Source organism: Octopus sinensis, linkage group LG5, assembly GCF_006345805.1.
Source record: "Octopus sinensis linkage group LG5, ASM634580v1, whole genome shotgun sequence".
NCBI lineage: Eukaryota > Metazoa > Mollusca > Cephalopoda > Octopoda > Octopodidae > Octopus > Octopus sinensis.
Window position 1 is genome coordinate 18,352,783 of NC_043001.1, and position 142,939 is coordinate 18,495,721.

Sequence of the window (142,939 nt, forward strand, 5' to 3'; positions counted from 1 at the left end):
TCGCCCGGTCCAGGAATCGAAACCACAATCTTATGATCATGATGCTGACACCCTAACCACTAAGCCACGCGCCTCCACATGTGTAAAATATACTCAGTTTAATTAATCTTAGTCGTCACTTAGGTAAAAAAGAAGAAAAAGAAAAGCTATTTATCAGTTGGACGAATATAGCTTGTTGCTTCTGTTACTAAAGCCAAAATAATGCCGTTTCTTTGAGGTCCTTTCCGTTTTGTACGGGAGATCGTGGTTTACGTAACATATTCGACAGCTTGAATAATAAAATAATGTAAAATATAATTTGTTATAGATTCGACAGATTAAATGAATCAGTAAAAGTATATTAATTAAAAATTCATCTTTGAGGATGTACGACATAAACACGACTTCATTCGTTCCATGCTTTTTTTTGTTGCTCTTCTTTAAACATTTTCAATAGTGTATACTCTTTTACTTGTTTCAGTCATTTGACTGCGGCCATGCTGGAGCACCGCCTTTAGTCGAGCCGGGACTTATTCTTTGTAAGCCCAGTACTTATTCTATCGGTCTCTTTTGTCGAACCGCTAAGTGACGGCGACGTAAACACACCAGCATCGGTTGTTAAGCAATGCTAGGGGGACAAACACAGACATACACACACATATATATATACATATATACGACAGGCTTCTTTCAGTTTCCGTCTACCAAATCCACTCATAAGGCATTGGTCGGCCCGGGGCTATAGCAGAAGACACTTGCCCAAGATGCCACGCAGTGGGACTGGAAGGTTGATGGCACTGGTCTGTCGGATGAATTTCAAAGGATCTCCCTTATCACACATAGGAATACCTGTGTCTGTGAAATGGTCATCTACCTCGTATGAAGAATAGGTAGTTCCGTCGATCGAACAAATGGTAGACTTAACGTCGAAATCTACACTAAATCACCACCACCACCACCACCACCATCATCATCGCCATCTAGTAGTCACTGAAATTCCAACATTAATAATAATCTTTTCTACTCTAGGCACAAGGCTCGAAATTTTCGTGGAAGGGACCAGTCGATTAGATCGACCCCAGTACGCAACTGCTACTTAATTTATCGACCACGAAAGGATGAAAGGCAAAGTCGACCTCGGTGGAATTTGAACTCAGAACGTAAAGACAGACGAAATATCTATTTCTTTACTACCCACAAGGGGCTAAACACAGAGTGGACAATCAAGGACAGACAAACGGATTAAGTCTTATATATCGACCCCAGTGCGTAACTGGTACTTATTTAATCGACCCCGAAAGGATGAAAGGCAAAGTCGACCTCGGTGGAATTTGAACTCAGAACATAAAGACAGACGAAATATCACTAAGCATTTCGCCTGGCGTGCTAACGTTTCTGCCAGCTCACTGCCCTCCAACATTAATAAAATTTAAAACAAACAAACAAAAAAAGCATTTCATAAAGTTCTCAGAATACGCTGTTGTTTAGTCCCAGCTTAGACCTGATCACGTATATCTTTGATCAAAGACGCTCTAGCCGTGACATTTCTGTCTCCACAGATGTCATTTTCCTCAAATTCTTTTATTCTGTTACCTAATTTTATTTTTATAGGGTTAGAATTAGAGTTTAGAGTTAGAATTAGGTTTTAGAATTAGAGTTGGGGCTTAAGGTCAGAATTAGGGTTTAGGGTTGGCGCTTTGTTGGGGGTCTAGGTTAGAATTACGGTTTAGGGCTAGAGTTAGAGTTAGGATTTAGGGTTAAACCAACCAGTGGATAACCTGGGGTTAATAAATTAGTGGCATAACTACAGATTTATGCCCCACCGTCTTTGGATGATCATAACTTTCAGAAAAATGGATATTTTTTATTGAAATTTTCTACGAATAAGTGTTATATCATGTAGATTCCGAATAAACAATTTTTTTGGGGGAAAGTGTTGGGTAGGGAATTTCGGAAAATTTACCGGAGTCCACTTCAATTCGTCTTTCAAGAAAATGGATATTTTTAAATGAAATTCTTTACAAATGTACCTCGGACTATGTATATTCCGAGGACATACGAATTTTGGGGAAAAATAATCGGGGATTGTTTTTGAGAATTGTTTCCCACCCGGGGGTGTTTCGGAACAAGTCGTCCATATTTGTTTAATTTTTTTTTGTACTTTTGTGCATCCGTACTGAAGCAACAAACAGGCAATGAAGGCAAATGAAGCCCTCACCAGAAAACTCGTTATGCTAAAAATAACAGCTAAAGGTTTGGTACACAGGAATATGTTATTAAGACGATTTATCTGTTGCATACGGTTTTTTTCCCACTTTAAGTAAAATCCCAGGTAAACGTTTCTAATAGAAAGGCAGAAGACACCCGAAGCAAAAATAAGGAATATACACGCACAGTTAAATATAAAAGTGTAAAGTATAATTTGTTACATAATCTGTGTGTGTGTGTGTGGTAGAAATCTACGGATGTACAAACGCACAAAACGGAGAAAATGAAACAAATATGGACTTGTTCAGAAACACCAGCGAGTGGGGAACAGTTCTCAAAAATAACCACCAATTAGTTTTTCCCCCCAAATTCCTTGGTCCTCGTAATCTATATAATCTGAGGTATATTTGTTGAGAATTTCATTTAAAAATATCCATTTTCTTGAAAGTTAAGACGAATTGAAGTGTACTCCGGTGAATTTTCAGAAATTCCGAACCCCACCCCACCCCCTCCTAAAATACTCCCCCACCCAATTTTGTATATTCGGAATCTACGTATATTCATAAAAAAATTCATTAAAAAAATCCATTTTTCTGAAAGTTATGATCATCCAAAGTCGTGGGGGTGGGAACACGTATCTGTATTATCCCGGTTAGCGATTAGGGTTAAACCAACCAGTGGATAATCTCTTTTACTCTTTTACTTGTTTCAGTCATTTGACTGCGGCCATGCTGGAGCACCGCATTTAGTCGAGCAAATCGACCCCAGGACTCATTCTTTCTAAGTCTAGTACTTATTCTATCGACCTCTTTTGCCGAACCGCTAAGTTATGGGGACGTAAACACACCAGCATCGGTTGACAAACACAGACACACAAACATATATACACACATACATACATACGACTGGCTTCTTTTAGTTTCCGTTTACTAGATCCACTCACAAGGCTTTGGTCGGCCCGAGGCTATAGTAGAAGACACTTGCCCAAGGTGCTACGCAGTGGGACTGAACCCGGAACCATGTGGTTGGTAAGCAAGCTACTAACTACACAGCCACTCCTACGCCAATATCAATTACGGCTTAATTAATTAGTAACATATTTTTAGTGAACATTTCTCTAAAAACATTTATTGAACAAGTGAATAACAAAATCAGATTCAGCGTGAAAATTAAATCAATATACTTAATTTGAAACTTTTCACTTAATTTTATAACTTCAAGACCCATAGGCGCAGAAGTGGCTGTGTGGTAAGTAGCTTGCTAACCAACCACATGGTTCCGGGTTCAGTCCCACTGCGTGGCATCTTGGGCAAGTGTCTTCTGCTATAGCCCCGGCCGACCAATGCCTTGTGAGTGGATTTGGTAGACGGAAACTGAAAGAAGCCTGTCGTATATATGTATATATATAAGTGTGTGTGTCTGTGTTTGTACCCCTAGCATTGCTTGACAACCGATGCTGGTGTGTTTACGTCCCCGTCACTTTGCGGTTCGACAAAAGAGGTCGATAGAATAAGTACTAGGCTTACAAAGAATAAGTCCTGGGGTCGATTTGCTCGACTAAAGGCGGTGCTCTAGCATGGTCGCAGTCAAATGACTGAAACAAGTAAAAGAGTAAAGAGTATACGTTTTTCTGTCTGATAAAATAATGCATAACAAACGTTCGAAAAGGAATGTAGACAATTTAAAAAGGAAAATACCCTTACTGAAATATTTTTGCGAAAAATTACAAAACAAACTGTGCGTTATATTGTAGTCGTAGTTCAGTTCAGGTAAACAATTAATACGTCTTTTGTAGCGAAGATTCAAAAACGAAAGTTCCGAATAGAGGTACTCGTCAACGAAAATCGGCGAAAGAAAAAATAGAGCAGTAGTTTTAAGCAGACAACGCCTTGGCTTGTTACTATAGTAACAGTCACTAATGCACTAACGTGTCTCGGGTTTTCGATTGGCTAAAATTAACCAAAATTTGCAAACTTCAAATGATATTATCCTTCTGTTTATTAATTTATGACAAGTTTCCTGAATTTCATTTCCATAATTAGCAAACATCAATACGCCAAATTTCAAAACAATTGGAACAAAATTAAAAGTATTGAAGAGTGTGACAGCACCCCCCCCCGTTTTCTGTCACTATTAAAACTGATAGCAGGTTTAACGATAAGAATGCTCTAAAAATATAATGCATATCTTTTGCATTTATAATTTCATATTTATAAGTAAAAGGTTTTATCAGCTGTCCTCGGTAGTATAGTGGTAAGTATCCCCGCCTGTCACGCGGGAGACCGGAGTTCGATTCCCCGCCGGGGAGGCATGTTACTTTTATTGCAAGCATTATAAACTAAACCTTTTAATATATTTATTTGATATTTATAAGTAAAATATTTCATCATCTGTCCTCGGAAGTATAGTGGTAAGTATCCCCGCCTGTCACGCGGGAGACCGGGGTTCGATTCCCCGCCGGGGAGGCATGTTACTTTTATTGCAAGCATTTTAAACTAATTTTTTTTTACTATATTTACTTAGTACTAGCAGCATAGCCCGGCCTTGCTCGGGTTTGTTTCGAACCTTTAGAATTGGAATTTTTGAAAAGTAAAAATTTTGCATTATGTAGCGTGTTATTCTCTTTAAGTGAACATTTTTCTGGTTGAAATACACCGAAAAATGGCGACACAGCAATAATAAAATCGTAAAAAATAGGGATTTTCATAGGATAAAAGCACCTTTTTGATGTAAATAATTTTTGGTGTTAACATGGTCCGATTTGAATTTTGTCTCCTACGAAATGAAGAGCAAGCCTTCTTCCATCATACTCTCAATTTTTGTCAACTTTCGCCGCAGGGTCTCGGAGGAGATAGTGTTAGTTGAAGGCTACCAAACCTGCCACACACAGACAACTTCAGCTTTATGTATAGAAATTTATAAGTAAAGACTTTGATCAATTGTCCTCGGTAGTATAGTGGTAAGTCACGCGGGAGACCGGGGTTCGATTCCCCGCCGGGGAGGCATCTTAATTTTAATGCAAACATTTTAAACTAAAACTTTTTAATATATTTATTTGATATTTATAAGTAAAAGGTTTCATCAGTTGTCCTCGGTAGTATAGTGGTAAGTATCCCTGCCTGTCACGCGGGAGACCGGGGTTCGATTCCCCGCCGGGGAGGCATCTTAATTTTATTGCAAATATTTTAAGTTAAAACTTTTTAATATATTTATTTGATATTTATAAGTAAACGGTTTCATCAGTTGTCCTCGGTAGTATAGTGGTAAGTATCCCCGCCTGTCACGCGTGAGACCGGGGTTCGATTCCCCGCCGGGGAGGCATGTTAGTTTTATTGCAAATATTTTATACTAAAACTTTTTAGTATATATATTTGATATTTATAAGTAAAAGGTTTTGTCAGCTGTCCTCGGTATTATAGTGGTAAGTATCCCCGCCTGTCACGCGGGAGACGGGGGCTCGATTCCCCGCCGGGGTGGCATGTTAGTCTTATTGCAAATATTTTATACTAAGGGTTTTATACTCAGGGTTGAAGACACAAGGAAAACGGCCATCATTGACCGTGAACTAAAGAGGCTCAACATAGACATTGCTGGGCTACAGGAGACAAGACTTCCCTCTAACGGCAAACTCAAAGAGCAGGATTTCACCTTCTTTTGGCAGGGAAGAGATCCAGAAGAACCTCGTCAACATGGCGTTGGCTTTGCAGTGAGAAACTCACTACTCTCCTCAGTAGAACCACCATCAGGAGGCACTGAGCGTATCCTCTCACTGCGCCTCTCGACTTCTTCTGGCTCAGTACATCTACTCAGCATCTATGCTCCCACTCTCTACAGCTCAGAGGAGACCAAGGACCAGTTCTACAAAGATCTCAACTGTGTCATAGAAAATATACCAACGACTGAAAATATCTACCTTCTAGGGGATTTTAACGCTCGCGTGGGATCTGACCATGATTCGTGGCCCATTTGTGTTGGACACTTTGGTATTGGCAACATGAATGACAATGGTCAGAGACTACTCGAATTCTGCACATACCACAACCTGTGCATCACAAACACATTCTTTACCAACAAGCCATCCCACAAGGCATCTTGGAGACATCCAAGATCTCACCACTGGCATCAGCTGGATCTTATCATTACACGGAGATCCTTCCTGAATTCTACTCTATTGACCCGCAGTTACCACAGCGCGGATTGTGACACAGACCACTCACTAATTAGAAGAAGGGTGAGGATTCTACCTAAAAAAGTCCATCGCTCCAAGAAAGTGGGCCGACGACGCATTAACACTGCCAGAACCTCGGACCCTACACTGCGAAAATGTTTTGCTGCTTCTATCAAGGTTGCCCTCAGTGGCTGCCCAACCTCCTCTGCTGAAAGTAGGTGGAACTATATCAGGGAAGCTTTGTATACGACATCAATAGATACTTTCGGCATGAGAGAAAGGCAAAACCCAGATTGGTTCAATGCTGGGCTCTCAGAGCTGGAAACAGTTATCGAAGCAAAGCGTGCAGCTCTGATGCAATACAAGAGTGATTCTTCTACAAAGTCACTCGAAGAATTCAGAAAGGCAAGAAATAAAACCCAACTGACAGCCTGACGCTGTGCAAATAGGTACTGGCAGGAAATCTGTCAGAGTATCCAGTCAGCTGCTGACAGTGGCGACACCCGTGGGATGTATGCCGGTTTGAAGAAGGCCCTCGGTCTATCCGCAACCAAGTCAGCCCCTCTGAAATCAACTACTGGAGATCTCATCAGGGATCAAAGCAAGCAAATGGATAGATGGGTGGAGCACTACCAGGATCTCTACTTACGGGAGACTACAATGGCTGAGACTGCAGTCGAGAGTGTCAAGATCTTGCCAGTCATGTGCGAACTTGACAGTCCGCCATCTATAACAGAGCTCATCAAGGCTGTTGACTCCCTAGCAAGAAACAAGGCTCCGGGAAAAGACGGCACCCCTCAGAGATCATCAAAGCCGGCAAAAACACCATCCTGCTTCGGCACTTTCATGAGCTTCTGTGTCAGTGCTGGGAAGAGGGTACAGTCCCTCAGGATATGCGGGATGCTAACATAATTGCACTTTACAAAAACAAAGGTGACCGTGGTGATTGTAACAATTACCGTGGAATATCTCTTCTAAGCACTGTTGGAAAGACCTTTGCCCGCGTTATCCTGGCCAGGCTACAACTACTTGCTTCTCGAATCTATCCGGAATCGCAGTGTGGCTTTAGAAGAAGCAGATCAACTATTGATATGATATTCTCCATACGCCAACTTCAGGAGAAGTCCAGAGAGCAGAGAATGCCATTATATATGGCCTTCATTGATCAAACAAAGGCCTTTGACTCGGTAAGCAGAACAGGCCTCTTCACCCTGCTCCAAAAAATCGGATGTCCACCAAAGCTGCTGAGGATCCTCAAGTATTTCCATGATGACATGCAAGGCACCATACAGCACAACGGTTCAACATCAGCCGCCTTCTAAATAAAAAACGGGGTAAAGCAAGGTTGTGTCCTCGCTCCTACATTGTTTGGCATCTTCTTCTTGCTCTTACTCTCACATGCCTTTCAGACATCAGATGATGGAGAGTTTCTGCACAGTAGAAGTGACGGGAAATTGTTCAATCTCTCGCGCCTGCGTGCCAAAACCCAAATCAGAAACGCCCTGATCAAGGAGATGCTATTTGCTGATGATGCCGCTCTGGTATCACACACAGAAGAAGCCCTCCAAAGGCTCATTAACTGTTTTGAGCAAGCATGTAACGACTTTGGCTTAGCTATCAGCCTTAAGAAGACCAACATCATGGGTCAGGCTACATCGGACATCCCAAACATACATATTGGAGACCACAGATTACAAGAGGTGGAAAAGTTTGCCTATCTGGGCTCTACCGTCACCTACAACCTATCCCTCGACGTTGAGCTCAATATACGCATTGGCAAGGTAGCTGCTGCGATGGCCCAACTCTCCAAACGGGCTTGGGACAACAATAAGCTGACCAAGACCACGAAAATGAAGATCTACCAGGCATGTGTACTTAGCACTCTACTGTATGGAAGTGAGACTTGGACGCTATACACATGCCAAGGGCGTCGCCTAAACATCTTTCACCTGCGCTGCCTCCGGAAAATCCTCCGCATCAAATGGCAGAACCATATCCCCAACAAAGATGTCCTCAGGCAAGCAGGAATACCAAGCATGTTTGCACTCCTCACACAAAGACGTATGAGATGGCTTGGGCATGTTAGCCGTATGAAAGACGGCAGAATCCCCAAGGACATACTCTACGGAGAGCTTGCTAGGGGTACTAGGTCTGTGGGTAGACCGCTCTTACGTTACAAGGATGTTTGCAAAAGAGACATGAAGGCCTGCAACATCAATATCAGCGGTTGGGAGGCAGTTGCCGGCAACCGTGGAGACTGGCGACGTACCGTAAGAGAGGGAATACAAAGGAGTGACAGAGAGAGAGAGAGGAGAAATGGAAAGACAAGAAAAGACGTCAACAAGAAACTATGGTATTACAACCAGCCAGGAACAGTCTTCGCTACATTTGCGGTATCTGCAAGAAGGAGTGTTTGTCCAGGATAGGACTACACAGCCACTGCAGGAAATGTATCAGGACATGAAATGTAAAAGCCGGACTAGACTACTTTATGCGCAACTCCATTGTCTCCCGAGACAAAAAGGATGCCAACCAATTTTATACTAAAACTTTTTAGTATATTTATTTGATATTTATAAGTAAAAACTTTCATCAGGTGTCCTCGGTAGTATAGTGGTAAGTATCCCCCGCCTGTCACGCGGGAGACCGGGGTTCGATTCCCCGCCGGGGAGGCATGTTACTTTTATTGCAAACATTTTAAACGAAAACTTTTTAATATATTTAGTTAGTTAGTTAATTTTTTGGCTCAAAAAGCAAAAAGCAAGGCTATGTAGGGGGACATGGAGTTATGTACAGGGTGGTGTTCTTGCAAAGAGTTCAGGCCATTTGTGGCCAAGGGAGACTTTGAACCGACCGGTCGTTGGCATCTTCACTATCTCGTCCGGCAGCTTATTCCACGGATCCGCAACCCGGACGGAGAAAGCCCCTCTCCTTCGATTGAGATGAAATCGTCACAGATAGAGCTTTTCGGAGTGACCCCGCAGCCGACGCTCTAGAGCAGGAGTGAAGAACAGCTCTTTCGAGAGGTTACACTTTCCGCTTATGACGTTGTGAGCGAGAATGAGATCACCAAGGCGTCGTCGTTTTTCTAGAGAATAAAGGTCGAGCGTCTTCAGCCTTTCTTCATAAGACAAATGCTTGAGACCAAGAACCATGCGGGTAGCCAGCCTCTGGACTCTTTCGAGATGCTGTATGTCTTTGAGGAGATAAGGAGGAGAGGCTTGAATCCCGTACTCCAATATGGGTCTCACCAGCGTGACATAAATATGGCTGCTGTGAGCATTCCGAATGACCATCAAATCAAAAACAGAACTCCGCGTTTTTGTTGGCAGCATGGACACACTGGGCCGAAGGCGAAAAGGAAGAATCCACCAAGATACCCAGGTCCTTTACCTGATCGGTCCTCTCCAGCAGCAGACGACCCGGCTCGAAATCAAGTTGAGTTGCAGGAGAAGAGCCAACAGGCAGATGACAGCACTTTGACACGTTCAGACACAGGTCACATTCGTTAGACCATATCCAAACTTGGTGGAGGCATCGACGAAGATCGTCTATATCACCGCGAGGAGCGACCAGTTTGACATCATCGGAAAATAGAAGGGTGTGTTGCGTGAGGTAGTCGGGGAAGTCATTTATGAAGACTAAGAACAATAAAGGCCCAAGCACTGACCTTGAGGCACGCCACTACTCGCACAGGAGACGTCGGACTGCGAACTATTAACTTGGACTTGGAAGGAGCGATCTGGAAACTATCTGCTTGAAACTTGACAAGTAATAGGCGGTGGTTCACCGTGTCAAAAGCTTTGGCAAAGTCCAATAAAACGATGTCAACAGCATCACCATCATCGAGGATACGCGTCACCAATTCTTCCATTACCAGTAAGTTGGTCAAGCATGATCTCTTCGGCACGAAGCCGTGTCGGGAATCAGGGATAGAGGCTGTATTTTGGAGGTGGAGCAACATACTTTTCTTAAGGATGGTTTCGAACATCTTGCTAATTATTGAAAAAAGGGAAACCGGTCGGTAGTTAAGCGGGTTTCGCGGCTCCCTTTCTTGAAAATTGGGCAGATTATCGCTGTTCTCCAGTCCGCAGGTAAAACACCCGTCGCCAATGACATATTGAATAGATGGGGTAAAGGCTCGCAGATGACCGGAGCCAACACTTTGATAACCTGTGGAAGTATTCGTTTTCATCAGCTGTCCTCGGTAGTATAGTGGCAAGAATCCCCGCCTGTCACGCGGGAGGCATCTTAATTTTATTGCAAACATTTAAAACTAAAACTTTTTAATATATTTATTTGATATTTATAAGTAAAAGGTTTCATCAGCTGTCCTCGGTAGTATAGTGGTAAGTATCCCCGCCTGTCACGCGGGAGACGGGGTTCGATTCCCCGCCGGGGAGGCATGTTACTTTTATTGCAAACATTTTAAACGAAAACTTTTTAATATATTTAGTTAGTTAGTTAATTTTTTGGCTCAAAAAGCAAAAAGCAAGGCTATGTAGGGGGACATGGAGTTATGTACAGGGTGGTGTTCTTGCAAAGAGTTCAGGCCATTTGTGGCCAAGGGAGACTTTGAACCGACCGGTCGTTGGCATCTTCACTATCTCGTCCGGCAGCTTATTCCACGGATCCGCAACCCGGACGGAGAAAGCCCCTCTCCTTCGATTGAGATGAAATCGTCACAGATAGAGCTTTTCGGAGTGACCCCGCAGCCGACGCTCTAGAGCAGGAGTGAAGAACAGCTCTTTCGAGAGGTTACACTTTCCGCTTATGACGTTGTGAGCGAGAATGAGATCACCAAGGCGTCGTCGTTTTTCTAGAGAATAAAGGTCGAGCGTCTTCAGCCTTTCTTCATAAGACAAATGCTTGAGACCAAGAACCATGCGGGTAGCCAGCCTCTGGACTCTTTCGAGATGCTGTATGTCTTTGAGGAGATAAGGAGGAGAGGCTTGAATCCCGTACTCCAATATGGGTCTCACCAGCGTGACATAAATATGGCTGCTGTGAGCATTCCGAATGACCATCAAATCAAAAACAGAACTCCGCGTTTTTGTTGGCAGCATGGACACACTGGGCCGAAGGCGAAAAGGAAGAATCCACCAAGATACCCAGGTCCTTTACCTGATCGGTCCTCTCCAGCAGCAGACGACCCGGCTCGAAATCAAGTTGAGTTGCAGGAGAAGAGCCAACAGGCAGATGACAGCACTTTGACACGTTCAGACACAGGTCACATTCGTTAGACCATATCCAAACTTGGTGGAGGCATCGACGAAGATCGTCTATATCACCGCGAGGAGCGACCAGTTTGACATCATCGGAAAATAGAAGGGTGTGTTGCGTGAGGTAGTCGGGGAAGTCATTATGAAGACTAAGAACAATAAAGGCCCAAGCACTGACCTTGAGGCACGCCACTACTCGCACAGGAGACGTCGGACTGCGAACTATTAACTTGGACTTGGAAGGAGCGATCTGGAAACTATCTGCTTGAAACTTGACAAGTAATAGGCGGTGGTTCACCGTGTCAAAAGCTTTGGCAAAGTCCAATAAAACGATGTCAACAGCATCACCATCATCGAGGATACGCGTCACCAATTCTTCCATTACCAGTAAGTTGGTCAAGCATGATCTCTTCGGCACGAAGCCGTGTCGGGAATCAGGGATAGAGGCTGTATTTTGGAGGTGGAGCAACATACTTTTCTTAAGGATGGTTTCGAACATCTTGCTAATTATTGAAAAAAGGGAAACCGGTCGGTAGTTAAGCGGGTTTCGCGGCTCCCTTTCTTGAAAATTGGGCAGATTATCGCTGTTCTCCAGTCCGCAGGTAAAACACCCGTCGCCAATGACATATTGAATAGATGGGGTAAAGGCTCGCAGATGACCGGAGCCAACACTTTGATAACCTGTGGAAGTATTCGTTTTCATCAGCTGTCCTCGGTAGTATAGTGGCAAGAATCCCCGCCTGTCACGCGGGAGGCATCTTAATTTTATTGCAAATATTTAAAACTAAAACTTTTTAATATATTTATTTGATATTTATAAGTAAAAGGTTTCATCAGCTGTCCTCGGTAGTATAGTGGTAAGTATCCCCGCCTGTCACGCGGGAGACCGGGGTTCGATTCCCCGCCGGGGAGGCATCTTGATTTTATTGCAAACATTTTAAACTAAAACTTTTTAATATATTTATTTGATATTTATAAGTAAAAGGTTTCATCAGCTGTCCTCGGTAGTATAGTGGTAAGTATCCCCGCCTGTCACGCGGGAGACCGGGGTTCGATTCCCCGCCGGGGAGGCATCTTAATTTTATTGCAAATATTTTAAACTAAAACTTTTTAATATATTTATTTGATATTTATAAGTAAAAGGTTTCATCAGCTGTCCTCGGTAGTATAGTGGTAAGTATCCCCGCCTGTCACGCTTTTGATGTAAATAATTTTTGGTGTTAATATGGTCTGATTTGAATTTTATCTTCTACGGAATGAAGAACAAGCCTTCGTCTATCATACTCTCAAAGGAGATCAGGCTGGTGGCGGTGTACGCACCCCATTCACATCAGACTTATTACTTTCGAGACCTGGAGAAATTTCTTGGGACGTGAAAAGCCATAGTGATGCTAGGGGACTTTAACACTATTGTCAATACGCGTGTCGATAGTTTTGACTCCAAAAATGAAAGGAGACCTGACAGTGGCTTCCAAGATCTACTGAGTCGCTTTCAGCTAGTAGATCCTTACAGACTGGAATTCCCAGACGCTCCACTGTGGACGTGGTCAAGTAGCGACGGGTCTTCCAAATCTCACATAGACAGGATTTTTATTAGAGAACTAGATAAAGGTATAGTTAAGTGTCCACAGTTTCACTTGGTCAGTTACAGTGATCACCAGATGGTCACTGGTAAGCTGTACCAAGAGAAGTTATGTAGAAAAGGATCCGGTTACTGGAAATTCAATAAGTCCCTTTTGGCGATTGAAGAGTGGAGAAGCCGGATTAGGTTACTAATTTAGAGGGCGTTAACCTGTTCCATTCTTAACAATAAATGGTGGTTAGCGCTCAAGAGAGCCATAAAATACGAGTCCATTAGATATAGTATAGGACTAGCAAATAGAAGCCGTAAGAAAGAAGAGAGGCTAGTTAAGGCCTTAGAGGAAGCCATAAAATCTGGCGACGGGACCCAGGTGAGGGTGAAGAGACTGGAATTAAACCAGCAACTCGAAGCCAAGCACATGGGTTGTATCGTCAGAGCTAGAGTTCGTGCAATGGGGTGCTAGGGAATTAAGGCCGCCGGATGGGCACGAGTTGTGGAGGCTCAACGCGGAAACGATTCCACAATTAAGTCTGTGACGAACGAGAAGGGCGATGTGGTAAACGAACCCGAGGAGATGTGTCGGACCTTTCAGGAGCATTTCGCCAAGCTTTTCGGGGGTGAAGGTGGACCGGATGAGAGGGTGGACCTTACGGACTTCCTCGCCGGGCTGCCGCGCCTCTCGGGGCGGTAAGCGGAGAGCTGTGAAGGGCCAATCACGCCTGAGGAGGTGACTGAGGCCATAGCCGACTGTGGCAGAGGTAAGGCGCCGGGACTCGATGGTTTATCCTACGAACTATATAAAACTATGCCAGACTTGTTCGGGCCAATACTGGCCAGCGTTTTCGCGAACTGGAATCAGAATGGGAGGATTCCCAGATCTGTACGCCGGGGAGTGTTGACGCTCATCAGGAAGGGCCCGAACAAGGGGAATAGAATAGATAATTTTAGGCCCATCACCCTGCTGAACGCGGAGGTGAAGATTTTGGCCAAGGTGTTAACGAAAAGGTTGACGCGTGTCGCGGATGGTCTGATCGAGGAGGCACAAAGGTGTGCAGTCTCCGGAAGAACTATTCAGGATAATCTTCACCTTATACGTTACACCGTATAAGGGTTCGGGAATAACTCTGGCAAGGGTGGGGCACTAGTCCATTTAGACCAGTGTAAAGCTTTCGATAGGGTGAACCATCGTTACATGGTGTCTGTTTTCGCACAGTTCGGGCTGGGTACTGGTTTCCTCAGGTGGATTATACAGTTGTACGACAACCTCGACTCGATCGTTCGGGTGAACGGTCTACTTTCTAGGCCGTTCCGCATTAAACGGTCAGTTCATCAAGGGTGTCCGTCTCCCCGCTTTTATGCGTGATGGCTCTCGAGCCATTACTGCGAAAGCTGAGCGTCATCCCGACGAATCCAGGAGGAGGAGGATCTGTTACAGCGTATGCGGACGACATCACCATCATCGCGACCAAGGTGGAACTCCTACAGAATGTAGGAGACACCATCAAGGAGTACGAGACGGTGACAGGAGCAAAAATTAACCGGGAAAAGTCAGTCGGCTTGCAACTCGGCACCTGGGTTGGCAAGTCGATGCCTTCGAATAGAATTGTGGGATGCTGGACGGAGGGCCCGGTCAAATTGCTAGTGATCTGGTTCGGTCCAGGTCTCCAGATAGATAGATGCTTTCCTTTGGCCCGTACATGGTCAGCTCTACCATGTTGTGATCCGAGAGTAGTGTCGGTATCGCTTTCACATTATTTGATAGTTATAAGTAAAAGGTTCATCAGCTGTCCTCGGTAGTATAGTGGTAAGTATCCCCGCCTGTCACGCGGGAGACCGGGGTTCGATTCCGCACCGGGGAGTCATCTTAACTTTATTGCAAACATTTTAAGCTAAAGCGTTTTAATATATTTATTTGATACTAGCAGTATCGCCCGGCGTTGCTCAGGTTTGTAAGGGAAATAACTATATAATCATTTTTAGAGATGTAAAGTATAATAGCCATCTCAATATGGCTAACCACAAAGGGGGGATGGGGTGTTACTGTAGCTTTTTACGTTCCGAGATTTAATAATAAATTTTTAGAGAGTTACTTCCCTTATATAATAGCAAAAAATGCATTAAAAAAAGGGAAAAATGATGGTAAATTTTTAAAAAATCGTAGACTCATCGTAGACGCGCGCTAATACCCAGAAGGGCTCGATATGAATCACGACTATAACATACCCGCTTTTGGTTAAACTGCACCGCAAAATGTGGGAGTAGTTAGGAATCTAAATCGTAGGAGACAGACACACAACTTCACTTTTATAAATAACTAGCAGTATCGCCCGGCGTTGCTCGGGTTTGTAAGGGAAATAACTATATAAGCATTTTTAGAGAGTTATAGCAAAAAAATGCATTAAAAATGGAATAAAAAATGATGGTAATTTTTCTTTTAAATCGTTGACTCATCGTAGACATTTTTAGAGAGTTACTTCCCTTACATAATAGCGAAAAAATGTATTAAAATGGAAAAAATGATGCTAAATTTTTTTTCAATCGTAGACTCATCGTAGACGCTTTCTTAGCCATTTCTGTTTTGGTGTCTTCAAGCCATGAAGTCGTTGTTCTAAAAGAACGCCGGTCTCCTTGACAACGCTTTACGACGTTGATTTCCTTACACTCCCTTCCCCACAGCTTAACGAGGGAGGGAAGAAGGGGGAGAAGCAACACAGGTGCAGGTGTGAGCATGGACGCCAACTCCGCCGCCATCGACACACGAAAAAATATGCGTTAAAATTGAAAAAAATGATGTTAAATTATTTTTAAAATCGTAGACTCATCGTAGACGCGCGCTAATACCCAGACGGGCTCGATATGAATCACGACTATAAGATACCCGAATTTGGTTAAACCGCACCGCAAAATGTGGGAGTAGTTAGGAATGTAAATCGAAGGAGACAGACACTCACACAGCTACAGTTTTATATAAAGATTTGTAAGTAAAGGGCTTCATCAGCTGTCCTCGGTAGTATAGTGGTAAGTATCCCCGCCTGTCACGCGGGAGACCGGGGTTCGATTCCCCGCCGGGGAGGCATCTTAATTTTATTGCAAACATTTTAAACTTTTTAATATATTTATTTGATATTTATAAGTAAAATGTTTCATCAGCTGTCCTCGGTAGTATAGTGGTAAGTATCCCCGCCTGTCACGCGGGAGACCGGGGTTCGATTCCCCGCCGGGGAGGATCTCAATTTTATTGCAAACATTTTAAGCTAAAACGTTTTAATATATTTATTTGATACTAGCAGTATTTGATACTAGCAGTTGCTCGGGTTTGTAAGGGAAATAACTATATAAGCATTTTTAGAGATGTAAAGTATAATAGCCATCTCAATATTGCTAACCACAAAGGAGGGGGGTGTTACTGTAGCTTTTTACGTTCTGAGATTTAATAATAAATTTTTAGAGAGTTACTTCCCTTATATAATAGCAAAAAACGCATTAAAAAAAGGAAAAAAATGATGCTAATTTTTTTAAAAAATCGTAGACTCATCGTAGACGCGCGCTAATACCAAGAAGGGCTCGATATGAATCACGACTATAAGATACCTGCTTTTGGTTAAACTGCACCGCAAAATGTGGGAGTAGTTAGGAATCTAAATCGTAGGAGACAGACACACAACTTCACTTTTATATATAAAGACCTTTAAGAAAAAGATTTAATCAGCTGTCCTCGGTAGTATAGTGGTAAGTATCCCCGCCTGTCACGCGGGAGACCGGGGTTCGATTCCCCGCCGGGGAGGCAACTAAATTTCATTGCAAACATTTTAAACTTTTTAATATATTCATTTGATATTTATAAGTAAAAGGTTTCATTAGCTGTCCTCGGTAGTATAGTGGTAAGTATCCCCGCCTGTCACGCGTGGGGACCGGGGTTCGATTCCCCGCCGGGGAGGCATGTCCATGCTTTCCTTCGGCCCGTACATGGTCAGCTCTACCATGTTGTGATCCGAGAGTAGTGTCGGTGTCACCTTCACATTATTTGATATTTATAAGTAAATGGCTTCATCAGCTGTCCTCGGTAGTATAGTGGTAAGTATCCCCGCCTGTCACGCGGGAGACCGGGGTTCGATTCCCCGCCGGGGAGGCATCTTAATTTTATTGCAAATATTTAAAACTAAAACTTTTTAATATATTTATTTGATATTTATAAGTAAAAGGTTTCATCAGCTGTCCTCGGTAGTATAGTGGTAAGTATCCCCGCCTGTCACGCGGGAGACCGGGGATCGATTCCCCGCCGGGGAGGCATCGTAATTTTATTGCAAACATTTTAAACTAAAACTTTTTAATATATTTATTTGATATTTATAAGTAAAAGGTTTCATCAGCTGTCCTCGGTAGTATCCCCGCCTGTCACGCGGGAGACCGGGGTTCGATTCCCCGCTGGGGAGGCATCGTAATTTTATTGCAAATATTTAAAACTAAAACTTTTTAATATATTTATTTGATATTTATAAGTAAAAGATTTCGTCAGCTGTCCTCGGTAGTATAGTGGTAAGTATCCCCGCCTGTCACGCGGGAGACCGGGGTTCGATTCCCCGCCGGGGAGGCATCGTAATTTTATTGCAAACATTTTAAACTAAAACTTTTTAATATATTTATTTGATATTTATAAGTAAAAGGTTTCATCAGCTGTCCTCGGTAGTATAGTGGTAAGTATCCCCGCCTGTCACGCGGGAGACCGGGGTTTGCAAACATTTTAAACTTTTTAATATTTGATTTATTTATTTTATTTTATCTAGTTTCAGCTCACGAGCTGTGGCCATGCTGGAGTACCGCCATTTGGTGTTGCTACATGATTTTGCTTCACGAATGCTTTTTAGCAATTGCCATTGAGGAGGTTCACGGCACCTCCTGCCGTGAACCAATTTCACGGCAGGAGGTGCAGATGAAGGCAGCTGCTTCGAACTCTCTCATGCACCAAATGGCAACTCATCTTGATGGCAAACTTGGAGTCCTTGGCACTATGTAGAGGCGCCCAGTTCTAGTATTTGTGCAACTCTCGATGCCAAAGTTTGGGACAAGTCCTTCTAGGATCTTCCAGATGTATATTATGGCATATCTTTCTCGCCTACGCTCTAAGGAATAGTCTTAATGTCTTGAGTCTTTCCCAGTAGCTTATATGCTGCACAGAGTTTATCTTCTTCGTGTAGCTTCGTTGGATCGCCTCAAGTTCTGTGATTAACTTGACACTGGATGGTGACCATAGCTGAGAGCAATAGTCAAAGTGGCTTAGGACAAGTGTCATCCAGAGGACCATCATGGTTTCCTGATCTCTTGTTCTAAAGGTTCTAAGAATCCATCCTGTCAGTCGCCTCCATTTCATTGCCAATTTAGCAACATGCACATGAAAGGTTGCATCATTACTCATGTAAATACCCAGGTCTCGCACTGATTGTCCCTCTGGGATCGCAATCCCTCCAGGTCCAGTGTATTTATTGGGTATTACATTTAGTTTTGCATGCTGATAGCATAAAGCTTGAAACTTTTCTGCATTGAACTGCATGCTATTCTTTTCAGCCCACTTGTATATTTTGTCCAGCTCACATTGCAGGTGCATAGTGTCTTCAGGGTTGTGTATTACCTGTGAAACTTTTGTATCACCTGCATAACTTGTGATCGTGGCTCTCTGCGTGGCTGAGGGCATGTCTGAGAGGGCCATTATGAATAGTAGTGGTCCCAAAGCAGTGCCTTGCGGAACACCGCTCACTATTTGCGTGTTAATGGAAGTGGCTCCATTGGCTACTACCAGATGGCTTCTATACTTCAGAAAGTCATGAAGCCATTCGCCCAATTTTCCAACTATGCCAAGATCACGCAGTTTGTGACATATCATTCCATGATCTTGCTGATATGTGAGGTCAGAGAGATAGGTCTGTAGTTCTTGGCCTCCGCTCTGCTACCTCCTTTATGAATAGGGCATATTTTACCTTCCTTCAGTTTTCTTGGAAGTTTGCCAGTTGTAAGGAAGCTCTGAAAGAGGAAATGCAGTGGTCTTGCTAGGACTCTCTTACATACTTTTAGAAGGATTGCTGACTTGAAAATGCCCTAGGGGTGGAGTGAAAATACTCTTGAATTGCTCACTTAGTATTACACTTATCCTCATTAGATTTCCTGTGAGTGTGCCATCCTTTTCAAGGAGTGGCCCTATCCTACAGTGCACCGTAGCTGTTTCTTTGGCATACCTGTAGAAAGCTCTGGGGTTAGATTTTATGTTGTCTATAGCCCAGGCTTCTTTGTCTGCTCTTTCTTTTTCATGGGAGAATTGCAGACATTTTTCAATTTCCAACAGTTTTATTTTCAGGCGGGACTTTTCACTGCTTTCAATTTGTTTGTTTAGGCGATTTGAAACATTTGTACGCGGTCTCATTAGAATTTTCCTCTCTCTGGGGATTTTGTTCTTGTGTACAGTGGCCTTTCTCTCTGGGACACATTTGTAGCATATGGCTTGCATTACAGACATGAATTGTTGAAGTTTCATGTCGATGTCTGGCGAGGAGAGAAATTCAGGCAAGTTTTGTTTGAGGATCTCTTTCTCAATTTGTTTCCAGTTTGCCTTATGGAAGTTCAAGCTAGAAAGATTCTGAGAGTTTCTTGTAGACTGCATGTCCATGCTTTCCTTTCGTCCGTACATGGTCAGCTCTACCATGTTGTGATTCGAGAGTAGTGTCGGTGTCACTTTCACATTATTTGATATTTATAAGTAAAAGATTTCATCAGCTGTCCTCGGTAGTATAGTGGTAAGTATCCCCGCCTGTCACGCGGGAGACCGGGGTTCGATTCCCCGCCGGGGAGGCATGTTACTTTTATTGCAAACATTTTAAACTAAAACTTTTTAATATATTCATTTGATATTTATAAGTAAAAGGTTTCGTCAGCTGTCCTCGGTAGTATAGTGGTAAGTATCCCCGCCTGTCACGCGGGAGACCGGGGTTCGATTCCCCGCCGGGGAGGCATCGTAATTTTATTGCAAACATTTTAAACTAAAACTTTTAAATATATTCATTTGATATTTATAAGTAAAAGGTTTCGTCATCTGTCCTCGGTAGTATAGTGGTAAGTATCCCCGCCTGTCACGCGGAGACCGGGGTTCGATTCCCCGCCGGGGAGGCATCTTAATTTTATTGCAAACATTTTAAACTAAAACGTTTTAATATATTTATTTGATACTAGCAGTATCGCCCGGCGTTGCTCGGGTTTGTAAGGGAAATAACTATATAAGCATTTTTATAGATGTAAAGTATAATGGCCATCTCAATATGGCTAACCACAAAGGGAGGGGGTGTTACTGTAGCTTTTTACGTTCTGAGATTTAATAATAAATTTTTAGAGAGTTACTTCCCTGATATAATAGCAAAAAATGCATTAAAAAAATGGAAAAAATGATGGTAAATTTTTTTAAAAATCGTAGACTCATCGTAGACGCGCGCTAATACCCAGAAGGGCTCTATATGAATCACGACTATAAGATACCCGCTTTTGGTTAACTGCACCGCAAAATGTGGGAGTAGTTAGGAATCTAAATCGTAGGAGATAGACACACAACTTCACTTTTATATATAAAGATTTGTAAGTAAAATGCTTCATCAGCTGTCCTCAGTAGTATAGTGGTAAGTATCCCCGCCTGTCACGCGGGAGACCGGGGTTCGATTCCCCGCCGGGGAGGCATCTTAATTTTATTGCAAATATTTAAAACTAAAACTTTTTAATATATTTATTTGATATTTATAAGTAAAAGGTTTCATCAGCTGTCCTCGGTAGTATAGTGGTAAGTATCCCCGCCTGTCACGCGGGAGACCGGGGTTCGATTCCCCGCCTGTCACGCGGAGACCGGGGTTCGATTCCCCGCCGGGGAGGCATCGTATTTTATTGCAATATTTTAAACGAAAACTTTTTAATATATTTATTTGATATTTATAAGTAAAAGGTTTCATCAGCTGTCCTCGGTAGTATAGTGGTAAGTATCCCCGCCTGTCACGCGGGAGACCGGGGTTCGATTCCCCGCCGGGGAGGCATCGTAATTTTATTGCAATATGTAAAACTAGAACTTTTTAATATATTTATTTGATATTATAAGTAAAAGGTTTCATCAGCTGTCCTCGGTAGTATAGTGGTAAGTATCCCCGCCTGTCACGCGGGAGACCGGGGTTCGATTCCCCGCCGGGGAGGCATCGTAATTTTATTGCAAATATGTAAAACTAGAACTTTTTAATATATTTATTTGATATTTATAAGTAAAAGTTTTCATCAGCTGTCCTCGGTAGTATAGTGGTAAGTATCCCCGCCTGTCACGCGGGAGACCGGGGTTCGATTCCCCGCCGGGGAGGCATCGTAATTTTATTGCAAATATGTAAAACTAGAACTTTTTAATATATTTATTTGATATTTATAAGTAAAAGGTTTCATCAGCTGTCCTCGGTAGTATAGTGGTAAGTATCCCCGCCTGTCACGCGGGAGACCGGGGTTCGATTCCCCGCCGGGGAGGCATCGTAATTTTATTGCAAATATGTAAAACTAGAACTTTTTAATATATTTATTTGATATTTATAAGTAAAAGTTTTCATCAGCTGTCCTCGGTAGTATAGTGGTAAGTATCCCCGCCTGTCACGCGGGAGACCGGGGTTCGATTCCCCGCCGGGGAGGCATCGTAATTTTATTGCAAATATGTAAAACTAGAACTTTTTAATATATTTATTTGATATTTATAAGTAAAAGTTTTCATCAGCTGTCCTCGGTAGTAGTATAGTGGTAAGTATCCCCGCCTGTCACGCGGGAGACCGGGGTTGCAAACATTTTAAACTTTTTAATATTTGATTTATTTATTTTATTTTATCTAGTTTCAGCTCACGAGCTGTGGCCATGCTGGGGTACCGCCATTTGGTGTTGCTACATGATTTTGCTTCACGAATGCTTTTTAGCAATTGCCATTGAGGAGGTTCACGGCACCTCCTGCCGTGAACCAATTTCACGGCAGGAGGTGCAGATGAAGGCAGCTGCTTCGAACTCTCTCATGCACCAAATGGCAACTCATCTTGATGGCAAATTTGGAGTCCTTGGCACTATGTAGAGGCGCCCAGTTCTAGTATTTGTGCAACTCTCGATGCCAAAGTTTGGGACAAGTCCTTCTAGGATCTTCCAGATGTATATTATGGCATATCTTTCTCGCCTACGCTCTAAGGAATAGTCTTAATGTCTTGAGTCTTTCCCAGTAGCTTATATGCTGCACAGAGTTTATCTTCTTCGTGTAGCTTCGTTGGATCGCCTCAAGTTCTGTGATTAACTTGACACTGGATGGTGACCATAGCTGAGAGCAATAGTCAAAGTGGCTTAGGACAAGTGTCATCCAGAGGACCATCATGGTTTCCTGATCTCTTGTTCTAAAGGTTCTAAGAATCCATCCTGTCAGTCGCCTCCATTTCATTGCCAATTTAGCAACATGCACATGAAAGGTTGCATCATTACTCATGTAAATACCCAGGTCTCGCACTGATTGTCCCTCTGGGATCGCAATCCCTCCAGGTCCAGTGTATTTATTGGGTATTACATTTAGTTTTGCATGCTGATAGCATAAAGCTTGAAACTTTTCTGCATTGAACTGCATGCTATTCTTTTCAGCCCACTTGTATATTTTGTCCAGCTCACATTGCAGGTGCATAGTGTCTTCAGGGTTGTGTATTACCTGTGAAACTTTTGTATCACCTGCATAACTTGTGATCGTGGCTCTCTGCGTGGCTGAGGGCATGTCTGAGAGGGCCATTATGAATAGTAGTGGTCCCAAAGCAGTGCCTTGCGGAACACCGCTCACTATTTGCGTGTTAATGGAAGTGGCTCCATTGGCTACTACCAGATGGCTTCTATACTTCAGAAAGTCATGAAGCCATTCGCCCAATTTTCCAACTATGCCAAGATCACGCAGTTTGTGACATATCATTCCATGATCTTGCTGATATGTGAGGTCAGAGAGATAGGTCTGTAGTTCTTGGCCTCCGCTCTGCTACCTCCATTATGAATAGGGCATATTTTACCTTCCTTCAGTTTTCTTGGAAGTTTGCCAGTTGTAAGGAAGCTCTGAAAGAGGAAATGCAGTGGTCTTGCTAGGACTCTCTTACATACTTTTAGAAGGATTGCTGACTTGAAAATGCCCTAGGGGTGGAGTGAAAATACTCTTGAATTGCTCACTTAGTATTACACTTATCCTCATTAGATTTCCTGTGAGTGTGCCATCCTTTTCAAGGAGTGGCCCTATCCTACAGTGCACCGTAGCTGTTTCTTTGGCATACCTGTAGAAAGCTCTGGGGTTAGATTTTATGTTGTCTATAGCCCAGGCTTCTTTGTCTGCTCTTTCTTTTTCATGGGAGAATTGCAGACATTTTTCAATTTCCAACAGTTTTATTTTCAGGCGGGACTTTTCACTGCTTTCAATTTGTTTGTTTAGGCGATTTGAAACATTTGTACGCGGTCTCATTAGAATTTTCCTCTCTCTGGGGATTTTGTTCTTGTGTACAGTGGCCTTTCTCTCTGGGACACATTGTAGCATATGGCTTGCATTACAGACATGAATTGTTGAAGTTTCATGTCGATGTCTGGCGAGGAGAGAAATTCAGGCAAGTTTTGTTTGAGGATCTCTTTCTCAATTTGTTTCCAGTTTGCCTTATGGAAGTTCAAGCTAGAAAGATTCTGAGAGTTTCTTGTAGACTGCATGTCCATGCTTTCCTTTCGTCCGTACATGGTCAGCTCTACCATGTTGTGATTCGAGAGTAGTGTCGGTGTCACTTTCACATTATTTGATATTTATAAGTAAAAGATTTCATCAGCTGTCCTCGGTAGTATAGTGGTAAGTATCCCCGCCTGTCACGCGGGAGACCGGGGTTCGATTCCCCGCCGGGGAGGCATCGTAATTTTATTGCAAACATTTTAAACTAAAACTTTTTAATATATTCATTTGATATTTATAAGTAAAAGGTTTCGTCATCTGTCCTCGGTAGTATAGTGGTAAGTATCCCCGCCTGTCACGCGGGAGACCGGGGTTCGATTCCCCGCCGGGGAGGCATCGTAATTTTATTGCAAACATTTTAAACTAAAACGTTTTAATATATTTATTTGATATTTATAAGTAAAAGGTTTCATCAGCTGTCCTCGGTAGTATAGTGGTAAGTATCCCCGCCTGTCACGCGGGAGACCGGGGTTCGATTCCCCGCCGGGGAGACATCGTAATTTTATTGCAAATATGTAAAACTAGAACTTTTTAATATATTTATTTGATATTTATAAGTAAAAGGTTTCATCAGCTGTCCTCGGTAGTATAGTGGTAAGTATCCCCGCCTGTCACGCGGGAGCCGGGGTTCGATTCCCCGCCTGTCAGGCGGGAGACCGGGGTTCGATTCCCCGCCGGGGAGGCATCGTAATTTTATTGCAAACATTTTAAACTAAAACTTTTTAAGATATTTATTTGATATTTATAAGTAAACGGTTTCATCAGCTGTCCTCGGTAGTATAGTGGTAAGTATCCCCGCCTGTCACGCGGGAGACCGGGGTTCGATTCCCCGCCGGGGAGGCATCGTAATTTTATTGCAAATATGTAAAACTAGAACTTTTTAATATATTTATTTGATATTTATAAGTAAAAGGTTTCATCAGCTGTCCTCGGTAGTATAGTGGTAAGTATCCCCACCTGTCACGCGGGAGACCGGGGTTTGCAAACATTTTAAACTTTTTAATATTTGATTTATTTATTTTATTTTATCTAGTTTCAGGAACGAGCTGTGGCCATGCTGGGGTACCGCCATTTGGTGTTGCTACATGATTTTGCTTCACGAATGCTTTTTAGCAATTGCCATTGAGGAGGTTCACGGCACCTCCTGCCGTGAACCAATTTCACGGCAGGAGGTGCAGATGAAGGCAGCTGCTTCGAACTCTCTCATGCACCAAATGGCAACTCATCTTGATGGCAAATTTGGAGTCCTTGGCACTATGTAGAGGCGCCCAGTTCTAGTATTTGTGCAACTCTCGATGCCAAAGTTTGGGACAAGTCCTTCTAGGATCTTCCAGATGTATATTATGGCATATCTTTCTCGCCTACGCTCTAAGGAATAGTCTTAATGTCTTGAGTCTTTCCCAGTAGCTTATATGCTGCACAGAGTTTATCTTCTTCGTGTAGCTTCGTTGGATCGCCTCAAGTTCTGTGATTAACTTGACACTGGATGGTGACCATAGCTGAGAGCAATAGTCAAAGTGGCTTAGGACAAGTGTCATCCAGAGGACCATCATGGTTTCCTGATCTCTTGTTCTAAAGGTTCTAAGAATCCATCCTGTCAGTCGCCTCCATTTCATTGCCAATTTAGCAACATGCACATGAAAGGTTGCATCATTACTCATGTAAATACCCAGGTCTCGCACTGATTGTCCCTCTGGGATCGCAATCCCTCCAGGTCCAGTGTATTTATTGGGTATTACATTTAGTTTTGCATGCTGATAGCATAAAGCTTGAAACTTTTCTGCATTGAACTGCATGCTATTCTTTTCACAGCCCACTTGTATATTTTGTCCAGCTCACATTGCAGGTGCATAGTGTCTTCAGGGTTGTGTATTACCTGTGAAACTTTTGTATCACCTGCATAACTTGTGATCGTGGCTCTCTGCGTGGCTGAGGGCATGTCTGAGAGGGCCATTATGAATAGTAGTGGTCCCAAAGCAGTGCCTTGCGGAACACCGCTCACTATTTGCGTGTTAATGGAAGTGGCTCCATTGGCTACTACCAGATGGCTTCTATACTTCAGAAAGTCATGAAGCCATTCGCCCATTTTCCAACTATGCCAAGATCACGCAGTTTGTGACATATCATTCCATGATCTTGCTGATATGTGAGGTCAGAGAGATAGGTCTGTAGTTCTTGGCCTCCGCTCTGCTACCTCCATTATGAATAGGGCATATTTTACCTTCCTTCAGTTTTCTTGGAAGTTTGCCAGTTGTAAGGAAGCTCTGAAAGAGGAAATGCAGTGGTCTTGCTAGGACTCTCTTACATACTTTTAGAAGGATTGCTGACTTGAAAATGCCCTAGGGGTGGAGTGAAAATACTCTTGAATTGCTCACTTAGTATTACACTTATCCTCATTAGATTTCCTGTGAGTGTGCCATCCTTTTCAAGGAGTGGCCCTATCCTACAGTGCACCGTAGCTGTTTCTTTGGCATACCTGTAGAAAGCTCTGGGGTTAGATTTTATGTTGTCTATAGCCCAGGCTTCTTTGTCTGCTCTTTCTTTTCATGGGAGAATTGCAGACATTTTTCAATTTCCAACAGTTTTATTTTCAGGCGGGACTTTTCACTGCTTTCAATTTGTTTGTTTAGGCGATTTGAAACATTTGTACGCGGTCTCATTAGAATTTTCCTCTCTCTGGGGATTTTGTTCTTGTGTACAGTGGCCTTTCTCTCTGGGACACATTTGTAGCATATGGCTTGCATTACAGACATGAATTGTTGAAGTTTCATGTCGATGTCTGGCGAGGAGAGAAATTCAGGCAAGTTTTGTTGTGAGGATCTCTTTCTCAATTTGTTTCCAGTTTGCCTTATGGAAGTTCAAGCTAGAAAGATTCTGAGAGTTTCTTGTAGACTGCATGTCCATGCTTTCCTTTCGTCCGTACATGGTCAGCTCTACCATGTTGTGATTCGAGAGTAGTGTCGGTGTCACTTTCACATTATTTGATATTTATAAGTAAAAGATTTCATCAGCTGTCCTCGGTAGTATAGTGGTAAGTATCCCCGCCTGTCACGCGGGAGACCGGGGTTCGATTCCCCGCCGGGGAGGCATGTTACTTTTATTGCAAACATTTTAAACTAAAACTTTTTAATATATTCATTTGATATTTATAAGTAAAAGGTTTCGTCAGCTGTCCTCGGTAGTATAGTGGTAAGTATCCCCGCCTGTCACGCGGGAGACCGGGGTTCGATTCCCCGCCGGGGAGGCATCGTATTTTATTGCAAACATTTTAAACTAAAACTTTTTAATATATTCATTTGATATTTATAAGTAAAAGGTTTCGTCATCTGTCCTCGGTAGTATAGTGGTAAGTATCCCCGCCTGTCACGCGGGAGACCGGGGTTCGATTCCCCGCCGGGGAGGCATCTTAATTTTATTGCAAACATTTTAAACTAAAACGTTTAATATATTTATTTGATACTAGCAGTATCGCCAGGCGTTGCTCGGGTTTGTAAGGGAAAAACTATATAAGCATTTTTATAGATGTAAAGTATAATGGCCATCTCAATATGGCTAACCACAAAGGGAGGGGGTGTTACTGTAGCTTTTTGCGTTCTGAGATTTAATAATAAATTTTTAGAGAGTTACTTCCCTGATATAATAGCAAAAAATGCATTAAAAAAATGGAAAAAATGATGGTAAATTTTTTAAAAAATCGTAGACTCATCGTAGACGCGCGCTAATACCCAGAAGGGCTCTATATGAATCACGACTATAAGATACCCGCTTTTGGTTAAACTGCACCGCAAAATGTGGGAGTAGTTAGGAATCTAAATCGTAGGAGATAGACACACAACTTCACTTTTATATATAAAGATTTGTAAGTAAAATGCTTCATCAGCTGTCCTCGGTAGTATAGTGGTAAGTATCCCCGCCTGTCACGCGGGAGACCGGGGTTCGATTCCCCGCCGGGGACATCTTAATCTTAATTTTATTGCAAATATTTAAAACTAAAACTTTTTAATATATTTATTTGATATTTATAAGTAAAAGGTTTCATCAGCTGTCCTCGGTAGTATAGTGGTAAGTATCCCCGCCTGTCACGCGGGACCGGGGTTCGATTCCCCGCCTGTCAGGCGGGAGACCGGGGTTCGATTCCCCGCCGGGGAGGCATCGTAATTTTATTGCAAATATTTAAACTAAAACTTTTTAATATATTTATTTGATATTTATAAGTAAAAGGTTTCATCAGCTGTCCTCGGTAGTATAGTGGTAAGTATACCCGCCTGTCACGCGGGAGACCGGGGTTCGATTCCCCGCCGGGGAGGCATCGTAATTTTATTGCAAACATTTTAAACTAAAACTTTTTAATATATTTATTTGATATTTATAAGTAAAAGGTTTCATCAGCTGTCCTCGGTAGTATAGTGGTAAGTATCCCCGCCTGTCACGCGGGAGACCGGGGTTTGATTCCCCGCCGGGGAGGCATCGTAATTTTATTGCAAATATGTAAAACTAGAACTTTTTAATATATTTATTTGATATTTATAAGTAAAAGGTTTCATCAGCTGTCCTCGGTAGTATAGTGGTAAGTATCCCCGCCTGTCACGCGGGAGACCGGGGTTCGATTCCCCGCTGGGGAGGCAACGTAATTTCATTGCAAACATCTTAAACTAAAACTTTTTAATATATATAAGTAAAAGGTTTCATCAGCTGTCCTCGGTAGTATAGTGGTAAGTATCCCCGCCTGTCACGCGGGAGACCGGGGTTTGCAAACATTTTAAACTTTTTAATATTTGATTTATTTATTTATTTTATCTAGTTTCAGCTCACGAGCTGTGGCCATGCTGGGTACCGCCATTTGGTGTTGCTACATGATTTTGCTTCACGAATGCTTTTTAGCAATTGCCATTGAGGAGGTTCACGGCACCTCCTGCCGTGAACCAATTTCACGGCAGGAGGTGCAGATGAAGGCAGCTGCTTCGAACTCTCTCATGCACCAAATGGCAACTCATCTTGATGGCAAATTTGGAGTCCTTGGCACTATGTAGAGGCGCCCAGTTCTAGTATTTGTGCAACTCTCGATGCCAAAGTTTGGGACAAGTCCTTCTAGGATCTTCCAGATGTATATTATGGCATATCTTTCTCGCCTACGCTCTAAGGAATAGTCTTAATGTCTTGAGTCTTTCCCAGTAGCTTATATGCTGCACAGAGTTTATCTTCTTCGTGTAGCTTCGTTGGATCGCCTCAAGTTCTGTGATTAACTTGACACTGGATGGTGACCATAGCTGAGAGCAATAGTCAAAGTGGCTTAGGACAAGTGTCATCCAGAGGACCATCATGGTTTCCTGATCTCTTGTTCTAAAGGTTCTAAGAATCCATCCGGTCAGTCGCCTCCATTTCATTGCCAATTTAGCAACATGCACATGAAAGGTTGCATCATTACTCATGTAAATACCCAGGTCTCGCACTGATTGTCCCTCTGGGATCGCAATCCCTCCAGGTCCAGTGTATTTATTGGGTATTACATTTAGTTTTGCATGCTGATAGCATAAAGCTTGAAACTTTTCTGCATTGAACTGCATGCTATTCTTTTCAGCCCACTTGTATATTTTGTCCAGCTCACATTGCAGGTGCATAGTGTCTTCAGGGTTGTGTATTACCTGTGAAACTTTTGTATCACCTGCATAACTTGTGATCGTGGCTCTCTGCGTGGCTGAGGGCATGTCTGAGAGGGCCATTATGAATAGTAGTGGTCCCAAAGCAGTGCCTTGCGGAACACCGCTCACTATTTGCGTGTTAATGGAAGTGGCTCCATTGGCTACTACCAGATGGCTTCTATACTTCAGAAAGTCATGAAGCCATTCGCCCAATTTTCCAACTATGCCAAGATCACGCAGTTTGTGACATATCATTCCATGATCTTGCTGATATGTGAGGTCAGAGAGATAGGTCTGTAGTTCTTGGCCTCCGTTCTGCTACCTCCATTATGAATAGGGCATATTTTACCTTCCTTCAGTTTTCTTGGAAGTTTGCCAGTTGTAAGGAAGCTCTGAAAGAGGAAATGCAGTGGTCTTGCTAGGACTCTCTTACATACTTTTAGAAGGATTGCTGACTTGAAAATGCCCTAGGGGTGGAGTGAAAATACTCTTGAATTGCTCACTTAGTATTACACTTATCCTCATTAGATTTCCTGTGAGTGTGCCATCCTTTTCAAGGAGTGGCCCTATCCTACAGTGCACCGTAGCTGTTTCTTTGGCATACCTGTAGAAAGCTCTGGGGTTAGATTTTATGTTGTCTATAGCCCAGGCTTCTTTGTCTGCTCTTTCTTTTTCATGGGAGAATTGCAGACATTTTTCAATTTCCAACAGTTTTATTTTCAGGCGGGACTTTTCACTGCTTTCAATTTGTTTGTTTAGGCGATTTGAAACATTTGTACGCGGTCTCATTAGAATTTTCCTCTCTCTGGGGATTTTGTTCTTGTGTACAGTGGCCTTTCTCTCTGGGACACATTTGTAGCATATGGCTTGCATTACAGACATGAATTGTTGAAGTTTCATGTCGATGTCTGGCGAGGAGAGAAATTCAGGCAAGTTTTGTTTGAGGATCTCTTTCTCAATTTGTTTCCAGTTTGCCTTATGGAAGTTCAAGCTAGAAAGATTCTGAGAGTTTCTTGTAGACTGCATGTCCATGCTTTCCTTTCGTCCGTACATGGTCAGCTCTACCATGTTGTGATTCGAGAGTAGTGTCGGTGTAACTTTCACATTATTTGATATTTATAAGTAAAAGATTTCATCAGCTGTCCTCGGTAGTATAGTGGTAAGTATCCCCGCCTGTCACGCGGGAGACCGGGGTTCGATTCCCCGCCGGGGAGGCATGTTACTTTTATTGCAAACATTTTAAACTAAAACTTTTTAATATATTCATTTGATATTTATAAGTAAAAGGTTTCGTCAGCTGTCCTCGGTAGTATAGTGGTAAGTATCCCCGCCTGTCACGCGGGAGACCGGGGTTCGATTCCCCGCCGGGGAGGCATCGTAATTTTATTGCAAACATTTTAAACTAAAACTTTTTAATATATTCATTTGATATTTATAAGTAAAAGGTTTCGTCATCTGTCCTCGGTAGTATAGTGGTAAGTATCCCCGCCTGTCACGCGGGAGACCGGGGTTCGATTCCCCGCAGGGGAGGCATCTTAATTTTATTGCAAACATTTTAAACTAAAACGTTTTAATATATTTATTTGATACTAGCAGTATCGCCCGGCGTTGCTCGGGTTTGTAAGGGAAATAACTATATAAGCATTTTTATAGATGTAAAGTATAATGGCCATCTCAATATGGCTAACCACAAAGGGAGGGGGTGTTACTGTAGCTTTTTACGTCTGAGATTTAATAATAAATTTTTAGAGAGTTACTTCCCTGATATAATAGCAAAAAATGCATTAAAAAATGGAAAAAATGATGGTAAATTTTTTAAAAAATCGTAGACTCATCGTAGACGCGCGCTAATACCCAGAAGGGCTCTATATGAATCACGACTATAAGATACCCGCTTTTGGTTAAACTGCACCGCAAAATGTGGGAGTAGTTAGGAATCTAAATCGTAGGAGATAGACACACAACTTCACTTTTATATATAAAGATTTGTAAGTAAAATGCTTCATCAGCTGTCCTCGGTAGTATAGTGGTAAGTATCCCCGCCTGTCACGCGGGAGACCGGGGTTCGATTCCCCGCCGGGGAGGCATCTTAATTTTATTGCAAACATTTTAAACTAAAACTTTTTAATATATTTATTTGATATTTATAAGTAAAAGGTTTCATCAGCTGTCCTCGGTAGTATAGTGGTAAGTATCCCCGCCTGTCACGCGGGAGACCGGGGTTGGATTCCCCGCCGGGGAGGCTTCGTAATTTTATTGCAAATATGTAAAACTAGAACTTTTTAATATATTTATTTGATATTTATAAGTAAAAGGTTTCATCAGCTGTCCTCGGTAGTATAGTGGTAAGTATCCCCGCCTGTCACGCGGGAGACCGGGGTTTGCAAACATTTTAAACTTTTTAATATTTGATTTATTTATTTTATTTTATCTAGTTTCAGCTCACGAGCTGTGGCCATGCTGGAGTACCGCCATTTGGTGTTGCTACATGATTTTGCTTCACGAATGCTTTTTAGCAATTGCCATTGAGGAGGTTCACGGCACCTCCTGCCGTGAACAATTTCACGGCAGGAGGTGCAGATGAAGGCAGCTGCTTCGAACTCTCTCATGCACCAAATGGCAACTCATCTTGATGGCAAATTTGGAGTCCTTGGCACTATGTAGAGGCGCCCAGTTCTAGTATTTGTGCAACTCTCGATGCCAAGTTTGGGACAAGTCCTTCTAGGATCTTCCAGATGTATATTATGGCATATCTTTCTCGCCTACGCTCTAAGGAATAGTCTTAATGTCTTGAGTCTTTCCCAGTAGCTTATATGCTGCACAGAGTTTATCTTCTTCGTGTAGCTTCGTTGGATCGCCTCAAGTTCTGTGATTAACTTGACACTGGATGGTGACCATAGCTGAGAGCAATAGTCAAAGTGGCTTAGGACAAGTGTCATCCAGAGGACCATCATGGTTTCCTGATCTCTTGTTCTAAAGGTTCTAAGAATCCATCCGGTCAGTCGCCTCCATTTCATTGCCAATTTAGCAACATGCACATGAAAGGTTGCATCATTACTCATGTAAATACCCAGGTCTCGCACTGATTGTCCCTCTGGGATCGCAATCCCTCCAGGTCCAGTGTATTTATTGGGTATTACATTTAGTTTTGCATGCTGATAGCATAAAGCTTGAAACTTTTCTGCATTGAACTGCATGCTATTCTTTTCAGCCCACTTGTATATTTTGTCCAGCTCACATTGCAGGTGCATAGTGTCTTCAGGGTTGTGTATTACCTGTGAAACTTTTGTATCACCTGCATAACTTGTGATCGTGGCTCTCTGCGTGGCTGAGGGCATGTCTGAGAGGGCCATTATGAATAGTAGTGGTCCCAAAGCAGTGCCTTGCGGAACACCGCTCACTATTTGCGTGTTAATGGAAGTGGCTCCATTGGCTACTACCAGATGGCTTCTATACTTCAGAAAGTCATGAAGCCATTCGCCCAATTTTCCAACTATGCCAAGATCACGCAGTTTGTGACATATCATTCCATGATCTTGCTGATATGTGAGGTCAGAGAGATAGGTCTGTAGTTCTTGGCCTCCGCTCTGCTACCTCCATTATGAATAGGGCATATTTTACCTTCCTTCAGTTTTCTTGGAAGTTTGCCAGTTGTAAGGAAGCTCTGAAAGAGGAAATGCAGTGGTCTTGCTAGGACTCTCTTACATACTTTTAGAAGGATTGCTGACTTGAAAATGCCCTAGGGGTGGAGTGAAAATACTCTTGAATTGCTCACTTAGTATTACACTTATCCTCATTAGATTTCCTGTGAGTGTGCCATCCTTTTCAAGGAGTGGCCCTATCCTACAGTGCACCGTAGCTGTTTCTTTGGCATACCTGTAGAAAGCTCTGGGGTTAGATTTTATGTTGTCTATAGCCCAGGCTTCTTTGTCTGCTCTTTCTTTTTCATGGGAGAATTGCAGACATTTTTCAATTTCCAACAGTTTTATTTTCAGGCGGGACTTTTCACTGCTTTCAATTTGTTTGTTTAGGCGATTTGAAACATTTGTACGCGGTCTCATTAGAATTTTCCTCTCTCTGGGGATTTTGTTCTGTGTACAGTGGCCTTTCTCTCTGGGACACATTTGTAGCATATGGCTTGCATTACAGACATGAATTGTTGAAGTTTCATGTCGATGTCTGGCGAGGAGAGAAATTCAGGCAAGTTTTGTTTGAGGATCTCTTTCTCAATTTGTTTCCAGTTTGCCTTATGGAAGTTCAAGCTAGAAAGATTCTGAGAGTTTCTTGTAGACTGCATGTCCATGCTTTCCTTTCGTCCGTACATGGTCAGCTCTACCATGTTGTGATTCGAGAGTAGTGTCGGTGTCACTTTCACATTATTTGATATTTATAAGTAAAAGATTTCATCAGCTGTCCTCGGTAGTATAGTGGTAAGTATCCCCGCCTGTCACGCGGGAGACCGGGGTTCGATTCCCCGCCGGGGAGGCATGTTACTTTTATTGCAAACATTTTAAACTAAAACTTTTTAATATATTCATTTGATATTTATAAGTAAAAGGTTTCGTCAGCTGTCCTCGGTAGTATAGTGGTAAGTATCCCCGCCTGTCACGCGGGAGACCGGGGTTCGATTCCCCGCCGGGGAGGCATCGTAATTTTATTGCAAACATTTTAAACTAAAACTTTTTAATATATTCATTTGATATTTATAAGTAAAAGGTTTCGTCATCTGTCCTCGGTAGTATAGTGGTAAGTATCCCCGCCTGTCACGCGGGAGACCGGGGTTCGATTCCCCGCCGGGGAGGCATCTTAATTTTATTGCAAACATTTTAAACTAAAACGTTTTAATATATTTATTTGATACTAGCAGTATCGCCCGGCGTTGCTCGGGTTTGTAAGGGAAATAACTATATAAGCATTTTTATAGATGTAAAGTATAATGGCCATCTCAATATGGCTAACCACAAAGGGAGGGGGTGTTACTGTAGCTTTTTACGTTCTGAGATTTAATAATAAATTTTTAGAGAGTTACTTCCTTGATATAATAGCAAAAAATGCATTAAAAAAATGGAAAAAATGATGGTAAATTTTTAAAAAAATCGTAGACTCATCGTAGACGCGCGCTAATACCCAGAAGGGCTCTATATGAATCACGACTATAAGATACCCGCTTTTGGTTAAACTGCACCGCAAAATGTGGGAGTAGTTAGGAATCTAAATCGTAGGAGATAGACACACAACTTCACTTTTATATATAAAGATTTGTAAGTAAAATGCTTCATCAGCTGTCCTCGGTAGTATAGTGGTAAGTATCCCCGCCTGTCACGCGGGAGACCGGGGTTCGATTCCCCGCCGGGGAGGCATCTTAATTTTATTGCAAATATTTAAAACTAAAACTTTTTAATATATTTATTTGATATTTATAAGTAAAAGGTTTCATCAGCTGTCCTCGGTAGTATAGTGGTAAGTATCCCCGCCTGTCACGCGGGAGACCGGGGTTCGATTCCCCGCCTGTCAGGCGGGAGACCGGGGTTCGATTCCCCGCCGGGGAGGCATCGTAATTTTATTGCAAATATTTTAAACGAAAACTTTTTAATATATTTATTTGATATTTATAAGTAAAAGGTTTCATCAGCTGTCCTCGGTAGTATAGTGGTAAGTATCCCCGCCTGTCACGCGGGAGACCGGGGTTCGATTCCCCGCCGGGGAGGCATCGTAATTTTATTGCAAACATTTTAAACTAAAACTTTTTAATATATTTATTTGATATTTATAAGTAAAAGGTTTCATCAGCTGTCCTCGGTAGTATAGTGGTAAGTATCCCCGCCTGTCACGCGGGAGACCGGGGTTCGATTCCCCGCCGGGGAGGCATCGTAATTTTATTGCAAATATGTAAAACTAGAACTTTTTAATATATTTATTTGATATTTATCAGTAAAAGGTTTCATCAGCTGTCCTCGGTAGTATAGTGGTAAGTATCCCCGCCTGTCACGCGGGAGACCGGGGTTTGCAAACATTTTAAACTTTTTAATATTTGATTTATTTATTTTATTTTATCTAGTTTCAGCTCACGAGCTGTGGCCATGCTGGAGTACCGCCATTTGGTGTTGCTACATGATTTTGCTTCACGAATGCTTTTTAGCAATTGCCATTGAGGAGGTTCACGGCACCTCCTGCCGTGAACCAATTTCACGGCAGGAGGTGCAGATGAAGGCAGCTGCTTCGAACTCTCTCATGCACCAAATGGCAACTCATCTTGATGGCAAATTTGGAGTCCTTGGCACTATGTAGAGGCGCCCAGTTCTAGTATTTGTGCAACTCTCGATGCCAAAGTTTGGGACAAGTCCTTCTAGGATCTTCCAGATGTATATTATGGCATATCTTTCTCGCCTACGCTCTAAGGAATAGTCTTAATGTCTTGAGTCTTTCCCAGTAGCTTATATGCTGCACAGAGTTATCTTCTTCGTGTAGCTTCGTTGGATCGCCTCAAGTTCTGTGATTAACTTGACACTGGATGGTGACCATAGCTGAGAGCAATAGTCAAAGTGGCTTAGGACAAGTGTCATCCAGAGGACCATCATGGTTTCCTGATCTCTTGTTCTAAAGGTTCTAAGAATCCATCCTGTCAGTCGCCTCCATTTCATTGCCAATTTAGCAACATGCACATGAAAGGTTGCATCATTACTCATGTAAATACCCAGGTCTCGCACTGATTGTCCCTCTGGGATCGCAATCCCTCCAGGTCCAGTGTATTTATTGGGTATTACATTTAGTTTTGCATGCTGATAGCATAAAGCTTGAAACTTTTCTGCATTGAACTGCATGCTATTCTTTTCAGCCCACTTGTATATTTTGTCCAGCTCACATTGCAGGTGCATAGTGTCTTCAGGGTTGTGTATTACCTGTGAAACTTTTGTATCACCTGCATAACTTGTGATCGTGGCTCTCTGCGTGGCTGAGGGCATGTCTGAGAGGGCCATTATGAATAGTAGTGGTCCCAAAGCAGTGCCTTGCGGAACACCGCTCACTATTTGCGTGTTAATGGAAGTGGCTCCATTGGCTACTACCAGATGGCTTCTATACTTCAGAAAGTCATGAAGCCATTCGCCCATTTTCCAACTATGCCAAGATCACGCAGTTTGTGACATATCATTCCATGATCTTGCTGATATGTGAGGTCAGAGAGATAGGTCTGTAGTTCTTGGCCTCCGCTCTGCTACCTCCTTTATGAATAGGGCATATTTTACCTTCCTTCAGTTTTCTTGGAAGTTTGCCAGTTGTAAGGAAGCTCTGAAAGAGGAAATGCAGTCTTGCTAGGACTCTCTTACATACTTTTAGAAGGATTGCTGACTTGAAAATGCCCTAGGGGTGGAGTGAAAATACTCTTGAATTGCTCACTTAGTATTACACTTATCCTCATTAGATTTCCTGTGAGTGTGCCATCCTTTTCAAGGAGTGGCCCTATCCTACAGTGCACCGTAGCTGTTTCTTTGGCATACCTGTAGAAAGCTCTGGGGTTAGATTTTATGTTGTCTATAGCCCAGGCTTCTTTGTCTGCTCTTTCTTTTTCATGGGAGAATTGCAGACATTTTTCAATTTCCAACAGTTTTATTTTCAGGCGGGACTTTTCACTGCTTTCAATTTGTTTGTTTAGGCGATTTGAAACATTTGTACGCGGTCTCATTAGAATTTTCCTCTCTCTGGGGATTTTGTTCTTGTGTACAGTGGCCTTTCTCTCTGGGACACATTTGTAGCATATGGCTTGCATTACAGACATGAATTGTTGAAGTTTCATGTCGATGTCTGGCGAGGAGAGAAATTCAGGCAAGTTTTGTTTGAGGATCTCTTTCTCAATTTGTTTCCAGTTTGCCTTATGGAAGTTCAAGCTAGAAAGATTCTGAGAGTTTCTTGTAGACTGCATGTCATGCTTTCCTTTCGTCCGTACATGGTCAGCTCTACCATGTTGTGATTCGAGAGTAGTGTCGGTGTCACTTTCACATTATTTGATATTTATAAGTAAAAGATTTCATCAGCTGTCCTCGGTAGTATAGTGGTAAGTATCCCCGCCTGTCACGCGGGAGACCGGGGTTCGATTCCCCGCCGGGGAGGCATCGTAATTTTATTGCAAACATTTTAAACTAAAACTTTTTAATATATTCATTTGATATTTATAAGTAAAAGGTTTCGTCATCTGTCCTCGGTAGTATAGTGGTAAGTATCCCCGCCTGTCACGCGGGAGACCGGGGTTCGATTCCCCGCCGGGGAGGCATCTTATTTTATTGCAAACATTTTAAACTAAAACGTTTTAATATATTTATTTGATATAGCAGTATCGCCGGCGTTGCTCGGGTTTGTAAGGAAATAACTATATAAGCATTTTTATAGATGTAAAGTATAATGGCCATCTCAATATGGCTAACCACAAATGGAGGGGGTGTTACTGTAGCTTTTTACGTTCTGAGATTTAATAATAAATTTTTAGAGAGTTACTTCCCTGATATAATAGCAATAAATGCATTAAAAAAAGGGAAAAAATGATGGTAAATTTTTAAAAAATCGTAGACTCATCGTAGACGCGCGCTAATACCCAGAAGGGCTCTATATGAATCACGACTATAAGATACCCGCTTTTGGTTAAACTGCACCGCAAAATGTGGGAGTAGTTAGGAATCTAAATCGTAGGAGATAGACACACAACTTCACTTTTATATATAAAGATTTGTAAGTAAAATGCTTCATCAGCTGTCCTCGGTAGTATAGTGGTAAGTATCCCCGCCTGTCACGCGGGAGACCGGGGTTCGATTCCCCGCCGGGGAGGCATCTTAATTTTATTGCGAACATTTTAAGCTAAAACTTTTTTATATATTTATTTGATATTTATAAGTAAAATTTTTTTATCAGCTGTCCTCGGTAGTATAGTGGTAAGTATCCCCGCCTGTCACGCGGGAGACCGGGGCTCGATTCCCCGCCGGGGAGGCATCGTAATTTTATTGCAAACATTTTAAGTTAACACGTTTTAATATATTTATTTGATACTAGCAGCATCGCCCGGCCTTGCTCGGGTCTGTTTCGATTCTTTAGAATTGCATCTTTTGAAAAGTAAAAAATTTGCATTATGTAGCATTAAGTGAACATTTTTCTGGTTGAAATACACCGAAACATGGCGATACAGCAGTCAAAAAATCGTAAAAAAATAGAGATTTTCACAGAAAAAATGCACCTTGTTGATGTAAATAATTTTTGGTGTTAACATAATCCGATTTGAATTTTTTCTTCTCCGGAATGAAGAGCAAGCCTTCCTCTATCATAGTCTCAATTTTGGTCAACTTGACCGCAGGGTCTCGCAGGAGATAGTGTTAGTGGAAGGCTACCAAACCTGCCATACAGAGACAACTTCAGCTTTATATATAGAGAGATTTATAAGTAAAAGCATTCATTGGCTGTCGTCGGTAGTATAGTGGTAAGTATCCTCGACTGTTACGCTGGAGATTGGGGCTCGATTCTCCGCGGGGAGGCATGTTAATTTTATTGCAAACATTTTAAACTAAAACTTTTTAATATTTGATTTATTTATTTTATTTTATCTAGTTTCAGCTCACGAGCTGTGGCCATGCTGGGGTACCGCCATTTGGTGTTGCTACATGATTTTGCTTCACGAATGCTTTTTAGCAATTGCCATTTGGTGCATAAGAGAGTTCGATGCAGCTGCCTTCATCTGCACCTCCTGCTGTGAAATTGGTTCATCTGGGACACCTGACAGGAAGAGATCCAGTTTTATTTGAAAGACATCTGCATCCACCCCATGCAGGTCTCTCAGGTCCTTCAGGAGGATATTGAAGAGCTGTGGGCCTCTGAAGCCCAGGCTATCACAGTATCTTGTCCTACATCTTGATGGCAAATTTGGAGTCCTTGGCACTATGCAGTGGCACCCAGTTCTAGTATTTGTGTAACTCTCGATGCCAAAGTTTGGGACAAGTCCTTCCAGGATCTTCCAGATATATATTATGGCATATCTTTCTCGCCTACGCTCTAAGGAATAGAGTCTTAATCTCTTGAGTCTTTCCCATTAGCTTATATGCTGCACAGAGGCTATCTTCTTCGCGTAGCTTCGTTGAATCGCCTCAAGTTCTGTGATTAACTTGACACTTGATGGTGACCATAGCTGAGAGCAATAGTCAAAGTGGCTTAGGACAAGTGTCATCCAGAGGACCATCATGGTTTCCTGGTCTCTTGTTCTAAAGCTTCTAAGAATCCATCCGGTCAGTCGCCTACATTTCATTGCCAATTTAGCAACATGCACATGAAAGGTTGCATCATTACTCATGTAAATACCCAGGTCGCGCACTGATTGTGCCTCTGGGATCGCAATCCCTCCAGGTCCATGTATTTATTGGGTATTACATTTAGTTTTGCATGCTGATAGCATAAAGCTTGAAACTTTTCTGCATTGAACTTCATGCTATTCTTTTCAGCCCACTTGTATATTTTGTCCAGCTCACATTGCAGGTGCATAGTGTCTTCAGGGTTGTGTATTACCTGTGAAACTTTTGTATCACCTGCATAACTTGTGATCGTGGCTCTCTGCGTGGCTGAGGGCATGTCTGAGAGGGCCATTATGAATAGTAGTGGTCCCAAAGCAGTGCCTTGCGGAACACCGCTCACTATTTGCGTGTTAATGGAAGTGGCTCCATTGGCTACTACCAGATGGCTTCTATACTTCAGAAAGTCATGAAGCCATTCGCCCAATTTTCCAACTATGCCAAGATCACGCAGTTTGTGACATATCATTCCATGATCTTGCTGATATGTGAGGTCAGAGAGATAGGTCTGTAGTTCTTGGCCTCCGCTCTGCTACCTCCTTTATGAATAGGGCATATTTTACCTTCCTTCAGTTTTCTTGGAAGTTTGCCAGTTGTAAGGAAGCTCTGAAAGAGGAACTGCAGTGGTCTTGCTAGGACTCTCTTACATACTTTTAGAAGGATTGCTGACTTGAAAATGCCCTAGGGGTGGAGTGAAAATACTCTTGAATTGCTCACTTAGTATTTCACTTATCCTCATTAGATTTCCTGTGAGTGTGCCATCCTTTCAAGGAGTGGCCCTATCCTACAGTGCACCGTAGCTGTTTCTTTGGCATACCTGTAGAAAGCTCTGGGGTTAGATTTTATGTTGTCTATAGCCCAGGCTTCTTCGTCTGCTCTTTCTTTTTCATGGGAGAATTGCAGACATTTTTCAATTTCCAACAGTTTTATTTTCAGGCGGGACTTTTCACTGCTTTCAATTTGTTTGTTTAGGCGATTTGAAACATTTGTACGCCGTCTCATTAGAATTTTCCTCTCTCTGGGGATTTTGTTCTTGTGTACAGTGGCCTTTCTCTCTGGGACACATTTGTAGCATATGGCTTGCATTACAGACATGAATTGTTGAAGTTTCATGTCGATGTCTGGCGAGGAGAGACATTCAGGCAAGTTTTGTTTGAGGATCTCTTTCTCAATTTGTTTCCAGTTGCCTTATGGAAGTTCAAGCTAGAAAGATTCTGAGAGTTTCTTGTAGACTGCATGTCCATGCTTTCCTTTCGTCCGTACATGGTCAGCTCTACCATGTTGTGATTCGAGAGTAGTGTCGGTGTCACTTTCACATTATCTGATATTTATAAGTAAAAGGTTTCGTCAGCTGTCCTCGGTAGTATAGTGGTAAGTATCCCCGCCTGTCACGCGGGAGACCGGGGTTCGATTCCCCGCCGGGGAGGCATGTTACTTTTATTGCAAACATTTTAAACTAAAACTTTTTAATATATTCATTTGATATTTATAAGTAAAAGGTTTCGTCAGCTGTCCTCGGTAGTATAGTGGTAAGTATCCCCGCCTGTCACGCGGGAGACCGGGTTTCGATTCCCCGCCGGGGAGGCATCTTAATTTTATTGCAAACATTTTAAACTAAAACGTTTTAATATATTTATTTGATACTAGCAGTATCGCCCGGCGTTGCTCGGGTTTGTAAGGGAAATAACTATATAAGTATTTTTATAGATGTAAAGTATAATGGCCATCTCAATATGGCTAACCACAAAGGGGAGGGGGTGTTACTGTAGCTTTTTACGTTCTGAGATTTAATAATAAATTTTTAGAGAGTTACTTCCCTGATATAATAGCAAAAAATGCATTAAAAAAAGGGAAAAAATGATGGTAAATTTTTTAAAAAATCGTAGACTCATCGTAGACGCGCGCTAATACCCAGAAGGGCTCTATATGAATCACGACTATAAGATACCCGCTTTTGGTTAAACTGCACCGCAAAATGTGGGAGTAGTTAGGAATCTAAATCGTAGGAGATAGACACACAACTTCACTTTTATATATAAAGATTTGTAAGTAAAATGCTTCATCAGCTGTCCTCGGTAGTATAGTGGTAAGTATCCCCGCCTGTCACGCGGGAGACCGGGGTTCGATTCCCCGCCGGGGAGGCATCTTAATTTTATTGCGAACATTTTAAGCTAAAACTTTTTTATATATTTATTTGATATTTATAAGTAAAAGGTTTTATCAGCTGTCCTCGGTAGTATAGTGGTAAGTATCCCCGCCTGTCACGCGGGAGACCGGGGTTCGATTCCCCGCCGGGGAGGCATCGTAATTTTATTGCAAACATTTTAAGTTAACACGTTTTAATATATTTATTTGATACTAGCAGCATCGCCCGGCCTTGCTCGGGTCTGTTTCGATTCTTTAGAATTGCATCTTTTGAAAAGTAAAAAATTTGCATTATGTAGCATTAAGTGAACATTTTTCTGGTTGAAATACACCGAAACATGGCGATACAGCAGTCAAAAAATCGTAAAAAAATAGAGATTTTCACAGAAAAAATGCACCTTGTTGATGTAAATAAATTTTGGTGTTAACATGATCCGATTTGAATTTTTTCTTCTCCGGAATGAAGAGCAAGCCTTCCTCTATCATAGTCTCAATTTTGGTCAACTTGACCGCAGGGTCTCGCAGGAGATAGTGTTAGTGGAAGGCTACCAAACCTGCCATACAGAGACAACTTCAGCTTTATATATATAGAGATTTATAAGTAAAAGCATTCATTGGCTGTCGTCGGTAGTATAGTGGTAAGTATCCTCGACTGTTACGCTGGAGATTGGGGCTCGATTCTCCGCCGGGAAGGCATGTTAATTTTATTGCAACATTTTAAACTAAAACTTTTTAATATTTGATTTATTTATTTTATTTTATCTAGTTTCAGCTCACGAGCTGTGGCCATGCTGGGGTACCGCCATTTGGTGTTGCTACATGATTTTGCTTCACGAATGCTTTTTAGCAATTGCCATTTGGTGCATAAGAGAGTTCGATGCAGCTGCCTTCATCTGCACCTCCTGCTGTGAAATTGGTTCATCTGGGACACCTGACAGGAAGAGATCAGTTTTATTTGAAAGACATCTGCATCCACCCCATGCAGGTCTCTCAGGTCCTTCAGGAGGATATTGAAGAGCTGTGGGCCTCTGAAGCCCAGGCTATCACAGTATCTTGTCCTACATCTTGATGGCAAATTTGGAGTCCTTGGCACTATGCAGTGGCACCCAGTTCTAGTATTTGTGTAACTCTCGATGCCAAAGTTTGGGACAAGTCCTTCCAGGATCTTCCAGATATATATTATGGCATATCTTTCTCGCCTACGCTCTAAGGAATAGAGTCTTAATCTCTTGAGTCTTTCCCATTAGCTTATATGCTGCACAGAGGCTATCTTCTTCGTGTAGCTTCGTTGAATCGCCTCAAGTTCTGTGATTAACTTGACACTTGATGGTGACCATAGCTGAGAGCAATAGTCAAAGTGGCTTAGGACAAGTGTCATCCAGAGGACCATCATGGTTTCCTGGTCTCTTGTTCTAAAGCTTCTAAGAATCCATCCGGTCAGTCGCCTACATTTCATTGCCAATTTAGCAACATGCACATGAAAGGTTGCATCATTACTCATGTAAATACCAGGTCGCGCACTGATTGTGCCTCTGGGATCGCAATCCCTCCAGGTCCAGTGTATTTATTGGGTATTACATTTAGTTTTGCATGCTGATAGCATAAAGCTTGAAACTTTTCTGCATTGAACTTCATGCTATTCTTTTCAGCCCACTTGTATATTTTGTCCAGTTCACATTGCAGGTGCATAGTGTCTTCAGGGTTCTGTATTACCTGTGAAACTTTTGTATCATCTGCATAACTTGTGATCGTGGCTCTCTGCGTGGCTGAGGGCATGTCTGAGAGGGCCATTATGAACAGTAGTGGTCCCAAAGCAGTGCCTTGCGGAACACCGCTCACTATTTGCGTGTTAATGGAAGTGGCCCCATTGGCTACTACCACCTGGCTTCTATCCTTCAGAAAGTCATGAAGCCATTCTCCCAATTTTCCAACTATGCCAAGATCACGCATTTGTGACATATCATTCCATGATCGACTTTATCAAAGGCCTTTGCAAAGTCGAGATATATGACTTCCACATTTGAGTGGTTGAGCAGTTGTTTCAGCACATAGTCATAGTGTTGTAGGAGCTGAGTTAGGCAGCTTCTTCCTGGTCGGAAACCATGTTGGGTGTGAGGCAGCAAGTCATTTTCTTCAAGGAAGGTGATTAGTTTCCTTCTGACTATTCGTTCCATGACCTTGCTGATGTGTGAGGTCAGAGAGATAGGTCTGTAGTTCTTGGCCTCCGCTCTGCTACCTCCTTTATGAATAGGCCATATTTTACCTTCCTTCAGTTTTCTTGGAAGTTTGCCAGTTGCAAGGAAGCTCTGAAAGAGGAACTGCAGTGGTCTTGCTAGGACTCTCTTACATACTTTTAGAAGGATTGCTGACTTGAAAATGCCCTAGGGGTGGAGTGAAAATACTCTTGAATTGCTCACTTAGTATTTCACTTATCCTCATTAGATTTCCTGTGAGTGTGCCATCCTTTTCAAGGAGTGGCCCTATCCTACAATGCACCGTAGCTGTTTCTTTGGCATACCTGTAGAAAGCTCTGGGGTTAGATTTTATGTTGTCTATAGCCCAGGCTTCTTTGTCTGCTCTTTCTTTTTCATGGGAGAATTGCAGACATTTTTCAATTTCCAACAGTTTTATTTTCAGGCGGGACTTTTCACTGCTTTCAATTTGTTTGTTTAGGCGATTTGAAACATTTGTACGCCGTCTCATTAGAATTTTCCTCTCTCTGGGGATTTTGTTCTTGTGTACAGTGGCCTTTCTCTCTGGGACACATTTGTAGCATATGGCTTGCATTACAGACATGAATTGTTGAAGTTTCATGTCGATGTCTGGCGAGAGAGAGACATTCAGGCAAGTTTTGTTTGAGGATCTCTTTCTCAATTTGTTTCCAGTTTGCCTTATGGAAGTTCAAGCTAGAAAGATTCTGAGAGTTTCTTGTAGACTGCATGTCCATGCTTTCCTTTCGTCCGTACATGGTCAGCTCTACCATGTTGTGATTCGAGAGTAGTGTCGGTGTCACTTTCACATTATTTGATATTTATAAGTAAATGATTTCATCAGCTGTCCTCGGTAGTATAGTGGTAAGTATCCCCGCCTGTCACGCGGGAGACCGGGGTTCGATTCCCCGCCGGGGAGGCATGTTACTTTTATTGCAAACATTTTAAACTAAAACTTTTTAATATATTCATTTGATATTTATAAGTAAAAGGTTTCGTCAGCTGTCCTCGGTAGTATAGTGGTAAGTATCCCCGCCTGTCACGCGGGAAACCGGGATTCGATTCCCCGCCGGGGAGGCATCGTAATTTTATTGCAAACATTTTAAACTAAAACTTTTTAATATATTCATTTGATATTTATAAGTAAAAGTTTTCGTCATCTGTCCTCGGTAGTATAGTGGTAAGTATCCCCGCCTGTCACGCGGGAGACCGGGGTTCGATTCCCCGCCGGGGAGGCATCTTAATTTTATTGCAAACATTTTAAACTAAAACGTTTTAATAAATTTATTTGATACTAGCAGTATCGCCCGGCGTTGCTCGGGTTTGTAAGGGAAATAACTATATAAGCATTTTTATAGATGTAAAGTATAATGGCCATCTCAATATGGCTAACCACAAAGGGAGGGGGTGTTACTGTAGCTTTTTACGTTCTGAGATTTAATAATAAATTTTTAGAGAGTTACTTCCCTGATATAATAGCAAAAAATGCATTAAAAAAAGGGAAAAAATGATGGTAAATTTTTTAAAAAATCGTAGACTCATCGTAGACGCGCGCTAATATCCAGAAGGGCTCTATATGAATCACGACTATAAGATACCCGCTTTTGGTTAAACTGCACCGCAAAATGTGGGAGTAGTTAGGAATCTAAATCGTAGGAGATAGACACACAACTTCACTTTTATATATAAAGATTTGTAAGTAAAATGCTTCATCAGCTGTCCTCGGTAGTATAGTGGTAAGTATCCCCGCCTGTCACGCGGGAGACCGGGGTTCGATTCCCCGCCGGGGAGGCATCTTAATTTTATTGCGAACATTTTAAGCTAAAACTTTTTTTATATATTTATTTGATATTTTTAAGTAAAAGGTTTTATCAGCTGTCCTCGGTAGTATAGTGGTAAGTATCCCCGCCTGTCACGCGGGAGACCGGGGTTCGATTCCCCGCCGGGGAGGCATCGTAATTTTATTGCAAACATTTTAAGTTAACACGTTTTAATATATTTATTTGATACTAGCAGCATCGCCCGGCCTTGCTCGGGTCTGTTTCGATTCTTTAGAATTGCATCTTTTGAAAAGTAAAAAATTTGCATTATGTAGCATTAAGTGAACATTTTTCTGGTTGAAATACACCGAAACATGGCGATACAGCAGTCAAAAAATCGTAAAAAAATAGAGATTTTCACAGAAAAAATGCACCTTGTTGATGTAAATAATTTTTGGTGTTAACATAATCCGATTTGAATTTTTTCTTCTCCGGAATGAAGAGCAAGCTTTCCTCTATCATAGTCTCAATTTTGGTCAACTTGACCGCAGGGTCTCGCAGGAGATAGTGTTAGTGGAAGGCTACCAAACCTGCCATACAGAGACAACTTCAGCTTTATATATAGAGAGATTTATAAGTAAAAGCATTCATTGGCTGTCGTCGGTAGTATAGTGGTAAGTATCCTCGACTGTTACGCTGGAGATTGGGGCTCGATTCTCCGCCGGGGAGGCATGTTAATTTTATTGCAAACATTTTAAACTAAAACTTTTTAATATTTGATTTATTTATTTTATTTTATCTAGTTTCAGCTCACGAGCTGTGGCCATGCTGGGGTACCGCCATTTGGTGTTGCTACATGATTTTGCTTCACGAATGCTTTTTAGCAATTGCCATTTGGTGCATAAGAGAGTTCGATGCAGCTGCCTTCATCTGCACCTCCTGCTGTGAAATTGGTTCATCTGGGACACCTGACAGGAAGAGATCCAGTTTTATTTGAAAGACATCTGCATCCACCCCATGCAGGTCTCTCAGGTCCTTCAGGAGGATATTGAAGAGCTGTGGGCCTCTGAAGCCCAGGCTATCACAGTATCTTGTCCTACATCTTGATGGCAAATTTGGAGTCCTTGGCACTATGCAGTGGCACCCAGTTCTAGTATTTGTGTTACTCTCGATGCCAAAGTTTGGGACAAGTCCTTCCAGGATCTTCCAGATATATATTATGGCATATCTTTCTCGCCTACGCTCTAAGGAATAGAGTCTTAATCTCTTGAGTCTTTCCCATTAGCTTATATGCTGCACAGAGGCTATCTTCTTCGCGTAGCTTCGTTGAATCGCCTCAAGTTCTGTGATTAACTTGACACTTGATGGTGACCATAGCTGAGAGCAATAGTCAAAGTGGCTTAGGACAAGTGTCATCCAGAGGACCATCATGGTTTCCTGGTCTCTTGTTCTAAAGCTTCTAAGAATCCATCCGGTCAGTCGCCTACATTTCATTGCCAATTTAGCAACATGCACATGAAAGGTTGCATCATTACTCATGTAAATACCCAGGTCGCGCACTGATTGTGCCTCTGGGATCGCAATCCCTCCAGGTCCAGTGTATTTATTGGGTATTACATTTAGTTTTGCATGCTGATAGCATAAAGCTTGAAACTTTTCTGCATTGAACTTCATGCTATTCTTTTCAGCCCACTTGTATATTTTGTCCAGTTCACATTGCAGGTGCATAGTGTCTTCAGGGTTCTGTATTACCTGTGAAACTTTTGTATCATCTGCATAACTTGTGATCGTGGCTCTCTGCGTGGCTGAGGGCATGTCTGAGAGGGCCATTATGAACAGTAGTGGTCCCAAAGCAGTGCCTTGCGGAACACCGCTCACTATTTGCGTGTTAATGGAAGTGGCCCCATTGGCTACTACCACCTGGCTTCTATCCTTCAGAAAGTCATGAAGCCATTCTCCCAATTTTCCAACTATGCCAAGATCACGCAATTTGTGACATATCATTCCATGATCGACTTTATCAAAGGCCTTTGCAAAGTCGAGATATATGACTTCCACATTTGAGTGGTTGAGCAGTTGTTTCAGCACATAGTCATAGTGTTGTAGGAGCTGAGTTAGGCAGCTTCTTCCTGGTCGGAAACCATGTTGGGTGTGAGGCAGCAAGTCATTTTCTTCAAGGAAGGTGATTAGTTTCCTTCTGACTATTCGTTCCATGACCTTGCTGATGTGTGAGGTCAGAGAGATAGGTCTGTAGTTCTTGGCCTCCGCTCTGCTACCTCCTTTATGAATAGGCCATATTTTACCTTCCTTCAGTTTTCTTGGAAGTTTGCCAGTTGCAAGGAAGCTCTGAAAGAGGAACTGCAGTGGTCTTGCTAGGACTCTCTTACATACTTTTAGAAGGATTGCTGGGAATCTATCGGGGCCAGTAGCTGAGTTTGTTTTCATTTCGTCTATAGCCTTTATTACATCGTCTTCCTTTATATTGATGTAATCAATCATCGCTGCCTCTGATTTTATATCTGCAGTGGTAAAGAAGTCAGTTAGATTGCTGACTTGGAAATGCCCTAGGGGTGGAGTGAAATTACTCTTGAATTGCTCACTTAGTAATTCACTTATCCTCATTGGATTTCCTGTGAGTGTGCCATCCTTTTCAAGGAGTGGCCCTATCCCACAGTGCACCGTAGCTGTTTCTTTGGCATACCTGTAGAAAGCTCTGGGGTTAGATTTTATGTTGTCTATAGCCCAGGCTTCTTTGTCTGCTCTTTCTTTTTCATGGGAGAATTGCAGACATTTTTCAATTTCCAACAGTTTTATTTTCAGGCGGGACTTTTCACTGCTTTCAATTTGTTTGTTTAGGCGATTTGAAACATTTGTACGCGGTCCCATTAGAATTTTCCTCTGTCTGGGGATTTTGTTCTTGTGTACAGTGGCCTTTCTCTCTGGGACACATTTGTAGCATATGGCTTGCATTACAGGCATGAATTGTTGAAGTTTCATGTCGATGTCTGGCGAGGAGAGACATTCAGGCAAGTTTTGTTTGAGGATCTCTTTCTCAATTTGTTTCCAGTTTGCCTTATGGAAGTTCAAGCTAGAAAGATTCTGAGAGTTTCTTGTAGACTGCATGTCCATGCTTTCCTTTCGTCCGTACATGGTCAGCTCTACCATGTTGTGATTCGAGAGTAGTGTCGGTGTCACTTTCACACTATTTGATATTTATAAGTAAAAGATTTCTTCAGCTGTCCTCGGTAGTATAGTGGTAAGTATCCCCGCCTGTCACGCGGGAGACCGGGGTTCGATTCCCCGCCGGGGAGGCATCTTAATTTTATTGCAAACATTTTAAACTTTTTAATATATTTATTTGATATTTATAAGTAAAAGGTTTCATCAGCTGTCCTCGGTAGTATAGTGGTAAGTATCCCCGCCTGTCACGCGGGAGACCGGGTTTCGATTCCCCGCCGGGGAGGCATCGTAATTTTATTGCAAATATGTAAAACTAGAACTTTTTAATATATTTATTTGATATTTATAAGTAAAAGGTTTCATCAGCTGTCCTCGGTAGTATAGTGGTAAGTATCCCCGCCTGTCACGCGGGAGACCGGGATTGGATTCCCCGCCGGGGAGGCATCGTAATTTTATTGCAAATATTTAAAACTAAAACTTTTTAATATATTTATTTGATATTTATAAGTAAAATGTTTCATCAGCTGTCCTCGGTAGTATAGTGGTAAGTATCCCCGCCTGTCACGCGGGAGACCGTGGTTCGATTCCCCGCGGGGAGGCATCTTAACTTTATTGCTAACATTTTAAGCTAAAACTTTTTAATATAATTATTTGATATTTATAAAAGGTTTCTTCATCTGTCCTCGTGAATCGATTTAGCAAATGGAAACTGAAAGAAGCCCATTTTATATCTGTGTATGTGTGTGTGTGTGTGTGCTTGTCTGTGTTTGTCCCCAGCTGCTGCCTGACAACCAGTGTTGGTTTGTTTACATCCTCTTACCTTAAGGGTTCAGCAAAAGAGACCCACAGAATAAGTACTAGGCTTTAAAAATAAATAATAAATACTGGAGTTGATTTGCTGGATAAAATTCTTCAAGGTGATGCCCCAGTATGGCCATAGTTTAATGACTGAAAGAAGTAAGATGTCAAGGTGGCGAGCTGGCAGAAACGTTATCACGCTGGGCGAAATGCGTAGCCGTATTTCGGCTGCCGCTACGTCTGAGTTCAAATTCCGCCGAGGTCGACTTTGCCTTTCATCCTTTCGGGGTCGATTAAATAAGTACCAGTTACGCACTGGGATCAATGTAATCGACTTAATCCGTTTGTCTGTCCTTGTTTGTCCCGTCTGTGTTTTGCCCCTTGTGGGTAGTAAAGAAAATAGCTATTTCGTCTGCAGCTACGTTCTGAGTTCAAATTCCGCCGAGGTCGACTTTGTCTTTCATCGTTTCGGGGTCGATAAATTAAGTACCCGTTACGCACTGTGGTCGATGTAATCGACTTAATCCCTTTGTCTGTCCTTGTTTGTCCTCTCTGTGTTTAGCCCCTTGTGGGTAGTAAAGAAATAGGTTCGTCTGCCGTTACATTATGAGTTCAAATTCCGCCGAGGTCAACTTTGCCTTTCATCCTTTCGGGGTCGATAAATTAAGTACCAGTTACACACTGGTGTTGATATAATCGATTTAATCCTCTTGTCAGTCCTTGTTTGTCCTCTCTGTGTTTAACCCCTTGTGGGTAATAAAGAAATATGAAACAAGTAAAACAAATGAAATGATAAAAAATAAACCCATAAAATACGTTTGCTAAGAAGTAATGTAAGAGTTGTCTCCCTTACAATTATTTGCACTGAATACAAGATCTGGACGAATGCCCTCATATTCATTCTCATTATGTCTCAGCAGGTTTAAATGCAAAACAATGCAAGTCACTGTTGTATACATCACAGGAGAAATAGTCTTTTTTACAACAACACTGTGTTCAACAACTGGGCTCATTGGTGCTCAGGATTGTGTGACATCGACGCAGGAGCGGCTGTGTGTAAGTAGCTTGCTTACCAACCACATGGCTCCGGGTTCAGTCCCACTGCATGACACCTTCGGCAAGTGTTTTCTACTATATAACCTTAGGCCAACCAAAGACTTGTGAGTGAATATATATAAATATATATGTACATATTTGTGTGTGTGTGTCTGTGTTTGTCCCCACCACCGTCGCTTGTCAACCGATGTTGGTGTGTTTACGTCCCCGTAACTTAGCGGTTCGGCAAAAGAGACCGATAGAATAAGTACTAGGCTTACAAAAGAATAAGCCCTGGGGTCGATTTGTTTGACTAGGCGGTGCTCCAGCATGGCCACATAAAGCGGCGAGCTGGCAGAAACGTTAGCACGCCGGGTGAAATGCTTAGCGGTATTTCGTTTGCCGCTCCGTTCGGAGTACAAATTCTGCTGAGGTCGACTTTGCCTTTCATCCTTTCGGGGTCGATAAATTAAGTACCAGTTACGCACTGGGGTCGATGTAATCCACTTAATCCGCTTGTCTGTCCTTGTTTGTCCCCTCTGTGTTTAGCCCCTTGTGGGTAATAAAGAAATAGGTATTTCGTCTGCCTCTCCGTTCGCAGTTCAAATTCTGCAGAGGTCGACTTTGCCTTTCATCTTTTCGGGGTCGATAAATTAAGTACCAGTTACGCACTGGGGTCGATATAATCGACTTAATCCGTTTGTCTGTCCTTGTTTGTCTCCTCTGTGTTTAGCCCCTTGTGAGAAGTAAAGAAATAAATAAGTGCTCCAGCATGACCACAGTGAAATGACTGAAACAAAAACAAATAAAAAATCAGGTTTTCAACATGTGTCATAACATGTGTCTCAAAGGTCCAGGTACTTCTGACGATGAGACACAACATGTGGCAACGCCAGTGTTCCAGAATCCTGTGCACCAATGAGCCGGGTGTGTTGGACACACAGCTGTTGTAAAAGAGAGAAGTTATTCTCCTATGATGTACATTACAGTGGCCAGTATCTTTTGGGTTTGAACCAGTCTAGACAAACTAAGAAAAAATAGTGAAATGTAATAAATGGCAGGCTTGGGAAGTATGTAAAACGTTCAAAAAGTTCTTGGACTATTTCTGCAGCATGCCAACATAGGCGCAGGCATGGCTGTGTGGTAAGAAGCTTGCTTATCAACCACATGGTTCTGGGTTCAGTCCCACAGCGTGGCACCTTGGGGAAGTATCTTCTACTATAGCCTCGGGCTGGCCAGAGCCTTGTAAGTGGATTTGGTAGACTGAAACTGAAAGAAGCCCGGTGTATATATTTATATATATATGTGGAGGTGCAATGGCCCAGTGGTTAGCGCAGCAGACTCGCGGTTTCGATTCCCAGACCGGGTGTTGTGAGTGTTTATTGAGTGAAAACACCTAAAGGTCCACGAGGTTCCGGCAGAGGGTGGTGTTGATCCCTGCTGTACTCTTTCACCACTACTTTCTCTCACTCTTCCTTCTGTTGGCCTGCTCGCTTAGCCATCGGGGTGGCGTCATTTGAAGGCTAAAACAATGTGAAGCGCATTGTGACCAGCGATGTGTAGCAACATCTGATAGCCTGGTCGGTCACGGTGATATATATATATCAAAAGACGAAGACAGGTGGTGTAGAAAACAAACAGATGTATTAGTATAATGCTCAGGAATTGAAAAAGTCTTTAACGTTTCGATCCTACGCTCTTCCACAAAAAGGGACACAGAAAGAAATAAGGAGAGAAAAATGTGTGTAATGGCTAGCGATCTATCATGGTGTGTGTGTCTGTTTGTCCCTACCACCATTGCTTGTCAAGCGATGTTGGTGTGTTTACGTCCCCGTAACTTAGCATTTCGGCAAAAGATACTGATATATATATATATGTGTGTGTGTGTGTGTTTGTGTGCGTATATGTTTGTGTGTCTGTGTTTGTCCCTGACACCATCGCTTGACAACCGATGTTGGTATGTTTACATCCCTGTAACTTAGCGGTTTGGCAAAAGAAACTGATAGAATAAGTACTAGGCTTACAACGAATAAGTACTGGGGTTGATTTGTTTGTCTAAAGGCACTGCTCCAGCATGACCACAGTCAAATGACTGAAACTAGTAAATATAGTTATTTAAAGTTTTATATATAGCTAGAAGGATGAGAAGTTTGCTTTGCTATTGCATGGTTCCAAGTTCAATCCTGTCGTGCAGTTACTTTTTTCATCTGCTGACCAAGGCCTTGAAAATCTTATTTATTTGACAAAATCTGTGCAAAAGCTTGTTGCATGGTTCTTCATGACAACAAGCTCATCTCACTTGTAAGTTTCTCACCAACAATATCATGGTATTGCTTTCACACCTGCTCTATTCCCCAGATTTAGCACCTTGCAAACTTCCATCTCTTCCCCAAGATGAAAATTCAGCTCAAGGTCACCGTTTTAACACTGTTGTCAGTATCCGGAGTGAATCACAAAAGATCCTTTCTTGCTCACAGAAAACAACTTCTAGGCTGGATTCCAAAAGTGGTAGGAACACTGAGACCAGTGTATTGCTGTGCAAGGTGACTATTTCAAAGGAGATAATGCTAAAATTTAGGTAAATAAGTTAATTTTTATTAGTCCTGCAATTTTTTGATATCACCTCCATTTAATTGAACAATGCAATCATTTCATTACATCAGTTTAAAATGTAGAGAAATCTTCAGCTGCACAAAGACATAGAATTTGGCATTTATTGTAAATGTTTAACAGTTGTTCACAGAAGTGATCAGCAAGATGACAGCCAGCTTCAATAAATCTATGGCCAACATTGAAAAAAACACACAGAAATAATAAAAGAATAATACATTTATTTCACTTGTTTTATAAGATACTAGCACCATTCTTCGGCTTCTTTCCTCATGATTAAAATGTGTGGTTAGTTGATGTTCTCATCTTCACTGGCGTCATTGTGGAATTTTCTTTTCGAACATCTCATGTCGGTAAATGCGCTTTGGTAAATGTTGTTTTGGGTCAAAATTGGAAAGTTTTAGAACATTTTATTCTGAAAACAGTTGAGTTTTCCAATGAAGGATTTGTGACTGTGTACCAAACTGATCCACCAAAATTATGACAGGCTGCACCTGAAGGGAGAAACAAGAAAAGCAAACAATGTTTTGAGGACTTTCCTGGCAATGATTTAATACTTGTAAATGTTTGTTGCATAATAGGTTATTGGTTGGCATTCCCAGATTTCACACAGGTATCCCAAGTTTGTTTCCAAACAAAACAATGAATATTTAAGGGAACAGAGATTTTAAAAATTACTGGCTGAGTCTGGGGGAAGGAGCAAGTGCCAATGGCCTTTGCAGGTTCTCCTTGACCAGCGAGAGTGATGCCATTGAAGATTTGTAAATTAACACTTACAGGGAAATAAGTCCACAGAGAGCTGTTCCAAGAGAAAAGGACTGGACATGGCGTAGTGTTTAGAGTGAGACCTGGGGATAGGATACAGCAAGGGTGGGGGCAGGAAGAAAATTAATGGAGTGGGAGAGCTGCTGAGTTGGGGGAGGGCATGAGCCCAGCTAGACTGAGGGGCAGAGACCTTTTATAGTATCAGCAGAAAAAGTGATGTGTCTAAATACAAAATATATGTAAAACAAGCTTCTTTCAGTTTGTGTCAACCAAATTCACTCATAAGGCATTGGTCAGCCCAGGGCTGTTGTAGAAGACATTTGACCAAGGTACCATGCAGTGAGACTGAATACAAGATCACATGATTGGTAAGCAAGCTTCTTACCCACACAGTCGCACCTGTACATTGGACATAAAATGGCTGATACTGGCACTGTGCCAGGAGTTCGTTACAGATGGTTCTGGTAGTAGAGATAGGACAAAAAAAAAAGCAAACTAGGGATTAATTTTAGTTCAAAAATGTTCTGTGAATGCTGAGCCTTAAATGACTTGACTAAAAGACACAATAAATGTTGAACTGCACCTATATCAATCCCTTGTAACCATTAAAAAGAAAGATGATGATCCATGAAGAAATTATTATGCATAGGAAGGGCATCTAGCCATAGAAACCATACCAAAGTAGATAATGGAACATGATGCAATCCTTGGACCCATTAGATCCTGTCAAAGTATCCAACCCATGCCAGCATGGGACAAGGGACGTTAGATGATGATGATAATGATGATGATGATGAAATGTTATTTACCTCTAGGTCAGTCCTGGTCAAGATGACCTATGAGCATAGCATTTTTTCTAGTGGTAGAATGTGATTTGAGGGAGATCTGGTTTCTATTTCTAGCAGGTTGAGTGCTGACATAGAGATGGCTCTGCAGACTCATTTGTGAACGTTTGCATACAGCTATGTGTGTGTATGTGTATGTGTGATTATGCACATGTATACATCTGTGAGTGTGTGTGCATGCACGAATGTATGTGCATGTGTATCTTTTATCATATTCTGTTCAATTCTTTTACCAATACTCTTGTGTATGTGTGTGCATATGGATGTGTGCATGTGCATTCACATTTCTATGTATGTGTGTGTGCACAGGTGACTGTGTGTATATGCATATGTGTGTGTATTTGTATGTTTATATACATTTCTGCATACACAAATATGTATGTGTACGTGTGTGTGTGTGTGTGTGTGTGTGTGCATATGTCTGTGTGTTAGATTCCACCTAAAAAGACAAACAGAGCTAGAGAAGAGGTGCCTGAGTAAGAAAGTGTTTGATGAAAGATGGAAGAATGTCGTGAAAAAAAAGGACCCTCATGAATGTGAGATAAGCCTAAAAAAAAAGAGGAAAAAACCCAAAGTCAGTGTCGTGGTGGGGCTTGTGGGGTCCGTAATCCCGCCCCACTCCATCTGTGAAATTGTACTGTACAGTGTCTTATCATCCGTAAACTATAACCATGTATAAATTTTTAACAGACCCCATATGCATGTTTAATGTCAAATCATTGTGATGGTTCCGTTTTCTTTCTATGTATAACCTTTATGGTGAATAAAGAAAAATCTCTTCTAATCATACCTACCATATTCACCAGTGATGGTGGTAGCCACAAGTGCGCCGTTAAAATTTGGGTATTTCTTGATTATGGGAAGCAAAGCTTTTCTCGTTGCTTCTGTTGGACTTAAACCCTCTTGCATCAAGAGAACAGCATGGAAGCTGAAAGAACACAATGGAAAAAGGAACATTGGGTGCATTAAGAAAAAAATGGTTATGTTGAAATACATTGAGCTGTCAGATAAACTTGTTTCTTTTTTCCCCTATTAATTGGGCACAGGTAGTGGCTGTGTCGTAAGAGGCTTGCTTCCCAACCACATGGTTCTGAGTTCAGTACCACTGTGTGACACCTTGGGCAAGTGTATTTTATTTCAGCTTCAGACCAACCAAAGCCTTGTGAGTGGATTTGGTAGATGGAAGCTGAAAGAAGCCCCATTGTTTTGGGATCTCCACTACTTTATTATCTCCCCTTCTTCCTAGATCTCCTGTCTGACCACATCTGTCCAGCCATCACCATAATTGACCACTAGCTACTAAAACTTTCTTTTTTTATTCTCTCTTTCTGTTTATTTCTGTGTTCCTTTCTGTTGAAGAGCATAGGCTTGAAACATAAAAGACTTTCTTACCTTCCCGAGCGTTAAACTAATACACCTGTATGTGGTTACACACCTGTCTTCATCTTTTGTTTTTGTAAATTCTAACTATATATATATAGTAAAAAGCACCCACTACACTCACGGAGTGGTTGGCGTTAGGAAGGGCATCCAGCCGTAGAAACACTGCCAGATTTGACTGGGCCTGATGAAGCCTTCTGGCTTCACAGACCCCAGTAGAACCGTCCAACCCATGCTAGCATGGAAAACGGACGCTAAACGATGATGATGATGATGATGATATATATATATATATATATATATACATTATATCATTATATACATATGTGTATATATATATATATATATAATTTATATATATGTTTATATATACATATATATATATATATATATATATATGTTTATATATACATATATATATATATATATATATATATGTTTATATATACATATATATATATATATTGTTTATATATACATATATATATATATATATATATATATATGTATGTATGTATGTATGTATGTATGTATGTATATATATATATACATTATATCATTATATACATATGTGTATATATATATATATATATATATTATATATATATATATATAATATATATATATATATATATGTTATATATACATATATATATATATATATATATATGTTTATATATACATATATATATATATATATATGTTTATATACATATATATATATATATATATATATATGTATGTATGTATGTAGTATGATGTATGTATGTATATATATATATATATATATATATATATATATATATATGTGCCTGTGTGTCTCCCCTGCCTACCACACTGCTTGACAACAGGTGTTGGTTTGTTTATGTCCCCATAACTTAGCAATTCCATGAAATAAAGCAACATAATAAATATCAAGCTTAAGCCAAAAAAAAACCCAAAAAACACTGTGGTTGATTCATCCAACTTAAAATTCTTCAAGGTGTTGCCCTAGCATGGCCACAGTCTAACGACTGAAACAAGTCAAAAGATAAAAGATTTATTTTAATTCTTTCCACTGTTATTTGGATTAACATGAAAAATATTTTAATCCAAGTGTTTTATGGATTATTTGTAGTTCTGTTCTTCACTCACAACTTTTATTTATAGCTTTTGAAATTTGAATAAATTTTTACCTCTTTTCATCTGATAACCCAAGAGTTGATCTCAAGATTGGTACCATAAATCCTCGAGTATAGTCCGCACTTGAGTATAATACACAGGGGATTTTTAGGGGGCTGTACCTCTGAAAAACCTAAGCCTTGTGTATAATACGCACCCCTTCTTCAACTTGAGTTGTGCGTAATTAAGCCAGCAGCACCTAGTCGAACAAACACTTCCGTGCATGCGTAACACAATAATGGTGATGTTCTTAACTGTTATATGGGAATGTAAATATGTTTGCAAATTGTTTTTGTTACATGTTATTCTGTGTTCTGAATACTTTTATTTTAATAAATGTTGCTTACTGCAAGTTATGGATGATTCTTTTATTACTTCATTGCTTTCAAGCTTAGCTGAAAATATTTTCATGCCCAGCATCACAAAATGTGTCTGAATAAACATTGTTGGACAGCAAATAGAGACTCGGACATTGCTTAGAAAATATCATTCATTTTTAACCTTGTATAGAGTATGCACTATGGATTTTGACCATTAAATGTTGGGAAAAAAAATGCGGATTATACTCAAGGATTTATGGTATACTGTGACTCTATATAATGATAACAAAGCCCCTTTCTGAGTCATATAGACTCATAGGGCCAGTTTCCTGGTTTCTATAATTTATATATTTCTCCCAGGACAGCATGGCAGTCCATTGCAGGATTCCTCATTTTTGCCAGCTGAGTGAACAGTAGCAACATGAAATGAAGTGTTTTGCTTAAGAACACAATGCATTGCCTGGTCCAGGGATCGAAACCATAATTTTACAATCATGAGTGGTGCACCCTAATTACTAAGCCGCATGCCTCCACATACTGGGACTCTAGTCCCCTTCTATTTATCTATTTATTTCTTTACTACCCACAAGGGGTTAAACACAGAGTGGATGAACAAGGACAAATGGATTAAGTCGATTACATCGACCCCCAGTGCATAACTGGTACTTAATTTATTGATCCCGAAAGGATGAAAGGCAAAGTCGACCTCGGCGGAATTTGAACTCAGAATGTAATGGCAGACGAAATATGGCTACACATTTCGCCTGGCGTGCTAACGTTTCTGCCAGCTCGCCGCCTTTATCAGAGTCTCCTCCTATTTATCATAGTCCTACAGGCCATCACTGAGCAGTTTAAGACTGGCTGTTTGTGGGAACTCATACATGTTGATGATCAAGTTCTCATGGCTGAATCTATAAGGGAGTTAGGAAAATAAACCTGGAGCTGAGCAGTTCAAGGTGAACTTAATAGAGATGAAAGTTTCAATTAGTAGGTGTATATTTGTAGTGTATATATCATTGCTTTACTGACCTTGGTAAAAATCTCATCATAACGTCTCCATCACCTGTAGCTACAGCACCACCGACTGCGTTGTCCACATAAGCACCAGCACCAACAATAGGTGAATCACCAACTCTCCTGAAAACAAAGATCTGCTTTGAATTCTACTTTATTATATAGAGATTTAGAATCACATCATTGAAACCTCAAAGCTAAGAGGTAATGCAAGATTAATTCAAATTAATGTGAATAAATAAGCAGAACATTTGACAGAGTAATCTGAAAGCTAAAGGGATACAGAAGAGGAGGAAGAAGAGGCAGAAAAGAAACAGTAACAACATCAGCAACAACAATGACAGCAGAGTATATGTTCTAAGTGTTGTAAGCTCATGACAAAGGGTTCTCTCCTTTAACCAAAACATAGAGTATCACCCCATGGTCTTGTGAGACTGAGGGCAAGGGTACCAAATTGTTGGGGACAGTGAAAAAAAATTAAAGGAAAATAAAAGTAAAAGTCTCCTCCACCAAATTATAAGGGATGTCTTGTAAAAAGTGAGCAAGATGTATGAGGAGAAGCCCTATTTTCAGCAGGGAATACATTGTTCACGTTCCTTTGAAAAGTCAACAAAAAAACTGATAAATATTTTAAATGGTAAACAGGAAGAGAAAGGGAAAGATAAAACACAGGTTGAGATGGAGATGGAATATAGACGACTTATACAGACCACTCTCAAAGTTTATTAACAGTAACACCTTTGTTCCCAGGAGGTTGTGGGTTCTTTGAGTAACTCACTGGCTCCTTTGGAATTGATTAGTTTGTGGAGTAAATGGAAGTAAAAGGAGGTCAGGGTCATGGAGGTGTCTTGATCTAACTCAGGAGACTCTGCTTGTCCATGAGTGGGTGGGTTGCCCTTACCGGTTTCATCTTTTGTAGATCTTTTTTATTAATAATCTATGTGTTTATATATTTCATTTACCTATGAATGAAATTTAGAAAAATCTAACATAATAAATGCGAATGTCAGTGTGTCACACTTTTTCAACTTTACTCCTAGAAGCTGTAGCCCAACATATACCATTTTGGAATCAGGCTGACTCTGTGAGTAAATTAAAAACATTCTGGGCTGAATCCAGACCCATAATCCTGAAATTTTGGATTCCCAAGTTTTCATTACTGCGATTGTTTTCTCGAATTTTTTACGTGACTTTTTGCAACAAATTTTTTTGCACAATAACAATTTTTACAACCTAAAGGCCAACTCCACGAGTAAATTACAAACATTCTGAGCCAAATCTGGATTCGCAATCCTGAAATATTAGATTCTCAAGTCTTCATTATTGCAATTATTTTTGGCAAATTTTTTATGTGATTTCTTGCAACAAATTTTTTTGTACGATAACAATTTTTATAACTTGGAAATAAATTTTGGGAATAATTGAAATTAATCGTGAAATCCAGCGATTATTTTCAGCAATTTTTTTTTGAGACAAATATGATCGTCATTGGGATATGACTCTGGAGGAAGCAACTGCAACAAATTCTTCAAAACAAGTCAGAGAATTTGTTTGCAGGTCTCTCCATTCAGGGTCAGCAGCTTAAAAGCTATATGTCTGTTCCTTCTCGAGCCATGCCTGGTTCATAAGGCCGGTTTCCTGGTTTCCTTGACATATAGGTTCCGCACCTGCATGGGATGCTGGTCCATCACAGGTGAGCTGCAAGATGCAGGAAGAAAGAGTGAGAGAAAGTTGTGGCGAAAGAGACAGCAGAATTTCGCCATTACCTTCTGCCAGAGCTGTGTGGAACTTAGGTGTTTCGCTCATAAGCACACACATCGCCCGGTCTGAGATTCGAACTCGCAATCCCTCAACCATGAGTCTGCTGCTCTAACCACTAGGCCACGTGCCTCCACCAAGGTAAAGTTAACACCGGTAGAATTTGATCTGAGAACGTAACAACGTCGAAAAGCAGCTAAGCATTTTGTCCGGCGCAGTAATGATTCTGGCATTTCACCACCGTTAAAAGCTATATACTAGCTTAAAAGCTACCCAATAGAGTGGCTTTTAAGCTAGTTCTTAATATGTCTCAATGTATTGTATCATGCCTTTGTCTCATTCCCTGTCTTATAAAACAACAAACATACAACCACACCCCTTTTATGATAAAACAAAGTCAGTGGGGCCCAATTCTTTAGTTATACCAGATAAAAGACACTGAATAATATAGCCTGGAGTATACTATTCTTGCAAAAGTAAAACAGGATGGTCATAGCTCAAACACTTTTGTTCATAGATCTGCCTGATTAAAGCTGACTTGGGTCTAAACATCAGAAGCTACAACTCATCAAAAATAATTGAAATTTTATTAAGCATTGGTAAGTATTGCATTCTTCTTTCTACTCTCTTCAGCAAGACGTCCACCATACTTAAGTCTCTCATTACTTTGCATAAAGCCACCTCCCTCAAAACTACTCTGCCCTCAGTTGAGGGGGTTGAGTCTGGCAAGTTACTTAGTGACCTCACTGATGCTGGTACCACCCAGAATACTCTGTAAAGGGGTTGGTGTAAGGAAGGGTATGCAGCCACAGAAACAATACCAAAGTAGATATTGGAGTTTGATGCAGCCTAGTGGTTTGCCAGTTCCTATTGAATTGTCCAACCCATGCCAGCATGGAAAGTGGATGTTAAATGATGATGTCGATGATGATGAGCTCAAGTTTAAATACTCACTGCATTAAAAATGATAATACTAACTCAACTAATGTCTAAAAAGAACCAAGAAATCAGAGATAAACAGCAGCAGGAAAGGATCAAATATGAATATATTAAAAAAAAAAGAAGAAAAAAACGAAAAATTACAGAAATATATTTTAAAATTAAAGATTACAAACCCAGGAATTTTGTGGGTCATTCCATTTGTTGAAGTTCCTCCTGCCACATTACCTTTGGCATCAACAACAATCATACCAATGGTGTCATGGTTGGATTCGGAGATATCAGGTGAACTTTGTGGGTCATGAAATTTGTAAAGAAGGTTGCCACGATTGGCAGGTTTGTAAGGTCCACAGTGTTTTCTAGGGTCTGGTTCAACATCCTGTTGAAGAAATATAATGGTAATTCATAACTATAGCCATGGATAGTTGTTTCCCGATCTGGGGTGCTAGCCCCCAAGTGGGACCCCTAAATTTATTTCAGGGTGTGCTTGGAATTCAAATCAAACCTTATCTGTATTTAAATGCCTTTATGGAATATTTAAGGGGTAGAGTTGGCCAATGTGAAAGGACATCTAAGTGGGTGCTGGACTAACAAAGGTTAGGAGACAATGTGATAGATTTCCATTTTAATTATACATATATGGTGTAGGAGTGGCTGTGTGGTAAGTAGGTTGCTTACCAACCACATGGCTCTGGGTTCAGTCCCACTGCGTGGCACCTTGGGCAAGTGTCCTCTACTATAGCCTTGGGCCGACCAAAGCCTTGTGAGTGGATTTGGTAGACGGAAACTCAAAGAAGCCCATCGTATATATGTATATATATATCACCATCATCAATTAACGCCTGTTTTCCATGCTGGGGCATGGATTGGACAGTTTCACTGGTACTGGCAAGCTGGAGGGCTGCACTAGGTTTCAGTCTTTGCTTTGATAAGGTTTCTTTACCTGTTTTGGGTTCAGTTCCACTGTATGGAACAGAACCCGAAACCTTGTGGTTGGGAAGCAAACCACTTAACAAACAGCCATGTATATTTTTTTTTAAAGAGCATTGACATTAGGAATGAAGCTATTTGCTATGTAATACATGATCTAAGACACTTACTTTCCAGTAGTTTGGTTGGCATTTACCTGAACGCCACTTCTTCCATACTGCTATTGATTTATTTGTATGCAAATCTGATTCCTTAAAGCCCATCTGAAGAGCAAATTTCGTGGCTGCAACAAAAGCAGATTAAACAATTATAATTCCTGTTTTAATTAATTGTAATGGACAAAGTATATATATAAAATATAATTTGTTATTCTGTTGTGTCTGGGGAGAGTCATTCTCTTTTAGTGTCTTCTTATTTAACACACTCACCGGTAAAATTTCCACTTTGCAGCCTTTTCAATAGTCTTGACTCTTGAGAGTCTTGACTCTTGAGAGTCAAGACTATTTTACCGAAAATTTTACCGGTGAGTGTGTTAAATAAGAAGACACTGAAAGAGAATGACTCTCCCCAGACACAACAGAATATGCTTCAACACACGAACTCACATAAAGAATCTTGCAAACCAAATCCCAAAACGAAACATAATTTGTTATAACAGTTTAAAAAAGGAGAGTTTTAATCAAATTTTCAGTTGTTTCTTGGGTCTGTCATTCTCTCCCCTTCACATCCATGAAATTCAGCAATTTCTCACAACATGTTCAAGCCTGTTTCTTCTCACAACCAGTAAGAGTAAGTATGCTGTTATCTTTCAACACACAATTTTCCCCAGCAACGTTTTCATTGACATTGACATACGGCTTTGTAATGTAAAACACATCCCACCCCTGATCCTCACACAGCAGAACATTGGAAAACTCCTTACTTTGGGTTTGTTTTTCAAGCTACACATACCTAGTTCTATGCCTCTCTTCTGGTTACTTGCAAATATTTCCAGCTACTTGATCCATCCATCCTTCCATCCATTTTCTCTAACCACTATTCATGGGAGGGTTGTGGGGTGTAGAGTCTCCAGACACTTCTTCCTTAGGATCCTATAAGAGGATCTTGTCGGTTTGAACGGCAGATTTTTCTAGCAGTGTCATATGAAATTGTCACCCATAATTATGACCCTAGTATCGATCTATTGCATTTCAATCTGTTTTAGGGTTAGGGTTAGGGGTGGGGGGAAGGGTATCTTTTCTTCTTCACAAATGTAAATAAACCCAATCTGTTTCTTAAACGAGGGACATATTCATACGGCACAGAATGTTTTTTTACCTCAATAGACGTCACTGATTGGTTGAAATTGCAGAAATTGAAGAAAAAAAAACCAACTAATATCTTACAAACTATAGAATTTTCTCAATAAAGCCAAGAGAAAAAGATGTTTTATAAACACATTCTACCAGTATACGAAGTTTAAAATTTTTTAGTTACCTAGAAATTATGTTAAAAACTGCCGTTCAAACCGAAAAGATCCCTATAAGATGCTATTGTCATTACACTTTCAGGCTAGATTAACAAGTGTTACCAGCTGAGACTATGGATATTAGCCAACCATCTTCTTTTAGTCAACCCCTGCATCTCCTGCCAGTTGGCTCAGCTTGCTGAACCCATTTTGTGATTCTTCCTTGTGACATTCTAATCACATGTCCAAAGTGACCTCTCAATGTGGAGAAGTAGGGGCTTGACCTGGAGAGAATCCCTGACCTGTCAGTTGTGCGCCCCTGTCAAGAGATCTTGATATTGTTCCCAAGTTAAATCATAACAAATGGATTTTTTAAAGGAAAAAACAAAATAAGCCTGTGATGATTGACCACAGTAAATATCAACCCTCACATTTCCAGCTGACCAAACGGTTTGATTACTATTCTTATTTCTTTATGTCCACAAGGGGACAAATGAGGACAGACAAAGGGATTAAGTCGATTACATCAACCCCAGTGCATAACTGGTACTTTTTTTAATTGACCCTGAAAGGATGAAAGGCAAAGTTGACCTCGGCGGAATTTGAACTCAGAACGTAAAGACAGATGAAATACCTATTTCTTTACTACCCACAAGGGGCTAAATACAGAGGGGACAAACAAGGACAGACAAACGGATTAAGTCGATTACATCGATCCCTGTGTGTAACTGGTACTTAATTTATCGACCCCGAAAGGATGAAAGGCAAAGTTGACCTCGGCGGAATTTGAACTCGGAACGTAAAGACAGATGAAATACCTATTTCTTTACTACCCACAAGGGGCTAAACACAGAGGGGACAAACAAGGTCAGACAAACGGATTAAGTCGATTACATCGATCCCTGTGCATAGCTGGTACTTAATTTATCGACCCCGAAAGGATGAAAGGTAAAGTCGACCTCGGCGGAATTTGAACTCAGAACGTAAAGACAGACGAAATACCACCAAGCATTTTGTCTGGCATGCTAACGTTTCTGCCACCTCGCCGCTCAGTTTGATTACTATTGTAGTAGAAAGTCCCAATCACTTTTGCTACCAAAGTATTCTTTATTTGTGAAAATTATTGATTGAATATTAAGTGTGAATAAGTCTATAAATACACAAATGCTTTACTTGGTATATATTTTCAAAATATGTTGTTAATCTTCAAGATAGGTAAACAAACAAGTTAGTAGTATTTGGAAAAATCTTTAATCATAAGTCTCCTAAATCAATGCTAACATTCACTGAATAACAGAAACAAAAACCAGGCCAACCATTGTAATATTATTAATACAAAATATCTGCAGTTCTATATTTAAGAGATGAGGAATTATGTACATTATTTACATTCGACAGATGTTTGTCCTCATCTTGTTTGTTGTTAATGCAACGTTTTGGCCATATGCCCAGAGGCATATGGTGTAGTGGTTAAGAGCGCGGGCTACTAGCCCCAAGATTCTGAGTTCGATTCCAAGCAGTGACCTGAATAATAATAACAATAATAATAATAATAATAATAATGATGATGATGATAACAACACCAAAAAATACCTTAGGAATGAGAATCCAGGTTCGAAATTTCCCCAAGACACCTGCAGAAGGCTGGAGGGTATGTCAGCCAAAACATTGTGTTAACAACAAACAAGATGAGGACAAATATCCGTCAAATGTAAATATTGTAAATAATGTATAAAATATCTGATGAACAAAGAACAACACTGATTCTTAATTTAGTAATTTTACCTGCATCTCCAACGAGCAGTGTATGCTCAGTATATTTCATCACTGCACGGGCCACAGATATTGCTGACTTGACCCTTTTCAGGCCACCAACTGCTCCAACAGAATGAGTGATTCTACAAAATTGATAAAAACATATAAACTAATTGTGCATTTATAAAAAGGCATGGTTTTATGATTAAGAAGTTCATTTCTTATGGTTAAGAATTTCATTTTGCTCCAGGTCTATTGCATGGCACAGTACCTTGGCCAGAGAAGTGGTTTTGAACCATTTTTTTTTCATATATAAATCCCTTTGATTTTTTTTTTTAGTCTGGTGGACCCCGTAGCCAATAGAATATGGTAGGGTCAACAAAACTTTTATGGATACTTCTTTCAAAATTTCTATTTTGTCTATCACACATTTTTTTGTGTAGACTGGACTATGTAAAATGTTAAAGAAAGAAATGTAGCTGTTTCTTGAGATAAATACATCATCATCATCATCATTGTTTAACATCTGCTTTCCATGCTAGCATGGGTTGGACGATTTGACTGAGGACTGGTGAACCAGATGGCTGCACCAGGCAGAATCGGATCTGGCAGAGTTTCTACAGCTCGATGCCCTTCCTAATGCCAACCACTCCGAGAGTGTAGTGGGTGCTTTTACGTGCCACCAGCACGAGGGCCAGTCAGGCGGTACTGGCAATGGCCACGCTTAAATGGTGTTTTTTATGTGCCACCTGCACAAGAGCCAGTCCAGTGGCACTGACAACGACCTCACTCAAATGTTTTTTCATGTGCCACCGCTGGTAATGACCACGCTCAAATGGTGCTTTTTATGTGCCACCTGCACGAAATACATCTAAAGCAAAATTTGTTTATGGATCATATAAGGACCACAGGGGCTCATACGGACCTTGGGTAGAACCAATGAGTTACAGCGTTTCAACAAGGATTCAGGTTGTCTAATACATTGTGAGTGAAATTTAGTAAACAGAAAACATGCAGAATCCCACTATACACGTATTTGTGTGTGTTTATCAGCCACAAGTTTGCTGGTATATCAGTGGCAAGTACACAAAATTACTTTGAGGTACTCTGTGAGTTATGTCCATTAATGCTGAGGTTATGGAGACGACATAAAAATAAAAAAACAAAAGAGCCCTCTATTACCACAAACAAGTATCTGTTTTTAACATGGACCACACACTCTTGTTAATTCCATTAGTCATGACCAGACATAGACACTCTCTTAACTCTTACACCATGTAGCTCAGTGACACATCCAGGTTGTGACAAGCACAGAGAGAGAGAGAGAGAGAGAGAGAGAGAGAGAGAGAGAGAGAGAGAGAGAGAGAGAGATATGCACCTGTCCTTGATTGGCACACAAAAAGAGCTGCTTTCTTCAATGGCACATGTTATCCAGTCTGGAAACTGAACCCACAACCTTATGACTGTGAGTAAAATATGCTAACTACTAGGCTATGATTAGTACTAATTCTACCATTGGACTGTTGAACACCAATCACTACAGAGTCCATAACTAATCATTATATATCTAAATGGTGACATAATCTGATCCAAAAAAAATTATTTGATTTCTTGCCACACAGAATAAATTGCTCATTAATTTCCACTCATTTCCATTTTCATTGAGAAACCTGAATTTATTTTATAAATTTACATTCCAAAATTCACCAGAGTTTGGTTCTTAGCCTCCTTTTATTTATCATGGTCCTTCAAGCTATAACTGAGAAAGCCTTTGATAGGGACCCCACTCCCTTATCTAACGGGCAATGCAAAAACTAAGGATAGATGAGTGGTGAGTGAAAGATGTACAAGCCATGTTCAGGGATGCTGTCAGTAAGGTGAGAGTCACAATTGAATATAGAAAGGAGTTTATTGTACAAGTAGGCATTCACCAGGGTTTGGTTCTTAGCCTCCTTTTATTTATCATGGTCCTTCAAGCTATAACTGAGGAATTTAAGACTGGCTGCCCCTAGGAGCTCCTCTATGCTGATTACATTGTTCTTATTGCTGAATCACTACCAGAACTAGAGAAGAAATTTCAGGTGTGGAAGCAAGGTCTGGAATTTTATAAATTTATATTCCAAAATTCCACTTCCATTGACTACCAACTGATACTGAAGACTCTGTAAAGTTGTCAGATCTGCTTCAAATAGCAATCAAATCTCCCTCAAATCACACCTTAATTGTCATATTGAAAATGGCACAGATACATTGGATAATGCATCTCTGGATAAGGTAAAAGACCCCTTTCGGTCGTGAATGACTATGGAATTGCACCAATAAAGTTCCCCTCTGAGGTACATGTTCAGACTGTGACATATTGAGATGAATTGCATGGGGTGGCATGTAACAATCTGTAATTATCACACACATGACGATCAATACGAAATCTTATGTATGGGATGAATATTTAAGTTCCAGTTTGTTTATACATGGAACAAATGATATTATCAACACTGATGCATCAACATCAAAATGAAAATCAATGGAAATTGTAGTTGTGATACCCGTGCTGGTGGCACGTAAAAAGCACCATCTGAATGTGGCCGATGCCAGTGCTGCCTTGACTGGCTTACATGCCGGTGGCATGTAAAAAGCACCAAACAATCGTGGCCATTGCCAGCCTCCTCTGGCCCCTGTGCTGGTGGCACATAAAAAGCACCCACTACACTCATGGAATGGTTGGCGTTATGAAGGGCATCCAGCTGTAGAAACTCTGCCGGATCAGACTGGAGCCTGGTGCAGCCTCCTGGCTTCCCAGACCCCAGTTGAACCATCCAACCCATGCTAGCATGGAAATCGGACGTTAAACGATGATGATGATGATGATGATGATGATGATGATACATAGAAAGGAATATTAGTTGAAATATAAAGCATGTTACCCATCCATTATCATTGCATCGAGAGTTGTTTCTCCATTTTCATCAGGTGATCCACCATATCCAACACTTGAGCCACATTGTCGATACACGTCACACATGGAGCATCCTTGCTCAACAGCATCTAAAGCAGATCTTCCTTTATTGTTGATCACACTCCAAGCTTTAAAACAGATTAAAAAAAAACAAAAGAAAACAAAACTGAGAGAAAGGGTCATTGCAGTTGTCTTCTAGCAACACTCCCAACAGACATTACAGTTACCCCCTGTCATCACTTCTCACTGAATAGACATCCGAGATACTTACCGCTATCATTACCCACACATCCCAATCTGTTACCTCCCCCAACCCTTCATCAGCCCTTCATGGTTTGGTCATACTCTTTGTCATTAATAGGGTGCATCCATTTATGATGTAGCTGTAACCAAGCACTTCCTGAGGTGGCATAAACAGCAAAATAGGTAGCTATAAGTGTTGATTAGTACAATCAAGTTAGATCTTGAATCAATATATCATCATCATCATCGTTTAATGTCCGCTTTCCATGGGTTGGAAGATTTGACTGAGAACTGGCTTCACCAGGTGGCTTCACCAGGTGGCTTCACCAGGTGGCTTCACCAGGTGGCTTCACCAGGTGGCTTCACCAGGCTCCAATCTTGATCTGGCAGAGTTTCTACAGCTGGATGCTCTTCCTAACGCCAACCACTCTGAGAGTATAGTGGGTGCTTTTACGTGCCACTGGCACGAGGGCCAGTCAGGTGGTACTGGTAATGGCCACGCTCAAATGGTGTTTTTTATGTGCCACCTGCACAGGAGCCAGTCCAGCAGCACTGGCAACAACCTCACTCGAAAGTTTTTCATGTGCCAGTAAGGCGACTCTGGTAACGATCATGCTCGAATAGTGCTTTTTACGTATGAAGGGGTGCGGAAAAGTTCCTGGTTTTAAGGGTATTGTGGAAGCCTAGTTGGAGGCCCGACCTTTTTAGTCCTTTAACAGGGCTTAGAAAAACTTAAGTACCCCTGCAATAAGTGTGTGAATCTGAGAGGGGAATATGTTGAATAAAATCAAAATTAACTGGTCGTCCTGTATTTTCTTTTACCCTGGTTTTAAGGGTTTCGTGGGAGCCTAGTTGGAGGCCCAACATTCCAAGTTCTTTTACAGGAATTAGAAAAATTTTAAGGACCATTGCAATAAGTGTGTGAATCCGAGAGGGGATTATGTTGAATAAAATCATAATTAACTGATCCTTTTGTATTTTCTTTTGCCCAAAGTCAGGTATTTTTCCCCACCCCCTTATATGTCTAGTTCTGGAATATAACTGGTTGACGATCTCGTGTGTTAAAAGTCTGTGATAGTTGAGTCCTGGACGGTTTCTGTTTCTGATACTGTGGATTTCACAAGCTACAGCCATCTCAATTCATCACAGATAAGCATGGAAATAAGTAAATAGAAACCAAGATTGAAACAAATAGATTCAAAGTAACACCAGCTAAACCCTTTATCTCCTTCACCAACCAACCAACCAACCAACCAACCAACCAACCAACCAACCAACCAACCAGCCACACCAAACAACATAAAATACAACGAACCATCACATGACACAACATAAACATGTTACACATACGCAAATACAGAAAGTAGGTTTAAATGAATGTTTTGCTTTCTGCACCTAAATCTCCTCTGAGTTCAGTAACCTCATTCTATCTTCAGCTTCCCTCTCACTTCCCCCTCACCCACTTCTCTTCCCATTTCCACCATTTTCCTTCTTTTTTTCACTCAATTTCTTTCTCCTCCAGCCTCTTGTTTACAAATGAAACTCTCATTATCTCGTGCCCTTCATCTGGTGCAGTCATTTCCTCCAACATGGCAGATGTAAAACTTAGCTGTCTTTCTTTTATTTTCTTTCTATCCTCTTCATCCTGAAGAAGGATTCTGACTGAAATGTAGAATATACTCCAATCTCCATAGTAATTTCACTTTATTCTTCTTGTCATTTTTCTACCTAATATCAAATGCTATATTAGATGTGCCATGGATAATGCCCATCTTATCGAGACCTCCAATATCTTCACAAGATGTAAAGATTACAATTTAGCAAAATCCAGAATTTCACAGGGTGCAGACAGAAAACCACATTACACAATGAGACAAAAATATACAAAATGAAGAAGGATTCTTACAAAATGTAAGACAACTTTTACAGATGAAAAACTCAGTTTTTTCCCCAAACTTCATAGACCCTACCACTATCATAGCATCACTATGATATTGTGCCAAGGACACTTTCCTTCCCACTCAGTCCACACAAAAGACAAACAATAAAACAAACACACATGAAAGTAACAGGGGTATCAGTAATCTATTTAGCCACAAACGCTGTGCTGGAATGTACAACACCAGGGATAAATGAAAAGGAGCAACAAAAACTAAGTGGCATATTGGCTGAGTTGTTCGAGCATCTGATAGAAAACCTCAAGGTATTTGAAGGTGGCAAGCTGGCAGAAACGTTAACATGCCGGGCGAAATGCGTAGCCGTATTTCATCTGCCGTTAATTCCGAGTTCAAATTCCGCCCAGGTCGACTTTGCTTTTCATCCTTTCGGGGTTGATAAATAAAGTACCAGTTACACACTGGGATCGATGTTATCGACTTAATCCGTTTGTCTGTCCTTGTTTGTCCTCTCTGTGTTTAGCCCCTTGTGGGTAGTAAAGAAATAGGTATTTCGTCTGCTGTTACGTTCCGAGTTCAAATTCTGCCGAGGTCGACTTAGCCTTTCATCCTTTCGGGGGTCAATTAAATAAGTACCAGTTACGCACTGGGGTTGATATAATCGACTTAATCCGTTCGTCTGCCCTTGTTTGTCCCCTCCGTGTTTAGCCCCTTGTGGCTAGTAAAGAAATAGGTATTTGTTGTGACTTACTACACTGTGAGTTCAAATCCTGCTGAGGTCAACTTTACCTTTCATGTTTTAGGAGTCAATAAAGAAGTGCCAATCTAGAGTAGCTGATTGGCAGAGATGTAAGAACATCAGACTAGATGTTTGGAAGTAATTGTTCCAATCCTTTGTGTTCAAATCCTACCTTAGCCTATTTAGAGGGTAAGCTGAATCTGTTACCCAGTTTAGCACCAACACCTGGTCCAGCATTCACCCTAGGTCTCTAGTTTGATGATATCTTTCCCACTCCAAAGAACTTTGGAGGCCCCTGTAAAGGCTCATGGGTACTGCATTCCCTCCTGAAAAACCTATAGGTGGGCAAGGACAAATTGGACAGCAGAGAAATTATGACATGCTTAGGCTGCCGGATTGCAGCGTGTATTATAAACTATTTGGCTGTTCAATGTACAGTGTACTTCTTAACTATAGAGAAATATGATATTCCTGGAATGCTATATTTACCAATAGACTTCCAGGTATTTTGCTGACTATTCATAAATCATTGGTCTTCTGGGTCAAGGTTAACTGAGCTACATAGCAATGATATAAAACAAATATATATATGAATTCGGTTATATATACGAACTACATGGTTCTGGGTTCTGTTCCACTACGTGGCACCTTGGGCAAGTGTCTTCTACTATATAGCCTCGGGCTGACCAAAGCCTTGTGAGTGGATTTGGTAGACGGAAACTGAAAGAAGCCCGTCATATGTTTGTGTGTGTGTGTGTGTGCATGTGAGTGTGTGTGTGTGTGTGCGTGTGTGTATATGTTTGTGTGTCTGTGTTTGTCCTCCCAACATCGCTCGACAACCAATGCTGGTGTGTTTACGTCCCTGTGACTTAGCAGTTCGGCAAAAAGAGACCGATAGAATAAGTACTAGGCTTACAAAGAATAAGTCCTGGGGTCGATTTGCTCGACTAAAAGCAGTGCTCCAGCATGGCCACAGTCAAATGACTGAAACAAGTAAAAGAGTAAAGAGTAAAGAGTAATGAACCTGGTGCCTTTCGTGGAAGCTTTTGTCCACTTTTCAGGACTGAGTAATTCATGCTCGACTGCCACTGGCATAGCAGAACTCTTCTCCATTTGATCTTCAGAGATCTGCTTTCCATTCTGGCATGGGTTGGACAGTTTGATCAGAACTGGTAAGCTGGAGAGCTGCAGCAAGTTCCTGTCTGGTTTGGCATGGTTTCTACAGCTGGATGGCCTTCCTAACACCAACCACTCCAAGAGTGCAACGGGTGCTTTTTACATGCCACCAGCTTGGGTGCCTTCATGTGCCACTGGCACCTAAGAATTCTCAAGTATGGCATATCACCATGGTCTCAGTCATTTGTCATCACCTCCATGAAGCCCAACATTTGAAGATCATCCTTCACCGCCTCATCCCATGTCTTCCTGGTCTCCTGCCTCTACAGGTTCCCTCCACAGTTACAGACTGGCACTTCTTTACATAGTTGTCCTCATCAGCTATGACTATGATTTCACCTGGAAGTTAATATTTATTATACAAATCATTACCCTAGATGCAGGCAGAGTGGTAAAAAGTCTGCTTCCCAACCACCTGAATTCAGGTTTTGGTCCCACTACATGGCACCTTGGGTAAGTGTCTTCTATTATAACCCTGGGCTGACCAAAGTATTGTGAGTTGATCTGGTAGATGGAAACTGAAAGAAGTCCATCACATACACATGGAAAGGAAGGTCACCACTTGTATGACAGTGAAACAACTATGTGTACGTATGTGAGTTACTGTCTTCCTGCCTTCACATCGCATGATAGTTGTAAGTGAGTGTTGTCATCATACAAGCAGTGACCTTCCTTTCCAATCTTCTGTGTAAACACGTCTGGTCATGGAGAAATATTATTTTAGAGTAGGTTAGGGCTGGCAGCAGGAAGGGCCATTGGCTGCAGAAAATCTTAATCAGCAAACTCCATCTAACTCATGTGAACATGGTAAATCATCATCATCATCATTTAACGTCTGCTTTCCATGCTAGCATGGGTTGGACAATGTGACTGAGGTCTGACGAATCAGATGGCTGCACCAGGCTCCAATCTGATCTGGCAGTTTCTACAGCTGGATGTCCTTCCTAACGCCAACCACTCCGAGAGCGTAGTGGGTGCTTTTACGTGCCACTGGCATGAGGACCAGTCAGGCGGTACTTGCAATGGCCACAAAAAAAATCGTTTTTTTTCTTTTTATTATTCTACGTGTCACCTGCTATTTCTTTACTACCCACAAGGGGCTAAACAGAGAGAGGACAAACAAGGACAGACAAACGGATTAAGCCGATTATATCGACCCCAGTGCGTAACTGGTACTTATTTAATCAACCCCGAAAGGATGAAAGGCAAAGTGGACCTCAGCGGAATTTGAACTCAGAACGTAGCGGCAGATGAAATACTGCTAAGCATTTCGCCCGGCGTGCTAACGATTCTGCCAGCTCGCCGCCTTGTGTCACCTGCACACTGGCACAAGTGCCAGTAAGGCAACGACGATGCTGGTAAGCGACATTAAATGAGGATGATGATGACGACTACTCTCATTTATTATGATGCAAGATTTCTGCCAATACAACGACCAATTTGGAATGCTTGATTTGTTTTCCTTTTTCTGTTCTGCCCATCTATTCTCCAAATATGTTCCCATACTTAATCAATCATTTGTGATTCAGTAGTTTTCTATTCATTACATGTTCAGTATTTTACTCTTATATTTTTACTCATAAAGAAGAAAGATATGAGTTCTTAAGTAATGATACATGTAACCCATATAAAGAAACAGGGAACACCAAAAAATAGGAGGAAACCCTAGGGATTGCACCTAGAAAATTACTCTTTGAAGCACAAGTCTGGGCAAGGTTCCAGCAGTTGCCCATGCATACCGGCCTCCCCTCTCTACATCACTGATGTCATCCAAGAGAAAGGCAAAGGCCTATGCGGCTTGGCACCAGTGATGTCACAACTCATTTCTACAGCTGAGTGAACTGGAGCAACGTGAAATAAGGTGTCTTGCTCAAGAACGTAACATGCAGTCCGGTCCAGGAATTGAACTCACAACTTCACGATTGTAAGCTTGACGCTCTAGCCACTGAGCCATGTGCCTTCACCTAAAAATTGTTTCATGCTACTTCATTTTATTAAACACTGTAAGTATTACATCAGTTTTAAAATGTCGAGCAATCTTCAGCCACATATAAAATTTTCCAATTAAACGGACAATGCACATTCTTATACCTATTTCATTTGCCAACATTATAAAGAGGGTAGATATATATAGACAGAGAGGTTGATTTCATTCTTAAGTACATGATAGCAGAAAAGAGTAAATTTACTACTATCATGTACTTAAGAATGAAATCAACCTCTCTGTCTATATATCTACCCTCTTTATAATGTTGGCAAATGAAATAGGGATAAGAATGTACATTGTCCGTTTGATTGGAAAATTTCTATAAGTGGCTGAAGATTGCTCGACATTTTAAAACTGATGTAATACTTACAGTGTTTAATAAAATGAAGTAGCATGAAACAATTGTACTACTCTACCTCGGATATACTTGTTGCTTATTTTGATTATAATCACTCCATTTGGTGCCTTTGACTTAAGTACCATATTCATCTGAATCTAAATTTTACTGAACTTATATATATATTAATATATATATATATATATGTCTGTCTGTCTAGCTATGGGAAATATCTTGGAAACAAGTAAGCCCTGGCAAAAGGAAGTATATCATCCATAGAAAATCTGCCTTGAATTCCACCTGACCCATGCAAACTCAGTAAAGTGCCAATTAAATGTTGTTGATGATGATGATAGATTTATCATTACTTCTTTCTCTGTCACTTTCCCCAAACACTATACAAAGATCTTTGTTCCACTAACATCCTCTGGGCCTAATTCACAGATCCAGCACTTCAGATTGTCCACCCCTTCTTCTAGTTGTAGACCATACAGTACTCTATGATATGTATTGGTTTATACTCTGTTATCCTTCTTTCTTTACGAGTGGGGCGACTCTGTGACCCTTCTGCGTGACCCTTTTGGTCATCTTTTTCATCTTGACTTGCAGAGATGTCATTGACATTCGTTAATTTCCGTAATTTTTTGTTTATTTATTTGCTTTTGTTTTAAAGTGAAAGAGAGGAGAAAATGAATATGTACGTGTTTGTGAAATTGACGTGTGTGTGTGAGAGAGAGAGATAGAAAGAGAGAGTGAAGGGGTGTGTTGGCATGTATATGTATATACATAAATACATATGCATATATCTTTTTCTGTGTATGTGTGTGTGAGAGAGAAGGTGTGTGTTCTCATGTATACCATTTTTTGCAGGTATGTCTAAGTACCACTCTCTCTCTCTCTCATACACACTCGCACATATACATATAAAAAACAAAAGCTGTATGCACATGCATTTATGCATATATGTATACATAACAACACACCACTTCACTGACAAGACTTCCACCCGACCCCCTCAAGAAATCACCCTTAAAAAAAATTTTTTTTTCGACACAAACCCCACTTTTCGGCTACGGGGAATACGAATCTAAAAAAAAATTGGCCAAAATTGGCATTTTTAAATTAACCCCCACCCCATTTCTTTCATTTTAAAACTTTTTTCAGAATTTTTTTTTTCAAAATACGTGGAAAAATACGGAGATTATGATATTCTGAAAAAAATTTCCAAAAACTTTTGTAAAATTGTTTTTAAAGAATTTTTTTTTGTTTCTAAATATGCGGAAAAATGCGGACATTATGATTCGGACAAAAATTTCAAAACATTTCTATAGTTACGATTAGGATTAGGGGGTTAGTGTTAGTGTGGGGAAAAAAGTCAAAATTGAAGAATTGGTGGTGGTGGTGGTGGGGATTTAACAATACCGATTTTTGACAATTTTCCGGAACCTCCGTATCCGAAAACGGGGGTTTTTGGCAAAAAAAAAAAAAAAATTTTAATAAACAAATTTGTGATAAAATGGGCGGGCGGAAGTCTTTCCCGAAGAATGACCAATCTTTTAAGCGCTTAAGACTGTCATAGGACTTAATCCAGCCCTGGGTCCAGAAATCAAAGCCACAACCTTATGATCCTGATCCCAAGACTCTAAACACCGCATGTCTTTGTATGTATTTATGTAGGTCTAAAAGTACACGGAATCACATGAACCTGACGAATGTTGTTTGCACTTTAAAACAATTTGAGCTGGCAGAAACGCTAGCGCACCGGGCGAAATGCGTAGCCGTATTTCGTCTGCCGTTACGTTCTGAGTTCAAATTCCGCCGAAGTCGACTTTGCCTTTCATCCTTTCGGGGTCGATAAATTAAGTACCAGTTACGCACTGCGGTCGATGTAATCGACAAATCCCTTTGTCTGTCCCCTCTGTGTTTGGCCCCTTGTGGGTAGTAAAGAAATATATAACAATCTATTAGGCGCTTGGCCTCAACAGTTAGTAATATTTGATCTACGATGTATTTTGTTGGAGTTATACTTTATTTTCTTTATTTTCTTTCTATTCTTCCCCTGCAGATGCTGTTTATGTATTCAATGAAAACGTTAATTTCACATATAAACAATGGTTATTAAAGTTATTTAAACACGAGAAAACAATAACACACTGCAATAAGAAGAGTAAATGTATATATAAAAGTTACCTTTCGCATTTGCTGTAATAAAAGGCCATGTGTTTACGACTATAGGCAAGTTTGAACTCGAAGATCGAGCGAAAGAAATAAAGAGGAATAATAATAAACACACCTTCCACGACATGATTCAAGAAGAAATGAAATTTCAGTATATATGCAAAGAGTTATCTCCCCTTAGGCAGAATGTGATCATCTCCTGGGAAGGGCAATTAGGAACGGCTTATTTCGACTTTAATTAAACTCGTAATTCATTTTGTTCCAGTGTTTATTCAGTGTTATTTTTTTAAACATTCCATTGCTTCGTTTTGTAAATTAGTTTCCTGTCTTCTGCAGAAACTCTTAGTTGTAGTTGAAACAATACTCTATATTTTTTTTCACTCGAAGTGGTATGAGAGAATAGAGTAAAGTTTGCTCGATCACGTAATACCGTTGCGACTGTAAGGGACTTCGAAGCGAAACCTAATTGATTTGATGAATTTATGAGGTTAAAATACATGAAGTGTGGTGGAAAGTAGAACGTTTTAAGTTAGTAAACTCATGAAACTTCAACTAATATATATATATATTATATATATATATATATATATATATATATATATATATATTATAGATATAGGGTGAAATATAATTAATTCGGTTGACTGTTACATTTTATTATTTTTCTCCCTTTTTTTTGCCATATGTGAGTTACAAATATTGTTGTCTGTGGAGACATATCTTTATAGTAAAAGGAAATAGCAGTCCTTTGGCTGCTATTTCTAAAATTTTCGGTATGTGGTTAAGCAACTTGTTGCAAATAACCCTTATTATTATATATATTATATTAAATTAAAGATAAAACCACTATTAGGCAAATCATACAATGAAAAACTTAAGCCAATACATAAGATTAATTAATTTATATAAAATTGGATTCAATCCTAAATCTGATTTTTCCCTGTAAGTTTGGATTTATTCCCTAATATTTTATTATTAATTTATATATATATATATATAGATATATACTGTGGTAACTTTCATACACTGATCGCAACATTTGGGAATGTCCAGTATGTTTCGGTAATTATTTAGTGACGGCTTTTGACGTGTGTGTGAGCAACATAATGTAACTTTACTTTAGTACAACCGCTGAGCGTTTATGCTTTATGTAATAAAATTTTAACGAAAGAATGCCTTTAGCTTATGTTTGTTTATTCCTCATTATGACGAATGTGCGGAATTTGAATTCCGAGTTAAGGCTTTTTGGTAAAGGTACTTTCCATCTTTGTTCTTGTTACGAAGCTCGAATATAAAAACTGTCAACCGGCGCCGTATTTTCCATTGTTAGTTTCGCGCTAATCTTCCTTCTTTTGTACAGGAGGGAGCCCCAACGACATAAAGTTTATTTATCATCTCCATCGTTTTTATATCCGTCTTTTCTCTGCTTGCATGTGTTGGATGGATCTTGAAGAACAAGATTCTTTTTGCCACATGGACTGGACACATTTTATCGCACCACTGACGCAGGAGAGAGATTGTCTGGGATATGAGACGTTTTGGCGTTGCTAGTTCGACGCCGACTTATTTGAAACCAAACGTTTTTATATTTTTATATTCCTCACGTTTTAATGGTTCTCTCTCTCTTTCCCTCCATCTCTCTGTTTATGTGTGTGAGGGTATTTCTCGATGTGTAAGAGGAGAGGAACGATAGAGAAAAACCTGTTTCATGCTCAGGACTCAATACAATCTCATATCATCGTGATGTTGTTGATCCACTCAATAGAATCGGATACTGTTGCAATACATACTTAAGAAATGATCCTTAAAAGCCGTTTATTGTATCTGGATATCCTTAAAGTATATATATATATATACACACACACACACGTGTGTGTGTATACATGTGCATAAGTTATTGTCTCTTTTCCTCGACAGTATTGCTTGATAGTTGTATCACCATGGTACATGTTCTGTCCTCTGTTTTCAATCATCTTGTCATGGAAACAGGTGAAGGTTGGCAACACGAAGAGCATCCAGCTGTAGAAAATTCACCTCAGCAAATTCTCTCCAACCCATACATGTATGGGAAAGTGGAAATTCATAACGATGATGATAATGAAGATGGTTTGCATGATGATGATGATGCATGCAGCCTGTCAGTGTGTTGTTTATCTCAGCTCCTATCCAATATAGATTTGGGAAAGATGTTAAACATTCTTTTTACCTGCATTCTTTTTTATTTAGTCCACAGATTGATCAACTAAGTCCACCTTATTAATACAATTATCAGTTTCACAAAACTAATGCCTGAAAGCTCTACATTGTTTCAAGAATATTCCTATTTGTGTTGGGGTCATGTAAAAGCGCCCAGTGTACTCTGAAGTGATTGGCATTTGGAAGGGCATCCAGTTGTTGAAACCATGCCAAAACAGACGATTGGAACCTGGACAGCTCTCCAACTGGCCAACTCCCGTCAAACCATCCAACTCATGCTAGCATGGAACACGGATGTTAAATGATGATGATAACTTCACATTTGCCTCTGCAACTTTTTGTAAACCCAAAGATACAATATGATATATGCTATATTTATATATGTTTCTAAAACTAAATTTTTTCTTCAGAATGCCTATGCCAGCATTAGTTTATTTTTTAAATATTTAATTTGGGTTTCCTATGCTTACATGGGTTGGATAGTTTTACAAATTCATATATTAAGAGGCATAAAAGAAAAAAGAAAGAAGTAGTCAAAGGGAAGATGCTTTTAATTTGCTAGGAACTGTAGCCAAATCTCCCTTAGATTTTATTTAAAGGAAGGGTATATTGGATAATACAATTTTGGAAATACACGTAACCAAGGTCATCTAGGCAGGAGCATCTGATTAGGTTTGCTCAGATAGAACATCAGAGCTCATCTAAAACTAATTAATACTTTAGCATTCATATTACTCTCACATAGAATGTATATTTATTCACATTGTTTCAAGTTTGATTGCATTGTACAGGTACTTTTTACCATGAGCACTATCTAAAATATCATTGAGTTGATCAAGGCCTTGCAAATCCAATTTATTTGACAAAAGCTGTGCAGAAGTTTGTTAGTACATCAACATCAAAATAAAAATCAAATGGAAATTGTAGTTGTGATACCTGTGCCGGTGGCATGTAAAAAGCACCATCCAAACGTGGCCGATACCAGCACTGCCTTGACTGGCTTCTATGCCAGTGGTACATAAAAAGCACCAACCAATCGTGGCTGTTACCAGCCTCCCCTGGCACGTAAAAAGCACCCACTACACTCACAGAGTGGTTGGCATTAGGAAGAGCATCCAGCTGTAGAAACACTGCCAGATCAGACTGGAGCCTGGTGCAGCCTCCTGGCTTCCCAGACCCCGGTCAAACCGTCCAACCCATGCTAGCATGGAAAACGGGCGTTAAACGATGATGATGATGCACAAGGGGATGTTGAACAATTCCTGACTTTGCGTAAAAGAAAATACGGGAAAATCAGTTAATTACGATTTTATTCAACATATTCCCCTTTCGGATTCACACCTGTTGCAGTGGTCCATTAGTTTTTCTAAGCCCTGTAAAAGAACTCAAAAAGTTGGGCCTCCAACCAGGCCTTTTGTGATACCCTTAAACCTAGGAATTTTTCAGCACCCCTTTCATCATATAATAGGGGTTCCCAAACTGTGAATATGTTAAAGAAAGGGAAGTCAACCTAGTGAATGAGAGGCATTCATTCATGCTTGTTGGGGAGGAAGTTCCTAAGAATGCTTTCCTCTGGACTTGTGAATGTAGAACAAACCATTGTGTAAGGTGAATATGCAAACTGAAAGAAGGGCCATAGTGAAATGTAATAAATGGCAAGCAGCAGGCTGGGGAAGTATTTGGTATTTCTGGTAAATGTTTAACAGTTGTTCACAGAAGTGATCAGCAAGATGACAGCCAGCTTCAATAAATCAATGGCCAACATTGAAAAAACACACAGAAATAATAAAAGAATAATACATTTATTTCACTTGTTTTATAAGATATTAGCACCATCCTTCTGCTTCTTTCCTCATGATTAAAATGTGTGGTTAGTTGATGTTCTCATCTTTACTGTTGCCATTGCGGAATTTTCTTTCGGAACATCTCATGTTGGTAAATGCGTATTGGTAAATGTTGAGTTTGGTCAAAATTGGAAATGTTTAGAACACATTAATTTGAAAACAGTTGAGTTTTCCAATGAAGGATTTGTAACTGCGTAGTCAACCGATCCACCAAAGTTATGACAGGCTGCCCCTGGAGGGAGGAAACAAGAAAAGCAAACAATGTTTTGAGGACTTTCTGGCAATGATTTAATACTTACGCTCTTTACTCTTTTACTTGTTTCAGTCATTTGACTGTGGCCATGCTGGGGCACCGCCTTTAGTCGAGCAAATCGACCCTGGGACATATTCTTTGTAAACCCAGTACTTATTCTATCAGTCTCTTTAGCCGAACCGCTAAGTGACAGGGACATAAACACACCAGCATCGGTTGTCAAGCAATGCTAGAGGGACAAACACAGACACACAAATACACACACACATACGACGGGCTTCTTTGAGTTTCCATGAAAAATGAAGAAATTGGATAGGTAGGAGTAGTGGGGTGGGGTGGGGCAAAAAAGTCTTTCCAAATATAGTAGCTGGAAAACAGGAAAAAAAAACAAACTAAAAGCAGTAGAAATGCCCGAACGATTATGGTGGTGCCATGAAGTAAACATGCTTCAGACACACTTGTTTATTCATACAAACGTAACTGAGATGAAATATGTCCTAAATACCTACCATATTCACCAGTGATGGTAGCAGCTATAAGTGCTCCATGAAAATTTGGGTATTTCTTGATTATGGGAAGCAAAGCTTTTCTCGTTGCTTCTGTTGGACTTAAACCCTCTTGCATCAAGAGAACAACATGGAAGCTGAAAGAACACAATGGAAAAAGGATCATTGGGTGCATTAAGAAAAAAATGGTTATGTTGAAATACATTGAGCTGTCAGATAAACTTGTTTCTTTTTTCCCCCTATTAATTGGCACAGGTGTGGCTGTGTGGTAAGATGCTTGCTTCCCAACCACATGGTTCTGAGTTCAGTACCACTGCGTGACACCTTGGGCAAGTGTCTTTTACTTCAGCTTCAGACCAACCAAAGCCTTGTGAGTGGATTTGGTAGATGGAAGCTGAAAGAAGCCCCATTGTTTTGGGATCTCCACTACTTTATTATCTCCCCTTCTTCCTAGATCTCCTGTCTGACCACATGTGTTAAGCCATCACCATAGTTGACCACTAGCCAACCAAAGCCTTGTGAGTGGATTTGGTACATGGAGGCTGAAAGAAGCCCATTGTGTGTGTATATATATATATATATTTACAAGATAAGGGCAAAAGAAAAATTCTAATGCCAAATATGCCGAAAAAAAGACAATAATTGTCAATAAACCATTATAATTTATGTGTTTCCATGGGTATGAGTAAGTATTTTACTTATATCTCGCGTATTTGCCGCTGAAGAGGGGAAAATTTCTTACGAATTAACCCCGAAATTGGACCAATACGGTAATAACAAATTTTTTAGAGATTTCGATCGGTTTGTTTCGAGACGCATAAATTATAATGGTTTATTGACAATTGTCTTTTTTTCGGCATATTTGGCATTAGAATTTTTCTTTTGTCCTTATCTTGTAAATTATTTATAAATTTAACCTTTAAAGGTATTTTTTGATATGCTGGCCATTGATAAAATATTTTTCCCGAAAGAAATTTTATCCTACATTAGTTAGTTATATATATATATATATATATATATATATATATATATATATATACATACTAGCAGAGATACCTGGCTTTGCCCGTGTCACATGGAATTGAATAATTAGACTTTTCTTTTATATTTTCTCTAATGAACTGGAATACCTTTAATTCGAATTTCATCAAAATTGCAGATTAAGAATTTTAATGAGGGTTCTTACCCTCTTTACATACCCTAACAAAATTTATAACCATGACATATTTATCCCATACGACTCATCTTTATGCCCAGATTTCAAAATCCAAATCTTATGAAAACTATTGAAAGGATTTTGCTCCTGAAAAATGGAGCAGACAGAGGTCTAAAATGTGGGAATTAAGGCCCCTATCGTGTGTGTGTGGGGGGTGGGGTGGGGTGGAGGTGAGTGGGTTTCTTAAAGCCAACCAGAGAAGTTGAATTGTTGGGAAGTTTTTTTAATTTGAGTCTTATATCTGTTCAAATTTCTTTGAAATCTGAAATATATGAATGTTCACTGGGTTTGTAAAAGGGAGCAAAGCTACAGGAAATCAAGAGGCGAATGATCACAATAAGCAGTCAGCTACCCTACCCTAGTTGTTACCACTCCCCAATGTAGGATTCCTCACCATACAGGTGATGGGCACAGCTGTAAGATGCATTACAGATCTATAGCAATTGGAAGGGTGTGACCCAAGTGAAATAAACTTTAACAACTGTGTGACATGAGGGGTAAGATGAAATGAAAGTGTCACATCTGGAGTTTGTCAATGATCACTATGCTGATAAGTAACTGGACAGAATAAATTTGCAATCTATAAATCTCTTTGAATCTGGGAAGGCCTTGAAATCAATGTTACCATCTGGGGACTATCTCTGATCCAGTGATAATAAAAAAGACTCAAAGGAGGTCTGCAACCAAATAACTTCACTCAAAATAACACTTTGCAACTGAATCAGTGGAGGCAAAGATGCCTCTCCTTTACTTGACAATTTATGCACCACATTGCAGAAATCACAATCTAAAGTATATCTGAAAGCAAACTCTTACACTGTTGTACCATTGAATTACAAATAACGTTCACCTTGTATGCTCAGGTGACTCCACAGCTGCCAAGAGTACAATTGTATTCATCCTGGCTTAGGAAAAATGACTAAATTGTAGGGGTTAGTAAGACCCCATTAAGGGTCTTACTAACTCCTTAGAAGTTGAAATTTAACCCTTTCATTACCAACCCGGCTCTGGCTCTGTAGTACAAATGTCTTGTTTTCATAAGTTTTGCATCAAAATATACCACCAAACCTTAGTCGCAATTTATATTCCTAATACTAACTTAATGATAACTAAGTTATTTTACTAAATTCTTTGTTATATTTAAAATAATTGAAAGAAACACAGAACATCTCAAAATAAATACAGTAATGAAAGGGTTAAGAAATATTACTTCATTTGTGTCTAATATTTATGGTTAAAATTTCATGAGCAGCAAAAATATTGGGATGGCAACTAAGTTCCCACTGATTTTCTAAAATTTTGGAAATTATTGCATTTTTCAATTTTGGAATCTATTTTTTTCGAGAATTCTATTTTTGAATAATTTAGGATCAGTGCAGTAGTTTTTGACTCTATAAGTAACGAGCAAACACACATAAGAACATTGACTTTTATATAATACATATAAATATGCATATTTACATAATGTCTATATGTGTATGTGTGTGTGTGTGTGTGTGTGTGTGTGTGTATTATATATATCAGTGCTTTTCAAACTTTTTGCTGGAGCGGAACCCCAAGGAAACATTCCACTGGCTTGAGGAACCCCTGTGCAATAATTTAATAGTCTTATGCACACAAATCTGCACAGGAGACTTACAAATTACTGCCGATTTTAGCAGTCTTGTAACATCTTGCGGAACCCCTGGACTGTACTGGCAGAACCCTAAGGTTCCGTGGAACCCTGGTTGAAAACCACTATTATATATATATATATATATATATATATATATATATATATATATATATGCATACACAGAAAGATAAATTGATAGATACAATTGAGTATGCAAACAAAAATTTGAGACACTGCCTAGAAGAAATTTTTGTCAAATGAATCGACCCCACCCCAGTGCCTTTTTAAAAAAAAATTTGATAAGCCTGGTACTTATTCTATCAGTTTCTTTTTGTCAAACCAGTAAGTTATGGGGATGTAAATAAACCAACAGCAGTTGTCAAGCAGTGATGAGGGAGAAACACAGACACAAAGACACACACATACAACTATAAGGGAATTAGGAAGCTGAACTTGGAGCTGAGCAGTTTCAAGGTGAACTTAACGAAGATGAAACTTTTAATTAGTAGGTGTACATTTGTAGTGTATATATTATTGCTTTACTGACCTTGGTAAAAATCTCATCATAACGTCTCCATTACCTGTAGCTACAGCACCACCGACTGCGTTGTCCACATAAGCACCAGCACCAACAATAGGTGAATCACCAACTCTCCTGCAAACGAAGATCTGCTTTGAATTATTCTGTTATGATAAAGAACACTGAAATCTGTTTGAGATTTTTGATAAAAAAAAATATTCTAATTTCGTTTTTCTATCTCTCCAGACACAACATGGAAGCACTCCGTCGGTTACGACGACGAGGGTTCCGGTTGATCCGAATCAACGGAACAGCCTGCTCGTGAAATTAACGTGTAAGTGGCTGAGCACTCCACAGACATGCGTAACCTTAACACAGTTCTCGGGGTTATTCAGCGTGACACAGAGAGTGACAAGGCCGGCCCTTTGAAATACAGGTACAACAGAAACAGGAAGTAAGAGTGAGAGAAAGTTGTGGTGAAAGAGTACAGCAGGGATCACCACCATCCCCTGCCGGAGCGTCGTGGAGCTTGTAGGTGTTTTCGCTCAATAAACACTCACAACGCCCGGTCTGGGAATCGAAACCGCGATCGTATGACCGCAAGTCCGCTGCCCTAACCACTGGGCCATTGCGCCTCCACTAGACACAACATAATATTCTTATGACAAACAAAAAAAGTTGAGACTACGAATGACAAAACCTTGAGATAGTTTGAAGGTAATTTTTCTAGGCATTATTAACAACAACAACAACAACAACAACACCACCACCACCACCACACCACCACCACCACCACCACCACCACCACCACCACCAACAACAACAACAACAACAACAATCTTTTCCATGCTTGTATGAGTCAAACAAATGTTGTTCGAGTAGATTCTTCTAAAGCCAGGTTCTCTTTCTGCTGCCAACCAACAAATTATTCCAAATAAGGCAATATTACCCTTTTTCTTTTGTGTAGGCAGGACATACTTTGGTGGATGGATCCTAAATAAATGACATTTTCCATGTGGATGGAATATGTGAGTTATTTATTCTCTAAACCATTTTATTTCTGTCTACCAAACACCGTACCTGCTTGTACATTTATAGTGAAAAGTATACATTTATCTTGGCAAGATAGGCGCGGGAGTGGCTGTGTGGTAAGTAGCTTGTTTACCAACCACATGGTTCTGGGTTCAGTCCCACTGTGTGGCACCTTGGGCATGTGTCTTCTGCTATAGCCTCGGGCCGACCAAAGCCTTGTGAGTGGATTTGGTAGACGGAAACTGAGAGAAGCCCGTCGTATATATGTATATATATATATATGCGTGTGTGTGTGTTTGTGTGTCTGTGTTTGTCCCCCTAGCATTGCTTGACAACCGATGCTGGTGTGTTTATGTCCCCGGCACTTAGCGGTTCGGCAAAAGAGACCGATAGAATAAGTACTGGGCTTACAAAAAAAAAGAATAAGTCCCGGGGTTGAGTTTGCTCGATTAAAGGCGGTGCTCCAGCATGGCTGCAGTCAAATGACTGAAACAAGTAAAAGAGTAAAAAAGAGTAAAGCATAGTGAAGGTTATACTTTGTTGATAATAAAGGCGGCAAGCTGGCAGAAACGTTAGCACGCTGGGCGAAATGCGTAGCCGTATTTCGTCTGCCGTTACGTTCTGAGTTCAAATTCTGCTGAGGTCGACTTTGCCTTTCATCCTTTCGGGGTCGATAAATTAAGTACCAGTTACTACGCACTGAGGTCGATATAATCGACTTAATCCCTTTGTCTGTTCTTGTTTGTGCCCTCTGTGTTTAGCCCCTTGTGGGTAATAAAGAAATATATACTTTGTTGATAAAGTACCACTCATCAAAAATAATTGAAATTTTATTAAGCATTGTTAAGTATTGCATTCTTCTTTCTACTCTCTTCAGCAAGATGTCCACCATACTTAAGCCTCTCATTACTTTGCATAAAGCCACCTCCCTCAAAACTACTCTGCCCTTAGTTGAGGGGGATCTTGTCTGGCAAGTTACTTAGTGATCTCACTGATGCTGGAACCATGCTAAAATCACTCAGAACACTCTGTAAAGGGGTTGGTGTAAGGAAGGGCATCTGGCCACAGAAACAATACCTATTTCTTTACTACCCACAAGGGGCTTAACACAGAGGGGACAAACAACGACAGACAAAGGGATTAAGTCGATTATATCGACCCCAATGTGTAACTGGTACTTATTTAATAGACCTCGAAGGGATGAAAGGCAAAGTTGACCTCGGCGGAATTTGAACTCAGAACGCAGCGGCGGACGAAATACCACTAAGCATTTCGCCCGGTGCGCTAAATTTTCTGCCAGCTTGCCGCTTTCAGAAACAATACCAAAGTAGATATTGGAGTTTGATGCAGCCTAGTGGTTTGCCAGTTCCTATTGAATTGTCCAACCCATGCCAACATGGAAAGTGGATTTTAAATGATGATGACGATGACGAAGAGTTCAAGTTTTAATACTCACTGCATTAAAAATGATAACACTAACTGAACCAATGTCTAAAAACAGCCAAGAAATAATCAGAGATAAACAGCAGCAGGAAAGGATCAAACATGAATATATTCAGAGAAAAAAAAATTTACAGAAAGATTACAAACCCATGCATTTTGTTGGCTAATCCATTTGTTGAAGTTCCTACTGCAACATTACCTTTGGCATCAACACCAATCATACCAATGGTATCGTGGTTAGTTTCGGAGATATCAGGTGAATTTTGTGGCTTATGGAATTTGTAAAGCGGGTCATCATGATTGGCAGGTTTGTAAGGTCCACAGTGTTTTTTAGGGTCTGGTTTAACATTCTGTTGAAGAAATATAATGGTATAATTTATAACTATAGGTATGGATAAATGTCTTCCGATCTGGGGTGGTAGTACCCAAGTGGGACACCTAAATTTATTTCATGGAGTGCTTGGAATTCAAATTAAACTTTGCCTGCATTTAAATGTCTTTATAGGATATTTAAGGGGTAAGATTAGTCAATGTGAAATGACATCTAAGTAGGTGCTGGACTAACATTTGATGTAACGTGCAAGAGAGAAAACTGTGCCGGTATGGCCATGTAATGCATCTAAATGTGCCAATCTCTAATTGTAGAGGGAACATGTGGAAGGAATAGGAGCAGAAAGATGTGGGACAAAGTAGTGAGAAAGGATCTACAGATGTTGGGACTCACAGAAGGGGTGACAGGGGACTGAGACTTCTGGCAGTTTGCTGTGCTTAAAAAGACACACTAAGTTAAGTAAAAACATGGTTGCACATGCATACAGGCTTGTCCCCTGCAACCTTCTCCAGGCTTGTAGGTGCTGGTGCCACATAAAGGGCACCCATGTAAAACGCACTCGTATGCAGCTGGTGCTGTGTAAGAGCATCCAGAACATTCTGTAAAATGGTTGGTGTTAGGAAGGGTTTTCAAGCATAGAAACCATGCCAAAACAGACATGGGTCCTGAACAGCCCTTTAGCTGGCCACCTCCCGTCAAACCATGAAACCCATGCCAGCGTGGAAAACAGACATGAAATGATGATGATAATGATGATGATTCCCAGTGTAAAGATAGAGTTAAGTCTACATGTTTAAGAAATTTGTATCCTAGCCGAGTGGTTGAAGGTTTGATTGCATTGTGCAGCATAGAGGAGCATCAGGTTGACCAATGGCTTCTGAGTAGAAGTTGTTTGAAGGAGTTTGCACAGGAGTTTTTACACATGCACCGCCGCCGCCGCCGCCGCCGCCGCCGCCGCCGCCACCGCCACCACCACCACCACCACCACCACCATCATCCTCATCATCATCTTCTTCTTCATCATCATCATCATCATCGACATCGTCGTCGTCATCATCATCATCATCATCATCAATTAACGTCTGTTTTCCATGCTGGCATGGGTTGGACAGTTTGACAGGCGCTGGCAAGCTGGAGGGCTGCGCCAGGTTTCAGTCTTTGCTTTGGTAAGGTTTCTATACCTGTTTCAGGCTCAGTTCCACACAATGTAGTTGGAAAGAAAAAAAACTACTTAACAAGCAGCCATGAATATTTCTTCAGGAATAAAGCTATTTGCCATGTAATACATGATTTAAGACTTACTTTCCAGAAGTTTGGTTGGCAGTTACCCGAACGCCAATTGTTCCACATTGCTATTGAATCATTTGAATGCAAGTCTGATTCCTGAAAGCCCATCTGAAGAGCAAATTTCGTGGCTGCAACAAAACCAAAACATAAGCAAATTAAACAACTATAATTATATTGTTTTAATTAATTGTAATGGACAAAGTATACATATCTCTCTCTATATAAACGGCAGTTTGTCTGTGTGTGTTTCTGTGTGTCTATTTTCTTGTACCCTCACCCTGACCACGGCTTTCAACCGATTCTGATGAAACTTGACACACACATAGCCCAATGTCATAATTCAAAACTAACGCAGCGAACATTTTGAAAAGTTCCCCCAGTTCTGAAAAAAATCGATAAATTCGACATGGGGTCGAGAATCAGAAACACAAACCGCAAACTGTCTAGGGGACGCAACTCCACCTTTTTTAACTAAAAAAAAATTTACCATCATTTTTTTCCATCTTTTTGCTATTTTTTGGCTATAACTCTCTAAAAATGCTTTATAGTTATTTCCCTTACAAACCTGAGCAACGCCGGGCGATACTGCTAGTAAAATATAAAATATAGTTAGATATAACAGTTTGAAAAATGGTTTTTTTCCCTCTTCTAATCACTTTTGCTACCAAAGTATTCTATATTTGTGATAATTATTGATTGAATATTAAGTGTGAATAAGTCTATAAACATGCAAATGCTTTACTTGGTATATATTTTCAAAATATGTTGTTAATCTTCAAGATATGTAAACAAACAAGTTAGTAGTGCTTGGAAAAATCTTTAATCATAAGTCTCCTAAATCAATGCTAACATTCACTGAATAATAGAAACAAAAACCAGGTCAACCATTGTAATATTATTAATATAAAATATCTGCAGTTCTATATTTAAGAGATGAGGAATTATGTACATTATTTACATTATTTACATTTGATGGATATTTGTCCTCATCTTGTTTGTTGTTAACACAACGTTTCGGTCATATGCCTGGGGGCATATGGCGTAGTCGTTAAGAGCATGGGCTACTAACCCCAAGATTCCGAGTTCAATTCCACTGAATAATAATAATAATAATAATAATAATAATAATAATGATAATAATAATAATAATAATAATAATAATAACAATAATAATAACATCGAAAAATACCTTAGGAATGAGAACCCAGGTTCAAAATTTCCCCAAGACACCTGATGAAGGGTGGAGGGTATATTAGTCGAAACGTGTTAACAACAAACAAGATGAGGACAAATATCCGTTGAATGTAAATAATGTATAAAATATCTGATAAACAAAGAACAACACTGATTTTATTATTTAATAACTTTACCTCCCTCTCCAACGAGCAGTGTATGGTCAGTATATTCCATCACTGCACGGGCCACCGATATTGCTGCCTTCACCCTTCTCAGGCCACCAACTGCTCCAGCAGAATGAGTGATTCTACAAAATTGATAAAAATATATAAATTGTGTATTTATAAAAAGGCATGGTTTTATGGTTAAGAATTTTATTTTGCTCCAGGTCGATTGCATGGCACAGTACCTTGGCCAGAGCAGTGGTTTTCAACCATTTCCTTTTTTCAATATATGAACCCCTTTGATCCCTATTTTACTCTGGTGGACCCCCATAGCCAATCGAATATGGTGGGGTCAACAAAACTTTTATGGATACTTCTTTCAAATTTTTTTATTTTGTCTATCGCACATTTCTTTGTGTAGGCCGAACCATGCAAAATGTTAGAGAAAGAAATGTAGTTATTTCTTGCCTTAAATACATCATCATCATCATCATCATCGTTTAATGTCCGTTTTCCATGTTAGCATGGGTTGGACGGTTCATCCGGGGTCTGGGAAGCCAGGACACTGCGACAGGCTCCAGTCTGATCTGGCAGTGTTTCTACAGCTGGATGCCCTTCCTAACACCAACCACACCGTGAGTGTAGTGGGTGCTTTTTACGTGCCACTAGCACAGGAGCCAGAGGAGGCTGGCAAACGGCCACGATCGGTTGGTGCTTTTTATGTGTCAATGGCATGGACGCCAGCCAGGCGGCGCTGGCATCAGCTACGTTAGGACGGCGCTTTTTACGTATCACCGGCACGTGTATTTTGACTACAATTTCTATTTGAGCTGATGTTGACGTACTTGACTCAATAGGTCTCCTCAAGAACAGCGGGTCACTCTAAATAAAAATTTGTTTATGAACCCATAAAATACTATTGCGGACCCACTTTACTATTTTCCTTGTGTGAACCTTCCAAAATCTTATATATGGACCACAAGGGTTCATACGAACCCTGGTTGAGAACCACTGAGCTAGCCTTTCAACAAAGATTCAAGTTGATTAATACGCTGTGAGTGAAATTTAGAAAACAGGAAACGTACGGAATCCTATCATACGCATGCAGGAGTCTGTGTGTGCGTGTGTGTGTGTGTTTATCGGCAACAAATTTGCTGATATATATCAGTGGCAAGCACAAAATTACCTTACGGGACTATGCGAGTTACGTCCCTTTATGCCGAGGTTATAGAGAGGACATTAAAGAGCAAAAGAGCCCTCTGTCACCCAAGAATAAAGATGCGTTATAACATGGACCATGCTCTTGTTAATTGCATATAAAATGTTTTTTAAAAGACTATTTGCATAGAATTCAAACACAAGGGGCATTTTCCTTGTTTCTGCCTGTCTCTGTCTCTCTTGTGGCACGTAAAAAGCACCCACTACACTCACGGAGTGGTTGGCGTTAGGAAGGGCATCCAGCTGTAGAAACTCTGCCGGATCAGACTGGAGCCTGGTGCAGACTTCTGGCTTCCCAGACCCCAGTTGAACCGTCCAACCCATGCTAGCATGGAAAACGGACGTTAAACGATGATGATGATGATGATGATGATATATATATATATATATATATATATATATATATATATATATATTATATATATATAAATAGTTTGGCATCAAAGAGGAGGAAAGGCAGCCCTTGATCTTTTTCACCTCCACAGAGACTGAGTGGATTTATCGTCAGACTGCGACATATTGTGATCAATTGCATGGGGTGGCATGTAACAATGTGTAATTATCTGTAATTATCACACACATGATGGTCAATACGAAATCTTATGTATGGGACGAATATTTAAGTTCCAGTTTGTTTATACATGGAACAAATGATATTATCAACACTGATGCATCAACATCAAAATGAAAATCAATGGAAATTGTAGTTGTGATACCCGTGCTGGTGGCACGTAAAAAGCACCATCTGAATGTGGCCGATGCCAGTGCTGCCTTGACTGGCTTACATGCCGGTGGCACCAACTGATTGTGGCCACTGCCAGCCTCCTCTGGCCCCTGTACCGATGGCACGTAAAAAAGCACCCGCTACATTCATGGAATGGTTGGCGTTAGGAAGGGCATCCATCTGTAGAAACACTGCCAGATCAAGATTGGAGCCTGGTGTCGCCATCTGGTTCACCAGTCCTCAGTCAAATCATCTAACGCATGCTAGCATGGAAATCGGACATTAAACGATGATGATGATACATAGAAAGGAATATTAGTTGAAATATAAAGCATGTTACCCATCCATTATCATTGCATCGAGAGTTGTTTCCCCATCTTCATCTGGTCTTCCACCATATCCAATACTTTTGCTGCACTGTCGATATCTTTCACACATGGAGCATCCTTGCTCAACAGCATCTAAAGCAGATCTTTCTTTATTGTTGATCACACTCCAAGCTTTAAAACAGATTAAAAAAACAAACAAACAAAAAAAAATTGAGAGAAAGGGTCATCGCTGTTATCTTCTAGCACCACTCCCAACAGACATTACAGTTACCCCCTGTCATCACTTCTCACTGAATAGACATCAGAGATACTTACCGCTATCACTACCCACACATCCCAATCTGTTACCTCCTCCAACCCTTCATCAGCCACCTCAACACACCTGTTGGTTTGGTCGTGCACTTTGTCATTAACGGGGTGCATCCATTTATGATGTAGTTGTATCCAAACACTTCCTGAGGTGGCATAAACGGCAAGATAGGTAGCTATAAATGTTGATTAGTACAATCAAATTAGATCTTGAACACACACACTCAGGTGTCATGTAGTGGGACAGAACCCAGAACTATGTAGTTGAAAGCTCAATATATATATATATATATATATATTATATATATATATATATATATGTGCATTCATATTTATGAGTTAGAGGTTAGACAACCATCTAAGGGATAATAAATATTCAATATACTACTGGATGTATGCCTATATATATCCAAGTATTTACTGTTGTAGGGCAATAGTGCAATTGAATAATAGGTATGTGTGGAGGCAAAGTTATTACGAATAGAGGTTGCAACCAAATCACCGGTTGAAAGGGCTTTGAGGCCAATATGGAAAGAAGTAAACTACCTCACCTGAGGAAGGAAATATGCAACAGTGGAGGTGCAGTTTGCGCCGGAGGCTTTGCCCAGGTAGTATGCCGTGACTCCCCTCAAAACGGACGAGGTGGTCCTTCTACCCATCTACCTGGGAAGGCGTGCTTTTAGGGAAAGGGTAGAAGAGACCCCTCCTGAGGTGGATGTTGCCTGGCTGGTAGCCGCCATCCTGTTGGGAATGGAGGACTAGATTGCGAACCTCCAAGCCAAAAGAGTACCACCAAGGAATTGGCAAGACCAGGACCTGGAAATGATAATCCAGGCCACCCCGGAAGATTTGGAGAGGATGGTGGAAACCACCACAATTGGAGAGGATGTAAAGCTGAGAGTCATGGTGGAGGGCACGACGTCACGATGCTTTAAATGTGGCCAAAATGGTCACACAAAAGCAGAATGTTCTCCACCTACCGCAAAGAAATCAATGAAAGAGGCCGCACCTCGACCTCTTGCGAGTCGTGTGTGAGCGTAAAGGAGCTGGAGAAGGAGGAAGAGAACCAAGAGGCTGAAGAGAAAGAAGGATGGAATACAGCATCGAAAAAACGGAAAAGAGGGAAAAGAAACCAAGGCGAAAATGTGAACCCCTACCCTACTCCCACGCATCTCCCAACCTGTCCCACACCGTTCCATCTTACCCCTGTAGTCACCAACCCTCATCCCTCCCCTGCTGACACAGACACAATGACAAACACAAAATTCCCCCATCCCTACCCCCAAAAGAGAGAAAAAAATGCATGCTATTTTGTTTAGCAATATAACAAGAGGGGAAAATCAACTCTCAAGTGTCGGTAGACATTTCAAATAAGGGATGGCCCGAGCACGTTGAATGCGGAATCTTTTCGGTTTGAACGGCAGTTTTTAAAATAATTTCCACGTAACTAAACACTTTTAAACTTCGTATACTGGTAGAATGTGTTTATAAAACATCTTTTTCTCTTGGCTTTCTTGAGAAAATTCTGTAGTTTGTAAGCTATTTGTTGTTTTTTTCTGCAATTTCTGCAATTTCAACCAATCAATGACGTCTATTGAGGTGAAAACATTCTGTGCCGTATGAATATGTCTCTCGTTTAAGAAACAGATTGGGTTTATTTACATTTGTGAAGAAAAAAAAATACCCTTCCCCCTAACCCTAAAACAGATTGAAATGCAATAGATCGATACTAGGGTCATAATTATGGGTGACAATTTCATATGACACCGCTAGAAAAAACTGCCGTTCAAACCGAAAAGATCATGAATGCGTAATAGTAAGCAACGAAGAGTGGCGATCGTGGACTCAGATTAAGAGATAGACTTAAGTAAGCTACCACCAAAGGTGGCCTTTCATCACCTTGAATTCAGTAACTATTTGTAACAAATTAATGTTGTAAAAAAAAGTGTGTCAAAAGAGTTAATGAGGTCACTCGGATGTGAGGTCGAGTGGCCTTCATTCCATTTTTCATTCTTCATATCCATCTTTTCCATTCGTTTTCCTTTCCCCCCATTTATGTTTGTCTGTCCTTGTATCGTCCCTCTTTGTAGGCCCATGTGGGTATTAAAGAATAATCTTTTACCTCAGGCCAGAGACCATATGCAATTACCGCCGTTCTAATGACGCTTGCCTAGCAGATTTCAGACCACCATCATTTTCACGACGTATATCCAACAGCTATCATTATATCCTGCGTTACCATGGCGATTTGTTCAGCGGCTAATTCTACCGCCACAGCCTATTCAACATTGGCTTGTCATGTTACCAATTTTGTTGACACCTGCTATGAACTTGTAACAGAACTGAATATGTTTCCCGTTTAAGCCTCACACACGATACCGCATTCACGTTTCTGATACCCTTGCAATTTTGTCTCACGACTAGCTAGCGTTTACTTGTTATTCAAAAAGGATTCACATGTTAATATTTGATTTCTTACGTTCTATCAAAAGCTGTTTGAATAATCTATCCCAAATAAAGGCGATCTTTCGTCTCTAGTAGACCTTTCCGTCGATTTCCGTAAAAATTTTTTTTTTTTTACATATGGGCTTGCGGGAACTTTTGAAGTAATATACATACATATACACATACACCGAGTAAAAAATTTCAGTTATCTCTCTCTTTCACACATTACTCTGTCTCTTCACACACACTAACAGAAGCACTTCACTTACACAACATACTGTCTGTCTCCCACAACCCATCAAACACACACATGTACATCAATGCTTCCCATGCACGGTAACTTCAAAAGAACTTCCCTCCTCATACAATCGCTTTCTCTTAGTCTCTTTCGCTCTCATTACTTCAAAAGTTCCCGCAAGCCCATATGTAAAAAAAAATTTTTTTACGGAAATCGACGGAAAGGTCTACTAGAGACGAAAGATTGCCCTAATAAATTCTATTTAATATTGACTGGAGTCTAATCTTCCTTCCATGACAGAATACTGTTATACAACTTAATACTACATGGCCATCTCTACACTACTGAGTTTGGTGTAATGTCATGGCTGTACCCTGCTAAAGCACTATGTTGTGGTGCATGTGTATAAATGGGTGTAGGCATGCAGGTTTGTGTATGAACATTGAGGGGAAAAGATTTTCTGTTTTGTTTTACAAACAAAATACAGAGCAGTGCATAAATAGGTCAGCGTGCGAAGTAAGAAAGATTCTGCAGACATTCAAAAGGAAAACATGTAACGAGAGAAAAAAGCAACAACAACAAAACAATGTGTTTGAAAGAATTGTACATGTGTGCAAAAACGTGCAATGCCAGTGGCCAACGAGGAAAAAAATATTATAGAATTCGGCTTTCAAAAACGAATGATGGTGTGAAGGGCTAACAAAAGAGAACGAAATAAGTAAACGTTTGAAATACAAAAATATGTGTATGTACAGAAAGTTCAAGTCTAGGTACAGCAGGACTGGTTTGAAAAATCTGTGACTGTGGAGAACGTTGCATGTGCGGGCTTTTCATTTAGGTGGTTTTTTTGGTCGGATGGTTGTAGAAATGTTGCGTTTATTGATTGTAGATGCTTCCTTCGTGGATCTGTGCAACGTAGTGGAGTGCATTCTGTGGCAGGTTGAAAGTGCATGGTGGGTTCTTTTCCTTTTTGCTGTGTGACAGTCGAACGAAAACTGTGTGTAGTGAAAGTTGTTATTCTTGTCTTTAATGTGACGAACATGAGATGTGAGGGCTGGGATCCATTTGGTTTGAACGGCAGTTTTTTAAAAATAATTTCCACGTAACTAAACACTTTTAAACTTCGTATACTGGTAGAATGTGTTTATAAAACATCTTTTTCTCTTGGCTTTATTGAGAAAATTCTATAGTTTGTAAGATATTTGTTGTTTTTTTTTCTGCAATTTCTGCAATTTCAACCAATCACTGACGTCTATTGAGGTAAAAAACATTCTGTGCCGTATGAATATGTCCCTCGTTTAAGAAACAGATTGGGTTTATTTACATTTGTGAAGAAAAAAAGATACCCTTCCCACCACCCCTAACCCTAAAACAGATTGAAATGCAATAGATCAATACTAGGGTCATAATTATGGGTGACAATTTCATATGACACCGCTAGAAAAAACTGCCGTTCAAACCGAAAAGATCCGAGGGCTGTAATTCTTGAGCTCGGGTCACCAGAATGTAGCGACGAAATGGAAAATTTAACAGCAGAACAAAAAATTGTCTTCATCTTCCAAATGCAATGAAGTTGGTGAAGTAGAACCAAATGTGTATTAGAACGTCGGGAAGCATATGAGGCAACGGTTGTTGGAGCGAAGGCTGTACATCTTTTAGCTCAGGGTCACCACTTGTAGTGGTCGTTTGGTGAAGGCCGTATTTGTTTTCACGAAGTGGTGCGATGCAGCGAACTGATGTGCAATGTAACGGATATAGAACATATAAAATCACATCGGGGTCACCAATTATAGCAGCTGAAGTGAGATGCCTTGTCATATCACATCGATATGATGTCGCTCAGTGCTTCTCAAACTATCTGATATGGCATACCGGCAGTTTTTTTTTCCAATGTGTCAGGGATCGGTAATATTTCTTAATGATATTAATTTATACTGGAAACAATATATATAATAAACAATATATACAATTTTAAAATCTTATATATTTATTTTGGAAACAAAAAATATAATATTACACAAGCAATTAAAAACATTTTGTAATGTTTCGTTCTTTTCTGGAAACTCGCCGCGTACCGGCAGTTGATGGCACGCGGATCGGAACCGGTCCTCGTACCACCACTTTGAGTAGCGCTGCTGTAGCCGACTACCAAATGTAGCATGTAGATATAACGCTTGAAGGAAGAAATATTATGTAGTTAGAGATACAGCAATAATTGTAGTGACAGTGACAAGTTCGCTCGCTGGTTGGTAGTCGATAGTATAGTAGAGGCTGCTGTCTACCAGTAGAAAGTGAAAGAGTAAGGAATGCACGGTGTTGACTAGAAAGGATAAAGGTGACATCGTCTTTCTTGTAGCCGAAAGCTTCTCTTCGTATGTCGAGCGAAGGGTGAAGGGAAATGTTGCTCGTTGTTCTGCTAATACAAAAGTGGGTGCTGCTCCTTGGTCATGATTGATACAAAGGCAGAGATAAAGAAATGCTCTCTGTTATGTAATGTAGGTCAAACCCTAAACAAAGGTCTGACCTTTCCTTGACCAGCACAGGTCCTTGAGGGTCAAGTGTCTCCCCATCAAACATCTGATGTAGAGAAGATTACCTGCTTGTTTTGACAAGTAACAAGTGGGTAGATTTGGTTTCAAATCTCAGACAGGGCCAAGCGAGGTCCCTACTGTTTGAATGAGAAACGATGCTCCACCCACCATATTCGCCGGCCATTACCCCATCTGATTAACATTTATTTCACAGTCTTCAAAATCATTTGAACGGAAAAATATGAATTCTGTAGACGAGATTAGAACAGTAGTGGAGGAGTTTTTTCGTCACAGACAAGTGAATTTTGGAAGAAGGGCCTTGCAAGTCTACCAGATAAATGGAAGAGCATTGTAGAAAATGAAGGAAAGTATCTTAAATTTGAAAAATAAAAGGAGTATAAAAACCGGATTATTTATGGGATGACCCAATATAAAGGCTACTAAATAAATTATGTTTTTGGCAAGACTCTTTTTTACTACTAAAATAACCTCGGAAACGAGGTCAGGCAGCACAATTTTGAGGTCATTTTCCGGCAATATTTCGGTTTGCTTCTAATGTTTCAGTTTCGTCTGATGTTTCATGCATGTATAGAATTCTGCTCTGACAAACATTTATGAAAATGTACACATAAATATTGTATTAAAATAAGCCACAATCAAAAGAATTTCATTAAAAGACATCCATTTCTCTATATGTTATGACGAAATACAGTCACACACACACACTTTCTCACATGCACACGCACACATATGTACAAAAAAGATGTATACATATTTATGTACGTGTATAAGAAAGATGTGTGTGTGTGTGAGAGAGTACCACTTACACATACATGCAAAAAAATACGACACACCTTCACACACAAACACACACACTCATTCTCTCTCTCTCTCTTACGCACACACACATGTTCATTTCATATACACGTACATACATCGTTCGCTTTCTGCTCTCACTTCAAAGCAAATGTTACTTTTTCACTTTCTCCTCTCTTTCAATTTCTGCTCTCTTCAAGGCATAAAGAAATAAAAGAATTTTTACGGAAATTAACGAACAATCCTATGATCCCATATGATCAAGTTGACAACTTTGATGCTTCAGACGAAAGACTGCTATAAAAGCTATAAAATAACTTCCTTTCACACACACACACGCACACGCACGCGCGCGCGCGGCAAGACTTCTGTATGAACTATGTTGTTTCTTGCTGTGTGCACGCGCAAAATTACGGCTCAAATCCTATTGAAATGACCTTTTTCTATTCTGTAATTTGTGTTCGTGATGAGCGTATTTAAAAACTTGATTTTCGATATAAACTTAAAAGGAAGCTTTCCCAGAAATCCTGTCCTTAACCTGTTGTTTCTAGCATGTTCAAGGTGACATTTGTGCCTCCACCCTCCTTATTTTTTTTCCAAAATTTCTTCCGATTTCTGTTTTAGGAGATTAGGATTTTGCCTCTCAAAATACATTCTTAATATTTTAATTTTTTTCCTCCCCACTCTAATTTCTTCATTTTCACTTTTTTCCAAGTTTTTTTTTCTTGGTAATCCGCGGAGAAAAAATCAGAGAGTACGAATCTTTAAGAATTTTCTTCTTCCTTTTTTCTTAAAGAAGCACTAAAATCTCCTTCCCAACCATCCACCCATCACCTCATCACTTTCAAAAAGCTACAAACCCCCAATGTTCCACTTTTAGCTTTTTGGAAAGCGGGGACGTTTCTTCAGAAATAATGTCGTTTACCTGTTGTTTCTAGCATGTCAGGATTTCTGGTATTTTTTACGTCTGCTATTTCACTACAATTCTACGCATGCGTGAAACATCAGACAAAAGTGAAACATTGAAAGGTTTTAGCTTTTTGAAAGCAGATAGGTGATGGGTGGGAGATATGTTAAACTTTAAAAAAATATATGTATATTTCTCAAATTCGTAATCTTACTTGAATAAAAAAAAAAAATCGAAAAAGTTACAAATTAAGAAATTGTGGTGGGGACGGGTAGAAATTAAAACTTCGGAAATGTGATTTCTGGGCAAAATTGTATTAGCCCCATTTTATACGATGGAACAATAAATAGTTTGTGATCCTTCTTAAGAACAGAAAGCACTTTCATGTAAAGCCATGCAAATTGTACCCTCCCCTTCACTTTTAAAGAAAACAATAACTTCCATTTCGCCAGTAACCCAGTTCACTATACATCAGCTGAGCCGATTCTGCCTCTAAGAAAGGAACAAATAATACAATGTGGCTGCAGGTCATAACACCTAGCAACGCCGGGATGCATTACTAGTGTGTGTGTGTGTGTATTAGGCTGAAACACCTGTAAGTGATTTTAATAATTTATATTCATGTTTTTTTTTTTAATAACTACTTGTATTCTCATCTTATATGAATTGAATAATATACTATATGTATGTATGTTATTCTGGTTGTCGTTTTGATAAATAAATAAGTCAACATTTTAATATCCTAAAGTGGAATAAACCAACTAATACGCTTCTCCATTTTCTTATTTGCAATATATATATATATAATATATATATATATATATATATATATTTTAGGAAGCGCTCCGTCGGTTACGACGACGACGAGGGTTCCGGTTGATCCGAATCAACGGAACAGCCTGCTCGTGAAATTAACGCGTAAGTGGCTGAGCACTCCACAGACACGTGTACTCTTAACGTAGTTCTCGGGGATATTCAGCGTGACACAGAGAGTGACAAGGTCGGCCCTTTGAAAATACAGGTACAACAGAAACAGGAAGTAAGAGTGAGAGAAAGTTGTGGTGAAAGAGTACAGCAGGGATCACCACCATCCCCTGCCGGAGCCTCGTGGAGCTTTTAGGTGTTTTTGCTCAATAAACACTCACAACACCCGGTCTGGGAATCGAAACCGCGAGTCCGCTGCCCTAACCACAGGGCCATTGCCCCTCCATATATATATATATATATATATATATATATATATATATATATACATATACATATATATATATAATATACATATACATATACATATATATATATATATATATATATATATATATATACATATATATATATATAATATATATATATATATTATATATATATATATATATATATAATATATATATATATATAAAATCATTTAATCATTTAACGTCCGTTGTTCTCGGTGGTAAGGGTTGGACTACATACATACATACGTACACACACACACACAGACGCACACACACAGACACACACATATAATCATCATCATCATTATCATTTAATGTCTGCCTTCCTTGCTGACATGGGTGGGGTGACTTGACAGGAGCTGGTGAGGTACAAGACAGCACCAGACTTCTGTGTCTGTTTTGGCAGGGTTTTTACAGCTGGATGCCCTTCCTAACACCAACCACGAGGACAGAAACATGTGTGCTGCTGTAAAAGAGATACATGGCCACTCAACCTGAGAGAAGAGCAGGAGAGAGAGAGAGAAAGAAAGAAAGAGAGAGAAAGGGGGGAGGGGGGAGAGAGAAAGTATGGGAGACAGCAGGATAGAGATGGTGGCAAGTGTCAGGGCATACCTGTGAGGTTCGAAGTTCATAATATAAGTGACAGGACACTGCTAAAAAAACGCGATTAAAGAGTGCGGAGAGGTATGCAGTGAGTGGTAAAAAACCTATGTATACCTATTTCTTTACTACCCACAAGGGGCTAAACACAGAGGGGACAAACAAGGACAGACAAACGGATTAAGTCGATTACATCGACCCCAGTGCGTAACTGGTACTTAATTTATCGACCCCGAAAGGATGAAAGGCAAAGTCGACCTCGGCGGAATTTGAACTCAGAACGTACGGCTACGCATTTCGCCCAGCGTGCTAGCGTTTCTGCCAGCTCGCCACCTTATGGTGAATAACCTATGTATATAGAGTGGTGGTGCTGGTGGGGCTATCGGATAACAATGATAGAGAGAAACAGGGCCGTGAGGATAGGGTAGAGAGTGAGAGGTAAGTATAGTGCATGATACTATGAAAGAGGAAATGTGAGGAAGAGATGTAGTTTGGTTTGTTGGGGTAGGGTGTGTGAAAAATTTTCTTGTTACGTGTAGGCAGAACACACAGGTCGGTGTGGGGTGAGGTTGTAGGGAATAGCAATGATATACTGAAACAGGGCCAAGAGGAAAGGATTGAAGAGTGGGAGGCAAGCATGGTGCATGAAAGAGGAAATGTGAGGAAGAGAAGAGAGTTGGAGATGCAGTGTGGCTTGTTGGTGGTAGGGTGGCACAAGGCTAGTAATTTTAGGGGGAATGAGATTAGTTGGTTCCATTGACCTCAGTACTTTATTGGTACTTCATTTTATTGGCCTTGGAGGGATGAAAAAGGCAAAGCTGAACTTGGCAGGACTTGAAATCACAATGTAAAGAATCAGAACAAATACCTATTTCTTTACTATCCACAAGGGGCTAAACATAGAGGGGACAAACAAGGATAGACAAGCGGATTAAGTCGATTATATCGACTCCAGTGCGTAACTGGTACTTATTTAATCGACCCCGAAAGGATGAAAGGCAAAGTTGACCTAGGCGGAATTTGAACTCAGAACGTAGCGGCAGACAAAATACGGCTACGCATTTCGTCCGGCGTGCTAACGTTTCTGCCAGCTCGCCGCCCTTTCAGAACAAATACCACAAAGCGTTTTTTCCAACACTCTAATGATTTTGCTAGCTCACAACATTTTATAACACTGGTTTCAGATTTTGGCACAAGGCCAGCAATTTTGGGGGAGGGGAAATGTCGATTACATCGGCCCAACGTATAACTGGTACTTATTTTATCGATCCCTGCAAAGATGAAAGCAAAGTCGACCTCGGTGGAATTTGAATTGTCTGCTAGTTGGAGTTCAGCATACATTCGTGAATAAGTTAATCAGTTAATCTTTGGGAAGATTTGTGTCGAGTAAGTGTGGAATTGTGATGTTAAAAATTTGAAATTGCGAAAAATTTCCTTCAGAATCGCAACCTCTATATTTTAAAAAGTGTAATTTGCTATAAAAAAAAGAAGAAAAAATGGTAAAAGTTTAAAAAAACCTGGAGCAGCAGGTGGGCAAAACTTTTGGAAATTGGAAAGCAGCAATATTTCGGTATTAGTATATGACGTAGGTCATGAGTGAATGTGTGTGTGAGTGTATTTGTGATTGACTGTTCAACTCTGTCAAGCAGATGAAACAAAATGTCACACACTCACTCATGACGTCATAGACTTTTACCGAAAGACTGTCTGGAAAGCTTTTTGTTGTAGAATCAAAATCTCTGATATTGAAAACGAGGGGATCCGGAGTAATTTCTGAGAGAAGGATTAAAAAGTATTAAAAAAAATTTAGGAGTAGGGCGACTCTGATAGTCCTGCGTGTATCTACCCATCTATTACACCCATAGACGCTTCTCGTGAGCGAGTATGACTGAGTAGCATGCCTTCGCTAATTGTTTTGGTGAGCCTTCATATATTTCTTTATTGCCCACAAGAGGCTAAACATAGAGGGGACAAACAAGGACAGACAAAGGGATTGAGTCGCTTACATCGACTCCAGTGTGTAACTGGTACTTAATTTATCGACCCCGAAAGGATGAAAGACAAAGTCGACCTCAGCGGAATTTGAACTGGGAACGTATCGTATTTCGTCTGGCATTACGTTCTGAGTTCAAATTCCGCCGAGGTCGACTTTGTCTTTCATCCTTTCGGGGTCGATTAAATAGGTACCACTTACGCACTGGGGTCGATGTAATCGACTTAATACCTATGTCTGTCCTTGTTTGTCCCCTCTGTGTTTAGCCCCTTGTGGGTAGTAAAGAAATATGTTTTAGTGAGCCTATATGATGACGAGCAGATATTGACAGCATCTCGACCTACACTCCCATCCTTTGATCCAAAGGAACGAGAAGGATGAGGCAACTGGAAAGGGACAGGGTGCAGGGTTGCACCAGTTGTAGTCTGGTTTGATACCCATTTTCAGTTGAGAGGACTGGAGCAATGTGAAAAAAGGGTCTCGATGAAGGACACAACGCACCGTCTGGTCCAAGCAGCGCTAGATTAATCAATAAGCAAAATAAGCAAAAAAGTGCTTCGGATATCACGAGAAATGAGGGGCGGGCACCACAGAAACGGTAAAAGCTGTCATTTAAAACTTGCTAAAATAATATTCGAAATGGTTTATACGATCAGAAATATAATTTCGAAGTATTCATGGACTTAAGATGTATTCTGTTGGAATTGTAGTTTATCGTTTCTTTGTTTTCTCGCTATTTCTTCCCATGGGACACACTGTTTATGTATGGCAATAAAAATGTTAATTTGGCACATAAACGATAATTATTTAAGTTATTACATACTTTTACATTGCAATAAGAAGAGTAAAAGTATTTGTAAAAGTTACCTTTCGCATTTGGTGTAATAAAAGGCCACGTATTTATGACTAGAGGTAAGTTTGAACCTGCAGCTCTAGCGACGACAATTAGGAGGAATAACAAACACACCTTCTGTGACATGATTCAAGAAGAAATGAAATTCAAGTATGGGCTTAGAGTTATCTCCCCTTAGAGGGAAGGTCAGCCATGCAACGAGCTTCGAGGAAAGGGTAATTCGAAACGACTCCTTATTTCGACTTTAGACTCGTAATTCTTGTTGTTCCATTGTTTATTCTGTGTTGTTTTAACATGTATTTGCTTTGTTTTGTAAATGGGTTTATTGCCTTCTCCAGAAACTCTTAGTTGATGTTGAAATGTATTGAAAACTATTTGTTTTTCGCTCGAAGTGTTATGAACGAACGGAGTAAAAGTTTGATCGATCACGTAATTACCTTTGCGACTGTAAGGGACTTCGAAGCGAAACCTAATTGATTTGATGAATTTATGAGGTTAAAATACATGAAGTGTGGAAGCAAATAGAACATTTTTAAAGTTATCAAACCCATGAAACTTCAACTGGCATATATATACATATATATATATACATATATATATATATATATATATACTAAGTAATTAAGGGTTTAGCAACGATTTGCTCCTTGAATGGGGCTTTTACATGCCGAAATCTACTTGGTGAAATTGATGATTATTCCAAATTAATTAATTTCACCCTATATTATTATTGGTAATTACATATATATATATATATATATATATATATATATATATATTATATTAAATTAGAGATAAAACCACTATTAGGCAATCAAACAATGAAAAACTTAAGCCAATACATAAAATTAATTAATTTATATTATTTTAAATATATATCAAAAGTATTAAAAGTTTAATAAAAGATAATGAGTAATATATATATATATATATGTATATATATATATATATATATACTGTGGTAACCTTCATACACTGACCGCAACATTTGGAAATAGCCTGTGTTTCGGTAATTATTTATAGTGACGGCTTTTAAGTGAAATTAAAACACTGTATAATATATGTGTGTGTGTATATAAAGTGTGTAAATTGTGTGTGAAACTTGATGTATTTGATGTACTTTGAGTCGACACCGCTGAGCGTTTAAGTCTTATGTAATACAATTTAAATGGTTGTAAATTTATTTATTATATATATATATGCGTTACATTGAATCTCAAATTTGTTGACTGGGGAATATATATGATTCCATACTGAATTTTAAGTTTAGTATGGTATTTTATAACGTGCATATGTTTGTTTATTCCTCGTTATGACGAATCTTCCCATCTTTGTTCTTGTTACGAAGCTCGAATATAAAACTCAACCGGCGCCGTATTTTCCATTATTAGTTACTCGCTAATCTTCCTTCTTTTGTACAGGAGGGAGCCCCAACGACATAAAGTTTATTTATCATCTCCATCGTTTTTATATCCGTCTTTTCTCTGCTTACATGTGTTGGTGGATCTTGAAGAACAAGATTCTTTTTGCCACATGGACTGGACACATTTTATCGCACCACTGACGCTAGAGAGAGATTGTCTGGGATATGAGACGTTTTGGCGTTGCTGGTTCGATGCCGACTTATTTGAAACCAAACGTTTTTATATTTTTATATTCCTCACGTTTTAATGGTTCTCTCTCTTTCCCTCCATCTCTCTGTTTATGTGTGTGAGGGTATTTCTCGATGTGTAAGAGGAGAGGAAAATTGTTTATGTCAATTGTCTTCCTTGAATAGATTATAATGTCTCTCTCCCTCACTCTATCTATATGTGTATATTTCTGTTCGTGCATACATGTGTGTGTTCGTGCATTTACTTCCAACACCAGTATTGTCACCAAAACAAGCTGAATGTCCAGTCAGTCATACCAAATTGTCAGCATCAGTCCATAGATGTAGATTTTCCTCTACCCTTTTTGGAGAATTCTATATTTTATCTGGAGTTAGTGCCTTCATAGGTGAGGGGTTTTTTTTTGTGATACTACGGGTAGAGACCATATATCCTTCAGTCATCATCATCATTTAATGTCCATCTTCCATGCATGGGTCGGACAGTTCACAGGAGCTGGTGGGGTTGAAAAACTGCCCTAGGCTACTGTGTCTGTTTTGGCAGCGTTTTTTATGGCTGGATGCCCTTCCTAACATCAACCACTCTGTACAGTGGACTCAGTGCTTTTTACGTGGCACTAGCATAGGCGAGATTAGTTATAGCATGATTTTTACAGCTGGATACCCTTCCAAATGCCAACCACTTTACAGTGTGGACTGGATGCTTTTACATGGCATCAGCACTGGCAGGGTCACCAAGTAACTCACAAGAATGGAATTATGAGAGGAGCAGGGGTATTTGAAGAGGGGAACTTGTGTGAGAGGGTGAAAGGTTAGAGTGTGATAAAAAGGCAGAGACAGAAACAGGTGTCTTGCTATAATGGAGGGGACATTGGAAGACGTGATCCAATATTACGGCGAGCTGGCAGAAACGTTAGCACGCCGGGTGAAATGCTCAGCAATATTTCATCTGCCTTTACGCTATGAGTTCAAATTCCGCCGAGGTCGACTTTGCCTTTCATCCTTTCGGAGTCGATAAATTAAGTACCAGTTACGCACTGGGTCGATATAACTGACTTAATCCGTTTGTCTGTCCTTGTTTGTCCTCTCTGTGTTTAGCCCCTTGTGGGTAGTAAAGAAATAGGTAATGTGTATCATATGTGATGTATGGATGCTGAGGAAATATGTCCTGTGTATCATATGATATATAGTAAAGGCAGAGGGTTAAGAAGGACATCAAATGTATTACTCTCACCAATCTTAGAAGACTAAGATATCCTTGTTGACAAGCCCCTTCCTCTAGATGTAGCTATTAAATAACGTGGAGGCACAATGGCCCAGTGGTTAGGGCAGCGGACTCGCGGTCATAGGATCGCGGTTTCGATTCCCAGACCGGGCGTTGTGAGTGTTTATTGAGCGAAAACACCTAAAAGCTCCACGAGGCTCTGGCAGGGGATGGTGGTGATCCCTGCTGTACTCTTTCACCACAACTTTCTCTCACTCTTACTTCCTGTTTCTGTTGTACCAGCACGTGTCTGTGGAGTGCTCAGCCACTTACACGTTAATTTCACGAGCAGGCTGTTCCGTTGATTCGGATCAACCGGAACCCTCATCGTCGTAACTGACGGAGTGCTTCCACTATTAAATAACATAAATTCTCTAAACACATTGATGGAACATTAGGATTAAGGGTTAGAAAGAGCAAGGCTAGTTGATAATTGTTTAATAAAATAATTTAGAAAGTTTTCTTTCTTTTCAGTTAACAATGTTGAAGCAATTGAAAGCCTTTGCCAAAAATTACACGGTGCTGCTTGTTATGATCCCTTCAGTAATTGCCGTACATGTTGGTTGGTACTATATGCAATTTAATCCTGATTTAGTTGAGCCTGAAAGACAAGAGATTGGGATTTTGGGAAAATTAATCAAGAAAACCCCAAAAGAATAAATAAGAAACTCCAAATTACCCAAAGTAAGTTAATGTTTGTCATAATTATTGGAAAAAACCCCAATTCCTTAAAATTTTTTTTTTGTTTAATTTGTTTTCTGTCTGATATCAAGTGAGGGCTAAATTATTAAGGAACATGGCCTAGTGGTTAGGCTGCTGTACTCATGATTGTGAGATCTTGGTTTCAATTTCTGGACTGGGTGGTGTGTTGTGTTCTTGAGTAAGCCACATTATTTCATATAGCTCTGCAGTCACCTCAACATCTGATGTTTGGCACACTATGCACCTGTACAGGTAATGTTGATTTGATGGAGGGACTGAGCTAATATGTAACATGAACATTTTAGCACTACAAGCAAATAGTCTCTGTGATGGTTGCTAAGCAAGTTGTTGTGGGACCCTCATCTATCTTTTATGACTGGATAATCCACAAACTATCGTAACCAGACTTACATCATTTTAAGGGTATTTTAAGAAATTATAATAATAATGAAATTATTGTATACGGTGCTCAGGTGCACCACAACTTGTCAAAAGTGTGTATAAAGCATATGCAGTAATGTACAAATGCCTGCAAAGTGAACAATGTATGAGTCAGATACATGCTTGTGTGTGTATGGAGGGGAGAAAATCAGGTGTAGTGTTGGCGAATCTCAGAAAGCATGGAAGTTTTGAAGGATGCAGTGCTCCGACAACTAACAACTGATGATGGCAGTTTGTTCCATACTTCAGCAACTCTTAGCGTGAAAAAATGTTTCCGAAAGTCATGGGAGCTGTACTGTTTTCTGACTTTGTAATCATGCCCACGGGTGTTAGATGGGTGGAGTTTGAAAAGGTGCTCAGAGTTATTGTTAGTAAGATGGTTAATAATTTTATGGGTGTCTGCCAAGTCAGCTGCCAGACGTTGGAGTTTGAAGGTATCCATGTCCAGGGAAGTAAGGCATTCAGAATATGGCAAATGCCTGATGGAGGGTATTGTCTTGGTTGCACGTCGCTAAACAGTTTCCAGACAATATCCTGGGCAAGATAGGGGTTCCAGACTGGTGATGCAAATTATTTCTACTATTTCAACTTTACTACTTTCTAACCACAAAATAATTAATCACTCACTTTGGAGCAGCTATGAAATGAGTCATTCTAGTAATGTATTACATTAAAATTTTGATGTGAATTCATAATGAACTTTGGCAAGTTAGGCATGAATGTCTGTTTCCACCCCATTAACTTAGTTGATAAGGATTCCTAGGTATCTAAGGTTATCCATATCATCTTGTGCAGTCATGGACAAACTACAGTCCGCAGGCCACGTATCTTTCTGAATGACACCTTCAACAAAATAATTACCTTGAATTTTATAATAGTGTGTCTCACCTGATGATGAGCCCTGTCTCATGTAGCCTGCTTCTTGTAAAATGTTGCCCATGACTGGTCTAGTGGTTTGCCATTGGCAGTGATAGTTGATGGGCTGTTTATGTGCATGATTTGTGTTTTTGATGAAGATTCTGTTTGCATTGCATAATTGTTCAGCCTATGAATTCTCTTAAGTCAATGATTTCTCTTTGAAGAGAGGGTTGCCAAATCAGGAAGAGACTGGGAAAGAGTATACAGCCATCTCATCATCATCATTGTTTAACGTCCGTTTTCCATGCTAGCATGGGTTGGACGGTTCGACTGGGGTCTGGGAAGCCAGGAGGCTGCACCAGGCTCAGTCTGATCTGGCAGTGTTTCTACAGCTGGATGCCCTTTCTAATGCCAACCACTCCATGAGTGTAGTGGGTGCTTTTTACATGCCACCGGCACAGGTGCCAGGCGAGGCTGGCAACGGCCACTTTCGGTTGGTGCTTTTTATGTGCCCAATCTGGATTTCATTGAAAACTATTGAGAGAGTTTCTTCTTAATTATCAAATTGCATTAAGAAATCTTATACACCACTGATATTAAATTTATATATATATATATTTTTCAATTCTAGGATTTGCCAAACATGTCTCTAAGAACAGTTTTCCAGTCGGCTGCTAATTGGGCCCATAGCAACAAGTTTGTTTCCTTGATAGTCATCACATCTGTTATGTACTTAGCAACATATCCATTGAAAACTCCAAAAATCGCTACTTCTGAAGAGAGAATTGCTAAATCATCACCAAAATAACAGGTTAGTTACAAATTTCAAAAATATTTTAATTGCTTTAATTTTGTATTCAGGGACTGATCTTCAAAAACTATTCTTTATAGATTAGCAAATGAAAATTGTTTATTTTATTTTTTGTTCCTCTTGGCTTTTAAAAATTGTATGTGGAAATGGTTGTGTAGTTCTCCTTGTAGTATAAGATATGGATTCAGAGAATTGTGTGGCTATCATAGAAAGCTCTTCTAACAGATTTGGCTAACAGACCACATAGTAATGCAGAATGAATATCCATGCAGCTGGATACCCTTCTTAATGCCAACCACTGGCAATGGCACTAGATATGATTACTAAGTGACTTGCAAGACATGACCCCTCAACTGAGAGGGGACTAGTATTGAGGGTGGTGGTTTTATTGCAGAGGATGCGAGGTTGAAATATGATGGAGGAGGTAGGTGTGTGTCAGGGAGGTAATAGGTGGCAGCAGAGACAACCCCTAATATACATATTAGGAGAAGCCAACATAGGAAGCTTCATGCAGTCACTCAGACTAGAAAACAACAGGGAATCTTCTTCAAATCACAATCTACTGTATTAAACAAAACATTTTAGGTAATGTAGGGATCACAAATTGATCACATCATCATCATCATCATCGTTTAATGTCCGTTTTCTATGCTAGCATGGGTTGGATGGTTTGACCGGAGTCTGGGAAACCAGGAAGCTGCACCAGGCTCCAATCTGATCTGGCAATGTTTCTACAGCTGGATGCCCTTCCTGATGCCAACCATTCCGTGAGTGTAGTGGGTGCTTTTTACGTGTCACTGGCACAGGGGCCTGAGGAGGCTGGCAACTGGCCACAATCGGTTGGTGCTTTTTACGTGTCACCGACACAGACGCTAGTCAGGCGGTGCTGGCATATCCATGAATATCTTTACTCATGGCTCTACTCAATTAGAATTGACCTGTAGCAGTAAGACTACAGTAGCAGATATAGCTAAAATTATTGCAAAGTATATTTTACTTGTGAGATTGTCTGTCTCACAATATTTATAGAAAGATTTTCTTAAATTAAAATTATCAATTATATGAAAAAAAAAAAAAAACTCTGTTCTTTAAAGATTTTTCTATACTCTCTCTTTTACTCTTTTACTTGTTTCAGTCATTTGACTGCGGCCATGCTGGAGCACCACCTTTAATCGAGCAACTCGACCCCGGGACTTATTCTTTTGTAAGCCCAGTACTTATTCTATCGGTCTCTTTTGCCGAACCGCTAAGTAACGGGGACATAAACACACCAGCATCGGTTGTCAAGCAATGCTAGGGGACATACAGACACACAAACACACACACGCATATATATATATATATATATATACATATATACGACGGGCTTCTTTCAGTTTCCGTCTACCAAATCCACTCACAAGGCTTTGGTCGGCCCGAGGCTATAGTAGAAGACACTTGCCCAAGGTGCCACGCAGTGGGACTGAACCCGGAACCATGTGGTTGGTAGACAAGCTACTTACTACACAGCGACTCCTGCGCCTATATGGTTAATAATTTTTAATTTAAGAAAATTTTTCTTCAAACATATATTTGCATATAATATGTGTGTGTATATATTTCATGTGTTTATATGTGTATGTATGTATATATATATATATATACACACACACACACACTTACATACATACCTCTCTGTCTCTATATATGTATATATCTGTTTGTGTGTATGTGTATATATATCATCATCATCATCATCGTTTAGCATCCACTTTCCATGCTAGCATGGGTTGGACGGTTCAACTGGTGTCTGGGAAGCCAGAAAGCTGCACCAGGCCCAGTCTGATCTGGCAATGTTTCTACGGCTGGATGCCCTTCCTAACGCCAAGATGCCCTTCTTAACGCCATATATATATATATATATACACACACACACATACATACATACCTCTCTGTCTGTATATATGTATATATCTGTCTGTGTGTGTGTATATATATATATATATATATATATATACACACAAGTACATTCTCTGTCTCTATATATGTATATATCTGTTTGTGTGTGTATATATATATATATATATACACAAGCACACGTTTACCTGTCTGTCTGTTTATATATATATATATATATCTGTATATATTTCAGAGTATATAATTGAATAATGCAGGAAGTTACTGAAACTAAACTCCTACGTGGCAAACTCACAGACAAGGAAACAGTGCACCAACTCAATTCACTTAGGCATTTATTTTCCACCACAGTTGGCCCTTATGGAGGCATTAAGCTACTGCGTAATAACTGCGGGGGTCATGTCACACTGACAAGTTCATCATCCAGGTTGCTGGCTGCTCTGCGACCTACAAATCCTTTAGCACGACTCATAATTGAAGCCTGTTCAAAGCATTCACATACCTACGGGGATGGGGCTCTCTTCATGGCTCATTTTATCCTAATTCTGATAGACAAAGCTTTGAAACTTGATTTAGATCATAGGTTGATTACCAAAGTAAATTCTTTTCTTCTTGAATTATTTCTTAGTCATTTAAAATCAGATGATTTCTCCTGTAAAATGGCTGTAGAAATATCTGATGTTAATTCTTTGTGTCAGGTGGCCAGTACGATGTTGTCATCAAAACCATTGTACCAGCTAGACGAGCAGCTGCTAAAGTTGATGAGTTCTGTACTCTTAGAAACCTTCATTAGAAGCCTTCCTTCTGAAAGACAGGACAGTTCCTTAAGACCCATCTTAGACAATATACATATCATTGGCATTCCTGGTGAAGAAACACATAATTCTTTCTGTTGTGAAGGATTATTGCTTGAGGCTACAAACATCAAAGAAGTGCTGTCATGGCAAACACAGAGAGAATCTCTGGAGAATATTTGTACAGTTGTAGTAAATGTATCTATGGCAGGAGATTCTATAGAGCTACCTCAGTTGACTTATGCCAGTACCAGCCTTAAAGAACTTGAGCAAAGCTTTCTTTCTCATTTGGAGTCATTCTGTTCTGGACTCATATCAAAAGGCATTAGAATTTTATTCTGCCAGAAAGTGGTTCACCCTTGTCTAAAAGACCAACTGAGAAGAAACGGTGTATTGGTTTTTGATCGTCTTGGTGCTTTGCTGTGCTCCAAAGTTATCAATTTAACAGGTAATTAGTTAATTATTTTAAACTGACATTTATCATCATCATTATCATTTAGCGTCCGCTTTCCATGCTAGCATGGGTTGGACAGTTCAACTTGGGTCTGGGAAGCCAGAAGGCTGCACCAGGCCCAGTCTGATCTGGCAATGTTTCTACGTCTGGATGCCCTTCCTAACGCCAACCACTCTGTGAGTATATTGGGTGCTTTTTACGTGCCACCGGCACAGGTCCCAGACGGGGTTGGAAAACGGCCACGGTCGGATGGTGCTTTTTACGTGCCACCAGCACGGGGACCAGGCGGGTTGTATTAAATTATGTTTAATATGTCCTTATAATAAATGAACAAGAGCCAATGTTAGCTTTGGCTAAGTTTCTACAGTTGGATGCTCTTTCTCATGTCAATCACTAGATGCTTTTTTCCATGTCACCATTCCTAGTGAGGTCTCTAAAAGAACAGGAAAATAATAAAAACTCCTTTGATTATGTGTGTGTGTGTGAACATGGCTGTTGCTAGTACTGCCTGACTGGCCCTCGTGCTGGTGGCACGTAAAAGCACCCACTACACTCTCGGAGTGGTTGGCGTTAGGAAGGGCATCCAGCTGTAGAAACTGCCAGATCAGATTGGAGCCTGGTGCAGCCACCTGGTTCACCAGTCCTCAGTCAAATCGTCCAACCCATGCTAGCATGGAAAGCGGAGGTTAAACGATGATGATGATATGTGTGTGTGTGTGTGTTTGGTGAGGAGTATTTGAAAGAGTGGGGAGGTTGTTTTATGCTGGATGTTGAGAGGTTGAAGTGTGATAGTCTTGCTATAGAGGAAATAAATGGCTATGCCATATATAATGGTGGATGGGAGTTACCGGAAAGAAGGTAGAGATGCTGGTGACTAGATACCAGACCATCTCAAAATACAAGGAGAGTGTAAGAGAGGATAGAGGCAGTGAATGGGGGTGGGAGGGTAATAGTTAGAAATAGGGGTAGAAGTGAATGTAATGAGTGAACAAGAATGGATATGCAATTGATGGGGAATACCAGGATGGAGAGGGAATAGGGTTAGAGAGATAGAAGTGGCTCAAGAAAGAGAATGTATCAGAAAATAGGGTTGTAGGGGTGTGATGTGCATGAGGATGTAGCGGTGGGGAGGGAGATGTAGGGATAAATAATAGGTGATGCATGATGGGTGATATGGTAGGGTGTTGAGAATGATAGTAGATATGAGAGATGTTAAGACAGGGTATGGCAGAGGAAAGAGTGCAATGGCTGAAGGTACAGAAAAGGGAGCAATGAAAATAGTGTGGGGAAAGAATCATAATGAAATGAGAGATGGAAGGGGGTTCCAAGAGGGAAGGGAGGTAACTGGAAGTACAAAGAAAAATTTAGATGGAATATGTGTTGGTTTTGCTCTCAAGTGATTGCCGCAGCAGGGTAGTGCCATAGACAGAGGAGTGATGATTGCCAGAGAATGAAATGTGGGGAATGCTTGACAGGGTAGAAAGGCAGCGCTCCGGTCAGGTTTGACTTGGGGCTGGATGCCCTTTCTGATGCTGATCACTAGATGCTTTTTTCATGTCACCATCCCTAGTGAGGTCTCTAAGTAACTTGCAAGATAAAAAAAGAACAAAAAAAAAAAAAACTCCCTTGATTATGCATGTGTGGGGGTGAGTATTTGTGAGAGTGGGGAGATGGGACCAAACAACAACAATGCTAGCAGTGATTTAATCTTGATGGTCTATACTGTTTAAAATATATTTTCAGATTCCGTTCCAATTAGTTCATTTTCATCAGCTTGCTCTCCAGATCAATTAGGGAAAATCAGTAAATTCTCGGTCATGGATGTTTTCGGAAAGCAGTGGCTTCATCTGAATCAGATATCCAGCAGTTTAACTACCCTTGTAGTTTGTAGTCAAATGGAAGAACAGCTTGAAGAATTAAAGGTTGGTTTGTCTCCTTTCTATAAGTGTTAGAATTGCAAGGAATTCTTTCCTTTTATTGATTTCATGATCATCATCATCGTTTAACGTCCGCCTTCCATGCTAGCATGGGTTGTACGGTTCGATTGGGTTCTGGGAAGCCATGAGGCTGCACCAGGCCCAGTCTGATCTGGCAGTGTTTCTACAGCTGGATGCCCTTCCTAATGCCAACCACTCCGTGAGTGTAGTGGGTGTTTTTTATGTGCCACCGGCACAGGGGCAATATTTTAATTTCATCATCACCATTTAATGTCCATCTTTCCATGCTTGTGTGGGTTGGCTGGATTTTGTTGGGGTGGATTTTTTACTGCCAGATGCCCTTCCTGTTGCTAACCCTTATCTATTTCCAAGTAAGGTAATATTTCCCCATGTCTAAAATTCTCTCAGAAGATTGGAAATGGACACTGCTTGTAGTACAGTGACACTTGTTTACAACTATCACAAAATGTCAAGGCTAAAAGACAGTAACACACACACACACGAGGACTTCCTTTCATTTTCCATTTAGCATATTCTCTCACAAGGCTTTGGTTGACCCAAGGTAGTGTAGCGGGGAGCTGGCAGAAATGTTAGCACGCTGGGCGAAATGCTTTGTGGTATTTTATCTGTTGCTGCGTTCTGAGTTCAAATTCTGCCGAGGTCGACTTTGCCTTTCATCCTTTCGGGGTCGATAAATTAAGTACCAGTTACGCACTGGGGTCGATGTAATTGACTTAATCCGTTTGTCTGTCCTTGTTTGTCCCCTCTATGTTTAGCCCCTTGTGGGCAATAAAGAAATAAGGTATTGTAGAAATTTACCCAAGGTGCTACACAATGCAACTGAACCTGGAACCATGTAGTTAGGAGGTAAAGTGCCTACTTTTATTAATGTTTATAAATACTTTTGCTCCTCAAGAATAGCTGGACTTGTACTGCTTCCACTTTGGCTATCTTATCTCATTAGTCTCTTCTCTTCCTGCCATCATTCTTGTTGTACCTCTTAGTGTTTGTCGTTTATACAACAAGTGACAGACGAAAAAGGGAGTATATAGGTGCATGGGTGGCTGTGTGGTAAGTAGCTTGTTTACCAACCACATGGTTCCGGGTTCAGTCCCATTGCGTGGCACCTTGGGCAAGTGTCTTCTACTATAGCCTCGGGCCGACCAAAGCCTTGTGAGTGGATTTGGTAGACGGAAACTGAAAGAAGCCCGTCGTATATATGTATATATATATATGTGTGTGTGTATATGTTTGCATGTATGTGTTTGTCCCCCTAGCATTGCTTGACAACCGATGCTGGTGTGTTTATGTCCCTGTCACTTAGCGGTTCGGCAAAAAGAGACCGATAGAATAAGTACTGGGCTTAGAAAAAGAATAAGTCCCGGGGTCGAGTTGCTCGATTAAAGGCGGTGCTCCAGCATGGCCACAGTCAAATGACTGAAACAAGTAAAAGAGTAAGAGTAAGAGTAATATGAGAAACTTTATTGCTCGCAACGATTGTTTCGATCTGTTCTGCATTGATTTCTTGTGACGATGCACCACAACCAGTTGTACCGTATCCCACCCGTGAGGGATCAACTGATTCTTGTTTTATAGACCACAAATTGATGAAAGGCAAAATTGACTTCAGCAGTATTTGTAGTCAGAACATAAAGCTGGAAGAAATGCTGTTAGGCCTTTTGTCTGGCATGCTAACGATTCTGCCAGCTTGCTGCCTTCCGTAGTATTGTTCATATACACACATAATATATATTCTTTTACTCTTTTACTTGTTTCAGTCATTTGACTGTGGCCATGCTGGAGCACCGCCTTTAGTCGAGCAAATGAACCCCAGTACTTATTCTTTGTAAGCCCAGTACTTATTCTATCGGTCTCTTTTGCCGAACCGCTAAGACGTAAACACACCAGCATCGGTTGTCAAGCAATGCTAGGGGGACAAACACAGACACACAAACATATACACACACACTTACATATATATATACATATATATGACAAGCTTCTTTCAGTTTCCGTCTACCAAATCCACTCACAAGGCATTGGTTGGCCCGAGGCTATAGTAGAAGACACTTGCCCAAGATGCCACGCAGTGGGACTGAACCCAGAACCATGTGGTTGGTTAGCAAGCTACTTACCACACAGCCACTCCTGCGCTTATATATATATACACACACGCACGCACGCACGCATGCGCGCGCGGCAGCGAGCTGGCAGAAACGTTAGCACGTCGGGCGAAATGCTTAGTGGTATTTCGGCTGCCGTTACGTTGTGAGTTCAAATTCCGCCGAGGTCGACTTTGCCTTTCATCATTTCGGTGTCGATAAATTAAGTACCAGTTACGCACTGGGGTCGATGTAATCGACTTAGTACCTATGTCTGTCCTTGTTTGTCCCCTCTATGTTTAGCCCCTTGTGGGTAATAAAGAAATAGTATTGTTCATATTGCATCTCAACAGTAACACTATATGGGAACAGACTGTGTATCAATAGTTAGCTGGAAAAGATGTTTTCCTGGGGCTTAAACAACAGTAGCATCGTCCTGTACAGGACTGCCACATTCTGTTGGCAAATAAACTTTACTATTTGGTACTGTTACTGTGTATCTCTCACTGAGAGATTTAAAAAGAAGCTGTTTTAAGAGATCAACGACTGTGTTGCTTGACTATATAGTGTTTACGAGTGGAGAAAGCTTTTATCAACAGCCATTTATTGTCTCACACTGAGGACGGGTAACCACCCAGAAACCATGGTCGTCGTCGTTGTTAAGCAACAAGACGGGTAAGGGTGATTAGGTGATGGTCTAGGGCTTAGGGGCTGGAGATCCCAGACCTTGGAAAAAAACAAAAAACTTTGGTCATCTTGTTGTAGTCGAGGGCTCTTCGTTGATGCCCGATATCACTGGGAGGTGGTCCTCGAAGTTGCTGGAAATGGAGATCTCCAGGTCCAAATTCTTGAACGGCGAAACCATGGTCTGTAAGTATTATGTAAGGCTGGAGATGGGAGTGATGAGTGACCTCCCTTGCAAACACTATGTGGTCACAGACTGTTTGATAACCAGATGGAAAAGATGTTTTGGGGCTTAAACAAAAGTAACATCACCCTTTATAGGACCACCACATTCTGTTGGTAAATAAACTTTACTATATATATATATATTATATATATATATATATATATAATATATATATATTGTTGGTATTTTACAAAAGTGTCATAAGTCCAAAACATTGCTTTTTCAGAAAGTGAAAAAATAGTTTCACCATTCCATAGCAAAACCATTGTACTACACTTTGACAATTTTTGATATCTTGGCATCTGAAGTAGCTGGAGATGTGACAGTTTTACCCAAAGAACCATCTATTCCAAGCAAAAATAAATATTGAAAAAAATGCATTTGGCCAAATTTTGACAGATGACAGTTAAGCATAATAGCAACATTAAATGATGATGGTATAAAGCTTTTAGAATGCCAAATGTTAAAAGAACAGTAGTGGAATGTGAATATTTAGATAAGAAAAATATTTAGAGAAGTGTTGTTTATAATTCATTAATTTTTAAAATAAAATTTATTAGAATTCTATTTTCTTTTCTGAAATATTACTAACAAAAGATTAGAAGGGAAAATATTGCATGGTAGCAAAATACTTCAGTTTTTATAGAGCCACATTTTTAAGATACTAGTATATTTATGAGATCATCATCATCATCGTTTAACGTCGGCTTTCCATGCTAGCATGGGTTGGACGATTTTGACCGAGGGCTGGCGAACCAGATGGCTGAATCAGGCTCCAATCTTGATTTGGCAGAGTTTCTACAGCTGGATGCCCTTCCTAACGCCAACCACTCTGAGAGTGTGGTGGGTGCTTTTTACGTCCTACCAGCACGGGGGCCAGTCAGGTGGTACTGGCAACGACCTTGCTCAAATCTTTTTGCACATGCCCCCAGCATGGGTGCCAGTATGGCGATGTTGTTAATGATCACGCTTGAATGGTGCCAAATATTTTATAGGTGTGGGTCTAGCTGTGTGGTTAAGACAGGTGTTTCCCAGTCATATGGTTGGGTTCAGTCCCACTGCATGGCATCTTGGGCAAGTGTCTTCTAATACATCCCAGGGCCGACCAAAACCATCCTCTGTCAATTTGGTAGATGGAAACTGAAAGAAGCCTATTGTACGTGTGTTGTGTGTGTGTGTGTTTACCCATGTCTTGACATGTGATGATTGTAAATCAGCCTTCTAAGAAACATATGTCAGGTTTTGGGGAAATATTACCTTACCTGGAAACAGGTGGAGGTTGGTGATAGAAACAGGTGGAGGTTGGCTGTAGGAAACCTGCCTCAACAAATTCTGTCCTATTCATTCTGCCATGTAAAAGTAGACATTAATGTTACCAAGCCGGCTGAAACTGACTCTGGCTCTGTAGTACAAATGTCTTGTTTTCATAAGTTTTGAATTAAAAATCTTCCACCAAACCTTAGTCACAATTTATGTTCCTAACACTAGCTTAATGATTACTAAGTTATTTTACTAAATTCTTTGTTATATTTAAAATTAATTGAAAGAAACACAGAGCATCTCAACAGAAATATGGTCGCAAAAGGGTTAAAATATATAATAGAGAAACAACTCTTAACCCTTTCGTTACCAACCCAGCTGAAACCGGCTCTGGCTCTGAGTACAAATGTCTTGTTTTCATAAGTTTTGAATTAAAATCTTCCACCAAACCTTAGTCACAATTTATGTTAAGTTATTTTACTAAATTCTTTGTTATCTTTAAAGTAATTGAAAGAAATACAGAGCATCTTAAAATAAATACAGTAATGAAAGGGTTAAAGCAACAAGGATGAATGTATTCATTTCTCTAAATTCCATCAATCATGAAACAGAAGTGACACTCAGTGATAATCCTTCTAAAGTAGGATAAGTTGGTATTTGTAAGCCTGTGGAATGTCTTTGAATGGATTTTAAGTCGAGAGAGGTATTTATGTAGTTCATGTTTAATTCCATTGGTTTTTTTATTTTATGTATTTTGTTCAATTTTAACAGGTGAATTGCAACAATGTGATGTTAGCATTCCAGCACCTTCTCAGGACACCGGCTGTACTGCACGGTGGGGGCTGCTGGCAGTTCACTTTGGCTAACAAGCTTAGAGTTGAGGTAAAACTATTTTCTCTGCATTATTTACATTATTTACATTCAACAGATATTTGTCCTCATCTTTGTTCTTAACACAATGTTTTAGCTGATATACCCTCCAGCCTTCTTCAGGTGTCTTGGGGAAATTTCATACTATTTTCTCTATTGGTTACTTGGAATATTTTCTTATTTGTTCTATCCTTTACTCATCTCTTCAGTATTTAGTCTCCAACTCATCTTCTCTTGAAATATTTATCATACACTTCCTTGCTTCCCATCTACAAGGATTCAGGGTCAGTCCCACTGCATGACATGTTGGGCAAATGTCTCCTGTTATAGCATCTAGCTGACCAAAGCCTTATGAGTGAGTGGATTTGGTTGGTGGAAATTGAAAGAAGCCTGTTTGGTGTATGTGTGTGTGTGCATGTATCATCATGATCATCATCATTTAACATCCGGTATGGCTTGGACTCTTTTACCAGGGTTGGTAAGCTGAGGGGCTGCACCAGACTCCAGTCTGATTTGGCATGGTTTCTACGGCTGGATGCACTTCCTAATGCCAACCATTCCAAGAGTGTAATGAATGCTTTTGTGTGCCACCAGCATGTGTGCCATTTGCGTGACACCAGAATCTGCCATGACTATAATTTTACTTGGCTTCATGAGTCTTCTACTGAAGCATGGCAAATTGCTAAAGGAAGGTCTCAGTGATAATTTCTTTTTGGTTGGTAGAAATTGAAAGAAGCTCTTGCTTGGGATGGAAACTGAAAGAAGCCTATTGTACATGTGTTGTGTGTGTGTGTTCACCCATGTCTTGGCATGTGATAATTGTAAATCAACCTTCTAAGAAACACGTCAGGTCTTGTGGTGAGCTGGTAGAATTGTTAGCAAACCAGACAAAATACATGTAACAGACTTGGTAAGATCTGGTACTCAAACCCTCCGCCCGCGTTAAAAGTTAAAATATTTAGAACACTGATTGAGCCAGTCCTTCTCTATGGATCAGGGACCTTGACCTTATTGGCTCCCTTAGAAAAGCAACTAAATGGAACATATACCAACCTGCTCAGAAAGATACAGAACATCAGTTGGAGATCACTCCCAACACTTAGTAACATTTATGGAAATCTGATAGCAATATCCCTCAAGAGCAGAAACGGCTACAATTTACTGACCACTGTCATCGAGCAGAGAAAAAGGTTATCTCATCCCTATTCTTATGGCATCCCTCTGGAAGTGTTTTCTCCAGGAAACTGACATTTCCAGGTACTATATCACAGAACTCATGGCTGGATATTAGAGAGTTTCAATGGAGTTCTGACCAACCATAGGCTGGTCGAAGGAAGGTGATGATGATGATGAAAGGTCTAGGTCATATGTCATTGCCTCTGCGTGGCCCTATGCTTGAAAGGTGCTTCTCACCTGCCATAGGCATGGGTGCTAGTTACACGGCACCAGCATCAGCCACATTGCCTCTGTGAGGTCACACACACACATATATATATCATAGTTGTGGTTGATGCTAGTGTCACATATTGTTTCTCATCATCATCATTGTTTAACGTCTGCTTTCCATGAGGGCTGGTGAACCAGATGGCTGCACCAGGCTTCAATCTTGATCTGGCAGAGTTTCTACAGCTGGATGCCCTTCCTAACACCAACCACTCTGAGAGTGTAGTGGGTGCTTTTACATGCCACCAGCACGGGGCCAATCAGGCGGTAGTGGCAACGACCTTGCTGTAATCTTTTACACATGCCACCGGCACAGGTGCCTGTAAGGTGACGCTGGTAATGATCACGCTTGAATGGTGTCTTTTATGTGCCATCGGCACGGAGGCCAGATAGCCGCTCTGGCAACGATCACGCCTGAATTGTGCTCTTTAAGGTGACACTGGTAACGATCACCCTCAAATGGTGCCTTTTAAGTGCCACTGGCACAGAAGCTGGTTAGCCGCTGTGCTATTCTATCTATTCTCCAGCATTCAGATTTCTGTGTCAAATGTGATGCTTATTTATTTACATTGTCTTGAATTAATTGTCTGTTATCTCATAGATTCAAGATTTCGGTGATGTGGTTGTTTATTTTTAGAATGACATTGAAGGGTAGGTGTGAGAGGCTGGACCTGACTTTTTCCAACATAATACAGAATATTTGAGTCTAATATTGCTTGCAAAGACCTGTTGAATATTTCCGTCTACCAAATCTACTCACAAGGCTTTGGTCGGCCCAAGGCTACAATAGAAGATACTTACCCAAGGTGCCACACAATGGGACTGAACCCAGAACCGTATAGTTGGGAAGCAAAATTCTTACCACACAGTCATACCTGCACCTATATTGTATGTTTTTAAATGGCTAATAGTATTTTATGATTATTTTTAATAATGTATTCTAGTTTTGGAGAGACCAGTGTCATTGGTAAAATGGAATTAAAAGATATTCTTAATATTTATTTGTTAGTTGTTTTTTATGCATATTTGCACTGGTGTGATTGTGGTAAGAAGCTTGCTTCCCAACCATATGGTTTCAGTCTTATTATTATTACTATTATTATTATTATTATTATTATTATTATTATTACTATTATTATTATTATTATTATTACTATTATTATTATTATTATTATTATTATTATTACTATTATTATTATTATTATATTATTATTATTATTTTTATTATTATTATTTTTATTATTATTATTATTATTATTATTGTTTTTATTATTATTATTATTGTTATTATTATTGTTATTATTATTATTATTATTATTATTATTATTTTTTTGCCTATTTCAGGTTTCTGAAAATTTAGAAAGCTTCTCCAGTAAACTGGATTGTTCCGAGTCCCAGTTATTGCAGCTGTGTGATTATCTATGCACAAGTTTGGAACAAGCTGTTTCCCCATCTTCTCAGCAGGGCAAGAAATGTTTCACCCATCCTTCAGCTGGTCATCTTTGGATACAGGATGACCATGAAGTTAACGCAGAAAAAACTTGTTCATGTGGTGTGCTTTGTTGTAGTTTGTCAGATTTGAAACTTCAACCTTTAGAACATTCTCCTTCATTTGACAGATTTTCTAAGAAAGAGCTTTATGGCTCTTATAAACCTCTTGATACAATATCCAGTTCTGAACCTCCTAAGAAACCTCTTCTAATGGACTGCTTTATTCCATGGCAAACTGCTGTAGAAATATCGGTACTTCTAGCCAATATGGCTCTTAGTACCAATCAGTTTATCTTTGACACCAACTGTAAACCATCAACATAGTATTTCATTTCAGTGGTGTACTTGCAAGGCAGGTGATTTAATCTGAAGCCATGTGTCGAGACTAAAACAATTACAGCATGGAAGGCACATATTTAGCTATCGAAAACCATACAAAAACTGTTAGTTTCATTTAAACATTCATCGTTTAATGTCAAAATTTTCATCACATCAGTTGTGATGAAATCACTGCCACAGTTTCATTGCATCTCTGCGCAGTGGAACAGTATCAACGACCAGATCACAGATGTTGCAACAAAAATTTTGACCACAAATGGTAAATGTTTAAGTGAAGTCAAGTCTTTGTGTGTTTTTAAATGGCTAATAGTATTTTATGATTATATTTAATATTGTATTTTAGTTTTGGAGAGACCAGTGTTGTTTTCATCTTCATAAATCTAAAATTGTTTACATCAGGGTTGGCAGATTCTACTCCAAGAGTAATGTTTTATTTCACAAATATTGATGAGAGTTGGTAAATATTGAGTCTGAATTTATAAATTTATGTAATTTATATTCTTTGGATATAAAGTGAAATAAATTTAAACTTGTTAATATTTGGATATGGTAAAATGGAATTAAAAGATATTCTTAATATTTATTTTTAGTTGTTTATTTTTTGCTTATTTGTACAGGTGTAATTGTGGTAAGAGACTTACTTCCCAACCACATGGTTTCAGGTTCAGTCTTACTGCATGACACTTTGGGTCAGTGTCTTTTACTGTAGTCCAAGGTCAGCCAAAGCCTTGTGTATAGATTTGGTAGTTAGAAATTGAAAGAAGCCTATTTTGTATATATATATATATATATATATCATCATCATCATCATCATCATTTAACGTCCGCTTTCCATGCTAGCATGGGTTGGACGGTTCAACTGGGGTCTGGGAAGCCAGAAGGCTGCACCAGGCCCAGTCTGATCTGGCAGTGTTTCTACGGCTGGATGCCCTTCCTAACGCCAACCACTCCGTGAGTGTAGTGGGTGCTTTTTACGTGCCAGTTAATCCAAACATGAAAGCACAAAAAAACACAACAACGCGAGGACGTGGAACAAATATAGTATTATTGGACACTCAGGAAAGAAGGAGGGTTTAATGTTTTGAGTGGAGCTCTTTGTCAGAAACATAGGAAAAGGAAAGATCCAGAGAAGGGAAGATGGAGGAAAAAAAATCGCCAACGGTACACACGCTGTCACACACATATATATATGTGTGTGTTATTGTCTCTTTGTCTTGACAACATTGCATAGTTGTTGATTCACCATCATACAAGCAGTGTCCTTTATAATCATCTGGTCATGGGGAAGTATTACCTTATTTGGAAATAGGTGAGGATTGGCAACAAGAAGAGCATCCAACTAAAAAATTTACTTCAACAAATTCTGTCCAACCCATGCAAGTATGGAAAAGTGGGCATTGAAATGGTAATGATGATGGTTTGCATGTGTTTGCAGCCATTCAGTATGTTTTTATCTCACTCTCTGGTCCAAATATGGATTTGGTAAAGATCTCTTCTCTTTTGTCTTTTACTTGTTTCAGTCATCTTGACTGCGGCCATGCTGGAGCACTGCCTTTAGTTGAGCAAATCGACCCCAGGACTTATTCTTTGTAAGCCTAGTACTTATTCTATCGGTCTCTTTTGCCAAACCACTGAGTTACAGGGACGTAAACACACCACCATCAGTTATCAAGTGATGTTACGGGGGACTCACACACACAAACATATACACATACACACATATATATATACATATATATGATGGGCTTCTTTCAGTTTCCATCTACAAAATCCACTTACAAGGCTTTGGTCGGCCGGAGGCTATAGTAGAAGACACTTGCCCAAGGTGCCACGCAGTGGGACTAAACCCGGGACCATGTGGCTGGTAAGCAAGCTACTTACCACACAGCCACTCCTGCGCCTTAAAAATATGGAACACTTCACGAATTTGCGTGTCATCCTTGCGTGTATCGTTCTAATTTTAGAATACGTGCTCCCGTGTGGTACTTTTTGCTTAAATACATTTAGTTTTTGTCCTTACTGGGCGTTTTTGACCTTACTGTGGCTTTTCCAAGTCTCGCTGGCCTAGGTTGCAATGATGGAGTTATACTGACAAAATTTCATGTCAGTGATGTTGACCTTTTACACTTTTCTAAATGAATAACGGTTTCTGACATTAACTATAAACGGATACATTTGTGAAGGACTGATATTCTCAAATAACCTTAGAATATTATTGGTACTAGCAAATCTACCCATCTACGCTGGAGGCATAAAATGAGGGAGGGAAGTCACAGCAGCAGTATGTATTGAGAAATGTATAAACGGACTTGGATAGATTACTGGGTGATGTCTTAGAGGAATCACATTATTGTTGGTGATACAGCATTCTGTTGTAGCTATATGACATGTGTTTGCGACTAAGTGACATGTGATGACGATTCACTCCCAAACTGATATAGGTTCCCAGCCTCTCTAACATGAATGGTTATGTGGACCGCTCCTAATGAAAGCCAGAGCTTCCTTCGGCCACTACATAAGAAGTATTAGGAAAACAATGTTATTTAGATATACTTTTATTTTAGTTGTTTATATTATTTTACGCTTGTTTATACTCTTATACATTCAAAGTTCACAAATTTCCTTATTTAAATCATGAATCGTATTCCTTTCGATAACATCAATATGATTACAAAACTTCTTTGTAGACAATATTTTCTGTTTGGTCGACACTAATTTTCAAATTACTGAAGTCCGTTGCGCCACTCACAGCGACGTATAGCTGACCGTGTGTAAACATCGGAGTGGGTAAAAATACACCTTGTTTGCTGTAAATGCGCGAGCTGAATATTTAGGGTTGCAAAATAGCAAACTAAGACTTATCTCTCACTGTTCTATGCGAATAATGTCTGAATATTCTGGTACCATGGATTATTTTGATTGACAAAACTGAGATGTAAACAGCAGCCGCTTCGACTGGCCGTTTCGAATCCTGCTCGAGACCGACACACTTCAATAACCACTAAATAGCACTAATAATAATGTTCGTCCTTCGGGTTCGAAGATGACCATTGACATCATTTGGTGGAATTGCTGCTATGAGACCGGAGGTGGCTGGTGAGGCCAATCCGGGCAAGGAAGCCCCTCCCACAGGTGGGGGCAGAAGTGGGTGATGTCATGACATGCGCGTGACTTGGATTATAGTGAGGGTGACTTGCGCAGGATCAGCCTCACTCTCTCGTCCTGGTGCGCCGGATCCAGTGGCAAGACAAAGTCAAGACGGCTGGGGGTAGACCAGGATGCAGGAGCTGCCGGAAGGTGGCACGCATGGCGCAATCCAACCGCCTTAGGGGCTCCACTCCGGATTTTGGATGGCCATTGACTCATGAGAGAGTTCCTCTGCCCTTTGACAGGTTTTGTTTTTAGTCCTGCTGGGTGTCCAAATCACCCTCCTCACCAAGAAATCTTGGTGGGTTGCCAGTTTAGTCGCCAACGACCCGACCATGTAACAGGTTGTACCGGGTTACATGTTACCAGTAACTCCAAGCGGAGAGCACTATATACACGTTAATAACACTATATACTGGCACACGCTTTTTCCATTTTATTTTCGCTATTAACCGTCCTCGCGACCCCTTTCGTATCTACGATGGGACCACGAACTGTGCGATGAAAATCCAGAGTTACTCGCGATCGATGAATTTTTAATAAAAATGCGAAGGTGGTTTATCAATTCAAAAATCGATATTCACGAAATTATCATACTTTCTGATTTTTTAATGCTAAAAACTTTCCTGACGACCGTCTTTGTAATCCCGAAAAATATCGTAACCATTGGTCCAGCCGTCTGGCGTGAAGCGGGAACAGACAAAGAGACGGACAGTCGGACAAAATTATAGTAAGAAGATAGCAAATCTGCCCATCTACGATGGGAGATAAAGGGATAGTATCGCAAATCTAAAACCTTTAAATTCACAAACTATACGGATGGTGGGGGTGAGAGAAAATCTAGACTTAATCCTCGTCGCCGGAATTTTAACATAAAAATCAAAGGTGATTTATTAATACAAAACTCAATATCCACGAAATAATCATACTTTTTCGCATATTTTTTCGTTAAAAACCTCCCTGATTTCTTCCTTCATAATCCCGAAAAAACATCGGGACCATTGGTTCAGCCGTTTGATCGTGAAGAGGGAAAAGACAGACAGGCGGAAAGACGGGCAGACGGACGGACGGACTTAACGCCAATTATAGTAAGATTGTTAACTCTATGGATATAAAAGGCAAGACTTGCCTTCCAGCAGAATTGTAGATCATCGTCTGCACGATCATTTTAACGTCTGCTTTTTCATGCTCGTATGGATGAGACAGAAATTGTTGAGGCGGATTTTCTTAAAGATGGCCGTCCTTCCTGTCGTCAGTCCTCACCTATTTCTAAGTAAGGAAATATTGCCTCATGACCAGATATCTCTCAGAAGATTGGAAATAAAGGATACCGCTTCTATGATGATGATGGCACCTACTTAGAACTATGATGCACGGCACTTAACGAAATAGTGATATTTTGAAACCATTCAATAGATACGTTTCAGGTTCGCGTAGTATATAACAGGAAATGCATCCATTATGTTTGTGGCTGGTGGAGTTTCTTCTGTCCTTTGTCTTCTTTCTATTATAATCTTCATAGACTCAGCGCTCTCTCATTCTCTCTTTCTACACGCACGCAAACATACATAGATGTATATGTATGTATGTGTGTATATATATATATATATATATATGTGTGTGTGTGTGTATGTGTATATATATGTATATATATATGTATATATAATATATATATATATATATAATATATATATATATATATATATATAATATATATATATATATATATATAATTTTAATCCAAACGGGAAAAAAGAAAAAACAACAACACGTGGAACAATTACAGTATTATTATTAATAGGCGCTCAGGAAGATGGAAGCAGGAAGGTATGACGTTTCGAGCGGAGCTCTTCGTCGGAACATAAAGAAGGAAGAGAGAGGAAAGAAAGATCCCAAGGTGGGCAACAAGAGGGAGAAAAAAAACGACTGGTGTTTACGAAGTACACATGGTGATATATATATATATATATCTATATATATATATATATATATATATATATATATATATTGGTAAGGCGGTAAGATAACGAAAGAAAGAAAGAGACCTCAATATTATGTAAATAGAGGAAATTTATCTATAAAATAATATGTTACAATTACTCAATAGTCAAGATACAACTCTGAGTTTTAATCTTAATTTATATAAGTAGCAGAATTATAACACAGTAATTTCCCTTTATATAACGGTATTTTTTCATAGCGTTTTTCAGATGGCCAGATAACCGAAGAGATGGTGTTGTGGATTTCCACTTCGGCATCTGAAACTCAGAGTTTTATCTTGACTATTGAGTAATTGTAACATATCTATATATATAAAAGTGAAGTTGTGTGAGTGTCTGTCTGCTACGATTTAGATTCCTAACTACTCCCACATTTTGCGGTGCAGTTTAACCAAATTCGGGTATCTTATAGTCGTGATTCATATCGAGCCCGTCTGAGTATTAGCGCGCGTCTACGATGAGTCTACGATTTTAAAAATAATTTAACATCATTTTTTTCCATTTTAACGCATATTTTTTCGTGTGTCGATGGCGGCGGAGTTGGCGTCCATGCTCACACCTGCACCTGTTTGCTTCTCCCCCTTCTTCCCTCCCTCGTGAAGCTGTGGGGAAGGGAGTGTAAAGAAATCAACGTCGTAAAGCGTTGTCAAGGAGACCAGCGTTCTTTTAGAACAACGACTTCATGGTTTGAAGACACCAAAACAGAAATGGCTAAGAAAGCCCGAAAGCAAATTCTACAAAATCGGGAAACACGCCACACAGGGAAGGTTTCCCGTGCAAATAATTTGCACAACCGAATGTTATAGTTGTTGCACAACTTTTACTTAAAAAATATTATCCAAACACAAACTTTTGAAGGCAATATTGTATGGCGATGATACTTGTGAAATATGGTAATGGATTTAGTAGCCAAAAGGAGAGAGCAGAGGCATAGTATGGTGGTGGTGGAGGCGGTGGTAGTGGCAGCGGTGGTGGCGGTGGTGCTGGTAGTGGTGGTGGTGGTGTTGTTGTTGTTGTTGGTAATGATGGTGGTCGTGGTGATGATGGTGGTGGTCGTGGTGGTCGTCGTGTTTGTGTGGTGGTGGTGGTGGTGGTGGTGGTGTTGTTGTTGTTGTTGGTGGTGGTGGTGGTGGGGGTGGTGATGATGGTGGTGGTGGTGGTGGTGATGATGGTGGTGGTGGTGGTGGTCTTCGTGGTGGTGGTGGTGATGGTCATGGGCGTAGTGGTGGTGGTGGTCATGGTGGTAGTGATGGTGGTGGTGGTGGTGGCTGAAGCTGTCGTCTGGGTTCTTCCAATTTTTCGTGTGTCGGTGGCGGCGTTGGCGTTCATGCTCGCACCTGCACCTGTGTAGCTCCTCCCCTTCTTCCCTCCCTCGTGAAGCTGTGGATAAGGCAGGGTAGGGAAAATCAACGTCGTAAAGCGTTGTCAAGGAGACCAGCGTTCTTTTAGAACAACGACTTCATGGCTTGAAGTCGCCAAAACAGAAATCGCTAAAAAAGCTGAAACAGATCCACAAAAACGGCAAAAACCGCCACACAGGGCAGGTTTCCTGTGCAAACAATTTGCACAACCGAATGTTTTAGTTGTTGCACAAATCTTTATATATAAAAGTGAAGTTGTGTGTCTGTCTCCTACGATTTAGATTCCTAACTACTCCCACATTTTGCGGTGCAGTTTAACCAAAACCGGGTATCTTATAGTCGTGATTCATATCGAGCCCTTCTGGGTATTAGCGCGCGTCTACGATGAGTCTACGATTTAAAAAAAAATTACCATCATTTTTTTCCATTTTAATGCATTTTTTCGCTATTATATAAGGGAAGTAACTCTCTAAAAATGTCTACGATGAGTCAACGATTAAAAAAAAAATTACCATCAATTTTTATTCCATTTTTAATGCATTTTTTGCTAATTTTTTGCTATAACTCTCTAAAAATGCTTATATAGTTATTTCCCTTACAAACCCGAGCAACGCCGGGCGATACTGGTAGTTATTTTATATATTATATATATATATATATATTATATATATATATATATGTGTGTGTGTGTGTGTATATATATAGATGTATATATATATGTAAATATATATATGTATATATATATGTAAATATATATATGTATATATATATATGTATACCTATATATGTATACATACACATATATATATATATAAACATACATGTATATATATATATACACATAGTATATATAAATATACTATATATATATTTATGGTATATATAAATATACGTACGTACTTACCCAAACATACACACTCACACGCATATGAACATTATATACATACATACATATGTATATAATCTTTTTATTATCTACTGACAACGTTTAGAAAGTGCTCCACCTAATAAATTTCTTTCTACATTAATGTATTTCACATAACTGTGTGTGTGTGTGTATATGTATGTGTATATACATACATACATACATACATACATATATATATATTATATATATATATTATATATATATATATATATATATATATATATAATATATATATATATATATATATACATACATACATACAGTTATGTGTAACTCATTAATGTAGTAAGAGATTTATAAGGTGGAGCACTTTCTAAACGTTGTCAGTAGACAAGAAAAAAGATTAGATCAACGCCAAAATCACCGAATCCACTTTCCATGAAGAACAGCCACGTTTCTTGATACAAATACGCTTTATATTTTATTTAAAGTATTGAACTCTTTTCAGTCAATGTTTGATTGTTCTTGTGTAAGGTTATGCGTAAAACACACACATATACACACACACGCTTCCCTGTGAGATGATCGAACTTCGCGAAAATAGTGGATAGAAGGCAAGATGCTTTCTTCTGGAGCGAATTCGTGGAACTAGGATACACTCGGTGCTCAGGAGTCTTGGACAAGCAGCGATGGAAAGAAATAAATGTCGCCAGGAAAATGTCGGAAGACGCCGAGAAAGCGAGCCATTACATTTGGCTCAAGGGTGAGCACGAGTGGTGAAGCATGAATGACCAGTGAGGATGATCGAAACATCTGTCCAGAAGCTGGCTACCCGCATGGTTCTTGGTCTCAAACATTTGTCTTTTGAAGAAAGGCTGAAGACGCTCGACCTTAATTCTCTAGAAAAACGACGACGCCGTGGTGATCTCATTCTTGCTCACAACATCATAAGCGGAAGGTGTAACCTCTCGAAAGAGCTGTTCTTCACTTCTGCTCCAGAGCGTCGGCGGCGGGGTCACTCCGAAAAGCTCTATCTGCGACGATAGAGAAGGAGAGGGGCTTTCTCCGTCCGGGTTGCGGATCCGTGGAATAAGCTGCCGGACGAGATAGTGAAGATGCCGACGACCGCTCGGTTCAAAGTCTCTCTTGACCAGAAATGGCCTGAACTCTTTGCATGAACACCCTCCCTGTACATAACTCCATGTCCCCCTACATGGCCTTGCGTTTTGCTTTTTGAGCCAAAAAATTAACTTAACTTAACTTATCTGGCCCGGAGTCGCGACAAAAACCTCGTGCTGTCGTGCGAGAGTTGTGTCTCTACATCGGTGGGTAACACCCGAGGGCCCTGGTTTGGCAGTAGGAAGCACCAAAATATCTATAGAACTGCTTCAGTGCCTGATAAGACATCGACTCCTGCATTCAAAAACTGAATGCTGCAGCACCTACAGCGCACAAGTCTTTAGCCTAGAAACAGAAGCTGTTGTGTCATTTATCACAAATTCTAGTATTCCTAAGGTGCTGAAATAATAATGACTTTTCACAATTATTCTTTTGTCTGCTAACATAACAACTTCCTTCCTTTTCTCTATCATAGGATTGCTTCATATGTTGAAATTACAGACACTCCTAAATAACCCAATAATACTAAAATGTGTTGATGAGTTACAATTTCGATACGACTCCCAATGGTCAATCAGTTACAATCCACGTAATATTAACATATCCGCTTTTCACAATGATCTACAGGGAATTGAGAGGAAAAATAATAATGCGTGAAATATCATTAAAGTATCATTATTGTTGTAACGTCAATTAAATAGATTAAATTAATATCGGATTGTAGAAATAGTAGAATATCTCAGTCCATTCTATGTTGTTTTGATATAATGGAGACAAGACCAAAGTAGATATTTGGGAATAATTAAAAGTCAAATGAATCTTTCAAGTGTACACCAGCAGACATTACTAAAAAGTGAGGTTTATTTGTAGAACACTTATTCGTGTATCCTACAGTAATGTTTCGTGAAAGCAATTAATATACTCTTTTACTTGTTTCAGTCATTTGACTGTGGCCATGCTGGAGCATCGCATTTAGTCGAGTAAATCGACCCCAGGACTTATTCTTTGCAAGCCTAGTACTTATTCTATCGGTCTCTTTTGCCGAACCGCTGGATTACGGGGACGTAAACACACCAGCATCAGTTGTCAAGCGATGTTGGGGGGACAAACACAGACACTCAAACACATACACACACATACACACACACACACACACATATATATATACATATATATATATATATATATATATATATATATATACATATACACACACACAAACATTTACATATATATACGACGGGCTTCTTTCAGTTTCCGTCTACCAAATCCACTCACAACGCTTTGGTCGACCCGAGGCTATAGAATAAGACGCTTGCCCAAGGTGCCACGCAGTGGGAGCGAACCCAGTCTTTTCTTGTTCTGAATAATTTCAGAATCCAGCCGGCTAATCGCCCGTACATTGTTACCATCGTAATAACTCTTTCTAAATTTGGCACAAGACTTGAACGGATGAAAAAAAGCAAAGTCAGCCTCGGCGGAATTTGAACTCAGAACGTAAAAAGCTGGAAAAAATGCCGCTAAGCATTTTGTTCGACGTGCTAACGATTCCACCAATTTTCGCCTTATGTTGCCATCTTAATAATATGCACACAAAATGATGCATCATTATCCATGTGGATTCCCAGGTCATGCACTGATTGTAACACCAGGATTGCATTATCCACTGGTCCTGTGCATTCTGATTGCATTCTATTCGTGGGCCCATAGCAGAGTGCTTGGAATTTTTCAGCATTGACCTGCATGTTATTTTCTTTAGCTTATTTATAAACTAGCAGTATCGCCCGGGGTTGCTCGGGTTTGTTTCGACCCTTTAGAATTGGAATTTTTGAAAAGTAACAATTTTGCATTATGTAGCTGGTTATTCTCTTTAAGTGAACATTTTTTCTGGTTGAAATACACCGAAAAATGTCGACACAGCAGTCAAAAGATCGTAAAAAATAGGGATTTTCATAGAAAATTGATGTAAATAATTTTTGGTGTTAACATGGTCTGATTTGAATTTTTTCTTCTACGGAGTGAAGAGCAAGCCTTCTTCTATGATACTTTCAATCTTGGTCAACTTGCGCCGCAGGGTCTCGGAGGAGATTGTGTTAGTTGAAGGCTACCAAACCTGCCATACACAGACAACTTCAGCTTTATATATAGAGAGATAGCATTCAGGGTGTTTCGGTTGTCTTGCATTATCATCAGAGTTCCTACCTGCCTATAATACTGGAAGCTGGCGTGAGTGGCTGACTCTATGGCAAAGAGCAAGTCTGAAAGACCCACCATGAACATACGTGTACCTTAAAGACTCCATTACGAAATGAAATCACTGCAATAAATCTACTATGATCGGTTGCAAGAAATTTCGTGCAGGGGCTTGCGAAGAATCCCCTTATACGTGGACGCATGCACACACATACACATGCTTACGTTTATGTATGTATGTATGTATGTATGTATGTATGTATGTATGTATGTATGTATGTATGTATGTATGTATGCATTTATGTATGTACACATGCGTGTGTGTATGTATGTATGTATGTATGTATGTATGTATGTATGTATGTGTGTTTGTATTTGCGTGTGTATGTGTGTGTATGTATGTATATATATATGCATGTATGTATACATTCATATATGTATGTATGTACGCATGCGTGTGTGTATGTATGTATGTATGTATGTATGTATGTATGTATGTATGTATGTATGTATGTATGTATGCATGCATGCATGCATATAAGTATGTATATATGTCTAGTTACTGACGGCCCGACCCAGGGACAGGTTGTAATTGCTTACTCGTAACCAGTTGCAATCCTACCAAGCCTGTTTGGTAAGGAGAGCAGTTCTCTTTGGACAAAAATCAAAGCCTGTCTGTGTTTTTCCCCACACCTAACATCAGTTGTCAATCTTCTTTTAGCGAGTCATACAGAGCTCACAGGAACCAACCAAGGTTGGTTCCTGCTGACGAAAATCAGACCTTGTGAGCTCTGTATGACTCGCTAAAAGAAGATTAGAAACCAATTGGTCCAGGAATCTAGACGGTAAATGTTTTTAATGTCCAAATTTATTCCTGTCGAATCTGATCCCCAATTTTTTGTGGTTATAGAACTTAACTGTTCTTTCTAGCGCGTTGGATTCTCTATGTATTTTAATATACACTATATCGTATGACTAATATGTAGTCTTTTTGACTAAAATTTTTTTACGCGTTGGACCACTGGAAATGTAAATTTTGATTGAATGTTTTTAACTTTACTTAATTCCATTTCCCTTTGATATGATTATATATATATATATAATATATATATATATATATATAATATATATATATATTATATAATATATATATATATATATATATATATATTATATATATATATATATATATATATATATATTATATATATATATATATATCTATATATATATATATATATATAATATATATATATATATATATATATATATATATATATATAGGCGCAGGAGTGGCTGTGTGGTAAGTAGCTTGCTAACCAACCACATGGTTTCGGGTTCAGTCCCACTGCGTGGCATCTTGGGCAAGTGTCTTCTGCTATAGCCCCGGGCCGACCAATGCTTGTGAGTGGATTTGGTAGACGGAAACTGAAAGAAGCCTGTCGTATATATGTATATATATATGTGTGTGTGTGTTTGTGTGTCTGTGTTTGTCCCTCTAGCATTGCTTGACAACCGATGCTGGTGTGTTTACGTCCCCGTAACTTAGCGGTTCGGCAAAAGAGACCGATAGAATAAGTACTGGGCTTACAAAGAATAAGTCCCGGGGTCGATTTGCTCGACTAAAAAAGGCGGTGCTCCAGCATGGTCGCAATAAAATGACTGAAACAAGTAAAAGAGAATATATATATATATATATATGTGTGTGTGTGTGTGTGTACATATATGCATATAAGTATGTGTGAATGTGTGTGTTTATAAATGACATCGTCTCGTAAGTATGCTTCTCTCACCACGTAGTAAAACTCTCCTCTCCTTCTTCCTCTCCCGTCTGTATATTCTACTTCCATGCATTTGTTTTTGTTTTACTCATATTTTTTCGTTTTTCTCTGTTTTTTTTTCTTTCACTTGCATTTCGCTCGAATGCCTTTACTTACGGGCGAATACAGATGTTAAACAAATTTTCAGGTATATATTATATTAAAAAAAAATAATTTCAAGCGTATATTCATATTTATTTGTATATATATATTTGTATACGTATACATGTAGTTTTAAACTACAGGCATATCTATAAATGGCTTGTCTGAATAGATCTGTATATTTCTACACGTTTTTATATACTTTTACTACAGGGGTCGGCAAACCGGACTAAATTACACAACTGGGACAAAAACGGAATTCTAATTTCTTATTTCTTTACTGCCCACAAGGGGCTAAACATAGAGGGGACAAACAAGGACAGACAAACGTATTAAGTCGATTATATCGACCCAGTGCGTAACTGGTACTTATTTAATCGACCCCGAAAGGATGAGAGGCAAAGTCGACCTCGGCGGAATTTGAACTCAGAGCGTAGCGGCAGACGAAATACCTATTTCTTTACTACCCACAAGGGGCTAAACATAGAGGGGACAAACAAGGACAGACAAAGAGATTAAGTCGATTACATCGACCCCAGTGCGTAACTGGTACTTATTTTATCGACCTCGAAAGGATGAAGAGCAAAGTCGACCTCGGCGGAATTTGAACTCAGAGCGTAGCGGCAGACGAAATACCTATTTCTTTACTACCCACAAGGGGCTAAACACAGAGAGGGCAAACAAGGACAGACAAACGGATTAAGTCGATTATATCGACCCAGTGCGTAACTGGTACTTATTTAAACGACCCCAAAAGGATGAAAGGCAAAGTCGACCTCGGCGAAATTTGAACTCAGAACGTAACGGCAGACGAAATACCGCAAAGCATTTTCGCCCGGCGTGCTAACGTTTCTGCCAGTTCGCCGCCTTATAGAATTCTTGGGGGTAATGAGGACTCATTAGATGCAAGTAAAATTAATTAAAAAATGTTTCTTCTGGTGACACTGCATCTGGTCAATGTAATGGACGTGTTTAGGAGACATCACGCCATACTCTTTTACTCTTTTACTCTTTTACTTGTTTCAGTCATTTGACTGCGGCCATGCTGGAGCACCGCCTTAAGTCGAGCAAATTGACCCCAGGACTTATTCTTTGTAAGCCCAGTACTTATTCTATCGGTCTCTTTTGCCGAACCGCAAAGTGACGGGGACGTAAACACACCAGCATCGGTTGTCAAGCGATTTTGGAGGGACAAACACAGACACACAAACATATACACACACATACATATATATATATTTATATATATACATATATGTACTTTAGTGATCCCACTGAGCTTAACTTTGGTAGTATCAATGAATCCAACTCCCTACAGATTTTCAACATATCTTTCAACATCACGGATGTATTCACAGCAATAAATGAAATTAAATATTACTCTTCAGTAGCCTTCCCAATAGATTCCCTGCTAGCACCCAGATGGAATACCACCACTAACTTGCATCTCATCTAGCTAATCTCTGGAGAAAATTGTTAGATGCTGGCTGTGTATCCAAACGTTTCCTATCCTAATTTTTTATCTTATTTTTCAACAAGGAAATAATTTATACCGCCTGCTCTCATTTATCTCTCATTATCAAAATATTTGATAGGTTGGTAAGATCAAGAACAACTAACTTCCTGAGGGTAACAATCTCCTAAATTTCAATTGGCATGGTTTTCATTGTAGCAAAGACTGCTTAAAAAAGCTTTCTACGTTTGCTTTGATGACATTCCAAAAGTTTTAGGAGAATGATGAAATACAGATGTTTCAAATCTTGACTTCAGCAAAGCCTTTGACACACAGACACAACTTTTAACATTCTACTGTTAAAACTCTCTTACAGGTTATAACATTAGATTAAGTATTTGCAGGTAAGCAGAACTCAGCATGTTTTGGGTTTAACATGCTGAACCCACAAAACCCCAGCAACAGTCACCAGAGGTGTCCTCTTCATAGTGTACGTAAATGACATGACAAATATAATCAAAAACAACAAAATAAAAGATTCACAAGTTTCCAAGTTACCAATGGATAAAACTTTAGTCCGGTCTAAAACAAATTTGCTTACTGAGAGAAAATTTAAACTTATGAAGTTTTGGAAAAAACACGTGTTTAAGCACCTATTTTCTTTTCCCTTAGGAGAGTAATTTGATATCTAACATCCTCCATCACCCAGGCTCCTGACTCACCCATCTCTCCACCTCTTATCACCCTTGTTGCATCCAACCCCATCCTGCTTGGCACTAACCACCATGTTTAGTTTTTCCTCCTCAGAGTATCAGTCCTCAAGGATCCCCTTTCTCATGTCTTTCTTCTGTAGCAATTTAATGAAACACTGACTGCATGAAACTTGCAGGGCCTCTAATAATGGCAAGTTTCATGCAGTCAGTGTTTCATTAAATTGCTACAGAAGAAAGACATGAGAAAGGGGATCCTTGAGGACTGATACTCTGAGGAGGAAAAACTAAACATGGTGGTTAGTGCCAAGCAGGATGGGGTTGGATGCAACAAGGGTGATAAGAGGTGGAGAGATGGGTGGGTCAGGAGCCTGGGTGATGGAGGATGTTAGATATCAAATGACTCCGTCCAACCCATGCTAGCATGGAAAACGGATGTTAAACGATGATGATGATATTATTTGGGGGTGGGGAATGCCTCTTATTTGTCATGAAATGTAGTAAATAATTAATGCCTTTCATTTAAATGGTGTAAAATTGCACATGGTTAAATCCAGTTTTATATAACTATATTTTTTTGTTTTTGTTTCAGAAAATTATTTGCTGGAAATATAAATCTTGATGGATATTCTCAAACAAAAGGAATGATGGATGATGAAAGTCAACAAGAAGTGCAGAATCTCCCACCTGGAAGGTTTAATGACATTAGACTAAAGTTTGAACAAGCTAAACTCACTTCACAGGTGGAAAATGACAATAGTTCAAACGACAGTGTCTTTCACAATACTGCCCCTATTCCTAAACCAGCACCAAGGTCATCAGCAGTGATCCCACCAAAACCTACAGTCAAAGTTAAAAAAGTTGATCTTGAAGAAAAGCCTACTCCTCCTGTTGTCATTCCACGTGTCAAGCGAGATTCACTTATAAAGAATGAAAGCAATGAGGTAGCACAAACGGAAATTGCTAACTCAGAGAGTAATAACGGTAACTGTCAACTTCGACCGTTTGTACCAAATCACAAGAGAGGGTTCTCTGATTGTATTACCAGTCAACGTAGTAACTCGTATGAAAAAGAAAGAAAATCTGACGGTTTTGCAAATTATGGATGTGAGGACATAGATCGTTCTAACGAAGTTTTGAACAAATCTAAAAGTTTCCAAACACCTAAAAAACCTGAAATTGCAGCTAGGCCTAACACCGCTTTATACGGTCGGGACGGTCTTCAACATAAAAAAGTGACTAGGCACTCATCAGTAAGAGATTGCAATAGAAAAGATACTACAGCAAACACCTCACCATTATGCAGTGATACCAAATCTCAGGTTGACATGATGGATAAAGAAAATACAGAAAGCAAAATTCCTAAAATTCCGCCAAAACCATTTAATCTTCCAACTGGTACACCACCTAAAAAACCACCTCGGACTTATAAACATGATTTATTAAAAAAAAAATAGGGAATCTGTTGTCTTTAAAGAAAATGAGATATATGAGATGACAACTCCTAATAAAATATCTAAACCAAAAACTGAAAATGCTCACAAAAGGCCGCCCCGTCCACCCCCAACTCGGCCACCTGCCCCTAAATCTCCATTATCAGATAAAGAAAAAGATAAGGGATTGAGGAATTCTTTAAAAACTGTCAACAGTAACTCAAAGCCCTCAGTTGTTAAAAATTCTGTGATATCAGATGAAAACAATTCAAAATCTAGTTTTAACCTGAGGAGATGTTTAAGTGTGGAAAGTATACATCCTGACAATAAGTCTAATTGTAATAATGCAATCTATTTAGAAACATCGAAGTTTGGCAGATCTCGTGATGAATTAGATGCACTGAACAATGTAGAGGTGTATGTAGATGAACAAGGTTATGCCGTTCCTTACAAATTTTATATCAAAGACGCACCAAACTCAACTAATAGCAAAGATGTAAGTAAATTCAGATTTATTGTATTTAAATTTTTAACCTTTTTTTCCGTGTATTATATTTTTGTGTCCCTCACTTCCACTATTTTATTATGTATGTATGTTCTCAAATGTTTATTTCACCTTTCTGCGTGACACATCTTGTATTATATTGTAGGTTTAGAGGCCAATGAAGAAACCATTTTTCTAGTTATCTCAGGCATGGTTGCATGGTTAAGAAGCTTGGTTTGCAACCATGTGGTTTCAGGTTCAGTCTCACAGCACTGTGGGCAAGTGTCTTTCACTATATATAGCCCAAGGCTAACCAATACCTTGTGAGTGAATTTGGTTGACAGAAACTGTAGAAGTCCATTATATATATCTATACATATAAAGCTGAAGTGTGTGTGTCTGTGTGTGTGTGGGTGTGTGGCAGATTTGGTAGCCTTCAACTAACACTATCTCCTCCAAGGCCCTGTGGCGCAAGTTGACCAAAATTGAGAGTATGATAGAAGGCTTGCTCTTCATTCCGAAGAAGAAAAAATTCAAATCGAACCGTGTTAAGACCAAAAATTATTTACATAAAAAAATTGCTTTTTTTCTATGAAAACCTCTATTTTTTACTGCTCTGTCGCCATTTTTCGGTGTATTTCAACCAGAAAAATGTTCATTTAAAGAGAATAACAAGCTACCCAATGCAAAATTTTTACTTTTCAAAAAAGATTGAAACTATGTCAAAACTTTGTTAACGCAACATCAAAGTCTGCCGTTAAGCGCAACTAAAAAACAAACCCGAGCAACGCCGGACTATACTGCTAGTATATATATATATATATTATATATATATATATATATATACAAAATCAGAAAATGGAGAAATACATCTAAATCATTAATCAACTACCAGATAATACCCAATCACATACTTTATTGAACCACTACATAAGAACATTAAGGTTAAACAAAACAGCGTACATGAATGAGTAATACAATACTATAGGTACAATCATTATAAGAGGATATAAATAAATAAATATAAATAGATATAAATATAAATATACACTATATCTTACAGCTGTTTCGGCCATGCAGATAAATATGCCTCATTTTACCTATATTAGCCATGTATAGTATGCCAATATGGAGTTAAAAATGAGACATTTACAAATATATCTTAAGGCCTCTTCGGAGATTCTAAAGTATAAACCAAATTACATATATACTCATATAAGTGTGGGTACATACCCATGAATTAATTGCATCGCAATTATTAGCATTTATGTATTAACTTTGTTGGGTACTTCACTAGCAGTATATTGGATATATGTTATCCCATGGACGGTTGAATTTGCAACCCCAATCTCAATTTGTATATATATATATATATATATATATATATTATATATATATATATATTTATCATCATCATCATCATATATTTCTTGTCTTGCAAGTTATTTGGTGATCCTGCCAGTGATGGTGGCATGTAACAAGCACCCAGTACATACTGTGAAATGGTTGGTATTTGGAAGGACATCAAGCTGTAAAAACCATGCCAAAACTGATCTCACCTGTGCTGGTGCCATGTAAAAAAAGAGTGTGCCGACAGATATCAAAGAGTGTGCCGGCAGAGATCAAAGAGTGTGCCGACAGAGATCAAAGAGTGTGCCGACAAAGATCAAAGACGGTGTCGACAGAGATCAAAGACGGTGCCGATAGAGATCAAAGACGGTGCCGACAGAGATCAAAGAGTGTGCCGACAAAGAGCAAAGACGGTGCCAACAAACCGGTTCAAACCGGATCAAACCGGTTCAATCCGGATCAAACCGGTTTATTCCGGATAAAACCGGTTCAAACCCGATCAAACCGGTTCAAACCGGATCA

At 40.0% G+C, this 142,939-nt stretch overlaps 3 protein-coding genes and 42 non-coding genes across 46 annotated transcripts; 43 read left to right on the plus strand and 2 right to left on the minus strand.

Annotated features, from left to right (window-relative positions):
- Positions 1 to 12,417: 12,417 nt before the first annotated feature.
- Positions 12,418 to 12,489, plus strand: Trnad-guc. The gene has a single exon. It is a non-coding gene; the product is annotated as a tRNA-Asp (tRNA).
- An 86-nt stretch (positions 12,490 to 12,575) lies between these two features.
- Positions 12,576 to 12,647, plus strand: Trnad-guc. The gene has a single exon. It is a non-coding gene; the product is annotated as a tRNA-Asp (tRNA).
- A 3,513-nt stretch (positions 12,648 to 16,160) lies between these two features.
- On the plus strand, positions 16,161 to 16,232 carry Trnad-guc. The gene has a single exon. It is a non-coding gene; the product is annotated as a tRNA-Asp (tRNA).
- Positions 16,233 to 16,312: 80 nt separating this feature from the next.
- Positions 16,313 to 16,384, plus strand: Trnad-guc. Its single transcript has one exon. It is a non-coding gene; the product is annotated as a tRNA-Asp (tRNA).
- Positions 16,385 to 16,871: 487 nt separating this feature from the next.
- Positions 16,872 to 16,943, plus strand: Trnad-guc. Its single transcript has one exon. It is a non-coding gene; the product is annotated as a tRNA-Asp (tRNA).
- A 273-nt stretch (positions 16,944 to 17,216) lies between these two features.
- Trnad-guc lies at positions 17,217 to 17,288 on the plus strand. Its single transcript has one exon. It is a non-coding gene; the product is annotated as a tRNA-Asp (tRNA).
- A 390-nt stretch (positions 17,289 to 17,678) lies between these two features.
- Trnad-guc lies at positions 17,679 to 17,750 on the plus strand. The gene has a single exon. It is a non-coding gene; the product is annotated as a tRNA-Asp (tRNA).
- Positions 17,751 to 19,924: 2,174 nt separating this feature from the next.
- Positions 19,925 to 19,996, plus strand: Trnad-guc. Its single transcript has one exon. It is a non-coding gene; the product is annotated as a tRNA-Asp (tRNA).
- Positions 19,997 to 20,082: 86 nt separating this feature from the next.
- Positions 20,083 to 20,154, plus strand: Trnad-guc. The gene has a single exon. It is a non-coding gene; the product is annotated as a tRNA-Asp (tRNA).
- A 987-nt stretch (positions 20,155 to 21,141) lies between these two features.
- Positions 21,142 to 21,213, plus strand: Trnad-guc. Its single transcript has one exon. It is a non-coding gene; the product is annotated as a tRNA-Asp (tRNA).
- Positions 21,214 to 21,297: 84 nt separating this feature from the next.
- On the plus strand, positions 21,298 to 21,369 carry Trnad-guc. Its single transcript has one exon. It is a non-coding gene; the product is annotated as a tRNA-Asp (tRNA).
- Positions 21,370 to 21,455: 86 nt separating this feature from the next.
- Positions 21,456 to 21,527, plus strand: Trnad-guc. Its single transcript has one exon. It is a non-coding gene; the product is annotated as a tRNA-Asp (tRNA).
- An 86-nt stretch (positions 21,528 to 21,613) lies between these two features.
- On the plus strand, positions 21,614 to 21,685 carry Trnad-guc. The gene has a single exon. It is a non-coding gene; the product is annotated as a tRNA-Asp (tRNA).
- An 86-nt stretch (positions 21,686 to 21,771) lies between these two features.
- Trnad-guc lies at positions 21,772 to 21,843 on the plus strand. Its single transcript has one exon. It is a non-coding gene; the product is annotated as a tRNA-Asp (tRNA).
- A 2,175-nt stretch (positions 21,844 to 24,018) lies between these two features.
- Trnad-guc lies at positions 24,019 to 24,090 on the plus strand. The gene has a single exon. It is a non-coding gene; the product is annotated as a tRNA-Asp (tRNA).
- An 86-nt stretch (positions 24,091 to 24,176) lies between these two features.
- Trnad-guc lies at positions 24,177 to 24,248 on the plus strand. The gene has a single exon. It is a non-coding gene; the product is annotated as a tRNA-Asp (tRNA).
- Positions 24,249 to 24,334: 86 nt separating this feature from the next.
- Positions 24,335 to 24,406, plus strand: Trnad-guc. Its single transcript has one exon. It is a non-coding gene; the product is annotated as a tRNA-Asp (tRNA).
- Positions 24,407 to 24,683: 277 nt separating this feature from the next.
- On the plus strand, positions 24,684 to 24,755 carry Trnad-guc. Its single transcript has one exon. It is a non-coding gene; the product is annotated as a tRNA-Asp (tRNA).
- Positions 24,756 to 26,929: 2,174 nt separating this feature from the next.
- Positions 26,930 to 27,001, plus strand: Trnad-guc. Its single transcript has one exon. It is a non-coding gene; the product is annotated as a tRNA-Asp (tRNA).
- An 86-nt stretch (positions 27,002 to 27,087) lies between these two features.
- On the plus strand, positions 27,088 to 27,159 carry Trnad-guc. The gene has a single exon. It is a non-coding gene; the product is annotated as a tRNA-Asp (tRNA).
- Positions 27,160 to 27,244: 85 nt separating this feature from the next.
- Trnad-guc lies at positions 27,245 to 27,316 on the plus strand. Its single transcript has one exon. It is a non-coding gene; the product is annotated as a tRNA-Asp (tRNA).
- An 833-nt stretch (positions 27,317 to 28,149) lies between these two features.
- On the plus strand, positions 28,150 to 28,221 carry Trnad-guc. Its single transcript has one exon. It is a non-coding gene; the product is annotated as a tRNA-Asp (tRNA).
- A 2,475-nt stretch (positions 28,222 to 30,696) lies between these two features.
- On the plus strand, positions 30,697 to 30,768 carry Trnad-guc. Its single transcript has one exon. It is a non-coding gene; the product is annotated as a tRNA-Asp (tRNA).
- Positions 30,769 to 30,854: 86 nt separating this feature from the next.
- Positions 30,855 to 30,926, plus strand: Trnad-guc. Its single transcript has one exon. It is a non-coding gene; the product is annotated as a tRNA-Asp (tRNA).
- A 640-nt stretch (positions 30,927 to 31,566) lies between these two features.
- Positions 31,567 to 31,638, plus strand: Trnad-guc. The gene has a single exon. It is a non-coding gene; the product is annotated as a tRNA-Asp (tRNA).
- A 2,329-nt stretch (positions 31,639 to 33,967) lies between these two features.
- On the plus strand, positions 33,968 to 34,039 carry Trnad-guc. Its single transcript has one exon. It is a non-coding gene; the product is annotated as a tRNA-Asp (tRNA).
- An 86-nt stretch (positions 34,040 to 34,125) lies between these two features.
- On the plus strand, positions 34,126 to 34,197 carry Trnad-guc. The gene has a single exon. It is a non-coding gene; the product is annotated as a tRNA-Asp (tRNA).
- An 86-nt stretch (positions 34,198 to 34,283) lies between these two features.
- Positions 34,284 to 34,355, plus strand: Trnad-guc. The gene has a single exon. It is a non-coding gene; the product is annotated as a tRNA-Asp (tRNA).
- Positions 34,356 to 34,839: 484 nt separating this feature from the next.
- Trnad-guc lies at positions 34,840 to 34,911 on the plus strand. Its single transcript has one exon. It is a non-coding gene; the product is annotated as a tRNA-Asp (tRNA).
- A 278-nt stretch (positions 34,912 to 35,189) lies between these two features.
- On the plus strand, positions 35,190 to 35,261 carry Trnad-guc. The gene has a single exon. It is a non-coding gene; the product is annotated as a tRNA-Asp (tRNA).
- Positions 35,262 to 35,347: 86 nt separating this feature from the next.
- On the plus strand, positions 35,348 to 35,419 carry Trnad-guc. The gene has a single exon. It is a non-coding gene; the product is annotated as a tRNA-Asp (tRNA).
- A 2,168-nt stretch (positions 35,420 to 37,587) lies between these two features.
- Trnad-guc lies at positions 37,588 to 37,659 on the plus strand. Its single transcript has one exon. It is a non-coding gene; the product is annotated as a tRNA-Asp (tRNA).
- An 86-nt stretch (positions 37,660 to 37,745) lies between these two features.
- Trnad-guc lies at positions 37,746 to 37,817 on the plus strand. The gene has a single exon. It is a non-coding gene; the product is annotated as a tRNA-Asp (tRNA).
- A 479-nt stretch (positions 37,818 to 38,296) lies between these two features.
- Positions 38,297 to 38,368, plus strand: Trnad-guc. The gene has a single exon. It is a non-coding gene; the product is annotated as a tRNA-Asp (tRNA).
- Positions 38,369 to 41,224: 2,856 nt separating this feature from the next.
- On the plus strand, positions 41,225 to 41,296 carry Trnad-guc. Its single transcript has one exon. It is a non-coding gene; the product is annotated as a tRNA-Asp (tRNA).
- Positions 41,297 to 41,939: 643 nt separating this feature from the next.
- Trnad-guc lies at positions 41,940 to 42,011 on the plus strand. The gene has a single exon. It is a non-coding gene; the product is annotated as a tRNA-Asp (tRNA).
- An 86-nt stretch (positions 42,012 to 42,097) lies between these two features.
- Positions 42,098 to 42,169, plus strand: Trnad-guc. The gene has a single exon. It is a non-coding gene; the product is annotated as a tRNA-Asp (tRNA).
- Positions 42,170 to 45,072: 2,903 nt separating this feature from the next.
- Trnad-guc lies at positions 45,073 to 45,144 on the plus strand. Its single transcript has one exon. It is a non-coding gene; the product is annotated as a tRNA-Asp (tRNA).
- A 244-nt stretch (positions 45,145 to 45,388) lies between these two features.
- Positions 45,389 to 45,460, plus strand: Trnad-guc. The gene has a single exon. It is a non-coding gene; the product is annotated as a tRNA-Asp (tRNA).
- A 484-nt stretch (positions 45,461 to 45,944) lies between these two features.
- On the plus strand, positions 45,945 to 46,016 carry Trnad-guc. Its single transcript has one exon. It is a non-coding gene; the product is annotated as a tRNA-Asp (tRNA).
- Positions 46,017 to 46,103: 87 nt separating this feature from the next.
- Positions 46,104 to 46,175, plus strand: Trnad-guc. The gene has a single exon. It is a non-coding gene; the product is annotated as a tRNA-Asp (tRNA).
- A 3,049-nt stretch (positions 46,176 to 49,224) lies between these two features.
- Positions 49,225 to 49,296, plus strand: Trnad-guc. Its single transcript has one exon. It is a non-coding gene; the product is annotated as a tRNA-Asp (tRNA).
- Positions 49,297 to 53,809: 4,513 nt separating this feature from the next.
- Positions 53,810 to 77,604, minus strand: LOC115212341 (N(4)-(Beta-N-acetylglucosaminyl)-L-asparaginase). The gene is made up of 8 exons (XM_029781206.2): positions 77,446 to 77,604; positions 68,847 to 69,006; positions 65,953 to 66,065; positions 62,891 to 63,003; positions 61,967 to 62,169; positions 59,109 to 59,216; positions 56,013 to 56,146; positions 53,810 to 54,102 (listed from the first exon to the last, which is right to left on the minus strand). Exons 1-8 carry the CDS (start codon positions 77,558 to 77,560, stop codon positions 53,993 to 53,995), a joined length of 1,056 nt encoding a protein of 351 aa, XP_029637066.1. The 5' UTR covers positions 77,561 to 77,604; the 3' UTR covers positions 53,810 to 53,992.
- Positions 77,605 to 81,412: 3,808 nt separating this feature from the next.
- Positions 81,413 to 105,353, minus strand: LOC115211726 (N(4)-(Beta-N-acetylglucosaminyl)-L-asparaginase). The gene is made up of 8 exons (XM_029780380.2): positions 105,211 to 105,353; positions 93,299 to 93,458; positions 91,047 to 91,159; positions 89,692 to 89,804; positions 88,206 to 88,408; positions 85,611 to 85,718; positions 82,236 to 82,369; positions 81,413 to 81,705 (listed from the first exon to the last, which is right to left on the minus strand). The coding sequence occupies exons 1-8, from the start codon at positions 105,320 to 105,322 to the stop codon at positions 81,596 to 81,598; spliced, it is 1,053 nt and encodes a 350-aa protein (XP_029636240.1). The 5' UTR covers positions 105,323 to 105,353; the 3' UTR covers positions 81,413 to 81,595.
- LOC115212342 (McKusick-Kaufman/Bardet-Biedl syndromes putative chaperonin) lies at positions 105,283 to 124,511 on the plus strand. 2 transcript variants are annotated; one of them, XM_029781208.2, is made up of 7 exons: positions 105,283 to 105,411; positions 108,544 to 108,753; positions 110,702 to 110,881; positions 113,013 to 114,019; positions 115,769 to 115,947; positions 121,006 to 121,116; positions 123,892 to 124,511. In XM_029781208.2, the coding sequence occupies exons 4-7, from the start codon at positions 113,029 to 113,031 to the stop codon at positions 124,360 to 124,362; spliced, it is 1,752 nt and encodes a 583-aa protein (XP_029637068.1). In that variant the 5' UTR covers positions 105,283 to 105,411; positions 108,544 to 108,753; positions 110,702 to 110,881; positions 113,013 to 113,028; the 3' UTR covers positions 124,363 to 124,511. The 2 variants fall into 2 exon arrangements, with proteins under 2 accessions (XP_029637068.1, XP_036359083.1); XM_036503190.1 differs by having other exon boundaries at positions 105,363 to 105,448.
- The last annotated feature ends 18,428 nt before the right edge of the window (positions 124,512 to 142,939 follow it).

What these genes read in the sequence shown, in the direction of transcription:
- LOC115212342 (XM_029781208.2), top strand. Translation starts at nt 113,029, where the DNA reads ATGCAGGAAGTTACTGAAACTAAACTCCTACGTGGCAAACTCACAGAC. An exon ending in CAAAGTTATCAATTTAACAG is followed by an intron (nt 114,020 to 115,768) that starts GTAATTAGTTAA and finishes ATATATTTTCAG; the next exon opens with ATTCCGTTCCAATTAGTTCA. An exon ending in CTAACAAGCTTAGAGTTGAG is followed by an intron (nt 121,117 to 123,891) that starts GTAAAACTATTT and finishes TGCCTATTTCAG; the next exon opens with GTTTCTGAAAATTTAGAAAG.
- LOC115212341 (XM_029781206.2), bottom strand. Translation starts at nt 77,560, where the DNA reads ATGTCGTGGAAGGTGTGTTTATTATTATTCCTCTTTATTTCTTTCGCT. An exon ending in ACTGCTCGTTGGAGATGCAG is followed by an intron (nt 63,004 to 65,952) that starts GTAAAATTACTA and finishes CTTTTGTTGCAG; the next exon opens with CCACGAAATTTGCTCTTCAG. An exon ending in ATGACCCACAAAATTCCTGG is followed by an intron (nt 59,217 to 61,966) that starts GTTTGTAATCTT and finishes CTTTGTTTTCAG; the next exon opens with GAGAGTTGGTGATTCACCTA.
- LOC115211726 (XM_029780380.2), bottom strand. Translation starts at nt 105,322, where the DNA reads ATGTCACAGAAGGTGTGTTTGTTATTCCTCCTAATTGTCGTCGCTAGA. An exon ending in GATGCAATGATAATGGATGG is followed by an intron (nt 91,160 to 93,298) that starts GTAACATGCTTT and finishes TCAATTTTGTAG; the next exon opens with AATCACTCATTCTGCTGGAG. An exon ending in GCCAACCAAACTTCTGGAAA is followed by an intron (nt 88,409 to 89,691) that starts GTAAGTCTTAAA and finishes TTTCTTCAACAG; the next exon opens with AATGTTAAACCAGACCCTAA.